Raw genomic sequence first — 144,179 nt, forward strand, 5'->3', positions numbered from 1 at the left:
AGATAATATTTCTGCTTATAAAAGCACCTGCTTACATTCCAATGCCTTCAGAGAGATGTAAGTATGTAAGAAAACAATACAGCTCATACTTAAATAGTTCTTTTTCTCAAGTGAGAAATTCAATTAATTAGTGTTAGATATGTTCAAGAATACAATTAGACATGTTTCTAAATTTTTAACGAATAAGTTTAATTGTTCTTTGATATAGGAAAATGATGCATCACTGAAACTCATCCCTTGAGAACTTTGAAGATTTGTATTTTAGCGTTTCATAATACCAGAGCATCCTGAATATTGAATATGGTTTATACAGCATTTTTCCTTTTATTACTAGAAAGTCTTTATGTTAATTTGAAAAAAAGAATCCAATGCTCAAATGATCTTCCTATCAAATCATTCATAAACAAAAAGAATAAAATTATCTTTTCTTTTTTCAAAGGACAATGAAATTTAGGAAAAAAAATCATACTTTCTGTTTTTGAAAATACAGAATGTCTGAGCAAAAGCTGCTTTATGTTATACTCAAAGCCGTGAAGATGGCATACAAGGTAAACTATTGTCACGATCCCAAACAGAAAAAGGGGTTTGCCACTCTCAGAATGCGTGGAAAATGGCACCTTATTAAGGGAACTCTGGCTTTATATAGAGTAGGGATCGAAACTGCTAGAAGGGAAGGTGGGACTAGGGAGGAGCATGCAAATAATCACCAAAAAAGGAAGGTATGAGTTGGCATTACCCATAAATGGAATCATAACCATGAAAGGAATTGCTGCAATACAGCAAGCAGGAGCCAATCAGGAACAGGGGTTATAAGAGATACAGAACTGAGGGATTTTTCATAAAAACCATTTTGGGGGTACCAGCAAAGGTAAATAACAATAAATCCCGAAGTGCAGGATGGTTGAACATCTCAGTAACTTCAAAAGGGGCTTTCGTTATCAGGGGTGCCATAGATCTCCTGGCAGATCTCCTGTTCTCTCTTCCACTTCTCATAGTTTTCTTCATCTACAACCCTGACAGACAATAATGTTTATTTGCCTTATTTTATATTCAGGAACACAATGATTTCACCATTAAAACCAAAAACTGCATTGCTGATGTTTTATTGTGAAACAGTGTGTTCATAACTGCATGAAGTTCAATGATATAATTTGAACTTCTTTGAATACTTGCTGTCTTGTAATTACTTATTCTTTTTCAGCAAATAAAACAAAAATAATCTCTCTAAGTTCCAGTGCTTTCAAAATTATCAAATCAATGAAACATTATTATTGAGATGCTTGCTCTTGAGATTAAGATTTACGTGTTTCAGCACTAGCTTTAGAAAGGAAACCTACCCTGTAGTTCAGCATCTGTATTTTTATACTCGTTTATAATCATGCAGAAACATCAGCCTGCAAAACAGTTTTCTTTAAGGCTTTAGTCAAACAACCAAAACCCATGCTTTTTTCTGTGTGTTTTTCTCCAGAAAACACACTAACCTAAAAATGAAAGAAAACACGTGCAAGCAATCCATTGATTTTTGGAAACATTATTTTCTAGTGACAGAGAAACAAAAAGTGTGAAAGTAGTCCATTTTTTTTCTTTTGAGGAGATGGGAGGGAATTTCAAAAACATTATTTCTTTTGATAGGATACGTCAGCCATTCTAAAATGGCCGTTTCTACGCATGCATGTGGGTTTTAGATATGTATTATTTTACTAATACTATCATACCTATTGTTAAGAAGGAACTAGACAGTTCAAAAGTGCTAAAGAAATAATTTTGAAGTGTATAAGACTTGAGTTAAACGTAATGAAAGAATAAACTAAAAATATCAAGATAGATCAATATAATTGAAAATACAAATGAGCAAGCAGTGAATCTGTCAGCTTCTCTTTGTATACTATAAAACTGCAGATGAACAGAAAACACATCTAAATTAAGAGAATAGTAGCTGATTTACACCTGTGGCTGCACTTCGCAATTCATGACAGTAAAGTTTACTGCTTCAGATAATAAATTAATTGGGAACTGGGATCAAGAGGAAATTACTGTCCATGGAACATCACATTTAAAAGCATTTTGTGGAGGTTATGCTTTATGGTGTTACATACTACAAGAAATACTGTACTTGATTAGGTAACTCACTTTTTTGTTACAGTCTAGAAATCCCAATTTTCTCAGTAATGGTTACCACAACCATGATGCTTAGCACCACTATTAGAAAAAGAGTGATAATGGCTTCTTTGCTCTCCTTTCTCTACTCTACTGCTCTGACATATAAACTGTGGAAAAGTATTGTGACCCTTGAAGAAACTTCTTAAGGCAGTAATCAAACCAGTAGCTTTTTTGGCTCCTAGAATCACTTAACATTTTGTGTAGGCATCTATGACTCCTGGTTTTCTTTTTTTTTTTCTTTCACTGAAGTTGTTTCATGGCAAGTAAAGTGCCTTCCAAGGTCTCTACTGAAAGATATTCCTGCTTTAGAATACAGCTTTCCCATCTTTCTCAAAAACAAACGACAAAAAGTCTTTGAACTCTTAAGAGACCGATCTATATGCTTAAGTAATGTGAATATTAATGAGGTGAAAAAATTTGAACCAATCATGTTCCAGTCGAAACAGGAACCTAAGTAATATCTCTCATGAGAAATTAGGAGGCCATTGAAAAACAGGCTAATACATATAGCACTCAGAATGAAAAAACGAGTAAGAGAAAAAAAACTATCCGGAAAATCAGAAATCCAAACTACAGTCTCCCAACAGCTGCATCTTGCTGCAGTCTCAGATATCAAAACTATCATCCTTTAAACAACTACCACTCCTCAGTGTCCTTCAGTTTATACTAAAGATGCAGGCATTGAAGGTTGAAACTGGGAAAACAGAATATAAGACCTTTAAATGTCAGACTTTTGGGTTCGGAATACTTTACTCTTCTGGTCTCAGTTACTCTACAATTTTTTATTAGTTTTGGTTAAGCTTCTGCACTCTGGTATAATCCTGTTAGGCAGACCATGGTTATGAGGATACTCATATATCTGTCTGGGATACAGGTTTCTGGTCATTTCTAACACAGGATAAAGTTGATGAGAACCACAATCCCAATCAAAATTTGAAATCACTACTCATTTGTCATTTGAATATAGATTTATTTAGACATTTCTATTGCAAAAAAAAGGCTTTTTGTAAAAAGAAAAAAAAAAGAAATAATAAAATGAAGGGAGGACTCCCTTATGACAGGCTTTTTGAAGAAAGAACATCTTGAAAGCATCTCTGACAGCTCCAGTAATAATCCTAACTCTGCCAGCATAGTAAAGATGAATCCTTGTGTTCTCACCAAGAGTTTCTTTTCAGACATGCTGTCATGAGAATTGGCATTGTTAAACTGCAGGTGTTGTGGTGGCACTTTTTCTCCTCTAACTGTCACAGTTCATCCTTATATAAAAGCAAACTCAATGGTTCTGGACAATTACTAAAACTGAAAAGATACTGATGGCTGCTAATCTATGCTTTCTGTGTGTGGGAGTCTAACCTGAGCTCAAGCTCGGTTATATACACTGGAAAAGCAGTGAATGTTTCTGAAACAAATGCTTTGTGAGTTTGTTTCCTGTTACCCCCTGAGGTCATGTTTGTGATTCATGATTCTGAAAGTTAAGGAAACCCAGGCTTATTTGCATGCCATAAATTAAAACCATCAGTATACAATCCATGACTCCAGTTTCACACAGTGGAAAAAAAAGATGCTGTCATTGTTGCTGTCCTTTGCAGACTAAGGTTGATGCGTAACAGCAGGTGCCTTTGAAAGAAATGTTGTTGGCGCTTGTAAAGGCAGACTGCCCAAAACTGCATCTTTTTTTATTTAGGGAAAGGCCATTGTTTCTTTTGTTGCCACTCTGTCAGGGGAAATCTTTGTAGAAGAGCTCAGGCAGATTAAATGGCACAAAAGGTTTAAGAAACATGACCATGCTTGAGTTCATGGACATTACAGGTCAGTGGTCATATTTAAATATACTCATACTTGAATACTGTCCCCATGATTATCTAAACCTAGCAATCCTGAAACTGTAAGATAATCTTCAGCTTTAATATTGTTTTAGTTGGTGTTTGAGTTTTTGTTTGTTTGTTTGTTTTTTTAATTATTATTTCTTTCATGTTTCAATGCATAGGAGTATTAAAAACTTTTAATATTTTTTATACACAGTCTTAGTAATAGCTAACAGTCATGGTGAAGCAGATGAAAAAGAAGAAAGTAACCTGAAAGAGTTAGCTCTAGGAGTCTCTAGTGCCAAATATTGCAGAGGCTCTTTTTGGTTTTATGTTGAAATTTTGGAAACAAGGTAATGTACATGTCTAGTTACAGTGTCTATGATTGTGTAACACTGATAGTTCTCAAATTCTGGAAACATATTAAAAACCTGTGCCACTTCATATGAAACGGAATTATATCCTCTCATGCACTAGAATTTCAATGTACCATTTTGTGGAGATTTGGGGTTTACTCCTGTGTTGAAGCTGATGTCTCTAAGCAAGATTCAAGGTAATTATTACTTCTACATGCCAAATCTGCAAATAGCAGCATTCAGTCTTCTAAGTGGCATCAATTAGAATAAAGTCTGCATGTATTATTTGAAAACACTAATAGTAGAAAAATACTGGTGTTGGTATTTTTTACTTGTGTCACAGCACTTTGTCCCAATAAAATCCTTCTTCACAACCTTTCCAATATGCTAAAATATCACATTTAATTTAAATTATAATCAAATCAAAACATCAAATTTATACAAGTACAATTAAATATTTCAGTCACATGAAAATATCTTCATAGCTATATAAAATGAGAGATGTTAGATTTTTTTCATTGCTGTTTTTTTATCTAAAATTAACCCATTTAATAGGGTCTTCCGGCAACACTGGAACATAGAAGAATTTTTATGTTTGTAAGTTGTAGCTTGTCATCTAGGTTATCTAAGTTTCTTTGGTGCTAGGTTTTTCAAGTTAAGAGTCTCAGTTTTTATCCTTTTGACTGTGCCTTCTGTCCACCATTCCTTTCTGATCTCTCTACATCTTAAATTGTATTGAAGTGACACTCCCAGTATGAATGACACTTTTGATAAACAAAATGTCCAAAGTCAAATCATGGCAGATGACTGTCTCGTTATATTGAAAGGAGAGTGCAAAACTTAGATCAATTTTTTCTGGATTCTTCTGAATGGATTGGGAGTCAGTTTTAGCACTCAGGATTTGTGAAATGTTTTATTCCTTATGCACTGCTGCTGAGCTACCTCTAACACAAACTGAAACAAAGAATCCTCACGTTTTCCATAATTAGGAGGAAAGTCAAGTGTTCAGGCAGAGGGTGAAATATTTACTGGAAATGAAATTGTCAAAATTTTTTGACATCTCTATTTGAGCAACCCTTAAGTGACTTGGGAGACCACTTCAGGAAGAAGAATACTTTGTTGAAAAAAAAAAGAAAAAAAAAAAGAAAAAAAGAAAAAGTTCTAATCTAAATTAAAACCTTCTTTACCTCCCCCCTACATTTGAATATTGAAAGGAGGGATAATTGCAAGATATATTCAATTTGCTTTTGATTTGTTTGACTAGCTCCAACCTGCACTATTAAGTGCTTTGTGGTTTCATTCAATATTTCAGCTGTCAGCAGATGTTCAAAGGGAACTGAAGTTCCCTGTACATTGTACTTGACATCAGGGAGTATGTTCATAGCTATGTGTAATAATGTCAAACGAGAAAGTGATATTCAGTGATTGCAAGATGCCCATCATTGCATAACATCAGGCTTTGGGAGACACTGCATTTTCTTGCTGATATATTATACTTCTCTAAATAAGATGATAAACTGTGAGAATTAGGTTGCCTAGTATATGCTAGGGCAAAAAAAATAGTGAGCAGGGAGGCATTCAGATATCCTTCTTTCTGTGTTAGAGCTAGCAGGGCACTTAAGATTCTTTTTAACACAAGTCTTTTGTTAGTCAGAATAAAACATTTTCTAAAGCTAACTTTTCTCCTGAAAAGCACGTTCCTAGTTGGAATGCTGTTTTTCCTTGTGTAACAACTACTCACATGTTGTGGTACTTTCCCTAAGCAGAATTGGACAACAGATTGCCATAATTTTAAGCCAAATTCATGGAATAGTTGTACTTCATATCTGAAAGTGTAAAAGGAGCAGTGCAATGAGTCGTTGGAACTGCAAAAGCATAGAGCAATCTGTGAGGTTCCGTAACCCAGCTCAGACCACCCTGACCTCACATTTATACTGTGGTTTTCATTTGTGCTGTTTTGTGTTATATAACACATTATAATCAAACAGAAGATCCGATTTTGTACTTGATGATATTCCTGCAGTCAAGGAATATCATTCTGCTGAAACAAAAGTCAGACGAAATTTTGATCTGATATTTTAAGGATATGGAAGTTGACAGCCCCCTGGAATCCACCCTGATGTGCTTAGCACAGGAGGAGTGCTCCTGCTGCATGCACCACTACCCAGCACCTTGACAGGGCAATGACTGAGGCAAACAAACGTGGAGGGATTGGCTAAACAGTATTGCACATGTAAAACCCAGATAAATGAAAACATACTTCAGGACATATACTTCAGGATGATCTTAGGTTGCAGCAGCAGAGAGCCCAATCAGATTACTGAAATGAGAGACTGAGATGTTTGATCTGTTTCTGAGTTCAGTCTCAGCTTTGGTTACATGTATTGTCTTCAGGTACTCAGCAGGCTGTGGTGTAGCCCCCATCACACAGTGACTTTGCAGGCGAATATTGAAGAAAGTCCTGGCTTGCAGTTAGGATAGAACCCTGTGCTGTAGAGATAGACACATTCTTTTCCCCCAGTAACCTCCTAGACTGGGTCTAGTCTTGACTCTGAGGACCTTCATTGTCTGGTTATTTCAATTTAAAAAAAAAGATGGTGAGAAATACAATTTCATGTGTAGCCAATTAATGAAATCCAAGGTTTTTTGTGAATAGTGCTAAACTGTGACAAACTTGAGTTAAAAAACTTACTCATATAAAACAAAGCTCTGTTTACCACTGCCACTACTTGAAAATTGGAGGTAGTGCCTGTTACATAGTTTTCACTCCCAGATCTGAATTATAAAACAGCTTTTTATAGTATGTGAGGTAGCATGGAAATATGCATATTGGAAATGTATACATTCTCATACCTTCTAATGGTTGATGAAGATAAGGCACCTACAAAGCATATACCAGACCACTAAGAGATAAAATGAAGAAGGAGGAAGGGTGAAGACAAAGTACTCTCATATGCATTGACTACTATAAATATGTTCTCTCAGATTAGTACTGTGTCACCTTGTTATGGCAAGTAAGTGTAGCACAACGTAAAAATTAAGTGTAAAAGTATAGTTTATTTATAAAATAAACATATTTAAATATGGAAAATACTACAGAGACCTATACACAGAAATAAAGAAAGAGACTTGTCTTACTCCTTAAAAAAAAGGATGCTGATCATCCTATGTACTATCCAAAAGACATTCCCTCTGTGGTTTTTAATTTATCTACAACATTAGCTATTTACTTTTTACATATGCATCACAAATGTCAATGTTCTGGCATTGAAGGGATCACTGCTTTAGGCATACATATAATCACTTATACTGAATAGAAGGTGAGTTTTTACTCAGGTTAAAACAAGTTCACCTAATTTTTAGAACACCTTTGTTATTCGTAATTTCATTAAGACTTCATAAAACCCATTCTCATATTAACTCTGTAGTATATTACTAATCTATTGGAAAATGATGAGGTATTTTGAGAGAAATTAATACTTTTTTTTTCCTGCATTGTACTGTACTTTTGTACAGCTGTACTGAGCCTTACACTTCTTTTGAAATGTAGCCTGATCAATCTTTATTCAGCCATGTAAATTGTATTCATACACACAGTTTATTAATTACATATCAGCCAAAACCAGAGGAACTAGCTGTTGATCAGTTTGGACAGATGAGAAATTTAGGATAACTGCTTTGTAAAACAGCCATTGAGAGATGATACTATGAAAATGTTGGTAATTTTTTTTTCTGAAAAAAATTTTTTTTCTAAATATCAGATACAGTGGTGTTCTTAGTCCCACAAAAAGAAAGTAAAACCAAATAATCTGTTCTCAAATGAAAATTCTGCAGTATGCTATTAAAGAACAAAACCTCAAATAAAAGACCATGCTAAATTACCATATTTTATTAGAGAATGTAGCAGTCACATTTCTTCAGAGTCAATTCAATATTTTTGTTCAAGTTTAAACTGATTACTCAGAAAATGAATGAAAAACATTTTGTAAATTGAATTTCAAGACAGCTGGCTGCTTAACAGGAAAGCTAAGTATCAGACTAGTACTGCTTGAGAGGTTCTCCAGAATCTTGAAAGCATCCAAAAGTATGATGATTATAAATTTCTACAAGTTTTATGTAATTATGCATGACATTTAATAGAAATCTTCCAAAGTGGCTACATGAAGCTTATCTGAACTCAAGTGAAATTAACTGTTAAGAGTACACTCAAAATGAAATCCTCCTTGTTTTGCACATTTGATATTACAACAGTAATTTTGTAAAAGACAGTCAAACTGTAACTAAAACAAACTGTGCAATAGAAGCTATTTTTTAATTACCTATTTGGAAGTTTGATTTAGTTGTATTTTCTTAATCCTCATTTTGTGTTGCTGGAATCTTAGTCTTTAATGTAGGTATGTGTTTTGATGACATTCTCTTGATGCTTTCCTTTCCAAGCCTTTGTTAAAATAAAACATGTTGGTCTGATTGGATCATTTTTTTAAAAAAAGAGTTGGTTTATCAGTCTTTGTTTTTGTTGTCTGAATGACAACGGACCAGAACAAGAGTCTACAGAAATAAGTTTTACGTTCAATATGATTAGATAACAGAACCAGAACTCTATTTTTTTCATGCATGTTTTGTTCCTGCCAAAATCCCACTAGGTGTTTTAAAACAGAACTTCCTCTATCATAAAAAGAAGTCATTTAACCTCAGGCAGGGCCTACCATTTAATGACACATAGATACTGCATAAATTTAGATAATGCTGAAAACACAAATAGATGAGAACTTCTCACTGGCATCATTCTCTAATTAGATTGAAGCAGAGATTATGTACAAAAAACACTAGCCTGCATGGAGCACATTTGTGAAGATTCTGCATAATCTTCTGTTCTGTTGCAATGGAACAAGTTAAACTATTGGAAGTATTTCTATCCTCTTTTATCTAATATTTCCATAACAAATTCTAAACCTAATTACAGAATGCAACCTGTTTATTAATGCTATCGATATTTCTTGCATTTGAAAAGAAAAAAAATCAATGAGAAAGTTAAATAATCTGACTTCACTCTTCTATTAGATAGTTTATTACCTTTGTCTCTTTAATATCAGCAGTAAAGCTAAAGTCAGCAGTTAGAAAACAAAGGAGTATTAATACTGGAAGAGGTTTGAAGGTCCACAGATTGGTTTACTGAAGAAAATCAGAGGAGATTTTATTAACTAGTGACTAGGAATGGAATATGGAAAATACTGCTGCTAAATGCTTTGACGTGAGTCATTAATAGAAGGGATTTTTGGTAATTATGTATCTGCACTACAGAGGAGCACAATTAAAACAGTTCTTACATGCATAATCATTTTTTTTTCTTAGACCTACTAATGGTAATGTCATTGACAGCCACCCAGCTAAATTTCCACCTCTGCTTGTGTGCGCACTTATGCCCTACACATATGTCCAACTTGAGGAATTGCAAGAATACACACCAAGCTTCATAGGACTACAGGGTAAGACTGTTTGCAGAACCCTCCTGTTTCTCTTGTTCCTTTTTCACCCTATTCTTCCATAAACTTTGGTGGAACTCTGTTATTCTGGATATTTTGTCCATCTAACATGAGAATATGTTGCAAATTACAGTTGTGATTCCTACATCTTAAGGCTCTTGTGCTGTAATTTGCTGTAGCAGCAACTACACCTAAGAACAGAAGTTTGTTTGGGGCCTGTAAAAGGGAGTTTTCCACATTTTCTTCAGGAAGTCTAGAAGCCACATAGAAAACACTGTTCATTTCCAATTCAGCATTATCTTGTCTTCTCAGTCCATTCTCATTGAAGAAAAGCATATTGGGAATAGGGCTATTTTCTTCTTTCAAAAAATTGTTCTAGACTTTGAGGTGTTGAGCCATAAGGATCTGTGAGTGTCAGTTGTTACATTGACCTCCATCAGCATTATCTGCAAGCCTGAATAAGTTTCTTCCAAATTCCAGCTCAGGACTTTGGAGACAATAAAAAAGTTCTTCTGAAACAGTTCATCCAAGGTTCTTTAACACCTTGTGCAAATTCAAGAACAAAGTCTTGAGAGATTAATCAGTGCAATACATATACTTAACAGCACAATTCACAAGGATATCACTTGAATATTTGTAGCCTTCATTTAAGGTACCACAAATTATTCAAATTTAACAGCTGCTGTTAGTAAATGCTATGCAATCTCACTTAAATTCTTCCTAAAATACATTGACACAAGTCCCAGCTATTTTATTTGAGCCAGGTCTATGTTGTGGTGAAGATTAGCCTTCTAGCTGAACATCCCAGATATCATCCACCTCTCCAGCTGTGGCAAATGTTTTGGTTGGTGGGTGTTTTTCCAGAAGTCAAACATTTTAAGTTAATGTAATGTTATACTTTCACACTGTGAATTCCTTCTATGGGGAAACTATTATTCCTTTGAAATAATACGTGCAAAGGTAAAATCTAAAATGAGTTTCATATTTTGCAGTCACGTTTACTTACTTTGTGTGGAGATTATACAGTCATGTTTACCTTCTTTGTACTTTGTGTAGACTTAAGACTGGAGGAAGACACTGAATAAAGAAAACAATGGTGACATTTTAATGCCAACTGTTATACTGTGTGATGGTGCTAACTCCAGTTGGAAAATGCAGCACTTACCCTATGTCGAGTCAAATATACCACTGAAAGCTTTATAAATGTCAAAATTTAAAATTTAAAACTACAAGGCAGCCTAGTGTCTGTCTGCACACTAATAGTGTGTGTATGACAGTGTGGGAGAGGGGGCAACATATATGCAAAGAGGGGTTTGAAAACAGAAATCTCAAATTCTGTAAGGAAGACCACTTTCCTATTTAAAACATGCTTCCCTCCGTCCTCCTGTGTTACTGAAATGTATTCTATTTTCTGCCCTAAATATATTAATTTTGTTATTTTGAATGAATAAATGAATGAACTGAATTAATATATCCCATCACAGTATGAGATTTTCTAAGTTAATTGACCCAGGATCTTTTAGCCTCCCCTTGCAAGAGAAGCTTTTTACTCTAGTGATCATCAGTGTGGCTCTTCTCTGCTCCCATTCCAGGTTGTGCTTATGTAGTGTTTTACAAACAGTGACTGCATTTAACAACGTCATGGTTTGAGATACCCCAAAATCCAATTCCCTAGCTCCATTCCCCCTCCCACATCTCAACCCAATGTGAGATGGGTTTTTCCAGACAAAACACAACCAGACTCAGAATGGGGGAAAGGGAATATATTACAATGACTGTACAAATAAATATCATAATACATTATACACACGATTATAACTATCTCTACCATGACATATAGTATTTACAATGGACCAGATCTCTTCTCCCCTCCAAATAAAAGTCCAGGAGGGAAAGAAGGACAGATCCCTTCCACATTTAGGGTAGCAGCTCCTCTTCTGTCCTCCATGCAGCAGTAACTGGGTTGTTGTAGCTGGATCTCTGTTCAACATACACAAGGGGGTCTCCAAGCCCCTCGGCTCTCCTTCGGTCCAAGCAAAGGCCTCACCTGTGGACGGCCAGCAGGGACAAGACTCGCGTCACCACAGGTATATCACGAAATGCAGGGGCATCTTCGTGAAAGTCCCTTCCTCAGGGGATTCAAATTCCCCTTTGCAGAGCTCCGTACTCTGTCTCCAGGCAGCGGGGGGGGGGGGGGGGGGGAAACCCTCCTCCACATTCCTTTGCCTGTCCCGGTCCAGCTTCAGGACACCTTGAGCTTCTCAGCTCCTCTCTGCAAGTGCTGTAGCACTCCAAGGCTCTTTCAAGTAAGAGTCCATCATCTTCCTCCTTCCAGGAGGTCTCAAAGGAGTTTTGGGGAGTCTGGTATCAGTTCTTACCCCAAACTCTGTCTGTAGAGCTAGTTCTGCTCTCATCTGTTGCTGTTGGCTCTCTCTTGGCTCTCTGTCTCCTTCCAGGAGTTCTCTCTGTATGCTGCATGCCATTTGCTGTTTGGTTCAGTTCTTATCTGTCCTGGCTCTCTGCCACCGTTTCTCTGGTCAGTGCCGGCTGCTGCTCTGCATCCATGGAGAAAACATCTCCCGGTATACTACAGACATTTAGTCCAGTCTAACACTGTTCCAAGTCTTTGCAGTCCCCCCCAGCCAGGGGCTGGGAGGCCCCAGAGGCCCCGAGGGGCTCAGAACCCCTTCCTCATGGCTCTACAACATGGTTACTTCTTCTAACAACCAAAACTACAACTTGTCTCTTCCGGTGCTTGTGATATGTTTACATTTTTTGCAGGAGCGCCCATTGGGCAGAATTTCAAAACTTCCAGGGGTTTCCACCCCTTGGGGTCTACCACTTTTCTTAGCCTCTGGAAGAAAACAAAATCCAAACCACTACACAACACTTCAGTTAGATCATCTCCACAAAGGGAAAAGAGGAGGAGGAGAGTGGGAATAACTAATTCAGCCTCACAGCTCATATCAGTATCCCCTGACTGAAGACTTCACAGTAGTGGTAAGTAGGCTTGCTAGCAGTGAGCTCAGGTTTAACATTCAGCAGAAATATACCTGACATTCAATACATCTTCCTCGAACATGATGGACCTGTATTATATGCAGCATTCCAGGTGATATATTAGGAGTGCCTGCTCCAATGACATTAATACTTCCATATTTCTTTGTGAAATACCTTGCCTGAAAAATCCTAGGATTGCTTTTGACATTTTCATGGCTACTTCACGGAGATGGTTCATAGTAATCTTATAATTGACTAATACACCTAGATCTTGCTCTTCCTCTGACATTTCCAACTAATGACTTTCCACGTAAAGGAGAAAATTCTTGTTATTAATCCTCAAATGCATGACCTTGCACTTTGCTATGAAATCTCATTCCATTTCCTTGTTTCAGTCCTCAAGGTCTTTTTTTTTTTGGTCAGAGCAAGATTCTGATCTTTTCCTGCACTGACAGTACATTTACATTACATAATCAACAGAATTATCTGGCTGAATTTAGTACCAAGGTCTTCAATGAGAACTTTTAAGTCAGACCTAAGACCAACCCTTCAGAACGTTGGTTTGTAACTGTCTTTGAACCCATATACCACTTTTTAATGTCATCTACTGTTGTCTTTTATTTATTTTGTTCCCTTCCTAAGTTAAATAGATTTTCCTAGTCTCACAAATCCTTATCAAAGAAATGTCCTTGATTTTTTTCAAAGAAAGATGTCAGACAAATGTCACAACCTACATGTGCTCAAACCATGTTTGCTTTTTTTTCCACTTGTCATTTACTGATTCTTTCTTTCAACATTTGTTCTGTAGTTCTGGGTACTCAATAAAGAAGTTCTTAAAATCCAAGATCGTTTCTCTAACCTTTCTAAAACATTCCCACAACATAAAATATCATCCACAGTGTATTTTTTTTCTCTAAAAATAGTCTTAGTCAGTTTTGCACAATTGGGTGTTAAAAAACATGAGGACCCAAACCATCCTGCACATTATTTGCAGTAAAGGCTACTTTTATGCAAAAGTCAGGCTGGCTTACTACTAGTATCATCTTTTAAGGTAAAAACCCAACAACTTTGCTCAGGTAGTTGTGGCATCTTATGAGCACTTGGAGGTGGGCTGAGCAAACTGCTTTGCTCCTGACCCCAGGGTGAGTAACTGAATAGTTCCCTTTACTTAAGATGTTTAGGACAAAAAAAAACATTTTTCAGATCTCACAACATGAAATCATATTAAAATTCAACACGATTTTTGGTTCCTTTAAGAGTCTTGGATGTTCTTGATAGCTCCATTTATAATGCATACAGTTCCTATGTATGCCCAAAGGGAACGTTTTTATGGCAATTAGATTCTTGACCACTCACATCTTTATCTTACAGTCGAAGGAAACTCTGGCCTTAGTCTTATCACATAGAGGTAAATTTAATTGGTCCTTAGATGATACTGCACTAATCACGATGAAGTGGAACTTGTTTGCACTGCAGTTCATCTGGAATCATGATATTTGTGTGAAGTGAACCTGAAAACCTAGGTGAAATGTACAGGTTGTGAACTCTAGCTAGCAAGCTCTGAATCATTAAAATAACATCATTTGAAGGCATATATCACAGTAAGTTATACTATGCAGGGAACTAACCTACAGGGCTGTTTCTTAGAAATGTCTGTATGCTGTATGTCCTTTGGTGGAAAAAAAAACTCTGTATTCTTTAACAAGCTATTTTTGTCATAAACAATAACATCAGTTTACAATAAAATTCTGAAGAAACAGCATTTGTAAAATGTAATTAGACAGTAACAGTTATTAAAAATATTCAGTCCAACGCATATATGACATCAGCCAGTGGGGAGAAAAAAAAAACACACAAAACCCAAAAAAACTATATTTCTTCATAAATCAGCAGCTATACCTCTTTAGAACTTGAATAGGCTCTAGTAGAGACAGAGTTTCTGAGCAGAATAAGAAAGACCTAAATTATCCCTAATTGTGGTTTGGTATGTAAGTGATTTAAACGCCTAAGCCACTCTTATGGTGTAATATGCCTGTTTATGTAGATAATATATTCTTTCTCTAATAACTGCAGTGATATTTCTTAAACACAAGCTTTTTTAACAAGAAATACAATGGAAGAGAGCATATTTCATTACTGTTTTATTTTAAAATGTTAAGAAAAAATAAATAACTATATTCATGGAGCACTTGCTTTATATCAAAGTACATCCTGAACAGGCTTTCTATTGAATATATAATTGAAATATTTTGTTATTTATTTATTACTGTTGGCTATGAGGCTTTTGTTAAACATCTCAGAAATAAAAACGTACGATCCCCCCTCGCTCCCCCTCCCCATCCGCCCCTAGGCATTTACAGGTTTTTTTCAGGAAGCTATTAGGATTATGAAGAATGACTAAGAAAATTAATTAAAAATTCAATATACACAAAGGGTTGTAATTTACAACCCATCAGGTTAAAAGTATTTCTCTTAGTTCATAACATGTTCCACATGTGTTAAAATTCAAGAAAATTAGTCTCAGTCCTATATATTATATTTCATTTTTTCATTAAAAAGTTACTTAAATGCTTTCATTAAGTGGAACATTTATTTAGATATTAAGGGAAATTATTTCTAATATGCAAATGATCTATTTGACACCAAAAGGGGAAAGAGGCAGTAACAATTTTAATTAAAAATTCAATCCTTACAGGATTTGCCCTCACCAACTTAGAAATATTGCACAGATACTTTATTAAATTGCAAAGTATCTGGTTAAAAGCTATTCACAATGTTATGTGACAAATCATCCCTCTCCACACTAGATCCAGTTCCTACAAAAGTCAGCGGCAAAACTCTGACTCTAGAAGGTACACATTTGATGTATGATATCACAATAGTTTCCTCAATAACATAAAATTATGTGTTCTGGGCTTGTTTTAGATCTGTCTAGATGGATGTGCAAAGAAAGAAGAGGAATGTGACATACACAGATACATCTGTTGTCCTCTGTGCCAAACTCTCGCTGTCCCTACCAAGGGAGAGTATATCCATGACACATATGCTTTTTTCCCCTCTCCAGAGCAGGGAGATGGAGGTAGAAGGTGGAACAGCTGAAGCACTTGCATTATTTTCTTTTTATGTTGTAATGTGTTTGTTTTGCCTGTCTTGTCTTATGGAAAGGATAATACTTTCTTACTGGGAAAATCCATCAGCAACATAATGACTTGGAGTTAGCAGAGGAAGTGGATGCAAACTGAAGAAGCTGTGGGGACATTTGGAAGCGTTTGAGTTTGCAGGGTCAGAATACAATTAATGGTTGAGGCAGGAAGGGATCTCTGTTCCCTCTTGTGTTCAAATATGGCAAAGACATTTGGGCTCAGGGTGAGCACCACGTGGCTCAGACTTAAAAAAGCTTCTTCTCTCCCTTCTTCTGTCACTGACCTTGGGGCATGGTCTTATGTAACTACTTTCATATCTGAGTGTTGATTTTTTTCCTTTCTTTTTTTCTTAGCCCTTATCTCCCTCTCTTTTTGAACTGTAAGGTTTAGGAGAAGTAGTGTCTCATGACAGGTGTAGTTACACTGCACAGTGAAACTCACTTATCATCTAGGACCTATATAAGGAGGTGTAGTATCAATAATTAATAATCATGAACAGTGCCTGGTTACTGATTCATTAAAACTAAAATTTATCTTAATTTTAACTAGATCCTGAGATCCCTGTAGACAGGCCATACAAATCTACTTACAATCCTGCCAGCCATTTGACTAGTTCATATTATCATTGGACTTAATCTTTCCAGAACTAAATGACCTCGTGCACATCAGCAAAGGAAATAGATTGACATCAGCAAAAACTAGGGCAGTGTGAGCTGTACCCGAGCTGGTAAAATATCATCTTAGGAATTCTTAATTCCTATAGCAGTTTGTAATGTGGTATAAATCACATAAAATTGTGACAGAACATGGAAGCAATTCTCATTTTTGTACTTTGAAGGGATGAACCTTTCTTTCTATACTCAAGCAGCCTATGTATATAGTGTTAATGCTTCTTTTTGTCTAAACTTCTTAGGAGTAAACCTAAGAGCTAAGAAACAGTGGAACAGAGAAAGAATGTGGATATCTGAATCAGGCCATCTGACTGATCCTCCAGCTCTTGACTTGGGGAAAATTAATTTAATTTTTTTACCAATTCAGATAGTTTGAAACCTCTCCCCTCCCTCTTTTCCCAAGTTCCCAGCTCGCAGGGCTGTTTCTCATCCGGTTCCCCTCCCTCAGCCGTGACTGCCGGGCAGCGTTTTGCCCTCCCTTGCCCAGGCTTTCCTCGGGGCTCTCTCCCACCCGCCCGTGGCTGAGGGGTTCAGCCGTGCCCTGCACTGGGGCCACTGGAGCCGCTGGAACCGGTGGGGTCCGGGCGGGGCAGCCCCGGTTGCCCCACACAGGGACACCCTGGCACAGCTCCCAGTGCTGCCGCCACCAAGGAACCTGCGCTCGATATAAAGTAAGACTCAGAAAAAGGCGCAAATCAATTGTCTGACAGCGTACTTTGTATAAGAACCCAAAATTTCAGAAAATTAATGACAAAACTCATTGAGGTTTTGGAGATATGGGCTTTGTCTTTTTTCCTTTCTTTTACTGGAGGCTGTTATTAAAATACAAGTCCCTTTCCTTTTGACTGCTTTTTATTTGATCTTGCTCTGTGGACGGTTTTAACATTGGAAAGGTCTTTTTATCTCAACCCAAGGAAAGGGCAACATGAAAAAGTATGTGTTTGTTCCTTTGAGCAAAGCCTGTGCTATCGGGAGCTCTGCCTTTTGGGAGATAACCCTGTCTTTGCTTCTTAAACTCCATCTGAAGGGACAATGTAGAAGTCTGTGGTTTTACATGAGCTCACTTTGTGCAGGCAGGGAGTATTCCATCAGAGAGATGCCTGTATGTTTCGTTGGTACTGAGGTAGAGGAGTTGGAGACCCAGTAACTGTCTGGAACAAATGTGTGTATTTTGTTTTAGCTATTAAACTTGTCCTGTCCTGTCAGAAGGGGTCCTGAGGTGGCTGGTATTGTTTTCCTCAAGAGTGTAGCATATAAGCAAAGCATAAAACACACACAGAAAATAAAAGTAAAGAAAAGAAAAAAAAAAAAGAAAGTATAACAAAAGTGCCAAACATAGAGCGTGATTCCCCACTGCACCATATTTTTGGGCAATAATTTACATTGATGCACTTTGGATTTAATTTTCAGGAGCTCAAAGCAACTGGTTCTCTAAGTAAATATCTGTAGATACCCTTTGTCTAAGAATTTTTGAAAACAGAGCCAAAAGAGAGCAAAACAATAAGCCTAAATACTGTACATTTACTTTGTAATACTTTTCTCTAGTTTCAAGTGCTATATGCAATACAAATCAGAGATCATTAAGGCTTTTAATAATTTAGTGCTTTGGTGCTTAATATGTACTAATTGAGACTGAGGAAATGGTTGGCGTTACTTACCATTCTTTTTCTTTATAATTTTGTAAAATTGCACTGTGTAGAAGGCTTCTAAATTTACTAAAAGTCCTGAGTTTCCTAAAATTCAGATAAGAAATAAAAGAACAGTGGTTTAGATAATAATGACCTCCAGCAGTTAATAGAAATATGATAATTTTATATTCCAGTATCCAAATATCATCATCATCATCATCATCATCATCATCATGTCTAGGCTTCGCGAACAAAGATTTGGGAAGGCACTATCCACATTTGCTACAGGCACGCTGGTGGCTTATGAGGCCAATACGTGACAGACATATCCGATTGCAAAAGGCACAGCAGAAAGACTCCTTAGATGGTGTAATCTGCAAGACACGGTTCTTTCTGCGTTGCCTTTTTTCCTCGAGAGTGATCCTGCGTGAGTTCTCAAAGGAAACAGCAGCGTTATGGATGGTGTGTCTCCAGGCCTCCCAATTTGAGGCCAGAGTAGACCAGTTATGGTGATCAATATGGCCAAGGCTGAGATGTTGTTTCAGGGAGTCCTTGTATCTTTTCTTCGGGGTTCCTCTCATGCGGCAGCCAGTGGCAAGTTCACCATAGAGCAGGATCTTGGGGAGGCAGTGGTCCTTCATCCTTGAGACGTGCCCTGCCCATCGCAGCTGCGTTCTCAGTAACATGGCCTCAATACTTGTGACAGCTGCTTGCTCTAGTACAGATGTATTGGTCACATAATCAGACCAGCGGATGTTAAGGATTGTACAGAGGCAGCGTTGATGGAAGCCTTCTAAGAGACACAGGTGGTGGCGGTAGATGACCCATGATTCGGAACCATATAAGAGAGTAGACAACACTATGGCTTTGTAAACACCGATCTTGGTGCTTTTCTTCAAGTGTTTATTACACAATACTCTTGTGGAGTTTTCCAAAAGCACTGTATGCCTTAGCTAACCTGTTGTCTATCTCTCCGTCAATCTTACCATCTGAGGAGATGAGGCTACCAAGGTAATTAAACTGTTGGACTGATTTGAGCTCTGATTGGCCAATGGTGATGTGGGGATGATGGGGGACTTCCTGAGGTGCAGGTTGATGGAGGACCTCTGTCTTCTTTAAGCTGACTTCCAGCCCAAAGAGCTCAGTAGCATCTGCAAAGCAGGATGTTAAACACTGCAGAGCTGCTTCTGTGTGGGCAACAAGGGCGGCGTCATCAGCATAAAGCAGCTCCCGGACAAGATGGTTTAAGGTCTTGGTGTGGGCCTTCAGTCGCCTTAGATTGAATAGGCTTCCATCAGTACGGTATCGAATGTAGATACCGTCCTGATCATCGAGGTCTGCTGTGGCCCTTTGGAGCATCATGCTAAAGAAGACGGTGAATAGGGTAGGAGCGAGAACACAGCCTTGTTTCACACCATTCTTAATTAAAAAGGGCTCAGAAAGTGTGTTGCCATATCTGACTTGGCCGTGCTGATCCTCATGGAGTGAGATGATCATTTTAAGGAACTTGGGGGGACAACCTAAACGTTCCGAAATCTGCCAGAGACCTTTTCTACTCACAGTATCAAAAGCCTTGGTGAGGTCGACAAAGGTTACATAGAGACCTTTGTTCTGTTCCCTACACTTCTCTTGCAGTTGTCTGTGGTGCTCCTGTTGGCTCTGAAACCACACTGACTTTCAGGTAGAATTCCTTCTGCTATAGTGGGTATTAGTCTGTTCAAGAGTATTCTTGCCAGGATTTTGCCAGCAATGGAGAGCAGAGTAATACCACGATAGTTTGAGCAATCTGATTTAATACCTTTCTTCTTATACAAAGTGATGATGACAGCATCACAAAGGTCTGATGGCGTATCCAAATATATATCTTAGTATTTCTACTATTTTCCTATTTATAGTCTAACTGAAACAAACAAACAGGACCAAAACTTCTGTTTACTCCTTTAATATTTCTTTGGATAAATTGGATCTCCTAAAAGAAAAAAAATAAAATTTGTGGCTTTTGTTCCTCACATAAACACCATTGAAATTCTGAACATTTAGAGATCTTTATTCCGCTGCTTATTAGAGGTGGTCAGGAACTTGATAAATGTTTAAGAAGAAAACCAGAAATAGCAAAAAGTAACTGTCAGTGCAGTACAGTCATTTAGCTGTTGTTGTTGTTATTCAGTCTTTTTATAGCTTCAATTTCAGCATTTCAAAATGCATTTTCATTATGAACTAGAATGAAAAGATAGGATTTGGAAAAATCTATTAAAAGTTCAGAGGTACATTTGCTGCAGGCATGAAGAGTTTTCATTTGTGTCAAGCTTAAACCTTATTTATTTATACAGTATTGTATATTAATGTAATAAACTTTTATTAGAATAAAAGTTAAATTGTAAATAATTTAAACTGTGGAATTAACACATGCACTAATCAAATAAAAAAATCATAATTATTAATTTGGAGTCTTTCCTACAAAATATTTAATCAAGATGATGATCAAAAAAATCACATCTATGTGATAAATCTTCGGTGTTCAATTCTTCCTTCAAGAATATCTCAAGCTGCAGAAGCACACATGCAGCACTTGAGGATGAGAATGGCTTGGCCTATGGGAAGTACCTTGCTTCATATTATTGAAGCAACAGTGGAAAATTAATGTCGTTCTCAGCAGTAACCCAGTCAGCAACATGTGCTCTAAATGAAATAGAAGAAAGAAGAGAGTGTATGCCATGCATCACACTGATTGCACTTTTGTGTAAGGACTCACTTTAACCCCTGTGCTGAAACCAACATACATGAAATCTACCACAACTGAAATGGACTTTTCTTTCTTTTATCACTAAACTATAATTACACTATCTGAGCCTGATATTATAATTACAACAGCTCAATTCCCTTAGGAAAACCCATTCATTTTAACTTCCAAATGAAGTTCAATGGAGTTAACTTCAGCAATGATCAAGAAGGGAATGAGAGAAAACTGAAAGGAAATGTTAATGTCACAGGGGCTTGTGGGGGAGGTTAAGGTTTATTCTGCTGTCAAAAAATAGCTAACAATTTTACGTGTTTAGGAGTACCTAACCAGTGAATCTGTTGAGTATTAAGGCTTTTTTTCCAGTGTTGTATGGTTTCAAAAATGTTGTAGCCATTCCAGTCATGGATGGTCGTTACAAGGCACCAAACAATGAGAAAGGTATATCTGCACAGTCCTCTGCATGCTGATACATGTAGTCTGGTGCTTTCCAATGCAGATGAATGTGAGTCAGCTCAAAATCCAAAGTCATAAGCCATTTTTAGAAAGATGCATCTTGGTTAGCCAGGCTGCTTCTCCCCAGATACTTTGTGCTTTCAGAGTCTCTAGACAACTTGCTTACTCTGCCTTTTCTGAGAGTGGGACATTGGGGATGACTGGGGAAAAGGCAGGAGAAATCAGAGCACTCTAAACTTTCTTTGTTCTTTAGTATTTTTCTTAAGACTGTACCTCTTAGGGGAATATGCAAGAAGAGGGAAATATTGTGCACTACTTTTCCTTTGCTTCCCATGTTCTTGGAACAGTCTGAAAGAAATTATTCCTCCCTAATGGCTCCAGCAGAGGCAAGACGTCTGTATCCTGCCCTTAGACAGATTGTGACTCTGAATCTAGCCCATACTGGACAGTTTTGGAGATTTTAACAGACAGATGCAGACTTTGAAAAAAATACTACCTGCAAGGGCCAAAACTCATAAGGTGTAACAGGTTTAAACTACTTAACTTTAAGGAACAGTGATAGTTTTCCACATTTGAGAAAAGACTTAGGAGTTGTAGCTACCTTAGTAGAGCACATGAAATCAGTTTCCCTGAGTGATGTTAAGTGGATGTGAACTGAGAAATGCAATGTTTATTTTCTTCCTAAATGATTGCGACATTAAGCACTAGGGATAGCTTCCTCACCTCCAGTGGCTCCTAGCAGTTATACAGTCTGCATAGAAGTATTACGTTGTGCTGTCTTTTTCAGCTGTAATGGCAAGCCCTTCCACCTACTCAAAGTTATCTATATGCTGAACTCATGCCAGAAAAAAAAAGAACACACAGAAAGGTAGTTGAAAGCCATGTTTGATTCCTCTTCCTCAGGCAGCGCTTCTGTCATGCCAAAAGAGGTACAATAGGATTAATGCTGTTACCACCACTGTAAGTGATCTTCAGCTGAGGCACCACAATGAAAAAAACAACTATTCTGTCAAAAAAGTTAACACCTAAAATGGTATTTCAGTTTTCCTCATTTCTGTTAATAGTCATGAATTTTGAGGCATGTTAATATTGTTTAATGTAATTTAAAATAATAAATCTGTATAATCAAGCATCATATTTCCATGGTATTAGATTGTCTAGTTATGCTTTTATCACTAGCAACAACATTTGACTCCCATAGAGAATGTAAGTGAAAAGTTTGAAAGGCCGTGCCTTTTTTATGTTATTTTTTAGATTATTTTGGAGCCAAACATAGGAACATATCTGTTTCTGGGTGATAAACATATTGACTTTCTTCCCTTCTGGCTATGCCAATTCTTTAATCAGGTGACTCTTTCACATCATGTTTCTTACTTCTTGTTAGTCTAATGGGGACAGAATTATTTTTAATACAATTTTAATACAGTTAATTCTTTTAATAAAATAAAATACAATATTTCTGTAACAGACAAGTTTACGATCATCTGTGTCTCAATATTCATTTCTCCCTCAAGTTTCTTTTCACAAAGAAATATAGTATCTTGTTGACCTTCACTATCATTCAGGTTTTTGTCTTCTGTGCTTTAATTCTGACATTTGTTCTGCTTAGTACCTTTGCTGTTCTTTCTGTTTTCTTTGTTCTCTTTCTGTACCCTCTATATGCTTATGGTTTTAGTGATCTGGAAAAATGCTCATCTGCAACATTCCTAAAGCTTATACTGATGCTACAATTCCTCTTAGTTTCAGATTTTAGGAGTTTAAAAAATTTTAGGAGGGATTTGCGTATACATTTTTAAAACAATTTTTTCAGATCTCTCTTTGCCATGTTCCCATTAAAAGCCATTCTATTCTATTTCTTGGATCACCACTCATTTTGGTTTTTTTTGGGGGGGGGGTTGACCTCGCTACATAGCTGCTTTCAGTTGCTTTCTGTATCTCACATAGCTATTCTCATTAATTCTAAACTTTCCTGCCATTATACTGAATTCTAAAAATAGCATTCTGTAATTTCACTGCCTTGGACAAAAATATTAAATTATTTGAAATTATCATGTATTAAGGGCAAAGGATGATAAGCTTCTGTGCTAGATAGAAAGTTAGTACCATGGTAAAAGAGTGTTTGACAATAGATGATGTGTTTGTTCATTAATAATGATCTTCCTATTTCCTTCTTGTAGAGGTCTGGGAGACTAGGTAAGAACATTTGTGCTCATGTGTGTATATATAGAAGAGGTATACTTAGTATACCCATATATATAAAAAAAAACCCCAAAACCAAAAAACCTGTGAGGCATGGTAAGCAATGTCCCTAGGGTTTTTCCAGTCCTGGGTCCATGGAATATCAGTCTGATTAACTACTGTGCCCTAATGAAGACACAGGCATCCTGCAATCCAAGAGAAGACTGTGCCAACACTTTGTCTTGTCCAGCACAGTACCTCCCTCTCTGTCGTGAAATGCTGCATGGCTTCAGTAAATCATAGACATGGGTATATTTGCCATGTGGAATGCAACCTTTTCTTTGATGTTACCTACGAAATAAAGTGTGCTGACTACTTACATTAGGTAAGGACTATATACAGTTGTGTAAATTAAAACTGGTTGTGATGGAAACTGTGCAGGAGCAAGAAGCTTTCCCTTTGCCTTTGCTGGGGATACAGATTACCCTGCACTAGAATAAAGCAGTGTCTTTCAAATTCAGGAAGATTTATTCCAGTTTAAGTAACGTTATTACACTATCAAAAGTATTTTTATCGCTTATGCAAAATTTTTGATTCCCTAGCATACTCCTTTTATTACCCCAAGGCCTTGCCGCACATTTTCCAACATTATTTTAAAGTGGATTGACTCCTTCTTAAAGAATAGAGCAAAATTCTTGGTGTTATAAAAGCACTGGACATTGAAGTTTTATATTTATCCTTGGGCTTACTAGAGATGGCAGGGAGATTGAGAACATCTCTATCCTACCCATGATTCAAACCTGATCTACAGGGATTGTCTTTTCTTTTTGAGAGAGAGATAATTCAGTCTGCAGAATTGAGCTTGACAGAAAATTTTTTGTCGATTATGTATGAAGCTTTGAGATATACTATTCTATCAACTAGGGAGCATGGATAAAAACTGCAAAATTCAATTGCTTTAAGGATCTTTAATACCTCAATATTGGACTGGATATTTTTCTATTGAAAGTCTAAAACTTCAGTTTGACTCACATCTGTATTACAAATGATTTACTATCATAAAAATAAATAAGTTTATTTTCATGAAAGACCAGAGATCAAGCACTCTACTTACTTCTGGAGTTATAAGTCACTTCTTCCAGCAGGACTCTGATTATTTGGTGGAGTTTTTCAACTTGTTGATTTTAGTTATTGCAGAAGACCTCAACAATCAGTCAAGTTTTTAGTTTTCAGCCCTAGAGACATGTAGAATACAATCATATAATCATAGAATGTTAAGGGTTGGAAGGTACCTTAAAGATCATCTAGTCCCCACACCTACCATGTGCAGGGACACTTCCCGCTAGACCAGGTTGCTCAAGGCCTTGTCCAACTGGCCCTTAACAGTGCCAGGGTTGGGGTATCCACCACCTCCCTGGGCAACCTGTTTCAGTATCTCACCACACTCACAGTAAAGACTTTCTTCCTAATATCTAAGGTAAATTTTCCCTCTTTCAATTTGTATTCATAAATCTTTGTCCTTGATCCAGAGCTTCTGACAAAGAGTTCCTCTCTGGCTTCCCTGTAGGCCCCCTTCAGATACTGGAAAGTTGCTGCAGGCTGAACAGCCCCAACTTTTTCAGCCTGTCTTTGTAGGGGAGATGTTCCAGTCCTCTTATCAACTTTGTGGTCCTCCTCTGGACTTTCTCCAGCAGTTCCATGTCCTTCTTATTTTGATAGCACCAGAACTGTACACAGTACTCCAGGTGGGGTCTCACAAGAGCAGAGTAGAGGGGTAGAATCGCCTTCTTGACCTGCTGGCTATATTCCTTTTGATGCAGTCCAGGATCCCATTTGGCTTTCTGGGCTGTGAGCACACACTGCTGACTTATGTTGGGTTTTTTGTCAACCACCACCCCCAAGTCTTTCTCCACAGCGCTGGTCTCAGTCACTTCTCCACCCAACCTGTAGGTGTGCCTGAGATTGCCCTGATGCAGGTGTAGGACCTTGCACTTCTCTTTGCTGAACTTCATGAGGTTTGCATTGGCCCATCTCTCAAGACTGTCAAGGGCTCTTTGGATGGCAGTCACAGACATAGTGGAAATGGGAGCAAATACCGATTCTTTGATATGATTTTTTTGGAGCCCGTGCATTCCTGTGTTCCTGCTGTAGCAACTGTGCAGGGACTGCATTTTCCTACATTAACTTTTTTTGAAAAGTGGATGGTTCCTAATATTATTTTCCCCCTCAGTAATATTTTAAGATAAAGAGCAAACTGAATATGGATGTCTTTTCTGGGTAAGAAGTTATAGAAGAAATAACTTCTCTCTGTCTATGATCAAAGTACTGGGAAAAGTACAACCAAACAAAGGGCATGAAAATCTCTGTATGTTTTGAGCTTCTAAATCAATCATACACAGATAGTCATAAACAGCAGATTAAAGTAAATGACTAACAAAAAGCAAGCTAAACTCTGACCTTTCATACAAAACTTTCCTAACATGCAAGGACTCAGACTGAGTCAGGAGCTAAACTGGTATAGTCCAAGGATATGCTTTGTAGTCCTGTCTTCTTTAATTACTGCAATGTCAGTTCAATGGTTCTGTGAATAAAGAAAGTTTTTTTTTTTCTTTTTTTCTCAAGCTAACTAGCATATCATCTTCCTTGGCCTGTTTACCCTCAGCAAAGAAAAACATGTTGGAGACTTCAGGCATGAAGTGCATGACATTTTGATGCTTTGATCTGACTGCTGTACACACAAGTGGTTAGGGCAGAAGTAAAACGTCTGGAGTATTCTAGCAAAACAATGTCTGTTGTGCCTGAAAATATGTGTATTTCTGTGTAGATGATCATAGGCATGCATATGTGCATATTATCTTCAAAATCTTTTATTTTTCTTCTATTTTTCACATCTTACATATCTTTTGGATCACTATCTGTGGAGTCACATCCCCTTATTTGATCCATTGCCCCTCTCAGATTATCATTGGCCTGAGTTTTAATATATACATATGGACTTTTAAAGCAACTCAAGACTAGATCATGAATTTTCTCCTTTTTATACAATTTCCGTGGGTCTGTCCACTGATGCATTGTTTAAACAGAATCCGGTATGAAAGCTTCTTGTAGAAAGTTAACAATAAAGAGAGAAAGGATAATAAGCTTTCAGTCTATTGTACACTAAGGGTAAGAAAACAGTGAGTGATATTCACCCCTCCACAGCCACCCCTGGGCCTCTGCCTGCAACTGTGAACTAAGGAAGTTCACAGTTGAAAGTCTTCCTAAAAACTGTAAAAAAGTGTAGCATCTAGACAGGTTAAAGTCATGATATATCAGCAGATTTTCAGCTGCACTGCCCAGCATTTGATAGGTGGCCAGTGTGAAATTCACAGACTTCAAACTGTATTATACATGTTTAAACTAAGATTAGAAAGGAGTCCAAGATAAAATATTAGATTAAATCCTACTGTGCAAATCAGGATAATCTAATTAATAGTTAATGATGATCTAAAGCCTTTAACGTTGTCAGTTTATTTCTCTTTAGATAAAACACAGCTCTCATCTCTAAAGTAAGTAGTAGGCTTTTATAACCTTATGCTTGGTTACTAAAAAGACACTGCAATGCATTAGTATCTATTAATAACATTGTCAGTACCATGAACAATAATCAAATAAGTTATCTAGGTGACTATATTTGTGAAGAATTTAACACACAGCATGCATCTACACCCACACAGGTTATCACAATGTGATACTTTTTATTAGAATATATTTTGAGTTGAATTAAGACTTTTATACTCAAATAACATCAGAGTGGATGCCCTAAGTCTTTATATATGTGTTAAACTTAAATATAAAAGCAAAGTAAAATGAAAACATTATAGCCCTGGAAAAAGTAAGATAGAATTGGAATTGTATGAATAAAGAATAAGAACAGTTCTTTATCTGTTTACAGGCATATTCTAAAATTCAAAGACCAAAATATTGTGTTCCATCTGAAATATAATGATCATGTGCAAAATTGAAGAACAAAATCAATTACCATGCTGATTTGCACAAATTAACAGACTTGCCAGTTTAAGGAACTGGCCATTATTGATGCAACTTTCTAATTGTCTCCTTTAAATTTGACAAAGTCGGACAGCAGTTACCTCAGAAGAGTCTTTTGTACTTGGCTGCTGTTTTCCACTTAGTAAACATTTACCTATTGATTATGTTTACTTTCTCCTGTTCCTAAGATGGTAAGTCTAATACCCTAAAATGGACAGGCATGTGTCTCACAGTCAGCATTATTATTTACAAGATTTTGTGAAAGTATAAACAGTGATGTTGTGTTTCCTTTAGTAACAAATGACTTATGCTGGGACATTTTAATAGTTTTGTATTACCTTCTGACATGAGATCCATTAAGATGTCACAGCTACAACTGAGTTCTTATAATCTCTTTCACCTCAATTTGTGTTTTGGGGAGGGGAAGGATATTGGATCAGGCGCGCTCCCAGGGTATGGGATGAATTTGTTATGATTGGCACATACAAGGAAGACATTTCATTCACTGCTTGATCTTCAGCCTATTGAGGTCACTAGAAGAACTTCTATTGACTCAAGTGGTGCTGGATCAACCTCTCAGACAGTTGATAAATGTTATCTAGATCTTGTCAACAGTAAGAAAAGGAAAGTCAGTGTGAGCTACAAAAAACTGCACTACTTTTCTCTGAAAAGAAAATGTCTCCTTCCAACTTGTTTAAAGCAGGGAAACTTTCAGCAACCAACAATAATTAGAAAATAATGACAAAGAAATCCTTTTTCTTAACTCCTTTTTTGTCCTAGTTTCTCCTCTTGCGGTTTCTTATTGAATATTTTTTGCTGCCTCTTTTCTTTGTCACATGCCAGGCTCTTCAGCTAACTTTCAGGCTCCTAAACATGCCATTCAGTATTTTTTCACCCTTTCCCAAAAGAGTTTACTCACCTCCCACCTCGCCACCTCTTCACAGATTTTTTTGGGGTTTTTTTTTGCTTTGACCTCTGTCCCATCTTCTTCTTCTGATAGTTTTGTGTTAAATTGTCTGTCCTTTCTTTGTCAGTGGTCGCATCAGGTCTCAGGAGTGAAATATCTTTGGAACACTGAATTTTTCAAATAATTTTGTAAGTAACTTAAAAGCCCTGTAATTTCCACTCCCTGCTACATCATTTCCCCAAACTATTACCAGACAGTAACAGCCAGCACCCTCTTTTAGAAATTTGATGTAAAGGAGCTTTCAAGAAACTGAAAGTATTAAGAACAAATTCCTTCTTGTCTCTACCAAAATAAATAGGCTTTTGGTTCTGTGATTATGTATCAGATTTAGCACTATAAATATTAGCTATGAAAGTGAATTAGCTTGTCTACTCCTGTCACACTTTAGTTTACAGTAAAACATTCTTATGTCTTCTGTTTAATCTAATCTAATTTCCCATGAAAACTTGAGTTGTATCCTTAACCTGAGGGAATTTCTTCCAGTCTGCAAGAGTTGTTTTGTCTTTCAGTATCTACTGAAAACTTTTAATGAATGTTAGAGACCCGTAACTTGAAGTTACTATGCATAACAAGTGAATCCGCAGTATTAATCTGTGGTGTCCTAGGAATTAATTTGGTATACACAGATAACTGTCCCCAAGTTAACTTGGAGGATGATCAAGAGACAACCCAGTGCCATTAGTTTTGGGTTCTTGAAGCCATGGACCATTTGCTTACAAAGAAAAACATCAAGACTTAAAAGCATACAATTACAAGATCAGCATGCAAATCCTGTTAAATCTCACAGCATGTAAAGGTTACCAAGGTGCATATTACAATTTTCTATGAACATGCACACACACAAACACAGAGACAGAGATGTACGTTTGTTTTAAAGGACTTTCTTGTGCCCTAGCAAAAAGGGGAGAAGAGGTAAATCTCCTTCTGTATCACAACCTGTAATGTTCTGCACTGCTTGTCATCACAAAATGGCAACTGGACTGCATGCAGAGATGGTTTACATAACTTTGGATGCTCCATTAACAAACAGAAGAGTGTAACAGTACGAGTGTGATTGCTCAAATATTGTGCTGTTGTGATGCTGGAACACTTCATAGTCATTGATTTTTCTGTCTTCAGCAAGTATTAATATCTGAAAAGGGTTACCTAGCTACACAAAAATTAAGCTGATGTTCAGTACCAGCTGTGTACCTTGGCCCATGCAAGAACATTGGTTCCCACAGGATTAATACTGGGAAGCTGTCAGAGTATATTGCTGTTCCCTTCCAGTCTTGACAGGCAGGCTTTCCTTTCCTCTTTCAAAACCAAGGTACAGGGATACAGAGGTAGAGGGATGGGGAATTGCATGTGTGGGTTCCCACTTCAGATACAAATTTACATATAATTCTTGGGGATTCAAACCAGATGACACAAGGTATGTTGAGTATGGTGGGAAATTGGATGGGTCTCAATTACACAGCTAGCCTTCCTACTTCACTGGTAGTCATTGTCTGTGACGTTCTAATAACAGAAAATAGTTTAATGTTAAGACACATTCGCAATTGGAGAAGACTTAAGTTTTCTGTTACATTATCATTTTAAGTTAAAGTGCAGAGAAATTCCTACAGAAGAAATGCCAGGCTTGTCAAGTTATGAGTTTGTCATGAGAATAGGAACATGGAGCTACCTGTAGATGCAGCAGCAAGAACTTTTTTCTTTTCTGAGATTTGAATCTTTATTTGAGATTTTAAGATATCTTTACATGGGTTTAGTGTTTATGAAATAGAAGAAAGGGCAATGTTCAAAAGTTTCTTGCACAGTTCTGCATGCATATCTCCATCCTGATCTTCAAAAGATGCTCTTGTTCATTTATTAAAGGGAGTCAGCCAACAGCATCAATATTTTGTGACTGCTGCAACTAATAGTAAATCGAAACCATCAAAATGATTTTCACTAGCAGAAACTGAATATAGATATCCAAAATGTAACAGCTAATGTGTTTGTCTTCTGTTTAACATCTTTCAGAGTGTGTGTGAACTCTTGTACTTATGCATCTTTCTTTTTATATATCAGCATTCATAAACTTCTTTGGAAAGCAGATAAGAAGCAAGATCATGATAAGCCCTGCTTTGAGTATTGGTGATAGAAATTGGTCATGCTGCCAATATGAAGGTATTTAGAGCATGTGCACCAGTGTAGTGCTTATGTTTTCTTCCTCCAAGAAACAGTTGCATGTAGCCTTATACTATTGGGAATATGAAAAAAGCAACCTTAATTTTATGCAGCTAATATTTCAGAAAATATCAAAGCAACTGATATGGTATTGAATGAACTACAGAGTACAGTCTGAGTTACTTTTGTCTTTCTATACACATGAGAAATTACCAAAACTATCCCACTACTTTAAGATAAGTCTCCTAAAATAATTCAACAGTACATGTAACCATCTCATGAAACTCATTTAACACTGTTGTCCCTGGACAGGAAATGAATTTCAATAAGGTAGATAGAATGAATTAATTTTTAACTGTTACCATGATACAGGTCTAGCTGCACAGCTGTTGTCCTTTTGTTCTCTGTAAGAGCATCTACTGAGGCACCAATTTTCAGGCTTTTGCCAGTCCTAAACCAGAAATTATCTCAAACACGGTGCATACATATCTACTGTTCTTATTCATATTCAGAGTCCTGTGAGTATCAATGAGTATAGTGATTAGTAAACTTTTTCTAACCAGACAGTATTTAAGTGAAGAAAGCATAAAGACAAAAGTGATTTCAAAGAAAGAGACAGCACACAAGACTCTTTAAATTGATGAATCTTTTACAGTGACCTGAAGTGGACCATAATTTTCAAAAAACATTTTAAAACCTTTGTAATAAAGTCCCCATGCTTCTGTCTGTTACTCATCTACTTGAGAAAAAAGGAAATGACCCTAAATTTCAACAGTACTTTTGTTTCCCTTGTTCTGGGACAGCAAGTGGGACAACAGGTGGGTGTATGAATGGATGGGTGGACAGATGGATGGATGGATGGATGAATTGCCAGATACAACCTAGAATTCTGAACACTAAGAAACCAGCTTTGTCTGAGTAAGTCAATTTGCTTGAAGACTGGCTTACCTCATCATCACTCAGGCATTAGCTTCTGTTTTCTTCTATACTTCTCAAATTAACCCCCCAATAATTTAACCAGCATCTGGTTTTCATAAATGTTTTAAGTGTACACTTAATTCCATGACAGCTATATTCTTGATGATAGGTTATATTCCTCAATATATTTTAACTAGGTCCTAAAGGAGTGTTGGGGTTTTTTCAATATAGGTTATAACAATTGAAATTTTAATAGTATGCTGTACATTGTTTCTCTAAAAATCTTATCACTCTTTGAGAATATCTTCATGGTATGTTCTATATAATATGGATAAAGTTGATGCCAGTGCACTCACTTCAAAGTGCCATTGATTTTTTTTTTTTTTAAGATTCCCTGACCTTCAAAGGACTTGGGCATGTGCTTAGCTTTCTCCTTTACGACCATGGACTTTCAAGTATGTGGAACTACAACACAGCTACATTTAAGCATGGGAATTTCTGTCTTCGTAGCTGGGCCTGGTTTTTAATCTCATCCAAGGTAGAAACTTTGGTCTATTATTCTATAATATTATGAAAAAACTGATCAGAAGCACGCAAAAAATGATCTAATACTTAGTTAAGTCAATTTCCATGTGTCTCTTGATTTTTGTGACATTTGGAAATTAGGTTATAAAAGCTATTTACTTGTCATCAAAGATTTCTTTCTTCATGACCTGTCTTATTCTGTTCTATAACTTGGAAAGGAATGCATAACACTGAATTATTTTAGACTGTGATGTTCAAAAGATCAGGATGAAGGTTTGAATACAAGACTGAGCTGGAAGAGAAGCTGGGCTGAGAAATACAGTGTATTACATGAAAATATCAACACTGCAAAAGCAGAGCAGAGGATCATAGAATCACAGAACCATTTAGATTGGAAAAAACCTTTAAGATCATCAATTCCAACCATTAACGCAACTCTGTCAAGTCCATCAGTAAGCCATGTCCCCAAGAGCCACATCTACATGTATTTTAATTACCTCCAGGGATGGCAACTCCACCACTTACCTGGGCAGCCTGTTCCAGTGCTTCACAATCATTTCAGTGAAGGAATGCTTCCTAACATAAAATCTAAACTTCCCACAGTTCAACTTGAGGCCTTTTCCTCTCTTTCTATCGCTTATTACCTGGGAGAAGAGACTGATCCTCACATCGCTACAGCCTCCTTTCAGGTAGTTGTAGAGAGCAATAAGGTCTCTCCTCAGCCTTCTTTTCTCCAGGCTAAACAAGCCCAGCTCCCTCAGCCTCTCCTCATCAGACTTGTGCTCCAGATGTTTCACCAGCTTCATTGCCCTTCTCTGAACAGGCTCCAGCACCTCAATGCTTTTCTTGCAGCGAGGGGCTCAAAATTGAATACAGAATTTGAGGTGCAACCTCAACAGTGCTGAGTACAGGAGGACTGTAGAACTTCCCTAATCCTGCTGGCCCCACTATTTCTGGTACAAACCAGGATACCACTGGCTTTTATAACCACCTGGGCATGATGCCAACTCATAATCAGCTGGTTGTCAACCAGCACCCCCAGGTCCTTTTCCTCCGTTCAGCTTTCCAGCCACTCTTCCCCCAACCTGTAGCGCTGCATGGAATTGTTGTGACCCAAGTGCAGGACTCAATATTTCACCTTATTGAATTTCATACAATTGCCCTCAGCCCATCAATTCAGCCTGCTCAGACCCCTGTGTAGCCTCCCCACTCTCCAGCAGATCAACACTTTCACCCAACTTGGTGTTGTCTGTGAACCGACACGGTGCACTCGATCCTCTCATCCAGATCATTAATAAAAATATTAAACAGAACTGGCTCCAGTAATGAGTCCTGGGGAACCCCACTTATGACCAGCCATCAGCTGGATTTAACTCCATTTACCACCACTCCCTGGCACAGACATCATTTTTTTAATCCATTGAAGAGGAGATGAATCCACCATGTGTGGAGCTGAATATAAAGGAAAATATATTTTGTGGATTTGAATTTTCTGAAAAACATCCACAGAAATCAGGAAGCAGTTGCATAATCCATCAGTCAGTCTGTGTTATCTACCACCACTGTGCCCATCAGAGATTGTGACTTTTATTGTAATTTTAACAGAGACTCTGGATTTTCAACTTTAATCTCATAGTGTAATCCCTTGAAGTCTTCCACTGTTAAGCATTGGTATCAATTATCAATCTTGTTGATAGCTACTAAAACCATAGTACCTTAAAGATTATGACATAGTAGATGCTTCTTTCTAAAACATGCTCTGAATTCTTTTGTTGAGAAGACACAGAGAGAGACGTGTGTGTGGTATGTGTATATATGCACAGAGAAGTTAAAAGGACTGTCTTTAACTGCTCCTTATGTAGGAGAGACAGAAAAGCAGAAGGGGAGACATTAACAGAGCAGTAGTATGAGGAAAAAATCTCAGCCCTACTAAGTATTCAGCACTTTGAGGAAAGAGTTTGCACCAGAATTCAGTGGACAATTAGATACAAGTTAATGGAAGGAGCTACTGATTCACATTTGTGGTAATTAAATAACATGAATCTGACAGACTGGCTATTGTGGACAGGAAAAGTTTCTTCTGTGATTCTATGATTTACTCTTTTAGCATATTTGCAGACTGGGGACTGACAGATTTGCTCATTCTTATCCCCACAGAATTTCTATTTAACATTTTAATAATTAGGCTGTGGGTAGAAGGTGAGTGAATGTCATCATTACCGAAAATAGGCAGACACAAGGGACGGGACAAAAGGCAAAGTTTCAGCTGTAATACAAGAAGCTTGGACTGAACTTTTCCAAAATTTGTAGCTACTTGGGATGATGCTAATCTTGATTTTTGTAATTAAAACAAAGCAAAAACACACGAGCTTATAAACGTGTTTTTAACAGTTTAGCTGCTATGCAAGTACACATAGCCATGAACTGCCTAAGCTTGTGGAAAAGATTAAAATCAAAAGTCATACCAAAAGCAGAGAGGAGCAAGATGAGATTTAGTCCATCTGACTTTGCTCTTCCTCTTATTAGTTCTAGCCAAACTCACATCCATTCCTGAGTAATAGATGGTTGTAGAGCCTGGCTTTGTCCAGTCATCCAGTCTGGCAGTGCAGGATCTTTTAATTGTGATCATAAGAAAATTAATTCTTCCTGACTAACCTTTAGGCTATGTGCTCTGCTGAACACAGTAAAACAAAGGGCAGTACTTTTTTGTGAATATGGGTGGCTCTATGCTTTGACAATTGCTACTGATAGCTTTATCATTCTATGGGATATTTTAAGACCCTAAATTTCTGTTTGCTGATAAAAACCTTCATATATAATATATACTTTTTTTTTGTAATTGTGAAATATTTCAGAAGGAGGTTCTGAGCACTTGTTGTGCTTAGATTTTTTCTTCAGATTTCTCACAAAGTGTAATGCTGAGGCCTGAAGAACTGACCCTGAGCCAAACTTGACCTATAGGTAGACCCTCCAACCTAATATTGTATTTAGTCTAGTATTGCATTTAGCCATATATGTGCTTATTAACCAAGATGCTGCATAATCCTTAGTAATGCTTTAAGAATACACATTCATGTTTGTTAGCAGAGCATATTATTAATAATTAGTAAGGTTTGTATGTGTTATAAATATGACTTTTCAGCCAAGGCCGTGAAAACAGTAGGCCTCACATGGTTGCAGCTGGTTCATATTTGAGATATCAATGTAGCCATAATTCTGTATTTAGAGACTAGTCAAGGCCATGGGGTGTTTGATAATAGTCAGTCCAAACTGACTCCCTTGGTCTCCCTCTGGGCATTGGCCAGGCCTCAGGGAAAAACCAAGGAGAAGAATAAAGACAGATTGTTTTTCCACACCAGTTGAGTGATGTAAGCTGGTTGATTTAACACTATATAAACTGGACCCTCTCTCAGCAAAGATGGAGGCTTCCCCTATGGGTGGACACACCGCGTAGGATTTCCCAGTTACCGGGAAGAGGTTCTACAGTCCTTCAGTGTGATAGGGGCCTTCCCAGCTGAAGTGCTATATGAATGATGATAATTACTTAGGGTAGCTGATGATGTATCTCTTTCTTAATCACTATAAGACTTTCTTTGTAGTAATAATTAGATGCATTACTAAGTGTATCCTTTCATAAGCCACTGCTTCTTTTGTAATTCTTTACTGGTTTGCACTATCATAAACTTATACACTTATTCTTTAAAGTTGGTGACTGTGTTCCTTAAACCCATCCTCATTGCCTGAGGTGGGGTGGGGACAAAACAGATTGGCAAAACACAAGTGTCTGATCAAAATGTCAAAATTTTTCTGGAATTTTCACATCATGTAACTCCTCCAAACATTTTTAGGTGCTAGGAGTATTTGCAAAAATTCTATTTCAGAGAATAGGACTAGCATCAGTTCTGTAGTCAGTGACTACAGAACCCAAATACATTCACTTTAAAACCACTACCAATTTATTTGTGCAATAGAAATGTACAACAGCTATAGAATTTTTAAGCTAACTTGTAGATCTTAAAGGTTTAATAAAATTTGTCTATAGATTTCAACAGATTTGAAGTATTTATCCTGTCAACATTTTCTGTAGTAACATTTTCTGCAAGGGAAGCATTTTGCAGACCCTAAATTTTAAAATATTAAAGTTCAAAGTTATCCTATCTATTTAAAGTATTACCATGTATTTTTGTGGGGTTTTTTAGGGGGTTGAGTGGGTGATGGTTTTATTTTATTGCTTCCTGGACTGGATTCAATCAGTTTTAAATGTGATTTACATGGGAGTTTTTTGTTTTGTTTTGTTTTGTTTTCCTACTTAGTGCTACTTTTGGGATTGATACTGACTGCTTAGATGACTCTGAAGCTAGTTAGAAAATACCTAAATATTAAATAGATGCATGAGTGCATCTTGGGAAGGTGGTATTATGGATGGAGAGCTGTCATCATATCCTTTACAATTACTTTATCATGTGCTCCTGTGGTGTACACCTGTGGCTTGTTGGCAAGGCATTTAATTCAAAGGACTATTGAACACCATGCATTTTCATACAGAATCAGTGCAGAGTTATTTAACACAGGTGTTTCTGTAAAATTATGATACAGTGGAACATTCACAGTGTTCGGTAGCCTTCAAAATTACACCCACCACCTGTGTGGTGAAGCAGTTTAGAAATAATACCTCACTGATGTCAATAATAACCTCTGTTGTGTTACACTTAGGCATCTGCATGTATTTATGCTGAACCATGGTTCAAGCATATGACAATGAAATTTCTCAGGTATTTAAATGTTACCAATATTTCCAAATATTCATTCTCTTAAAGGCACAGTACCTAGATGAGTCTTTCTTTTTTAAACAGGATGTTACCAATCCTCCTGGCTGTGGACTTTGAGAAGTCAAACAAATTTTACCACATTCTAGAAATATTGCATTGTGAAACATTGGGATGACTTTAATTCTCTATAAGAATAAACATTTTGACATGTATATTATTTTAGATTATAAAGGTACCAGCAGTGCTGAGACTGAAGGTGCTCATGTCACTTTTTTTTAATGTTTTGAGGGATTTTTGTTTTGTTTTTTTTTACATAAAGGTGAGACTCTTTCCATTTCTATGAAATGTTTATATTTGAAATGCCAACAGGGGTTCTAACCAGACTGCCAGCTTCACAAAGGGCAGTCCCTTCACAAGTGCTTCCCCTGAGTTCCACCCAGCACTGCAGAGTGACCAGCTGAGCTGGCAGACAGAATCCGTGAGAAACAGGATCCTGATGTATCATTGTTAGAGTTGGTAGCTCACATCTCACCTGCAGGGCAGTTAGCCACAGGGAACTATGTAATTTTGTAGGCCCTTTGTGGGATGATGGATAGAGTTAAAGCTAGAGGTGATTCAGAATTTTAACGTAAAAAGCAGCTGTAACTCCCAGGATGGACTGAAGTCAACATGCTCCCCAGTACAATGATAAACATCTGCTCAGAGAAACAGAATGGACTGTGGAATGAAGCGAAGATTACGTGCCTCCCTCCATTCTAATCCCAGCAGAATGGGAGAATATTGTTGTCCTGAGACCATACAGTACCTGTCTGACAAGAGAGAATCTAGATGTTCTTCTACTGAAGCCAACAACCATGTTGAACCCCCTCCTCAGGTGCCAAACCATGACCACCACCACCCCCCATTAAATGCACCAATCATAAATAAAAGATATTTATGACTAGACCCACTCAAACTTCATCCAAACATAAAGAAAATAGAATAAAAGTAAATTGGGAATAGGGGGAAAGTGGGAGAAGACCTCCACTGGAACTGCTAGGATCAGTTGATAGGCTGAGTCCATCTTTTCCCCTCCCAGAGGGATGCCTTGGGTGAGAAATATACTCTCTGCATGTTTAATGTTGCTTTTAGAACTAGAGCTTTTGCTTGTGCTTACCCTGTAGCATATTAGTAGATTGCTTCGTATTAGAGCTTGTACTTGCTTAATATATGTATCAATAGAATGCTTTAAAACATATTTTTGCAGTGGACACTATCACCAACAACCTTTGAACCTTATTAATCTGTCATAAATTGTATTAATAAAAAGTGTTATTCTGTAACCTGTTCAGTGAGTCCTTGCAATCATTGGCAGCAGATAACACCAGGTGTAGGACCCGCTGAGAGGTCTTGGCTCTGTTGAGCTCCCCCTAACGAGGGAGGTCGAGGTACCCTGCAATCTTGTAAATCAGTTGATGAAGGGTCTCACTGGGAGACTGTTGGGCACCAGGGTCTCGACTCTCCTGGGGATGCCAACAGACAAAATCTAAACTCCCACCTTTCGCATGACACCACTGCTTTGTAGAAGGTGTTCCTGGGAAGCTATACCTTGCTTCTGAGTAATGTGATAGATTCCAGTACCCAGGTGTTTGGAAACACATTTAACTTGAGTTTTTCCTTGTCTCAATTATGTAGCTTTTGCTAGGTGTTAACAATGGAAGGGACAGCCTGAATTATGAGTTCCGGTACATACCACTCAATTACTGGCAATTGTTTTTTGTCACTCTTCACAGTATCTGAATGGATTTTGGAGGGAGCAGTAAAACTGACAGCTGATAAACCACATATATTACCACAGTGGTGGTAAGTCATTCAAAGGGAAGTTTGCATGTATATCCTTTTTAGGAAAGGTTGGGAAGGGATTGTTGTGGGTGTTTTTTTGGGTTTTGTTTTGTTTTGTTTTTTTACTTTTTCTTTTTTACACTTTTTTTTAACCTTAGCCTCATTTTTAGAAATAGCTAAAGTATTCCCAAAACTTTCACCAAAGGTTGAAAGGTTGGAGGTTTGACAAATTTTATCTTGCTAAGCAACACACCATGAGAAATGTCAGGCAATTATAAGAGGTGGTGCTAGCTGATTTGTTCCAGTTTTACTTCTGTTTCATAATTGTGTAACTATTGATTTCTCTGTAGCTAACCCAGTAGCCAAATTAAATTAGCTGCAATTAAAATGAAAGCAAATTTAAAAAAAAAAAAAAAGATGAAAAAAGGAAATCAAAGGACTGTGAAGAGCTAAAATTCAAAAGAGATGCAGAGAATCTGGTGCAATGTGAGAGCTGATATTTCAAGGACTATCATAGCAAGGATGGCAGAAGGCCAACATGGATCAGCAAGTAACTTCTGATTGAGCCTAACCAGATAAACGAAGAACTCAAAAGCTGGAAGCAGGGATACAGTAGCTGGTAGGAATACAGAAGCATTGCCTAAGCATGCAGAGATGGAGCTAGGAAAGCCAAAGCTCAGCTAGCTGGAATTGGAACTTGTGAGGGATGTGAAGGACAGCCAGGAAGGCTTCTATATGCACACTGGCATAAAAGGAAGATGAAAGAAATGTGGGACAGCTTCTTGGTGGGGCTGGAAAGATAGTGACAAATGTTATGGAGAAAGTCAAGGTACCCAATACTATTTTACCTCATTTTTTTCACTGGTTAGATTTATTCACATGCCTTCTAGGTCCTCAGGCCTGTTAGCAAAGTCTGTGGGAGAACATATTACCAACAATAGAGGTGAGATCAGGTGAAGATGTACTTAAGCCATACAGACAAACACAAGGTCAAGGGGACACAAGGGTACTGGGGGACTTAGCTGCTGTTGTTGTGAGGCTGCTGATAATTTGAAAAAGAGAAATGATACTCCATCTTGAAGATGAGGAAGAAGGAAGATCCACAAAACTACAGACCTGTCAGCCTCACCTCATGTCCTACGAAGTCTTCACTAACAAACTGGATGCTTATGCAGAGTACACTTCCCATACATTTCTGGACAACAGGGTCCTGAAGAAAGGCTGGAATATGGGTGTGCTGTTCAAGGGACAACACAATCCAGAGAAAAGGGATGAAAAGAACTGACTGAAGTTCAGCTTTGGTAAATATAAATTTCTGCACCTGGGATGGACTAAGCTCATGCAAGACTGCAGTCTTAGTGTCATCTGGCTAGAATGCAACTTCACAGAATGCAGGACCCGGGTTTCTAGGCAAAAAACCAGATGAACTGGAGGAGTCAGCAGTGCACCATTGCGTCAATGAAGGCCACCCTCATATTTGACTAGATTAGAAATAGGGCAACCAACAGTTCAAGCAGTAAATTTTGTGTCCCACTCAACTCTTATGTGATCAAAGTACTGTATTCAGCTTGGGGCTCTTTGATAGAAAACATTGACCTAGCACTGGAACAATAGAGAAAGATAGACCCAGGCTGTTCTCAAAGGTGCACAGTGGAAGAAGGAGATGCAATAGACACAAGCAGGATAATTCTAACTAGATACAAGGGAAACATTTTCATCATAAAAGTGGTGGTCATTCAGGTAGAGCAGATGCCTGGAGAATCTGTGGGATTTCTTCTCTTGGAGATATTTTAAACTCAGCTGGACACTATAATGAGTAACCTGATCATAGTGTGGTGGGGTAAGTTGGGTTAAATGATCTTTGGAAGTCCCTCCCAACCTATGTTTTCCTGTGATCATATAGAAATGCTTAAGACAAACTTTATATTCTAAGGAAAACAGTCATGGTGGTAATTGTGCTGTAGGGTATAGGTTTACTTGAATTCTGTCGTAAAATTTATCTATATTTTACAGTTAACAGATTATATATCATAATTCTCTTGAGTGGAGTGCATCTCTTTAACTCCTAGATACCTAGATAGCATGAAACCTTTATGACATTAAGGTCTGCTAAACTCTTCCAGAATGCTGACCATCTAGAAGGTAGTGTCTGTATAGAATATGTTTGTTCAAATACCCTGCGGAGACAATATGACTATCTAGTCTTAAATGATGTTTTACAAAAAAAAATTACAAGCAGCAGGCATAACAAGAAAGTAGGGTGATAAAAAAATTTAAAACACAGAACCATAGATGAAAGTGTTAAACTAAAAACGAAAAAAAACCCACCAGCAACATTGCAATAAAACACAAACAGAAACAAAACCAAAAACAAACAAACAAAATAACTCAGTAAAAAACTAAACCAATGCCAAACACCTTCCTAGGCATTTTGCAGCAGAAAGAGAAAAAGCCAAGGAGTATATTTTTCATGGAAATGAAAATTATTGCAGAATATTTATTCACATATTTGAACAGAGTCCTCTAAGATCAGAATTAATCTTGATGTAGTTCAGCTGAAGGCTCTAAAGTTGCATCAAGGAACAATAGGTACATTCTTCCAGCACCCCATCCAGTTGTTATTTTATTAATTTGTTCAGTCTGTTAAAAAAAGAAACAATCCTGACTCCTGAGCCTCCTCTAGTGTCCTAAAAATGAAAGCTAGTCATGTATACTCAAATCAAAGCAAAGTAAAGCAAAGTACAGAGTCACTGATGAATCTTGCCAAGGAGGTATTCTTAAGCCTACACCTTTTACTTCCTTCTTCTTAATTTTCATGGTGCAAAATGAAAATTTCCAATTGCTTTCACATACCCATGTGTTTTCTTGTGGTTTTGACTGGTAAAAGGTGTAATAGCTCAGCCTTGCTTTTTCACAAATACTAGCAACAGTGTTTGAAAATACAAGAAGCAAACAAGCAGATGTCCCACTCCAGTTTTCTGTCTCCTAACAATTAGCTACTTACATTTATCTTGTTCATGTCCATGCATCAAAATTGAAGGAGCCAATTATTAAGACAGTCAATAGCTATACCCAAGCCCATTTGGAAAGCTGATACTGCAACATTTTAATGACACTCTATGTTTTTAGGCAATTATTTTAATGAATATTCTGTCTGATTTTGCTAAATACCATGCTCCAATATTTCCTTCATTTTTCATTACATACCTCATCAGTGTTTTGAATATTTCTTTTCCAGTAAGTTGTGTGTGCATTGCCAGCAGTATTGAATCAATACATCATTTTATGACCATACACTTTTTACTACCAACTGTAAATCTACTTTTTTTTTTTTTTTTTAAATGTATGACTTCAGTTGAAAAGCACTCAAATTTTCTTAGGTCAGCATTAAGTTATATATATATATACGTAATTCATAAGGAATCGACACGAAAATTATGTTCTTTGCATGCTCACTTTTAGTCCTCGTAACAAAAGACAGAAAATATGAGAGACTTTGTTTCTTGGAAAATAAGGAGGGTTCGCAGACTGCCATTCATTCTATGTAGTTTTGATTAATTCATTTGAATGAAGACTTATTTAAAAGCCACCAAATTGATAAAAATACTTTTTTTTACATTCTTTGATTTCAGTTTTATACACCACAACAGATGTCGGTTTGGACTCTTATATGACTTATTTAAATATAACATTTTATTCATCTAGGAATTATAATTCTGCATTAATTTGAATTTAGAAGAAATTAACCCCCTCCCCAAATCCCAAATCCAACTAAGAAATAACATAATTATAGAGGTATTCTCCCTTGCTGTACGGTGGGGAAATCAATACAAATACTGCTGAAGTATTTTCAGCCAAACTAAAGCAGGAGTAACACCATGTAACACGTGTAATCAAACAATCATAGTCGCATATTTCTTATGTCAAAGCTACAACTTTCCAAAGCAAGAATTTTAAGAGGTTTAGGTAATTTTCCTTCACCCTGTATGCTGATAATAATGAAACTAAATGTTTACTTTTAAGCTACTTCCATATAAAAACTGATTCCTTAAAGTCAGAGTTCGTAAGAAATAACAACTGTATCTTGTTTTTTTCCCCCCAGGGAAAAGAAAGGAGGAAGAACAATATTCAGCTGCAGCTTTGATATTGAAAGTCATGTGAACTGAAAATATTTCATGGTTAATGAAATGTGTAGTCAAGGTCAGAGTAATGCTGTCTTTAGAGTTTTAACTATGATGAATTTACTCTTCTTTGTCATCTCCTCCCAAAATTCAGAAAGAGTCTTACATTACCTTGAAGTAGCAATGGCGTTACCCTTAAAATGAGAAACTCAAATGTTGTCTGTTCTGTCTGAATTTTAGGCCAGGTGGCCAAAAAGATAATGTGACAACTTTAGGAAAGTCATGTTTTCTGAGCTGATTCATTGACTTCCTTAAAAGCTGACAATGAACAATACTGAAAAAAAGAAAGTAGAGACAATATTTTTATGCTACACAGTGTCATATCAGAAAGAAGGTTCGGGTTCACAACCCTAAATCCTGATATGTCTGGGGAAGGGTGAGGTTTTAAAGTTTAGGAAAGATTCTCAGACCCATGACAGAGTCATGATAACTTGCACCTCCCTCAGAGAGAAGTCGGGGTGACTAAGAAATGTCAAGCAGCTTCATAGTCATAGTCTGTCTCCTTTATAAATTCTAAATCAGATGCTCTCTTTGAATATCTAATGCTTTCCAAAATCTGCTGGAATTTTTAAGTATACTTTATAAATTTTTAAGCACTTTGTAAAACTTTCCATGACAACTGGAAAATAAAGAATTAGCCTTTGCTTATGATATTAAGGTAGCAATTTTCCATCAGAACAAATTCATCAGAATTTATATGAGGCAAAGAAATAAGTCTTCTCTGATACCTCTCAGCAAATTCAGATACAAAATTGATATTTATATAAGTATGGCTATTGATTAAAATCATGTTTTCATATTTTGTGTCTCTTTTATCTCAAAAATGGCTTGCAAAAAGATCATCAGATTTTCTCTCCAGGATAAAGTTTATTATTTGTTGCATTGTGTACTATCGTGCTGTTCATTTCAATGAGTAATTTTTGGCTGAGTTTTGATGTTTTATTGCAGAATTAAATCTTTAATAGTGGAATAAGGAAAAGAAATAATGAGTAGCAAACTGTGTATTTCCAACGTGGAATTTATGAAAGTTTGGAGACCTAATAGTAACATTCAACTTGAGAACACTAGGTGATTAAAGGTGGATCAAAACCAATGCATTAGTCAAGGTATGCAAATCAAGAGAAATGGATCTGAGTAAATTGTTCTGCCATTTCTGTTGTTTACCAGTTATAAAATAAACAGAATATGTGGTAAGTACATCTCTTATTGTACCTGAGAACTGAAAATGAAAAAAATGCCACAACTCTTATCAGAGTCGATATGAAAAAGACTGGTTGATCTATTACATCTTGGTAGATAATGATAAATTCAGTGACCACTGTGAGCTTTTTTCTGCAAACTTGTCATCACCCACATTGCTCCTACTTTGTAACAGTGGAAAGCCAGTCCATTTGTTTCCACAGTTTTTTCCCCAGCCTATTGCAATGAACACAAATCATTAAAGTCAAGTTTTTCTGAGAACTTTCAATGTCTTCACTTTATTCCATTTTCCCCTCTCTCTCCCTTGCTTTTCTTTTGCTATTTCATGGGAAATTACGTATTTATTGAGGTTGTATTCCTAGAATTTCTGTGTTTAGGAGGGCAAAAATGGTAGCAATATACACTGGAGTAATGCAGCCCATACTTATTGTTAGGGAGGTAAAAGAGAGGAAGGGCATGAGCATGAAATATTCTGATATGTTTGTGGCAACTACAATCTACTCTGCAGTGTGGTCATCTACCCCACTAAAAGAACTCATGGAAATGTAGTCAGACAGATACTGGATTGGAAGGAAGGGGTAAGGAATAAGCTACCCCAGGCAAAATATTTTTACTTAAATAACACAAAATTTAAAATAGAATAGACTATTTCAGTTGAAAAGGACCTACACCGGTATCTAGTCTTTTACATATGCAGCAAATGTAACCTCTCCACTCAAAAGGAGATCAAGTCATCTTAAAGCGAGCATGTAAGTAAAAAAGGCACATTTTCCTTTGTTTAGCTCTCAACAGAAAATTAATTTGGTTTCTGGCTGGACAATCAGTAGTAGACACCCACCACACCTCCTTTGTTTTCCATCCCCATAGTCCTCACCCAGAGGATCGCAACCCCATCATCACTAACTGTAAAGGCTGTATAATCAAACCTCTCCCTTAACTGTGGTGTGATACCTCCACCTCACCTGCCCTGCCTATCCCTCCTGAACAGCCCATAGCCCTCCATCTCAGCATTCCAACTGTGGGACTCATTCCACCAAGTCTCACTAATGCCAATGATATTATAGCTCTGGAAGCTCACCAATGCTTACAATTCATCCTGTATGTTTCTCATGGTGCATGTGTTGGTGTACAAGTATTTCAGATGTGCTCCTGAGCCCTCTGTGCTCCCAGAAGCAAGTGTGAATGTTCCCAGTGGCATTGACACCCCCGGGCAATGCAATGGCAGCCCTTGGCCTACCTACTGCAATCCTCAGTATCCAGCTTAAAGCCCACTCGATCAGCCCTGACAGCTTACGCCCAAAGATCCATTTTACTCACTAGGACAGGTGGATCCTGTCAAACTCCAGGCGTAACTTATCCTTTGAAGTCTCTTCACTGGTTTAAAAATCCAACGTTTTGGTGGAGATAAATATAATATCAGCCACCATAGTAATGGATGATGATGACTTCAGCTTCCTCATACAAAGGTAATACTTCAGTAGATAGGACTACTATAACTGGAAAAGATAGGCAATGATGCTTTTCATTTCAGATGATGTGCTGGACTGAGACAGTGCTAACAGCCTTTTGCATTTGACAAAGTAAGGAAATTACACTACATTATCTAAGTAAAACTACATTTTCTGTAGTTATGAAATCCTGTCACCTGCAGAGATACATGCTATTTGCAATGTCTTAAAGTGCTGTCCAAACTTTGGGCTTTTCATGGTGGAGAAGACAGATTATTAAATAATTAGATTTTGCAAATATTCTTGTATGTGAACTGAAAGAAAGGAACCATCCTCACATTGCCCATTTACAGGAAAGGTCAGCTGAAGTTTGCGTCTGGTGTTTGAGTAGTGCTTGGCATTCTTTTCTTACCCTCTCTCTGCTTCATAAATCATCACACACAGAAAGGTCAGGAACAGAGAGGAGGTAAGATACTAGCTAAATAAGGAGTAAAAAGTTCCTTTCCTTCTGGAAATCATCAGAGCTGAAAGGGAATTTCTAGAATCCTTTTGGGATAGGAAAGAAGACCTGAGTAGTTGAAATGTTTGGATTACACACTGTACAATTCAGCTGCTTGGATTCAGCTCATACCCTTGAATAAATAAAGGAATTAACTTTGTGTAAATCTGTCCAAAGCCAGAGAATAGTTACAGCTAGAGCTTTTTCTTTTAATCTGTGCTTATTTCTACTTACAGTGTGTGGTTTTTCCATTCCCACGCTCTTTTCCTTTGTCCAACCTAACTTTTACTTGTGTTCTTGAATATGGGAAAGAACAGAGGAGAACTAAAAAGAGGACATTTTTTGCCATTTTCTTCACCTGTCACAATTTTAAATCTTATAGTTTTAGACTTGCATTTTCTTCAAAAAGATTGAGACAAAATTAACTTCTAAATTTTATATCACATAGCAACAGGTTGCCTTCAGAAAAAAAAATGGTAAAGAAAAAAAGATTTTCTTTGTTTGTCTCCCTACTTGTTTTGGTTGGATATTTCAGATTACTGAAAATTTTACTAAATAATGTTTTGGATAGTTTGAAGCAGAAGCTGATACCAAACTCAGGATGATTTCACTGAAGCTATGAACCAGAAATATTTTGCTCGTACAAACTTGTTGGCTTCCTATATATTTTTGTAGCGTTGTGTGGAATCTGGCTGATTTCCTGACTTTTTACAGATGTTTGTACAGTTCTGTGAATAATACCAAAGTGGTCAAACAAGAGCAACTTTAAAGAAATTATTATGTCTAATTCATGCCTATTTGAAAAAAAAAAAAAAAAGGATTAGCTCTGTTACATGCACAGCCTTTTCACAGTGACTTTTATGGGCAATCTAGCTCATATCCAGCAAATAGCTGTGTAACCTTGTCTAGATCTTCATAAGCTTAAGTACAGGGACTTGCAATTCTTGATCATTCCATTCATGGTTTTATACCTTTTTGTCATGAAATATCCTTAGCCCTGCTCAAGGAATTTATGTGGTAAAGGAAGAAAACATTTTTGACATGGCTAGACTGTGTCTGATGGTGAGGTTGGGAGTAATGAAAGACATCTCTCTGTTCATATCACTACGACAAATGCCCTACCTTATTGTTTTGGAAAAAATCTGAAACACTTGTGAGAGGTGTGGACTTGGTGAGAGGCCCAGGATGATTTTATTTGCAAATATGGCAGAAAATTGTTTTTTCTTCCATACAACTTACAATAATTATAAAATAGTATGAATGTTTATTAACATCGCCCCTTTTTTTTTGACTTTAACAAAATACTTATTGTTGCTTCAGAATATAAATAGCCTGTAAGAGTCCAAGTTTGGAATCTGTTACATTGAGTGTTGAACAAATATGAAATGTGAAGGGAACACTGAAAATACAGAAAATAAATTTTCTAATATAAAATTTTAAGACCTTCTTTCCAGAATGAGACCGGCAGGGTTGTTCACACAGAACTTGTCCAGTTGTGTATGTTCTTACAGACACCATGCAGGCAAATTAAGTACTTGGAATGTATACATGCCCAGATTGGTAAAATATGTTGAGACATGTTCTAGATAAGTTTAAAATTAGTACTGGTGAACGCAGATTTTTTTCAGAAGATTTAATTGACTTTGCAAGTTATGTTCCCTGACCTTCTCCCTAGAAGGACTTCCTTAAAGAACAGCAGAGGCTTGTGAAGAAACAAGGTTTAATTAGAACATAACCTGGAATACTTAAATTCTTACATTGAGAGAACTTATAAAGAGTAGCTGAGGCAGGGCAAAAAATCTGAAAAGGAAAACTTACAAACCACTCTTTTCCTTCCTGCTTTCTTCTTCAAAGTCAGGTTCTGACTTTCAGACTTAACAAGCATTTCCAGATTACAACAAACTTTCTCAGTGCTCTCTACTCCCCCAAAAAAGCTTTTTCATCCCCTCCAAGATGCAACTGTGATCCCCTTGCCAAGGTCCTTGTCTGTAAGAACCAGGCTCCTAGGTCCTGGATGATATTATTTCTTCTTAATACTCCTCGAAGTCGGAACATCCTCTCCCAGAGGGGCATTTGCCTTCCCTGTCATTGTCAGCAGCAACTCTTCTTCCCTCCTATCAATACTCTGTTGGGAACAAATGGAGAATAAAGAAATAAATCCACTAACACCTTCCATTGTAGACACAAACATATTAAGAAAAGTATTTTCTTACTTCCTTCTGGAACATAAACTCAGGAGAGTGATTTAATATGCGCAGTTTAACTTTTCTTAGGCAAGCAACCCTTTCTTAAAGGCATGTGAAACCCCAACTCAAATGAACTTTCCCTTGTGAGCAGTCTTCTTTAACAGGCTGACAAAAAGTTAACACACTTAGCGAATATCATGACGAAATTACGTCTGACACTGCTATTTATACTACGTGTTAAGTGAGGAAGAATTCTGGTTCTGTAACAACATTCAGCCAGAGGAGCAAATCTACTAATACTTTCTTTCAAGCATCTTCTTCTTCCTCTCAAGCAAAAAAGTTGCAGAGGCACTGAAGTAGTCACAATGCTGGTCTGGGGATTTTCTGTTTGTTGGTTGGTTTATTTGTTTCACTGACAAGAAATTATTTATCTGCTAAATTATACTGCAGAATATAAAGCAGTACAAAAATTTTAGAGAAGCACAGATGCCAGTGCTGTGGGGTAAGTATAGTGATTATCAGATACTCAGCTAAATGATTGAGGGTATATTAAACAGCCATTCAGCTAAAAAAAAATAAATCCAAATTATAGTCTTTATATTTTGACTGGAGAAATTAGAAGCAGCTAAGGATAAAAGTTGGAAAGAAGACTTGTGTAGTTCCTATGTTCAACACTGTTTTTAGATTTTCCTCTCTTAAAGCTGTAAAATATGAAAAAATGGTAAACCTAATCCCTTCAATCAGTAAAGTGTGTGTGACTGAATTTCTTGGGGGGGGGGAAGGAGGATGCAACAATTAGGCAACTCATTTTAACCTCTTAAGCTAAGATCATTTATGCAAAGCCATTGCCTGAAATGAATTTTCAAGGCTGACTATTTGAAGATTAGCAGTAGTTTAAAAATGACAGAGCCTTTGCTGCACAGAGCACATGAATGATGATACAAATAAAGGCAGGAAAAAGAGCATTCAAAGACATTTTAAACCAAAACAGAGGAAATAACAGCTTGAAAGGGCGGAAGTGCATTTTAATGGGTATTACTTAACATGTTTACACTTTTTTTTTTTTTTTTTACAGTTCAGTGTCTTACTCTTCTTGTGCTGTTGATGACAGACCATAAAGCCATCTCAGAAGTATGGCACAGCTCACAGTAGCCTGATTTGAAACCCTAAGCTTCATAAGGGCTAATACTGAAACAATAAATTGATCACACCCCTCTGGTTTCTTTGTACACTCACATACCTTGCTACAAATAAAGATATAGGATGGGAGAAAATGTTCTCTTTTCCATTTCATTACCTCATTTGTTCCAGGTGGTACAGGTAAACTATTACACAATTGACAATCTCCTACACTTTTGCATGGTAAAAAGGACACTTATATCAATGCACACATACTTGTACAGACCAGATTTCATCTCTGTGACTTTGTCATGGCAGGGCTCCTCCAAGATCAACTTTGTCAAATGAAAAAATAATTAGGAAATAACAGTGGCATTGTTTATATAGATCAGTGGTATTTTCTTATACATTTTAGAGGGGAATTCAACCAAGTTCCCCTTCAGAACAATATGAAAATTGTTGGGTTTATAGTAGGCTCCCTTCAAACACAGTAGAATTACAGTTAAATAAATTTTGAATGCTAAATTTCGGTTTTTTAATTATTTTATTTACTTACTTTAAAATATCTTCTTGAAATAGAAGAAAATATTATTGTTTGGGTTAGGTTTGTTTTTTGCATTTTAAAATAGAGAAGATAAATTAATGACTGTTCTATTCATGTTGTTTCTCTTTGATCTTCTACTTTAACTTCTTGTAGCAAAAAAAAAAAAAAAAGAAAGAAAAACACTAGGGTGTTCCCACGGGGTACAAAAGCTTGAAAAGAAGCAACAACACCTTGGTAATAAAAAAATTTCAAAGGACCATATTTCAAGTTGTGGGAGTGCAAGGAATATCGTTTCTTATATAAAATGCACATCACCTCTTGTGAACGGCAGCTGAGGAGACTGTGTATGCCCTTCATAGGAATTATCTAGCAGATACAAACGAAGGCAGTTTTGATAACTAACCTAATAAATTCCAAAGAGTAAGGGTGGGCAGTTCAAGCTGACATTTTAAGATTTCTTGACAAAGGGTAACGGGTAAAAGAAGGAGGAATGTCAGTTTTGCTACAGAAAGAAACTTAATTTCCTTAGTTTGGATGAATTCCAAGCAAAGCTAAAGCATTTTTACAATCCTTCTATTTCTTACACAAAGCAAACAGTTTTCTTCTGTTTACTTAGTCACATTGAGATGAGAAAAAATCCAGAGGCTTACAAGACAACAGCTGTCTGCTTTTCAAATACTGGTTCAACTCTTTGATGAAAGGTAATGTTCTTTTCTTTCTGTGCATTGCAGGTTAAAATGAATCAGACTGTTAGCAAGACATAATTTTTCTAGGAATCGTGTCTTCGGTTTGAATTAAAAGGTACATAAAAATACATAGTTAATTTAATTTATTTTTACCATTTCCCAAATACTTTGTTATTTAGTCTAAATCAGGGCATTAGTCCAGAGAGTCAATATGATTCTTCAAAATTATAAGTAATTAAGAGTCAGTTTATGTCAGGTTAAGGTCTCTTTTAATTTCCCATCTTCATATATTTTAAAGGCCTGATGCTCTGAATCATTACTTTCATCACTTGTCATATACACCCAAGTGTGTAGTCCTGACACAGATGATCTTAATTCATGCCAGAATTTCCAGTTACTTCATTAAGATTACTTGACCAATTAAGAGCTGCTTACATGAACAGGGCTTGTAAGACCAGCTTGTGCCACTGTCATTCACCTCCCTGTTTCTTCCTTCTACACTCTTTGTCTTCCTTATCCACAAGAAATTCTGTCTCAGCCAGCATAGAAATGTTCTTTGCAGCACTGTTTACTCATCTCTACAGCGTAGGTGTAAGGAAGAGCTATGAGGGTGATAGAACACTAGCACAGCCTACCTGGAAAAGTTGTGGATGCCTCACCTGTGGAAGTGTTCAAGGCCAGGTTGTATGGGGCTTTGAGCAAGCTGGTCTAGTGAGAGGTGTCCCTGCACTCAGAGGAGGGGTTGGAACTATATGATCTTTAAGGTCCCCTCCAAGCAAAACCATTCTGATTCTGTGATTCTGATTTGTGCAGCTCAAGATCTGTGCAACAGTAATCTTAAATGAGACTATCCTGTCATTTTGCATAGAATATAGTACTTAATCCCTGCAAAAATTAGGTGAAGAGAGACCAATCAACCTGTCCAAACTAGACCAGGTCTGTGATCTTACAGAAAATCTTATGTATTGCCATTCAAATGATAGCTTGAAGTATGGAAGTAACTATGCAGCTCCAACTAATCTTATTGCCAAAGAGACCCAACATACAGACCTACTCTTTACTATTTCTCTGGGGTTTTCTGGAAAAACAATGTCAATAGGGCAGTGCATATCCCATACTTACCCTCTGCTGCAATGAAAGACTATCCTCAGCTGAATTGCTGTGGACACTTTGTATTTCAAAGGTTGGTGTTAGTAGATATTTTTGTTGTAATAAGAGTAGGGGTGACAGGTGGGGTAAAGTTTGCAATAGCAGAGTTTGGAAGTACTATCATTCTGTATTGACTTGTATTACAGATGCACCTTTCATCCGTAAGAAATGCCAGTATCAAGTATATATACTTACATATACACTAACCTACACAGATATTGGCATATATATTGATGGTATAAATTCAAGGAAGGTGCTCGTACTACACAAAATCCCATAAATGAGAAGTTAGGCAAAAATACTGCATTTAGTTCTTTGTACAATTCATCAACAACTGATTTTTTGTTAGAGAATGGTGAATCTGAGCCAGTCATTTGTACACTTAGGAAGGCTATATGAATTTGAGCTGGTGCTAGGAATTGTAATTTTGGAGAATATGGACACTGAAGTTCAGCAACCACGATTTTTTTTCACATTAAATGAAGAGAAAAAGTAAATCACAGTACAGATTCAGCAGTCTCCTCAGGAAGTCTGTTGATGACATCTTCAGAACACAAATACTCCTTTTTTGTAGACCAGCAGGTGTGAAGGACATGTTGTGGAGCTCACTTATACAACAGTATTTATACCTAAAACTGCTGGGTAGACTGGATTGATGTGAAGAAAAAGACTTTCTGTGCTCTTCTAATATCATTATCTTTTCTGATTAGGTTATCATGCAAATGTTATCAAAGACTCACAGCTTATCTTTAGTATTGACATTCCCAACACTGACATTCTCAGGTCAATATACTAAAATTATAATACACTTCCTGTGAGTTAAGAATAAAATTAGCATACTTTTTATACATAAACTCTCAAAAACAACAAAAAAAAAGATATAAAACCTAACCCTTCAAAAAAGCACTACGTGAAAGCAAGTCCTTGGATAACAGGTATCTATACACACCTGCAAACAATTGGAGATACCAAGTCTCTTGCAATGGAGGGAGAAGTCTTTGGATATGTATGAGACTATTGGAAGGCAGGAAGAATGCAAGGGGAAAACAGGCATTATTTGATGAGGGGAAGCTTTTAGGTATATTGCTTCTGAAGAAGTTCTTTTTCAATATATGAGATGACTGACTGTGTACACAAGGAAAGTAGTGGCTACTGTTTATCTTGTGTTAGGGCATCTAGTCTGTCCCTTTTGGCACTGCACTGGGTCCAACAACCAGGGAAGCAAATTGCACACCTGGGGTACAGTCAGTATAGGTTTGCTGCCCCACTGCTGGCCACACCGATAAGGTGCAGGGCTCTTCAATGATTCATCAAGGTCTTGAGTGCACCAGTGGGATCTGCAATGTTTTCCTTCATCTCTCCTCTCAAGGCTTTGGCTGCCAGTGCTCAAGGCCAACTCTGATTTAATGCAACTGTGGAATCTTGGATCAGATTGCTGAGAAAGATCTGGATGACAAATTTGAAAGAAGCAAGGTTCTTGCCTCCCATTGTTTGGAGCAGCATTGAGGGTTTCTTGCCCGAGCTGTATTGTCAATATATCTGTGCCTGATCATGTACCCTGTTCATTTTGATCCTGACCCACAGTCTTGACTTTCCAGCTTGATCTCAGATCTGGCTTGTCACCATGGACATATCTGGTGATCTGGACAGTTGGTTGGTTATCATCCCTAGTTCCGCTTTGCTATTCTTGTTGAGGTTCTGTGGGACTGCCTTTGCCAGTGAGGGCATAGCATTGTCAGCTTTGTCTCAACTCCCAGTTCTCCTTCCTATCTGCAACAGAACTATCCTTGCCTGTCTTTAACATGACTCTAAGACAGCCCAAGCAAATGGGGCTTTTCAATATTCTCTTTTTTTTTTTCCTTTTTCTTAACAAACAACCTGTCCTTTTTACTCTTTCTTTGCTTAACTGGTTTTGCAGATTTTTCACCCTTATATGCTGATTTTGGTCTTAGACATTGACCCCGGTAAACCTGAGCTTCCCTGTCTTGACATCTTCCACTCAGAAGCAGTCATAGAGTCATAGAATGTTTGGGGATTTTAAAGATCATCTAGTTACAACCCTGCTGCAATGGGCAGGGGTACCTTCAGCTAGATCGGTTTGCTTAAAGCCCCTTTCAACTTGGCCTTTAACATTTCCAGAGATGGGATATCCACAACTTCTCTGGGTAACCTGTGTCAGTACCTCGCCACCCTCACAGTAAGGAATTTCTTCCTAATATTTAATCTAAACCTGGTATTCTTTTTCACCATTCATAATGTATTGTAATTTCTCACATTCATTCTTATTTGTTTAGCTTCAAGTTGCGGTACACAAACTTCTTTCCCATTTTTTTGGGTTTGCAGTGCCCAACAGTTTCTCACATTTCTATCTCACTCATCGGATTTGGGGCTGGAACTGGCTCCCTGCCTGTATACTTCAATAACTTGCTTAAGAAACGGTTTTAACATAGCCTTTCACCATGTACTTAGAGTCAAGTTTGTGAGATATAAGATGGGTTGAAAATTCGCTGTATCCCTGTGCTCAAACTGTGGTGATCAACCATGGAAAATTTAACAGACATCTGACTATTGTTGGTCTCTTCAGTAGATACTGAGGGCACTTCTGTTTAATGGCTTTTTTTAGTTAATGGCTGGATGATGGAATACATTACACTCCACACATTTCCAACCAATACCAAACTGTCTAATCATCAGAAGGCAGAGCTGGAATGAGGATGTAAGTGAGGTGGAAAAATAACCTGATAGGAACCTCAGGAATTTCAAATGGAATTACCAGGATCTCCACTTGGGAAGGAACAACCCTGTGTACCAGCAAAGACTATGGACCAAGTAGCTGGAAAAGAAGCTTTGTAGAAAATGACCTGGGGTTCCATAAACCTGCGTTGTCTAGGAGCCATCAATACACGGTTGTAGCAAAGCAGACCAACAGCGTTCTGATCTGCATCAGGAAGAGCGTTTCCAGCAGGTTGAGGTAGCTGATCCTTCCCCTCTGCTCAGCTCTGGTGAGACACTTATGGAGTGTTACGTCCATTTCTTGGCTACCCAGTAGAAAAGAGATGTGGACATAACTAGATGATGACCACAAAGACAGTCAGGAGACAGGCTGAAGCACATGACACATGAGGAGAATCTGAGGTAGAAAAAACTGTGGAGGATCTTATTGCTGTCTTCTACTACATAGGGGAGAGTGTAGATGAAATCAAGATGGAATCTTCTCAGAGGTACACAATAGAAGGATGAGCGGCAACAGGCACAGGCTGAAACATGGTAAATTTTGAATAAGTGCAAGAAAAATATTTTAGACTGTGATAGCGGTTAGACACTGCAAGAGGTGCCCAGAGAGGTGGTGGTATTGCTATATTTGGAGATAATAAAACTTCACTGAACATGGCTTTGAGCAACTCCTCTGACTGGATTTAATCTGAGTAGTGGGGATTGGATCAGAAAATCTCTAGTGGTCTCTTCCAACCTGTGTGTTTGCATATGTTTGTATGTCTAACTAAAGGCTACAGATAGATGTTTGGTTTTGAGTAACTGGTATCTCATCCAAGTGAGCCAGAATCTTATGTTTCTTTGATACATTTTTTTATGTTGAGTTAATTTGAAACATAAAAGCCTTCATTCTGATTACACTAGCAGTATGAAGTTGTAGCAAAATATTGATTATAATAATATGTTCATGGATGTAAACATCTGGTATATTCCATTGTAACATAGAGTATTATATTTTAATCATTAAGTACTAAAACTTGAGCCTGCAAATATTTATGCACTTGTGTAATTTGTAGTCTTCCAGCTTACCACTTTAATAATAACCTTACAAAAATGTGCTTTTTTTTTTTCAGTCTGAAGTTAGTAGTTTCTTAATTGCCGGGTATTTTCAGCAGGACAGTACTTAAGCAGAATTATGGCAGTGCATACATTGGCTTATGTGTAGTTCAATACCATTGCTTAACAGATGTCTGATTTAATTATAGGCACCTCATACACATTTTCATTGGTGTCATGAACCTACCTCTATGTATCAGGATTTCTAAGCAACATGGCAGCCAACTAATACAGTAGAATCACACAAAAGACCTGTTTTTTCCTACACTCTCCTTTCCTTTCCCCTTACAGCTCTGAAAAGCGGTAACACAATAACATACCTTTCCCTGTCAGCTACTAATATGTCCATCCTTGCTAAGTAATAACTCAGAATACTTCAGTATTCTGAGTTATACTTCAGTAGCTATTCTACAACTTCTGACCAGGTAATATTTGATATTCTGAGCACTTCAGGAAAATAACAGAGGGATGTGTTTCTGTAGGCATCGAGTTTAATCAAGAGAGAACTACTAAGAGAGTTTTCACTACCGGAGAAAAAGAAACTACTCATTACTCAGGAAAAAAAACACACTGATACTGCAACGATGGTGAAGGCTGAGAGGTGGAAAGCAAATAATTTAAAGTCCATTTTATTCAGTTCTCCTGTATAAGCAGATTGAGAGCCTGACCATCATGTAAATCACAGTGTTTTAATGAAAATGTAGAAAAGAAAAAATAAACCAGAATAAATATCAGCAAATATTTATCTAATAAGAGAACTAGAATTTGTTATAACTATAATATTTGGGAGCAAGAATTGTGAAGCTCAGAATTCAGGTGGCATGAGAATATGGCTGGTTCTTTTCCCTCCTATCCTGTATGCTCTTATTTAATTCTTCTTGTACCCATAGAATCATAGAATATCCTGAGTTGGAAGGGACCCACAGGGATCATCAAGTAGTCTACAAAGAAGAGGGATGTTAATTGACTGCAGCATGAGATAATAAAAGGCTAAAATGCAGTATGGTGCCTTGTGTGAGGATTTCAAAGGGACTGCCACTATCTAAAATGAGTGTGTGAGACTATGGTTCACAAGTATTGGAAAATAAAATGCTAATGCTGCAGTCTACAGCTCTACAGTGTCAACCTGATTTTTGGGGGTGTTGGATTCTCTGAAGACATTGCTACTTCAACTAATTTCAGGCACAGTGAGTGGAAACTACACATAGCTGAAAAAACAAATGACACAAAAGCATGTAATTTAAAAATAAAAGGACAGACAGTCAAGTAAAGGTGTTTACTGTGTGATATCTGCTACAAACTCTCTATGTGAGTCATGCAATTTAACACAGATTCCCTGTTAAAAGAAACAAAGAAACAAAGAAACAAACAACTCCCCCCCAAAAAAACCAAACCAACCAAACAAAAAACCACACACGCAAATACTTTCCTCTGCTGTGTCTGTTCCACTATTTGTCCACATGAATGTGAGCTCTGCCAATCCAAGACTATTTTATGTGTTCATTCAAAGTGCTATAAATGAGCTCTTTATTTTATTTTAAAAGACCTTTACACATCAGTCAAGGAAGACCACAACTCATTATTTGCTTTACCAGCACTTATAACACAGCAGTGATGATAAGTGTTGTATACTTCATAATTCTAAGGGAAGTTGCACCAAAATGAAGCATTTATTAGAAGTCAGACAAGGATATACATTTAGCCAGAAGTATCAGGAAAGGTAAAAGTTTGCTTATACCTTATCCCTTAATTACAAATGGATGTACAGATTTAGTCCTCTTTTACTTTAGTGCTTCAAGGTTGTAGAAATGTGTTTACATGTTCACTTAGACCACTGGCTTAAAATAAAACAACATAAAAAATGGTGTCTTGCATGCGATACCAATCAACCAGGAATTTGCTTAATTGAATTTGTAGGTCAGACCCTTCTTCCACTCAAGTCAATTCCCAATTGATCACACTAAAGTGGGGAAGGGAGCAGAGGGAAACTTTCACATTCAGAGTTATGTGGAGACGTTTTCACTCAGATTAAACTGGGACTCAAAAGTGGCTATTTATATGCATGAGACCAACACAAAGTGCATATTCTGCCTCAGGATTAAAGCATTTAGTTTTTCAAGAGGGAACAGTTCATTGATCAATGCTTTATGCCCACATTTCTCATTTTGATAGAGCTTTGCCCATGAACTCTCATTAGATGTCCTGATTCCAACTTAAAACTTCAATTTGATTTCAACTCCAGCAGTAAGATGTCTTGAAGGAAACAGATTGTTCCACATATTCACCTAAATACAGGTCAAAGCTAGGTATATATCAACAGCATTTCATCATCAATAATATGTGCCACCAAGATGAATTGATGCTGAGGGCTGCAATTTCTAATCACTTGGTATGTTTGCAACTAATTGTATGTACAGCTAAGTGTATCTTAGTTTATTTGCTAAGGCAATTTTGCTAAACCAAGTAATTTTACTGCTAAACACGGACATTGGAAAAGTTGTACCCATTAACATGACTGGTTTCACATGTCTAATATATGGCCTCATAGTTAACCAGTCTGCAAATTTAATGTCATGGTACAACTGCTTTACACTGAATATTTGATATAAACCAGACTAAAAGTTTGACTTCCGAAGATTCCCTCCCAACATATTTCATTTTCCTTATCATCTTTTACCATAGCAATACAAAATGGCATTTCCAGTAATTTTTTTCATCAAAAGCAAATAAAAGAACAAAAGGAAACATAGAACTCATTGGTTGCAAAGTTCCAAAACAGCTAAAAGGTTTTTCATCAGACGACACTTGATTTAATGACAATTCTTACATAGATCTGAATGAACTCCTTTCATTATATGCCCTTTTAACAAATTCCTGCCAAATCTGATATGAATAAGTTGTAGAGTTGTGGTTCAGAAACTAATTCACACTCATTATTTTCATGAGTTACAGTACATGCCATTTCACCCTTCGGAAGATGTGTATTTAGATTACTTTCAGAGTACATTCTAGTCTAAATTCCAAATCTCTCACTAATAAACACTAAAATATACTTAATGTACCCAATATGTATCTTTCTGCAGTTAGAGGCTCCCTGCCATATTCTAAAAGTACTGGAGCTGTTCCCAGAGTAATACTTTCAATTCTGCAGTGAATCACTACCATGTTCTGCAGCTAATCCATGAGGTGCTTTCGACTTTGGTACCTGAGAGCCACAACATTTCACAGACACCAGCTCTGAAATCACTCTGACTTAAGGTATTAATCTTGATTTGTTTTATTATAAAGCACAATGTTAGAAGTAAGCTACCTTTGAAGAGTTTTACAGAAGGTTAAATAGTGTAAATAGATCTGTATTTTTAGGACAACAGCACTACATCATCAGAAACAATTCTGACAAATAAAAAGCTATTAGTCTACCAAAACTGTAATGAGATCATGATTAATAAACCCCTCTGAAAGGTCTGCATCAAAGTCAAGGCTTTTCTGTGATAAATGTAAACATTCAGACCTTACTTTGCCAAAAGCTGTGTGTTCCAGTTATCCAGCTCTACTGATTGATTTGTTCATTAGACTAATACATAATTTATCACCTTGAAAAGGACAATTCATTATACAGATAGCATGAACAAGTAACTTTATGCAGCCAAATCTTTAGAAGAATTAGCAGTGCTAACAGTGCCATGAAGCCTGTTTTTGATGTAGAATTCAGACCAGCATAAAAACAATTAAATTGCTATAAAAATAGATCATTTCAGATAACTTCTAAGCAATGTGAATTCACAATGGACATCTATCAGAAATCTCATGTTACCAAATCTCCTTAGGTCCTTTTAACTACACTCTACTAGATATTATGATAAGCTTACAAGCAACTTTCTTAAAAATAGGCATAGAAATACAGTACAGTTTGTAATATACCCCATTTTCTAAATTAGGGAAGAAGTCTGTAAGATTTGCAGTGCTGGTTATTTTATTCTATGATTTGCTCTCCAAAGTGCCTATGGGATTTTGCCTAGCAACAAGTGATAGAAAAAAATCATATAGAAATCAGGCAGAGTGAGTCATTTCTCCAAGTAGGAAATATCATTGCAGGAACTAAACTGTAACTCATTCCAGAGAATTGCTTATGCATTGAAAGTTAAAATACGTGGAGATAAGGACAGTTGTATCATGGCAACACATCAGGACATAAAGTAGACACCATTATTCATCACACTTTCTCCTAATAGGAACACAAAGGATTATCATTATATCAATTTTATGGCTTTTTTTATTTTATTTTAAACCTTTAAATGGATGTAATACTCTCTTTTTTGAAGAAGAAAAAACACATACAAATGAATATCTTTGTAATTAAATGTGTTACATATGTTTATGAAAAAGGATTGTTCAACTTCATTCATAAAATTGATGGTAACACAATCTAAAGTCATTTAGCCAAGTTTTCTCCCTCAACAATGCACAAGGAGAGATGTTTTGTATTCCCTTTTCTTTTTCTACATTATTTGATTTTATTTTCCCAGGTAATAAAAGTGCACTAAATCTTATGCACTCTACTGCAAGAGAGGGAACTGGGAGCATTTAGGGAATGATCTACTGTGTTTCATCCACTGTGTCAGTCTATGTTTATTTGGGAATTGGTATCTACAACAGCAAGCATATCACCAGTCTTGGAATACCATCCTGCTCCTTGAAGTCTAGTTCAAAATAACAAACCAGACACATTTTCTGTCATCACTTAGACACTACTTCATGAGTCTAACAGGTATTTCCTTGAAGCAATTTCTCCATACAGCATTATGTTGCATTCCACACTGTGACACCTGTGACTGTGATAATCAAAGATTATATCAGGTTCTTTGAGCCCCCTGATTTGTTTATTTTTTTGCTTCCTTTTTTCCCCCCAGAATCATGGATCTGGCCTGGGGAAGCAGGGCATGATGAATACTGCTTTTTCTACTTTGTCTGTCATTATCCTAGAATTTGATCTGCAGTTTCAAGTGCAGTGTACTCTTTTCCTTTGCTATAGTAGAAGCTGATGAACTAGTTGTTGCATACTCAAAGCTGTGGCAGGATGACTCAAAAGTAGGATATCTCATACAGAGTCGATACTGCCATTTATATGACTTTTACCTTCATTCAGGAAGACTCATAAACGAAATGCCTCAAAAGAAGATGCTGCAGCAGCATGATTTGCACAGTAGCCAGAAACACACGGTCAGGAGAAAGCTAGAGAAGCCAGGTGATAGCAGAGAAGCTGAAAGTCTTCCGATCCAATGGAAACTTCAACTTCACAGAAGTGAATCCCTGTCTTTTGGTACAGAGTTAGGTAACTTATGTCTGGTGGAATTATTCTAGAAACTTTATAACACAGAGAACCAATTTTTTCCAAAACCAAGGCTAAGACACTTCCTCCTCTTGTGTATCCTTATGGAAAATGTGGCCTCCAGGAATAATGCATCCCATTTGCTTGTGAGGGCCTTCATTGACTTTATGAATGTCAATAGGTAGATATCATGCACTAGGCAGGATCTTATAAGAAAAAGACAAATATATTTAGTGGCAATATTGAAAAAAAAACCCAAACAAACAACTATTGTATGACATTAGGTTGAATTTCCTCTGATGTGCTTTAATTAACTAAACAGAAGAATTAACATTTTTCCCATTATAACAAAACACTTCATGAAGCTGTTTGCTAGGTGGATGTACTACATCAACAAATGTCTTTCATAATGTTTTATTTCCATATACTACTTCTTAGTTATATAAGAAGTATATATCCCTTATATCCAAGGGATGTGACTACAGAATGAGCAGAACGAATTAAACTCCAAAGGTTTCCTCCAAATAATCTACAGAGCAAGCAATAACCAACAAGAAATAGGATATGAGTTGATAAGAAGAAAGCAAGCTTATTGATTTTTTTCCTCTACCCCAATTAGGTTAGGTAGATTCTATTCTTCTGCTCACTTAAATAGATATGAATGTGAAGTCTCTGAGGTATTCCTGAGAAGTTTTTAGTAAAAATGTTTCCATATCATTGCGCTAAGAGGGTTTGGAGGTAGCTGTCAGCTGTGGGTATATAAATTAAATGGAAGATTATTGACGTATTTGAAAACAACAACAACAACAAAAAAAAAACCAAACACATTTTTTCCTCAAACTTTAGTTTTCCAAAATAGTTCAGTGATGTAAAAACAACACTCCATTTCATATTGTATAGCCCCATATCTATGAAAGCATGACTGTAACTCTACAAAGTAAAAGTTATTTGGCTTTAGAGTGATCCACATATTATGTTCACAGTATCTTATCAGCACAACAAGTGTCTGAAAATTTGTCTGTCTCTCCATGAGAGACTGGGTTTTTTTGATGAATTTGTGAACTTGTCCCTGAACCCAAGTGGCCAGCTATCCATGACAAAATTTTTATGGCCACATCTGGAAACAGGAAAACCTGATCAATGAGGCCCTGATCCTAGAGGGAATGGTGGAGGAGCATGAAGTACTTTTTACTGTTTGGAAAGTTTCTACAGAATGGAATTTTAATTTCCTTCTGTGATAAGGAAGCTCAATCAAAGCTAGATTTCTTGGTGAAAACAGCACAAACTGATGCCCCAAGAAGTACCTCGATATCAAATTACTTCATAGTGAGAAAAGATGAGTCACTGTTTCTGCGTGCAATATGATAGGCACTTCAGATGCCTCTGAACAGCAGAAAGAGGCAAAATGCTCCTCTTAGCCATGAAAATGTGTGTGTGAAGGCAGCTCTGAGACCTCGCTTGGGCTGACTTGGCTGTAAATGAGAGAAGATGGCGAGGTGGGGAAGGCAGATCAGTGAGAGCCCATCATGGTCTAAAAGATAGAGGTTACCGGGTCAGCAGTGATTGCTTTGTGCAATGAGGTAGACAGTGGAGGTGGCAGGGTGTTCTCCTGAGTCCCTCAGAGTCATGGTATTAGGAATATAACTAAATTAGGGAGGAAGAAAAAGGTCTGAACACTGTCCTTGGTTGGGACTGAAAGGAAAATACCACAGTGAAAGGCAATAAGGGCCCTTGAAAAATGAAAGGGCAACATTTTAGAAGTGTGATCATGGGAACTTTGCCACTAGAATGTAAGAGAAACTTCACTAGATCAAATTAACCCCTTGAATTCCACAGGGAAGAGGGCAGGCTGGGGGGGAACAGCTAATAATCTGCTGAATTGCTCTGGGAAAGCACTGCAACTGGTAGTTTCACATAAATTTCATGAAGCATAAAGGGAAAAAGGAGGATAAGAAGAATAAGTTTAGGGAACACCTACCTTGACCACTAACCTACCAGTTTCCTCAATTTCACATTACTGCATCGCCTCCTCTGAGGTGCCCCTCCACTCTTCTGTGGTCAGGCTCTAGGGGTGGCCGAAACACCATCGTAACATACACTGGCATTTGCTCTTCTGTGCGATGAGTACTGAACCAAAAGAATGTCTCTTCAGTTCCACTCTGTAATATCTTTTAATAACCTAATAATAACAACAATGTGACAGCAATAGATGTAGTGTTTACTACTTTCATGGACAGAACAGTTAACTACGGTAATCTGATGGTCGGTTTGTACAGTTTGCAACAGCCAGCTGTCATGTCATCATTTCACTGGTGCCAGCTGTGCAACTCTCATATCTTAGAATACTTACATACTTGCATACTTAACATCCACTTACACAGGCAAATGCATGCTCCATTTTTTTATTTACCAGGAATTTTTAACATCAAGGATAAAGGGAATTATTTTCCTTTGGTTTGGGTCAGACTTTGGGTCTTGAAAAAGGCTGTATGTTAATTCTGGATGCTTGCTAAATTAATTCTGAAAGCAAGAATATAGTATTATTGCAGCAAGTTTGCTGGTGAAATGTGATAAGGGAAATGCTGCTCTTCCAGCTATCTGTCAAGGACTCTGGACAGTAAGAACATGCCCAATGTGCTGTTGCAGAGGCTTAGCAAAAAAAAAATAAAATTTTGCTTTTACTCAGTGGTTTACACAGCTTGTGGGAATGAAAGCACAAAGGTTGTATTCCTTGGTGTTCTTCCATTTCTCAAACATGCTCATAACTCCTTCACTGTACTCTTCTGAGGAGGCATTAATAGTAGACACCCAGAGAGTGTCTATCATAACCAGAAAAAAATACATTTAATTTAAAATGTTTAGTTTTGTAAGGGTTTTTATTTGCTATATTGCAATCATGTCTACTATAAATGAATTACACTGTAATTATGTTTAGATTTATCAACCACTTTCATTGAATGGGAGATCATGAAGGTCACTGCATTGCAACCTTTGGGTATTGCAAAAGTTTTAAACATCTGTCGCTGCATTATTAGAACTGTCACAGAGAACTAGAGAGCTTTGAGAATCTATTATTATTCATGCAGGTTACAACTGATGAGATGAGACATGAGTGGGTTAAAGAGATGATTCTTTTTTTTTCTGAAAGAATACAGCACTATAAACATTTTGTACCTTTGCTGTCAATAAAAGTTTGAAATAAAACAAGTTTAGAACATAAGATTTTTGATACCTAACTATAAATTGTACACCATGCGTTATCTGCTGGGCCTTTTTAGGCTGGTTCAATAAATATGAAAACTGCACCAAGCATGTAGATTATAATCTTTCTTTTCTTGATTGCACAGATTTTCATACCCTCAAATGACTCCTCTCCTATAGGGGTAATGGAAGATTTTACATGTGTGTATACCTTTTTTTTTTCTTCTATGTGTGGTTTCTTCTTCATATTATATATGGTTTTTCTTTTTCTGTTACATGTATTTTTTCATGAACTTCATGGACTTCATAGTGTTAAATTACTGTTGACTTGAAAACTGTTTCCAGCTTCAGGATTTTTGGCTCTGTTTCAGGGAAGTTCTTAAATATGTACTTAATTTTATACCAGATTGTAGAAACTAAGCCTGCTAATATAGTTCAGAAGACCTGTAGATAGTCTCTGGAGTTGGGGTTTTTAAGGACAGCTAGAGAGAACAAAACTAAAAAGTGTTTATGGCAAATGTGAAGATCATAGGTTTCTATAAGTAAGAGAAATAAATGGATGAAAAATTATTGAATATTAATACCATTTAATTAACACAGTTTTCATCTAGCTTACTCATGTTCTTCCATTATGCATATGTTAGGGTCAATTGTAATTCTGAAACAAATTGCACTTACTTACTCTAGTTCTAGGAAAACCTCAACTTACCTTTGGCCACAGGTTCCAGCCTTTATTTCAGGATCCAATTTTCCCTGAGAGGATGTGTGCAATTTGGAGGTAATGGACATTGTATAACATTCTGCATAGAACAGAGTTTGCCTCAGAATTTCTGTGCTGTGCCAGAGCAAAAAGGGGAGATAATGCACATGTGGAAATACAGATCAGAGAAAACAAAAGAAATGGAGAAGAGATTAAAATGGTTGAAAGAATCATATCATAGAATTATAGAATGATTTGGGTTGAAAGGGACCTTAAAGATCATCTAGTTCCAACCCACCTGCCATGGACAGGGACAGGGACAACTCCCATTAGACCAGGTTTCCCAAAGCCCCATCCAACCTGGCCTTATATATCCTTCTACTTCTCTATCTTTAGAGGTTTATGAAATCTTTTGTAAACAAAACCCTTTTCATTGACACTTCTAGTTAGTTTGAACACTTACTATGAAACTAAATGGTTTAGATACACACCACTGAAGGAGAGGAAGAGAGTTCAGTATAAACCGCTGAATTTTTATGTCCTATCTTCACACTTTGAAATATTTCTATATATTTATTATAATCAACATGAAATATGTCTGTAGGGTTTTTTTGGGGGGGGGTAAGCAGAGGTTAGGAAAAAGAAAGCAAACAAACCCCCTTGTCTAGCTCAAGCCATTTTTTCCTATTCATTCAAGAACACAACACAGAAGTGCCCAACCTTTTCTACAGTGAGAAAAAAAAAAACCAACAAAACAAAACCAAAAAAACCAACCCAGGTTAGGTTATCTATGAGTTACAGATATTACAGAGCTACCTACCAGACCATAGTCTGGATATACAGATATTGTGTGTAGCTGGCACAGACTTGTGACAGATAAAGGACCACAAGATCAAGGGCCAGGAATTTTTTGCCAAATCCAGAAGAGAAATACAGAGAACGAGGATACTTGAAAAATATTTCATTGTGTTATATCCACAACAAATTATTTGCCTTTGGGTCTTATTCCACAGCTCAGTAAAATCACTGGCACAGGGCTTGAAGTTAGCACTGGTCTCTTCATGTAGTTTTCAGATTATACTGTATCAAGAGATGGAAGGCAGTTCACTGAATGCAGTACAAGACTGAGAGGCTGGGAAAGGATCTTTTTTTTTATTTATGTAAGATTTAAAAAGTCTATTTTCTTTTAGAAATACCTCTGATGAGATTTCAAAAACCAGCACTCACAGGCTCACTGATTTCTTACAGATCAAATGGGATCATGAAAAGAATAAACATATTCAGAAACGAACAGCCTACTCCCTGCACAGCTGTCCAAGGTGACTGGGGAGTGCAGGGGCAGACAGGACAGGACAGATGGGTGCAGCATCCTGATGAAGAAAAGAAACTCATCATTAGGCATAGGGTATGCGCTGACTTCTTGATTCACAAAGCAGAGCGAAATTACTGGGTAGCACATCTCTCTCGAGTGCTGTTAGCAAACAAAGTCTGTTATGTTGCGGTATTAAGCCCATGTGAGGTGGTGTGTGGGTGCTCCTGGGGTTTTAAACTGCAAATTACAGGGTCATACTAAACTGGTGTGTCTCTACACAGGTAGTTTCACTTAATTTAACTGTCAATCTAAATCATTTTAACATCATCCCTGTTCATTCTTGGCAGCCTGCCTTTAAGATCCAGTCTTGCAACGAGTCCCTGGTTGAAGCTAATGGGGTTGTATGTGGTTCTAGGATACCAATTGCATAAAATTCATTAAAGGGCTGGGACTTATTTGGGTAAGACCAGCATTGATACTTATGCTTACTGGGAGTTCTTTACACAATAATTATTCCTCTTCATTTCAGTGGGACTATCTATGGGTTAAAGTATAGCTCAGCAAGAATTTGGTTGCAGCCAGGTGCAGATGAAGAGGTTTTTTTACCTTGCTGATGTTCATCATACCATCGAAATCAAGGTGACTATTAATATCTGTGGATTATTTGAATGATGAAGGGTTTGCAGGAGTGGGATGCTCCTTTGCCACGTGAACATGAGACATTTGTTTTCGGAATCCCAGAATTTCAACCATAGGAAAAAAAAAAACAGCTCATAGAGAAAATTAAAAAAAAAAAACAAACTATCATGTACTATGGTAATATTCCTAGAAGAACTGAGAGTAGCTCATTTATGATCTTTATTTCTGGGTTAGAGAAAACAGTTTTTTCTCTGCAGATGAACCAGGCTACAAGTCAGATCCTATCCTAGTCATATACACTTGCGTTTTGGAGAGGAAAGTGCCCCTGTCAGAAATATGCACACTTTATGACATAAATGGTATACAATTCTTCATAAAATTTGGATCTGGGCTTTTCTATCCAGACACAAAGCAATATAGTTGAGCTGATTAATGCCAATACCCAACCTACCCATTTTAAGAGGCTGACATATTATGCACAGCAGCACAGTGAAATAAATGGAATTACTTCTGTAAGTGCTCTCCCACATAAAGGTTGCAAAACTCAATCTTGCTGCGATTTCTTTCCTAGCCCTGCTTTGCAATATCAGCTGGTGAGTCATGTCTATCCCTAAGATGTACTAACATACTCCAGTGTGGAAAAACAGTGGACTTCTCTTTCTGGAGCAAAAGAGTGCTCTGCTTCAAATAATTTTGTTGTCACTCAGATTTCAGCTCAGCTGCTTTTGAGTGAGTTAGATCATAATGAGTGATAGAAATTTAAAAAGAAAAAAAAAGCATAAGATGAATACAAATAACTATGAGAACATGCACTCACAGCACATTTGTAGTACAGACCATTAGACATGGATTCATTAGGTGTCTCTCCTTTAAATTTTGCATTTCAGCTCCTCTTAGACTTAAAATGCAGGGATAACAGAATTTTCTTAACTGAGATATATACTGTTCTCATTCATATTGGAAAAAAAAATCAGAGAAATCACATCGACTTCAGTGGAATTATTCTAGATTTGCCCTAAATAAGCTAATTCTTTTCATGCTCTACAAAGCAACCTGGATATAAGTGGGCCATCTTCATGACAGATGATCTAATCCTGGTATCTGTGGAGGGTGTATAGGGAAAGTTGATCCAGGGGATGAATAGCTCCAGAACTACAGATCTTCTGCCTTTGAGAAAGAGGAAGTAAATCCATGTACTTTAATCTCATTGAACTTTATTCTTTGATTTTCCATCAGTGCATAAAGGTAATGAAAAGCATCAGAGTATCTGTTCTGCATATTACTGAAAAAGTTTGTATCTCACAAATACTTTTACTTATCATTGCACAAAGCCTGCTTAATAACATGTATGGCTATAGGAATTCAAATCTTCAGGTTTCTATGAGCTTTTATGTATATTAAACAAATCTTTCTGTCAAAGGATGTGTTTTCATAACACAGTAAAAGATTTATGGTATCTGACCCTCAGTAAGGAGTCACTTAATATTTTAGAAAACTTACCTCTTCATCATGCAATGAAAATTAATCACAACATCAATGTTCAAATGCTATCCTGGAGTTTATTGATAACACAAAGGTGAAGAAAAAACAAAGGGGTGATCTTTGATTCCTGAACACATTTCATCTTACACAAGAAAATAAGATGAGATTTCACAAACACTTTCAGTAAGTAAAACACACATAGAGGAAAAATGATTAAACTGAAGTTGTATCAAACCTTAAGTAGGAGTATCAACATAGAAATTCATCAGGGGAATCAATTGTATTGTATGAAGAAACAGAAGGATGAAACATCAAATTGGATCGCCTACTCCTTTTTCTGTGAGAGCAGAGGAAAATAGCAATGCATTAACTTCTGGGATTCAAGGTATCTCAGTTCTTTGCCTTATCTTTGCTGCAGACTTTCAGAAAAATCAAGGGATTTTGTCATTGAACTTCAGTTTTGCATCTGTAAAATGAGAATAATTACCCATTTCTTGTCTAATTGGGCTACACAGATATAAAAGGAAACATGGTATAATTCTCATTTCACTCAGAACCTTTTAGTATTCCTGTAATAAACATGAAAAAATATTGTCATGCTCCTATTTTATCTGTGGAGAGGAAAAGAATTTCCAAACAGCTGAGCTGGCGTTGTTTGTGCTGTTCTGATTGCCTATCTTTGCTAGACAGTGCAGTTACTATTGGCTCTGTACAAACCTTCTGGTGCCTCTTTTGCCCATTTGGACACATGATCACCTCTTCTGTGTTTGATGTTAGTATTTTAACTCGATTCTATGTTAAGCCTGTTTATTCATCTTATATATTCAATGACAAAAAGCCAAAAAGTTAAGCAGATGGATGGTTTTCTGGTGTATTTTCTGACTTTTCAGGGTGCTGATCTCTGAAAGCCAGGAAATACACAATTTCTGCCTTTCCTGGAGCAGTCCATAGCCAATGGGAATTATCTGCAAATGCTCCGGAGGTAAACACCTTGTTAGATACAGCTGTATTGAACTGATCCGGGGATTAGTCGCAACAGATTGACAGAGCTGTGCTTATGATAGGAAAAAAAAAAGGAATCTGGGAGGACTGCAGGAGGGAAGGTGAAGGGAAAAGTGAAAGAAAGGAGCATGTACACTCCGAAATACCTGATACCCCTTATTTCCTGCTCTGTTGAGTCAGTTGTGACAGTAAAGAGGTAAGAAAGTTTTCTTGTGTGGGGAACTGTCTGACTTTTTTACCCATAATTCACAGGATGACAAACACCTTAAGTCTGCATTTCCTCTTTTCAGAGATATTTAGGTTACTTTCTGGAAATTCCAGACTCTGATTTATACAGAAAGTGAGGAGTATTCTGTATAACTTTCCATGTAAAATATGAAATATACGTCCTCCAAACCTTATCACATATCCAGGGATTTGAAAGGGCACTCGGATCCCACTAACGGAACAGTTACCTTGTCCTTGCCATATACTGGATCACAAACTTGAAATAGAATTTATAGTCTTTCTTAGATGTATTCCATCATATGGGTCCTGGTACTCACAAGGTAGCATGCATAACTCCATACACACGTAGGAGGAAGGGCAAATACAAGGTAATACCTACTTTTCTACTATAATCTAATAACTATTAGTCCAGTCTAGGTCCTCCCAATGCTTTGTCTTTTCTATACTGCTGACTTCCTTCTCAACCTGCTTATGCACAAGTAATTTATTTTCTTTACAAAATTTGTTGGTCTTTTTCATTTCTGAATTTTACCCATATTTAGTCAGATGATGCTTTCTTTTCTTCCTGTAACTGCTGTAGGAAGTGGCACAATCCACTTCTTTTCTCCTCAGTGAACACGGGTGAGCCACGACTTCCATGTGTCACTGACAAGACATAGGCATAGTTTCCCTTAAACTACCCAGGTGATATGAAACACGGTATAGAAGTCCCTTCAATTTGAACATGAACAATGCAATTAATTTGATATGTAAGATTGAAATCTTGTGGTGCATCAAGAATGGTCAACAGTAGCACTCTTGTCAGTATTCACTAAATACAGTTTTCAACTGCAGAACAGAGTCTTCCATATATATTTCATCTCAGAGTAAAAAAGAAATCTGCTTAAATTAGAATATATATGAGCTGTAACTGTCTAGGGAATGTGGGACTTACGTATTGTTTCAGGTTATAAGGTTGCTGACTACTACTGTGTTAATTGTTGCATATAGAAATTGATTTTTAATATTTACTTTGTTGGAAATGTTTTGGGTTTTTTATTTGTTCAGTAAGTGTGGATTAACTCTCTTGTCTGTGCAACTGAAAGATTTCTCATACTGTAAGTTAGCTTAAGTAAGTGCTGCATATTTTGTGTCTATTTTCCCCTTTCTGATTTTCTCCTCTAATGAGACCTAGTGAGAGATCACAAGAAAGAACAGGAGGAGTAGGAGTATAAAAGAGAGAGAATGCTGATCCCAAGCAATATAATTACAAATGTCTTCTTGTAGGAGGAACCTGTCTTCCCTTTGATTTCACGGGTGGTTGGGATTTTCCATTTGAGGTGATGGGAACAAATGCGCTGGCTTGTCCAAAAATGTCTATTCCTCTTGACAAGGGCTTTGTCCTAAAATGTGCTAAAAGGACTTGAAAAAACATCCTGAGATTCTATTTTTGGCTTCTGTTTTAAGCCATTAAAGATCATCTATCTTGCACCTTTGATGCAGTGTGGCTATTATTTATACATGAAAGAAAATTGTACAGGGCTTGCATGGAGAGGAGGGATCTTTAACTTTCTCTCCTCTTGTGCTTTAGGTCAGCACTCTCAGCCTTTTCTCTAAAGTTCTTTGCTCATGTTGTGAAATCTGACGTCCTGACCCAGAGCCCACTGAAGTAGAGAAATCCATGCTATCAGTACTTTGTACCTAAGGATGTGTGTCAGTTTAGGATCATCCTGTCTTTTCTCCAAATTCTTAGTACTGTGCTCTACAGAGAAGAAATGTGCCAACCCTTTCTCTGATGGGGCAACAGTGTATTTTTAAAAAACTTTCCCTCTCTTTCCTGTATCTAATTAATTGCTTTTACTTAGAACGTGGGTGGCTTAAATTGATATTTGAGGCCAAGTTTATCAGAACTCCCTGAGATGTTTAAATAACAGACAGATCATTTCTAGGGGGAAGCTGCTTGGTAAAAATTAAATATGAGAACACAGCCAAAATAGTTCTTTCCTTCTTCCTCTTTTAGACTTGCTTTCTATAACTTTAAAAATTGCAACCATATTAGACAAAATAGAACCAATAGTCCTTCTGGAAATGACTAGAGACTCTAATTAGAGTTGACACTAGATGGTTTCTTGTATGCAAAAATTCTCAGCACTAAGGTTCAAGCACTTAAATATTGGTATTTACCATCTCCCCTTGCTTGTAAATGAAAGGAGGCTGGAAGCTGACTGCAGAGTGCAAAGTATGTCCTATTTTGTTACAGCCATCTCCTGGCTAGTGTCACATAGAGATGTTTTCATTGAATATACAAATACCACTATACAGAAATTCCCATTTAGTGATTGACTCTCTAGCTTGTGTTTCCGTTATTTCCAAAGGGTCCCTTTGGCTTACCTTCCATTATGATTTTCATTGCTGACTGTAAGAACAGCATTCAGCACTGAGAAGCTGCTGGCTCTGCAGCTGAACATCTTTACAGAAAAATACTGATAGTCATCCTATATTGAGTTACACAGAGCAAGATTCAGTTCATCAAGTACTTGTAGATTCCTCTTTCATCCATACAAACAACAACACTTTCTTTAGACATCACTGTTAATGCCATGTTGCAGTCACTGCTATCACTTCTTGTTTCATATAAAAATCAAAAGATTTGTTAGAACACTACAGGTAAGGATTCCAGTTTCTTCCAAGTCCCCAGCCTCTTTCTAGACATCAAAATGTTTTCAGGTAGTATAATATCAAACCAACAAGTCCTTAAAATAAATTTAAGACCAAAATCAAATACAAAACCAAACAAAACCAAAAATATATTTAAAAAAAAAAAAAAAAGAAAGGAAAACCAAACACAGAAACAAAAAACTAAACCCCCAAAACTACAACCATTTCTTTAGATAGGTATTATCTGTTCTTATCTGGTCAAAACCAGGTAAGAACTAATTATAAAGAAACCTGAGAGAATCAGAAAGTCAGAGAGGAAATGAAGAGAAAGTTAAATACTTGTCCAAAATCGTATAGTGGATTAGTAGCAGAACTGGCAACAACATATAGTTTTACACCTCCAACCAGTCTGACATCTAGACCAGCATAGCCAAATATATATCAAGAGTTAGAGTTTAAAAAATATGTAATATAAGTTAGGGAATCATGTCTTTCCTGACTAAAAATACCAGCAGTAGGTCCAGTGTTCTGCTACTCTCCTTCTTTTTAATTCTGTAATAACACGACTAAAGTTGTCTATTTGGTAATGGTGGAAGTACAGTTGGTGGCTTTAGTTCTTTTTTTATCAGAACAGCTGTTCAAAAAATCATAGTAAGTGTGAAGCTGAATCAGGAAAACAGTGTCACACACTTCTGCCATATCCACTTCAAAGAGTTATTAATTTCTAATTGCTTACATTGGTTAATTGGATGTGCGGTCTCTTGACAATTTAATCTACATTTTTTTCAATAATACCACAGAACCATGATTCTCAATATTGTCACATTACTGTATTTCAATTGCAACCAGAAAGGACTAGGACTATTTCTTTCAGTTTGATCTTCAATTGGGCTTTAACCTGAATATATCACAACACTGTCAGATGTGGCAACAGATTCCACTGTGCAAATAGCATAAGGAACAGTATTTAAGCAAAGTACATATTTCCTAAGAACTGCACTCTTCACAGAAGGTGATGGATATACAGGTGATGGATATAGTATTGTCCTCTGGTGAGTCAACTAATTTTTTAGTCCTTTTTTTCCAGAGTTTCTTGTTATGATATAAGCAATTTCATCTTTCTGCTATCCATGGCTTTATTCATATTTCTCTAAAGTGACAATTATTTCTATCTTGTATGTTTAACTTAATTCAGAGTGATCAAACAGGTTTTATTTGCTCTTTAAAAAGAAAAAAAAAAAAAAACACAACAAAAAAGGTGCTTCTGCTTGCGCTACTTCAAACTGTCTAAAATGGTGCCCTGGATTTTTGCCATTATTCCCCTTGCCATGTCTTCTTGCTGTTGTTTTATCTCAATAGTTCTGAATGAAGGCAAAGGGGTCTCAATTATTTTGTAGACAACTAGTATACCTGTATCTTCCATGTGTGTGTTAGGCACTAGCTATAGGTCCTATCTATCCCCAGCTCAGCCCATAACCAATATTCACATGATTAGCCTTAAGACTTTTCGACCAGTCTGAGCTGAATGAGGTTGCCAGGGTACAGAATGAAATTACACAGCTTTCTTCAGCTTTGCACAGAAGGAATAGGGCACACAGCATTTAGCATGTATAAATCAGCAAGAATGATGCACCTGAAATGTGGTTTGAAAAGGGCAGCAGGCTCTTAAAAAGCTTTGGAAGCTAACTTTTAGCTTTGGAGACAGGCTTAGAAGTTGAAATTCAGATTGTGGATGACTAGGATGACTATTGTGCCCATTATCTTCCTTTTTTTTTTCCATCCTTATGTATAAAAGGCACAATAACTCACCAACATGGCCAATGTTGAGAATATTCTCCAGAGCTGAAGAAATGTGCACATTCTTTACTATTAAGAGATTTTGTTTTTTCTTGAAGAGCCATTTCTTGGTATTACATGTCCACAGATTTTACTTGAATTGGCATAGACCTTGAAAAATGATCCTGTTTAAAAAGTCGTACAATAAACCTGTAGTACTACTTAAATTGCAACTACAGCACTACATAGCACTGCTTTTTTCCTCTTGTGAAAGCAGCTGGTTTCCAAAAAGCAAATAGGAAACATTTTTATGCAATATCACAGCAGTCACTTAATGAAAATATAATCACAAACAATATTACAAGGTGATTATTTAATGAGTTGGATATGAGAAAGCACGTACTGTTTTGCAATATAAAAACCTTAGAGGCGTTGGCAGCCGGAAGCCAGTTGGATTGTTAAATCCATGTAAAATGTATAAAGGAAAATGAAAATTAGTATTATGCATTTATTTTTAAAGGAATTTATTTTCATTTTAAAAAACCCAAATTGTATGAAGTTCTTTGAGATCTACTTATTGATCTCAAACTGTACTAGACTTTTTCATTTAATTTAAAAAATACAAGTACAGACCCTAAAAGCTGGTCAAATGTGGTGACTTTTAGGGAAGAACTTTTTTTTTTTTTTAATGTTTTGGCCACACAATTAAGATAATTTTTCTGCCAATTTCTTATTTCAGCTACAATCTGTTCAGTTTTAATTTATCTACCTATCTAACCTACTGCTAGCAAGAGCATCTTTAAATTTCTTGAAAGGTGATAAGATCTCTTAAGCCCTGATGGACTCTGAAGTCTGAAGTACATTTCTTTTACATTGGAAATCAACTAATATGTAAGAATGGCCTGTGAAGCTTGAATATTTTTCCCTGAATATAGAATTATAATTAAAAAAGGAAGATAGTGCAACTAAAGAGAATTGGTTAATTTATTAACATGAAAAAATGCATCCCTGGACTGATTTGCATCTTGAAGACAATCAAGTTATTGCATTAATTTTAGCTATTCTTAATTCTATTATTTCCTTACTGCTTTTCCCAGAATGCTATAGATAAAGAATTTTTAAATCAATAAAGCCATGTGCAAGGTAGGCATATGTGCTACACACAAAAATTTTCTAGCCATCATCTAGTTGTAATTGTTTATGTCCTTATATAAACACCACTCACTGACTGGTTGTACTGGTGCACAGTAAATGAATGCAGAAACAGAACATTGCATTGTTACCCAAAGCTACAGGACAAGAGTTTTGAAAACCGAACGTGGTTACTAACTTTTCTTGTCAAATCCTGGCCTCATCTTGCGTTAAGCAAAGTGCTTCTGGATGAGTTCAACTTTTAAACAGTAGCCTGAGCCCCTCCCTTATGGAAAAGTAATTAAATAGGACTTTCAGGTCCACAGAAATCTGTGATATTTAGTCATGCACAGAGGGTTAAGCATTTACTTGAATGGTCCTACTTGAAACCCATTTCAAAAAATGGGTTGTTGAAAGGCTGCACAAAAAACCTGTAGGTAGTCTGTTAGCTTGACTCCTTAGTGAAAGCATCCAATCATTTAATCCAAGAAGATTCATTTTACTTTCCTCTTAGAATGCAAGATTCATTAATGACACAGAAACTTTTGTTTAATTAGCTGAATGATGGTCATCCATATCTATCGCCAGTGGCAGACACCTGGAGTAGTTAAGTCTCGGAAAATAAATTCACTCTCAACACCAAAGTATCAATCAGCTCAGGAAGGCTTGTTGAGGTTACATCACATGGGTGGGAAATAAAACATCCCAGAGTTGGTCTATTTGATGGCCAGATTTACAGAGTAGAATTCATAGCTTTAATGATGGGCAGTAATCTCATGTGACAATGTTATTTCTGGTTTTCTGCAGCATCTGCTTACTTATTTCACAGTAAAGGAAACAAGACCTTGCGTGCTGATACCTTTACACTGTCTGTTGCCCAAAGAGAGTCACTTTTCAGAAGAATGAACACTGTCTTTGGATAAATACTCGCTATAGTAGTACACACACAAGCAGGGAATGGAGATTTAGGCACAAAAATGTTACTAAGAACAGCAGGGAAATTGCATGGAGAAACTTTGCAAAATGTACTTATTTGAAAAATTTTCTTCTTATATGCCAATTTCTTATTTATTTATACCCGCGTGATGCCCAGTGCAGAATGCCAGACAGACCATCGGCTTGTGCGCTGCAAACTCAGCTTCAATCTTAAATTCAAACCCAAAATGGGCAACATCACAAGGAGAAAACTCCAAGTTAACAATCTCCAATCAGCCACAGTAAGAGAGAGATTCCAGGCAAACCTTCAAACTAGGCTTGAAGACCGTTCCACAGTTTCTGCAGATTCCTCTCCTGAAACTACCTGGCAGCATATTAAAAACAGCATTCTGCAATCCTCCGAAGAATCCTTAGGGTTCTCCCTCAAGAAGAACAAGGACTGGTTTGACGAAAACAATCAAGAAATCCAGGACTTGTTGAGGAAGAAGAGAACCGCCCACCAAGCACACCTTGCACTGCCATCCTGTCACGCAAGAAAAACAGCCTTTCGTCTCGCATGCAGCAAGCTCCAACAGAAACTCCGTGACATCCAGAACAAGTGGTGGATCGATCTAGCTGTAAAAACTCAATTATGCGCAGATATGGGTGATCACAAAGGTTTCTATGAAGCCTTGAAGACAGCATACGGGCCTACATACCAGGTACAAAGCCCTCTACTCAGTGCTGATGGCCAAACGCTTCTAAACAGATAAAACCTCCATTCTGAATCGATGGTCTGAACACTTTCAAACTCTTTTCAGTACCAACCGTGTGGTCCAAGACTCAGCAATTCAGTCCATCACACAACAACCAGTAAAGTATGAATTGGATACAGCCCCCACTTTAGAAGAAACCCTCAAGGCCATACAGCAGGTAAAAATCGGCAAGGCAGCTGGGGTTGATGGAATTCCACCTGAAGTCTGGAAACATGGGGGCCTTGCACTCCACACCAAATTTCACGAGTTTGTGGTGCGCTGCTGGGAGCTCGGTGAACTACCATCAGACCTTCGTGATGCTGTCATCATCACTTTGTATAAGAAGAAAGGTATTAAATCTGACTGCTCAAACTACCGTGGTATTACTCTGCTCTCCATTGCTGGCAAAATCCTGGCAAGAATACTCTTGAACAGACTAATACCCACTATAGCTGAAGGGATCCTACCTGAAAGTCAGTGTGGTTTCAGAGCCAACAGGAGCACCACAGACATGGTATTTGTTCTCAGACAACTGCAAGAGAAATGTAGGGAACAGAACAAAGGTCTTTATGTAACCTTTGTTGACCTCACCAAGGCTTTTGATACTGTGAGCAGAAAAGGTCTATGGCAGATTTTGGAACGTTTAGGTTGTCCCCCCAAGTTCCTTAAAATGATCATCTCACTTCATGAGGATCAGCACGGCCAAGTCAGGTATGGCAACACACTTTCTGAGCCCTTTTTAATTAAGAATGGTGTGAAACAAGGCTGCGTTCTCGCTCCTACCTTATTCACAATCTTTTTTAGCATGATGCTCCAAAGGGCCACAGCAGACCTCGACGATCAGGACGGTATCTACATTCGATATCGTACTGATGGAAGCCTGTTCAATCTAAGGCGTCTGAAGGCCCACACCAAGACCCTAAACCATCTTGTCCGGGAGCTGCTTTATGCTGATGATGCCGCCCTTGTTGCCCACACAGAAGCAGCTCTGCAACGTTTAACATCCTGCTTTGCAGATGCTGCTGAGCTCTTTGGGCTGGAAGTCAGCCTAAAGAAGACAGAAGTTCTCCATCAACCTGCACCTCAGGAAGTCTTCCATCATCCCCATATCACCATTGGCGAATCAGAGCTCAAATCAGTCCAGCAGTTTAATTACCTAGGTAGCCTCATCTCCTCGGATGGCAAGATTGACAGGGAGATAGACAACAGGTTGGCAAAGGCATATAGTGCTTTCGGAAAACTCCACAAAAGAGTATGGCGTAATAAACACTTGAAGAAAAGCACCAAGATCAGTGTTTACAAAGCCATAGTGCTGTCTACTCTCTTGTATGGTTCCGAATCATGGGTCATCTACCGCCACCACCTGCGTCTCCTAGAACGCTTCCATCAGCGCTGCCTCCGTACAATCTTAAACATCCACTGGTCAGATTATGTGACCAATACATCTGTTCTTGAGCAAGCAGCAGTCACAAGTGTAGAGGCCATGCTGATGAGAACACAGCTGCGATGGGCAGGGCACGTCTCAAGGATGAAGGACCACCGCCTCCCTAAGATCTTGCTCTATGGTGAACTTGCCACTGGCTGCCGCAAGAGAGGAACCCCGAAGAAAAGATACAAGGACTCCCTGAAACAACATCTCAGCCTTGGCCATATTGATCACCATAATTGGTCCACTCTGGCCTCAAATCGGGAGGCTTGGAGACACAGCATCTATAACGCAGCGGAAGCCTTTGAGAACACACGCAGGATCTCTCTCGAGGAGAAAAGGCAACGCAGGAAGAACCGTGTCTTGCTGAATACTTCATCTAAGGAGTCTTTCTGTTGTGCCTTTTGCAACCGGATATGTCTGTCACGTATTGGCCTCATAAGTCACCAACGTGCCTGTAACAAATGTGGATAAAGCCTTCCCAAATCTTCGTTCGCGAAGCCCAGCCATGATGATGATCCTGAAGCAATTTTGTTTATTCCAAAGACTTTCAAGAGCTGCAGAGTCCTCAGTCTAGTATTTGGCAGACCTGATATAAAATATTGTTACTTAAAAATTTTGCTGAGATATCAAAGCTTGTAAGATTTAAAGATGATCAGAATGACTTAGTTTTAATAACTTTTCCATTTAAAGCAAATCTGTTGATTCTTTTCACAAGTCTCCACAATAACTTGATTGTGAGCAGAAACTTATCAATGTGCAAATTAAATTACATTTCTTGATATGTATATGATGATACAACTACTTTCACAAATACTTCAGTGACCATGAATTTAACATAATCTATAAAGTTATCTTAATCTCCAACTGCAAACTAAGTTTACCTGAGAAAAGACATGTGAGTAAATTACTTTGTAAAATTAGTGACTCTGATTCTTGTGAAGTGAAGCAAAAAAGAAACAGATATCTTCAGAGAATAATTATACCTAAGAGTGTATCTTAAGTAAGTCTACTCATTTGAACAAATTAAAATGATTGAAACATGAAATCTATTTTTCTTCTGGCGTACTTACTAGGCTAAAGAAACTACAATAAATTCCTAACCAGGTTCTGGTTCTTAATGCCCCCTACTAAGCTCCACTGTGATTGCTATAAGCCATTTTTTATTGGAAATTGAAAAAATAATGCCAAATATTTGTTAGCATGACAAAAAAATAAGATTAGATTTTTTTTGTTTTTACCATGCAGTATTTAACAGTCCACCTAAATAGTTAAGTGGTCTGGCTATCAAACATATTGTATCAAACAGTGTGAATACTCTTATTAAAATCAAGTTTTCCAGTTTGTCAGCTGAAAAGAACACTTTTACCCAACAAGGATTCATAAGAACACAAGAATAAGGTATACTTTTACTACTTCAAAATAGGAGGAAGAAATAAAATGACATATACTTCTTACCATCTCCCCAGGAAATTAATCTGATATCAACACTGTTTTCAACACAAATCCAAAACACAGCCCCATACCAGCCACTGTTAAGAAAATTAACTCTACCCCAGTAAAAACCAGCACAGCAATATTCTTCAAAGTCTGATCCAAAGCCTAGAAGGCTCTATTATCTTCACTGGGCTTTGGTCAGGCTTGTTTTTTGAACGTAAAAAGTTATTCCAAGTAAGAGAGAAAAAGCCACAGCTTTTTTGCCACTGAATTCCAAATCTGTCTGCACTTATTTTTTTGAATGGCTTCCTGAGAACACAGTATTCATTCTGTCATCATGTATTAAATATGGATTGTCAACATTTTCCTTGCAATTTTATATATTATCACAATCTTTATTTGTGGTAGGTAATCTTTTTGGCATATAATTTATCATTTAGAAAACCTAAAATGTTCATCTTTTTGTGATCATAATTACTTAAGCCATCTTGCCAAAAATAAAGAAAATTCAATATATGTGTATGTAGTTTCAATTGATGGATTCCCCAGTGATGATAGATTTATTCAGTTACTAATGGGTTTCCACTAGACAACTTAGTAATATAATTAGTTTTTTCTCATAATCAAATAACTGATTAATCATTACATCTTTTTTCCCAGGATAATAACTTGTTATAGATTTATTTTTTATGTATTCTTCAAAATAATTGCTTTTTCTATACTATTTCACCAAGAAGTTCCATAAAGATGATGATATTTCTATGTATCATTTACTAACTTTTTTGAAAACAGAGTTTGTGACAGGTATTCAAAGCAGGCAAATAATTTGCTGACTTTAAACTTATTCCATATGCATTACAATAATATTGAATAGATAATAATTCAATTCACAGACAGTGGGAGTATTTGACTCCTGTAGAGGTTCTAAACGAATGGTATAACTACTTCCACTTGTGTCATAAGAAACAAGGTGGTGTATGTAAGCCTTTTATCATTTTTTTTCAACTTTATCAGAGCAATTAACCATATGCTTTAACCCTTTACTTCAGTGGTTTGTTTTTAAAGAATAGAGATGTCAATATTTTAGTGCCTTAAAATGAATGGGACTGAGTTTGTTGTATCCTTTATCTAAGTGTAAGAGGTAGAATGTGTGTAGTATACATGTACATACACACTTATGTATTAATTCCATGTAACATTTATGTACCATTTTCATCTCTGTTCTGAAAGCAATCAAGTCAAGCCATAATTCAGTTCATTTAGACATATTCAGTGGTTGAATTGACCTGGGGTACTGTGATGTGTCATAATGATACCTAACCTGAATGCTTTGTCATTTCCTCTAGTAAAGGATACAAGTGAGTGGAATATACCCTGGAAATTCTGATTTTCTTTTAATGAGTATGCAAACATGTTTCTTTTTTTTGGTGGCTACTTGTCTTAATGTGAGAAAGTAAAAGTTTCTTGTACGTAATTATTTACAACTATACTTGATCTCTAATTACACATTTGTGTATGTACAAATGATACATAAAATGAAAAGATGGATGGAGAGGTAAAGAAATAGGATAATTTAAATGATATTTCACTATGTCGGCTCTATGCACCTTCCTTGGAGTAAGAAAAAGGTTTTAAAACAATTTGCTCTTTTGTGATTGCAACAAGCAGTAGACTGTGCTAGGATTTGATCTTAATGCTTTATATCCATGTCTTAAAGCAGTATAATCCTTACCTCTGTATAATTCCTGCCTTCTTTTCTGACTCTTGCTTTCTCTATTTGTCAGTCTGTGGCCTCCTAAAATGAAATAAATGGAATCCTAAAATGAAGTAAATGACACAAATAAGGGTTCTTTTGATGACACTTTGTCTGTGATATTTGGGGGATATGAGAAAAGATCCCTTAACCCAGGAGTTTGTTTCAGAGAGTGTAGAATCAAATTCCAATTTCTAGAGAAGTTGAAATGACTAGCTAATAATAGAAATTAATTATAAATTAGAAAGACTCCCAAGGCTGATTTCAGACATACTGAATGAATAAAAGAAAAAGGGCAAAGGGGAAAATGAAACAAGAGTTTGAAAATGATAACCTGCATCTCTCTCTGTAACTTAAAATTCTAGATTGAGGGTTTGCGCTTTCTAGGTATCTGATAAAATCTTGCTCTAGCAAAGCACTTATGATTTCCCTTGAATTAAAATATGATTTTGAAAGGAATTACTTAAGAGTAAAATGTCTTCCATTTTCTTGAATTAGTGTGTAATCACACACCCAAACTCTGAGTTCTATTTAATTTAGTAATTGTGCTGAACATATTAAAAATATCTAGGCTGACAGAAAAGATTTCCTTAACTTTATGGTTTTTTGTTGTCTTACCAAAACAAAGTTATTTTTGAAGGACCACAAGTATACAACACATTATTGATGCCTTACTGTATAATGGATTATAAAATTTCATTTTTATTCCTCACAGAATCCAATCGGTTCTGTGAGGAATTGAACATCAGTTCAATTTCATTAAACAGGTGTTTCTTATAAAACAGTGGCAATGAAAAAAATGTTTTCATGTTTAAAAATAGCAATATTTTCAAATTTTATCTGACAAACATAGATTGTGATGCCATGTATTGTAGCATATTTACATTAAACACCATAGGAGAGGAAACTTGAATTTAGAATTTCTATTTGGTCTTCATTAGAGAAAACAAGATATTCTTTCTAGAGAAGACTCCACTCAAAGACCTTTTAAGATGAAAAAGTCTTAGAATCAATATTAAAAAAAACCACAACAAACAAACCAAACCACAAAATCCAAACCAAACTATAGACAGGTACATATTAATGTTTTTGTTAAAACATTAATATATTAAAACATTAATAATTCAGCAAATTTTCATCATATTACTGATGCGCCTGATCATTATTTTGAGCCATATTTTTTTTTGCAACAGGGTAATGGAATTGAAACAAGTAAATACAATTGTTACTATAAATATTAATAATTATTTATAGTAATATTGAAACTAAGCAAAAAGAGTTTTTCTTGATTAATTTTCATAAATTATTTTAAAAATCATGACACAAGATTACTACAGAATTCTAAATATGTGTAATCTAGACTTAATACACTGTATTTATTAATGATAATGTCACCCTAGAAAGAAAGACTTAAAAATTGAAATGTTTTAATGAAAAACATTGATTAAAACTTTCTTGTTAGAAAAATCAGATGAAATGTATTGAGTATAATAAAAAATTATGAGCTTAAAAATATGTTTTCCTGGCCTTTCTTTTTTCTTTATTGGGATATTTCACTTCACCACACTTAGTTTAAATAAGGTTAATTACACTGTTTGACTTAGTAAAAGGCTTTGCAGTCTACCAAGAATTTTTTGTGCTCTGAGATTGTCTGTGTAGGTGCAACATTTCACTTGAGCTGTAATCCAGGCTCTTCTATCTGCTCCCATTCTCTTGATGAAATTTCTTGAGAGAGTCCAGTATCGTGGTGTGTGCAGGAATTATTATATTGCACCGTTGTAGTTCAAAATTAATTTTATGAAATATTTTATTCCATGGTGTTTTCTAGTCTAGAGTTTGTTTCTGTTTTGGACATACACGAAATATCATTTATAAAACCATGTAAAATTCCAGTCGCTCATATTTGAGAAAAAGAGTGAATGCAGAGGATAAGAAGTATAGAGAAGGATTATTGCACACACAGGGAAATAACCAATAAGATAAAAGATGAATCTTCCAGATGAAATTAGGAGAATGGATTTCTTTATTTAAACCTAACAAAATAAATTCTGAAAGAAAAATTACTGCTATTTTGAAATGCATCAGGTGTATGATCACCAAAGAATAAGAACAACTATTTGAGTAAAATACTGAATTAACAGAAGAGAAATGTGTTTTCATATTGAACCTGTGGAAAAGTATTAGTGAGGAAATTGTAGTATGGAAAGTAATGTAGCTGGTGGTTAAGAAGGTACTAGGTTAGTTATGAAAGAGATAATATGATAACCCTCAATATCAGAGGAAAGATTCAAAGACCTAGGAGGCTCTTCCACTTGCGTACTGCTGGAACTTTAAACTATAAGACTTTACTGCTAAATGGAAGCTCTACTTTTCAAGAAATTCTAGTGGAAACTGTTTCAAGATAGGGAGATTTTGAATTGTTTACTCTTTAACTGCAGAAAGAATTTTTCAAACAGCTGTCTTTGTATGGAGAAAAACCTGAAATTTCAAAGCTTCAGAATCTTCTTTCAAATCCCTAATGTAAAATTTCAGTGAATAACTATGTAAACAATCAGTATTATTTCAGTAGTAATATTGAATATTTTGCAAAAAGTTGCAAAAGGACCACAGATGAATGAAGTAGTAAATGAGTAACTTAATGCTTAAGAAAAAATAGTATACCTGATTGTGTTTTGGCACATAAAAATAGGTTAATTTCATCAGGCAAGTTATTGCTTGTGAATTATTCACTATGTTCTACTGGCTGTAATTCTTTTTGCATTTAATTACAAGGGGCTACAGATTACTTAGAGGTCTTGTAATGCATGTGCATGACTGCCAAGACCGCTAATGGAAATTGCATACCATTGCTGAGAGAAAAGTATACACTTCAGTAATTACATGTGGTACTCTAAATGCAGATGCAAAAGTAATTATCATAAACTGGTCCTCTGCATATTGGAATGCTATATTGGCTCAATACATTAGCTTTCACTTCCGAAGATCATCAGGACTCAATATGTAGTTAGCTCTCTCACGAAATAAAATTAAAAGTCTCCAAGTAGCTTCTTTTTGTTCTTGGACTCTAAGAGTATAGTTCCATAGGGAGCACTACAGACATTGTTATACTAGAGAAGAGAGTTTTATTTTCCAGTACTTAAGTATTCCGGTAGAATTTTAAAGGAAAATCATATAACACTTGGGTTCAGCTACTCTTGTCACATTTTAATGACCACTAGAATTTATATGGCAGAGTAAGAAAACTTAAATTTTCAAGAGGTTCGTTCACTAACCTCACTAAATTTAAGTAATAGCGAAATCTTGAAACTGTGACCTTGTGAAGAGATGAGCAAACAAAAACTATAAAAAGGGGAAAAAATATATGTCAGAGATAGGATTGGATATCCAGCATGGCTATGAGCTTCAGAACTGGATGACTCCTTCTTGTAAAATAGTTTTATTTTATGGCCTTTGATAGTGGCAACGCTCCAAACATGGCTGAAAAATAGAACTTCAACATTTCTCTAAAATATATTATGAAAGTGAACATGTTCGAAGGTATTTGGTCCTTCTGTCTCGTTACACATGGTTAGTGCATGTCCTTGTTATACATTGGCTGGCACCTTTAGACCATTACTGCTGCATACAGCTAGCCTGCCTTTTTTCCATTCATTTGGGTCTTTCTATACTGTCTTGAATTTTATATTAACCCTTGGCTTGCGTCAACTCTTTACATCCTTAAAAAACTTCAAAGAGATATTTCGAACCTATGAAATAATAGTTAGTACTAATGTCTGACATCATTCTTTTAAATTAATGAGGTATGCAGTACAGAGTATGTCTTATGAGTGTGAATATTTCCAGTCTCTGGATTTTGCCTGGATCTGTATAAGTTGCCACAGTTTATGGACTTTCTTTTCTGTGCATTCTCTTGCAGTTTTTCCGCAAGAGTCTCCTAAGTATTGACTATCTGCCAGTTTCTTCTCCTGCTGATCTGCATCTTACATATAGCTACCTCTAATTTTCCTTCCCAGCTTTCTGTCCTGATTATTTTTAGAACTTGATGTATCCTGATGATACTGAAAAGTGGCAGAAACAAACTCCTTAACACAAATTTGTAGATGTTAAAAAGGGCATTCTTTATTCAGCACACTGGACACTTGGATAGCTCCTTGAATCAAACATGCTAAACGACAGACAGACAGGGCTTTTTATTACACATGCTGTTTACATATTCATTAGATATTCTTGCCTACTTAATACATATTCCTTATTTTGGTTTACATAGTCACAACTCTACCAGAAGTCCTTATTTGGTCCTTCCTGGTAGTCATCATCTTCTTCACTTCGGCTCTTGAGCAGGCCCAGTGTCATTGTGTTTCACTGCAAAAACTGTGACATTTGCTTCCTATCTTTTCTGGGTACACAGAGCTCAGCTTACATCCTGTTTGTTTGAGTTACATCCCTTATCTAATTCTTTAGGACTTCTCTAAGATTATATTGTTCCTTATTTGGGCATACTGGAATGCTGTGAACAAGGTTCTATTTCTCCTGTCACTGATAATTCTAAGTTTAAGAAGCCAAGTTCTGTGTTTCATCAGTCTCCTTCATCATCATGGATTCTTGAATCATCATCTGGTCTCTGATGTCAAAATACTACAGTTATATTTCTGACTTCTGAATTTCAAGTCAGTGACAAAAAAAAAAAGGTTAAAGGTTTCTATTTTTGTAGCCTCATCTAAAACTCCTACAAGTTCTACTCTTCATGAGGTTACAGTGTTCCTCAAACTCTTTTACTACTTTTACATAGGTCATCTTCTCATCCTTACTTATTTGCATGTTATTAAAAAGTGATATCTTGACACATTGCAATAATTGTGAAAATAACATATTTGTCATTCTTTCCTTGTTAAATTGAATTAGTTTCTCTATATATATCTCACACTTTGTCTTAATTTTCTTCTGAATGCAACCACTGCCCGAGGACCAAGGTCATGAAGGTATATTTGTTGCTCCATCTCTTAATTCTTCTCTCATTCCCAAATGTTCTTACTCTTTGTCTTTATTTCACTGCAAGATTTTTCCCTCTCAAGTTCCATTTCTAGTACTGAGTGGTCTTTTATAGTGCTTCACATTCTAATTTTTATATTTAAACTTTTTTAAGAGCTCTAAATATTTGATATCTGGGGGGGAAAATGCTTAAGCTTCCTTATGTCTCTGATATGATATAACCAACTCAGACTGATTCACCATGCTTTTAGCTTTGCTGTTAACAAAGGGTGAAAAGGGGTATTCTGTATGCTGCAGGTTGCTAAGAAGCTACTTATATGTCTGAAGTTAGACAGAAGTTCTATTAAACTGAAATCAGTTGCAACATACTTCATCTGACCAAAACACATAGGACTTCTTATAGCAAGGTCTTCATAGAATTCCAGAGCCACATGTGTTCATTAAAAAAAGAATTAATGAGAGGGTCCAGAGAGAGGAATCTTGGCTCTGAACAAACTACCACACAGGAAAATGCAAGGCAGCAGTTATCCTTGTGCATTAGCTGTCAAGCCACAGAGGGGTTGGTGTGTACATGTGTTTTTGTATAAAGCATCACTTACCAGCATCAGGAACTGTTTAAGTATCCTATTTATGTCAAATATTAAAATAAAGGTGTTTCTGTAATGGTTATCATGATTATTTACCATCTGTTCACAAACAATTTCATTACCACGAAGATTCAACCAAATAAGTTAACTGGTTACAAGTGATGAAATACTGTAATTAGTTGTGTCTGAAATACAAAATTAGAGACAACATTTTGTTTACCTAATAGCTGTTTAACTGGTTGCAAGTGATTCTTTTGCATGGGGCCTGTAACTAAGAGAAATTTCATCAAGCTGATTCACAGATTGTGTAGGTTGAGGGAATGGATGTGTACAGCATGTATTTCAGTTCAGGCATTTTCATGCAGGTAGTGCAAAACCATAGACCACATAGATATGTGTTTGTTATATAAATGCACTAGATATTTTCCACTCCTAGCAATATGAACTTTGATTAACCATATAAAATAAGTTCAGTTATGAAATATATTTACAGAAGTGAGAGCATGATATAAACAGTTTATGAAAAGAAGGTCTTGCTGAAAATTGACAGGCTGTGAATGTAAAAAGGAAATATACATTTGTTTATATAGCAAATTAACAATGAAAATTCACTGTTGTTAACTCTATTAATGAAATATTTTATATGATTATGGATAGAATCTGCTTTTACAAAGGAAAACAGTAACAGCAAGCATTAGTTCATGGTTTTAACCACATGAACAGACTGCCATCTACACAGTTTATAACTAATAATTTTGGGCCGAAGAGTTTCCTCACATTTACAATTCATCATCTTTCTTGGTTTTCAATAATATAGAATTAAACCTTAATGAAATTATTTTTAAAAGGATAAAAAGTTTTGTCAGTGAAGAAGACACAAAATGAAAACAACATCTCTTCAGAACCATACATGTGGAAAACAATAAATGTATTAGCAATGCAGATATATAAGGAAAAGGGTCTTAACAATAGGGACAGGGTAGACAGAATTAAAGTGACAACAAACATATACTTTTATGTAAGCATTTTCTGAAGCAACAGATATACATTGCTGCTGGAACACCGGACTGAAATTTATAAGCCCTTATGGAAAATCTTTGCATACCTGAAGTTGAACAGAGAACAAAACAAGCTCAGATCATTAAAATGGGAGAATTTGAAGAGGAGGACTCATAGTCTCATCTTTTACACATCTATATATTAGATATACTTTGCAAAAATATTAAATCTTTGGTTCTTAATATATATATAAATATATATAAAGAAGAAAGTATCATTCATTCTTGAGCACAACTGCTAAAATTAAGTTTTCTTTCATTAAAGCTAGATGCTTTGGTGACTATCTAGTTCTGCCTTTTCTCCTTTCAAGAAATATCAGATGGAGGAGAAGCTAATTGCGCTATACTGATTTCCACTGAAAGTTCAGTGATGCCCACATAAATATTAAAGCTCTTGGTGTTGCCTTAGGACTTTTGTTTCAGTCTTTAGGACAACTGTCCATATTTTGAGACTACTTCAAATCAATGTTGTTAACATGAAATGTGAAATGATTTACAAAGGAGAATACTAATATTTTTTATATTCTATCAAATCTTTCACTGAGCTTCCTCCTCCCCCCCAGCCCTCCCTTAGCCTTTGGCCATAAATTACAATGTCACTTGCAGTTATAACAGAGCACTTTGACATAACTGGCATCAAATTTCCTTATGACATAGCTGACATCAAATTTCCTTAATGCTTGAACAGCCTGGAAAGTGTACAAAGGCTGGTACATTTGGAAAAGGAAGCATGTATATGTCTTCTGAGGAATATTATCCTATTCCCAGGACACTTGTTACAGAGTGCTAATGTTAGAATGTCAAAAAAGGGGCTTTTAAACATCAGAATTACACAAAAATATAATTTAAATTATTTCTAAGGATAGATAGAGATAGATAGATAGATAGCAGAGATAGATTATCCCTTAATCTCCCACTGATGTTTCTTTTCCCCTTTCTTTTCCTTAGGCTTATTAACTCCCTCAAAACTATAATTGGTTTAGATTTCAGATAAATTAAGCCAATTTACTGTACATAGCTTTAGTAGAATAATTTTTTTAAAAAACACAGCAAGGTATTTATTTATTTAAATTTTTCCACTGTATAGCTTAATTTGGCTAAATCACCTGAGAGTTCAGTCAATATATTCCAGATAGGAACACTGTTTCTATTAACAGACATTATTATTAAATGGTAGTATAAAGATAGTAATGTGAAATTATGCACTTGAGGCATTCCATGTGCAGCAACATTTTAAATATTGTTTGAAAAACAATACATAGATTATGTCAATGTGATAAAATATTCTTTTTAAGATTAAATAAATAATTTTGATTAAATAAATTTTTATATGCATTCATGTATCTTCTCATGTGTACAGGTTAATAAATATAGAATATGCCTAAGTATGTGTGAAAACAACAGTAAATGAGTTTTCAGATCTGTCAAACACCTTTTTCTTGTTATTGCTTCAGGTTTCTTTTCCTATGTTACCCTTTGTATCTTGAGATAAGCTGACTGAGTATGCCTGTTTTTCTAGGGGTGTTGGGGGAGCAGAATATATATCAGAATAGATACTAATTTTTCTGAACTTTTTCTTGAAGTGGGAATTATTACCAATAAATTATTTTATACAATCAGATTTTGTTTCCTAATAACAGTGTCTTTTCTTTTGTCAGAGTATTACAAGAAATGAACCTAACCTTTAACAAATATTTAATTTGAATGAATTAAATAAAAAAATAAGCCACTTTAGTTTTTCCCTTGAAACATAGATCAACTGCTAGTATATTTTTTTAAATTTTCTTTTCCAAATAATCTTTTCCTCAGCTCACAGTTATGTGATTTTGATTGATTTTCTTCTTCTAGAGTGTTTGTATGTAGGTGTTTATTTTCATCTTACTTGATGGCATCCTTCTCACCTACTTTTAGACAACTTCTACCTGTCATGACAAAAATTGTATTTTTTTTTATTATTTTTTATTTTTTTTTCTGAAGTTCACTAATTACTTACTACCAATGGTATTTGTACTATCATACTAGTATTTCTACTATATCCTTATATATATTATATTAGCATATTATATATAAATTAGAGATTTTATATATATTAGTATATTTTTACTGTACACTAGACGAGATGTCATGGCTGGGCTTCGTGAACGAAGGTTTGGGAAAGGCTCTACCCACATTTGCTACAAGCACATTGGTGGCTAGAAAGGCCAATATGAGACAGACACGTCCGGTTGCAAAAGGCACAGCAGAAAGATTCCTTAGGTGGTATATTCTGCAAGACACGATTCTTTCTGCATTGTCTTTTCTCCTTGAGAGTGATCCTGCATGTGTTCTCAAAGGAAGCAGCAGTGTTATAGATGGTGTGTCTCCAGGCCTCCTGATTGGAGGCCAGAGTAGACCAGTTATGTTGATCAATATGGCCAAGGCTGAGACGTTGTTTCAGAGAGTCCTTGTATCTTTTCTTCGGGGCTCCTCTCTTGCGGCAGCCAGTGGCAAGTTCACCATAAAACAAGATCTTAGGGAGGCAGTGGTCCTTCATCCTTGAGATGTGCCCTGCCCAATGCAGCTGTGTTCTCAGCAAAATGGCCTCAATACTTGTTACTGCTGCTTGTTCTAGAACAGATGTATTGGTCACATAATCTGACCAGTGGATGTTTAGGATTGTACGGAGACAGTGTTGATGGAAGAGTTCTAGGAGTCGCAGGTGGTGGTGGTAAATGACTCCATGATTCAGATCCATATAAAAGAGTAGACAGCACAATGGTTCTGTAAACACTGATCTTTATACTTTTCTTCAGGTGTTTATTTTGCCAAACTCTTTTATGAAGTTTTCCAAAAGATCTGTATGCCTTTGCTAACCTGTTGCCTATCTCTCCGTCAATCTCACCATCCGAGGAGTTGAGGCTACCAAGGTAATTAAACTGCTGGACTGATTTGAGCTCTGATTCACCATGGTGATATGGGGATGATGGAAGACTTCCTGAGGTGCAGGTTGATAGAGAACTTCTGTCTTCTTTAAGATGACTTCCAGCCCAAAGAGCTCAGCAGTGTCTGCAAAGCAGAATGTTAAACACTGCAGAGCTGCTTCTGTGTGGGTAACAAGGGCAGCGTCATCAGCATAAAGCAGTTCCCAGACAAGATGGTTTAAGGTCTTAGTGTGGGTCTTCAGTCACCTTAGGTTGAAAAGGCTTCCATCAGTACGATATCGAATGTAGATACCGTCCTGATCATTGAGGTCTGCTGTGGCCCTTTGGAGCATCATGCTGAAAAAGATTGTGAACAGGGTTGTTGCAAGAAGGCAGTCTTATTTCATACCACTGGTTATTAGAAAAGGCTCAGAACGTGCATTGCCATATCTGATTTGGCTGCGCTGAAGTGAGATGATCATTTTAAGGAACTTGGGGGAATATCTTAAACGTTCCAAAATCTGCCAGAGACCTTTTCTGCTCACAATATCAAAAGCCTTGGTGAGGTCAACAAAGGTTACATAGAGACCTTTATTTTGTTCCCTGCACTTCTCTTGCAGTTGTCTGAGAACAAATACCATGTCTGTGATACTCCTGTTGGTTCTGAAACCACACTGGCTTTCAGGTAGAATTCCTTCTGCTATAGTGGGTATTAGTCTGTTCAAAAGTATTCTTGGTAGGATTTTGCCAGCAACGGAGAGCAGAGTAATACCTTGATAATTTGAACAGTCTGATTTATCTCCCTTCTTCTTATACCAGGTGATGATGACTGCATCACAGAGGTCTGATGGTAGCTCGCCTAGTTCCCAACAGTGCACCACAAACTTGTGAAATTTAGCATGGAATGCTTGCCCCCCATGTTTCCAGACTTCAGGTGGAATTCCATCAAGTCCAGCTGCCTTGCCAGTTTTCACCTGCTGTATGGCCTTAAGAGTTTCTCCCATAGCAGGGGCAACATCCAATTCATTCTTCATTGGTTGTTGCGTGATGTACTGAATCGCTGAGTCTTGAACTACACGGTTGGTACTGAAAAGAGTCTGAAAGTGTTCAGATCATCGATTCAGAATGGAGGTTTTATCTGTCAGAAGCGTTTGACCATCTGTGCTGAGTAGAGGGCTTTGGACCTGGTACATAGGCCCGTATGCTGTTTTCAAGGCCTCACAGAATCTCTGTAATCACCTGTATCTGTGCATAATTGATTTTTTTCTGCTAGATTGATCCACCACTTGTTCTGGATGTCACGAAGTTTCTGTTGGAGCTTGCTGCATGCAAGACAAAAGGCTGTTTTTCTTACATGACATGTAAGAATAGATGAGAAGTAAACTTCAAAAAAATGCAGAGTTATTCTCTTACTTGTGAACATATATGCCCCGTGAACTAGTCTAGCTAAAAGATCATCTCTATAATCTGAATTGGAATGAACTTCTGCTTTCCTAATGTTCCTCTACAATATAAATGCTGAGTGATGAAGCTTACACTCCAATTATGTTTTACAATGTTGACCATGAAAACTTCATTGTAATTGTAATGTCAGATAATTTCCAAGAACATGGTGCTGCCTCAGAACAATGTGACCAGCTGCAGAAAGGCAGAACTGCCAAAACCCGTCACTTTTCATTTGTTCACTACTTCCAACAGAGTTGTTCCTCATTATATGTCTGTTTAGTCTTTTATGAAATTTGGCATCTTGCAGTGTGATAGCTCCATACAGTATCTGCACATGTCAGCAGGCCCAGCACAGGATTGTGCCTTTTCACATTCTTATCAAATTGGTGTGAGGACATCAAATGTGTTTTTCTGGAGAGGTTAAAAAAACACTACGTAAGAATGGGAGGTTATTCCCCACAACTGAAGGTTAAGACAACTTCATTTCAGCTAGTTCATGTGGCAACTTATAGGTGGCTACAGATCAAATTGTTTGGCTGTGCACTGACTGGGAAAGGACCTGCTCCTGTGCTCCAGGCCTAATGCTCTCTATTGTCGTAAGTAAATTCCCACAGAAATCAGTAACAAACAGTGTTAAAAAGGAGCATCAGAAATAATTTTAGCCATTTGCTAAATAAACGTATATCTGAACTGTTGGAAATTTTTTCTTAAACTCAAAAATGAAACATATAGCTCACTCTTCTTTTGCCAATCTTTTACTTTTGAATTTTTCTTTGCTGCTTGCAGGAGTAAAACCCCAAAGCAGGTTAGTCTGAATTTCTTCAGTTTCATTAAAAAAGTTTTGTGCAGAACTAGCTAAAATCTTTGGTTTAAAACTATAATGATTAATGTCCTGAGCCACAGAGAGAGGAGATCTGAGCCAGAAACAGAAGAGAATAGAAACCTCAGAAACAAATGGGACACACAAAATTGAATACAATTCCTGACCCCAAACCTGCTGAAAGAGTCTTTTCACAATTTGATATTTCATATTCTTTCTCCATTTCTTAAAACTTTAGAAACTGATAGTACTTCATTTTCCTGTCAATGGTAAACTCTTCCTTCATCTCATACAATCTCATATACTTACGAGTGAAGGAGGATTGGACTATCTGGGGTTTTTTTCTCTTTATTGTTTTTCTCACACTCTGCCTTACAGTTATAACAGATTGCCAACTATCATAGAATCCTTTAGTGTGCTAAATTAGAGTTAGGAGTGGAGCATCTTATTCTTGAATTAAAATTCTAATTTTAGAATGAATCCTGTCATCATATCTTGTCATATGTTAATAGGGGTGTGGGGAAAAAAAATGGACTTAGAATTTTGTTGTCTGTACTGAAAAAGAAGTGCAAAAAAGCTCATATTGGCTGATATATTGCTTGTTTAACAATCAATATGTTTACTGACTGATAAAATGATCTCAAGAAACAAGAAAAACTGCAGGATATCAGATATGTTGGATCTAATACGAGCCAAGCAAAACTCTCTGGTCTGAACATCTCGGTCATTAGTCAGATGTTCCATTAGACTGGATGCCAAAGAAAAAGATATAGCGGCTATAGGTTACTTTCAGTTTTGAGAAAGAAATTAGTTGTGTCACATCTGAAATGAAATCAAAAGAAAGAATTACTGAAAGAACTAATGACCACCATTTGCTCAAGGTATAAGTCATGCACAGATCTGCAATGAGTTCATAGGTACCTACTGAAGGTGACTGTGAAAAGATTGTACTTGTCTGTAGGTACTATCAGCTGTTTGGATACTGTGGGTATTTGCTATACAGGTGCGGGAAATACAACAGGAAGGACTGATGAATATTTTTATTCAATAGACATTATATTCATAAAAATCAGTTCAAATAAAATTAAAATGTATTGTTTTATTTCAGTGATGTTTGAAAAAACCCATAATTTTTTCTCAGACAAATGACATTTTTAAATGCTGAAACAGGAAAATTGGCCACTTGTCATAAAGGCCAAGGAAACAAAGAACAGTATTTCAGGAAGAGGAGGAATCTTTCCATAAGCTGGAAAGATTCCAAAGCCATCCTCCAAGATGTATCAGAGTCAGTGAGGGTTTTCTCTTCTTCTTGAGATTTCACAAACTCACCACACTCATTTTAACCTTTCCACTCCTCCTGCCCGAATTGCCAGGTTATTAGCTGAGCTGAGCAGAGGTTGGTCTCAGTTCTGCCAATGCACCTCTATTCAATTAAGAGTATTCGAAAGCTAAACAGCTTATTTAAAAGAGACTGGCTTCTGCAGTTGCATGAAGATAGTACTTTTCTGGAAGGTTAGAGGTTTAGTTTCCTATGACTGCTCCAAATCAAGCTGAAAGTGTATCTGATCAGTCTTCTCCTACCTTTGAGAAGAGTGCCCACCCACCAGGCAACACAGGAAGCAAACAGTAAAGGAATAAACATCACACAGGAAAGGATTTAGCAGAAGATGTCTCTGTGAAAATATCCTATTGATATTAATAGGATTAAAGAAATACTAATCCTCCTATCTGGCATGAGGGATGACCCATGGATGATGTTTCAAAGCAAGAAGGGATTGTAGGAGAATGCTGGCCAGAAGGAAGAATGAGGTTGCAATCTACTAAAGCATTACTGTGGAGGAAAATGCCCAGGATGAACAGAAAAGGTTACAGGAGACAGAAATCTTTGTGTCCATAGCCAGAAAGGTGTACTGCAGCAATTTCTATTTTGCTGTTTTATTTTTACTTACATTTGCTAAGTAGATGTAAGTAAGTTTTGACAGGCTAGGTGAAGGGAGATCAGACTGGCCATAGTAATAAAGTTACACACATTGCATGTGAACTGCATAAAGAAAAAGAGACTGAAGAAGGAGAATGGAAATAAACTCTGCATAATCTTTGATAATGGAAACTTTTTTTTTTAAATATGTTGTTAATAAAAATTGTAAATGTTCTTAGCAATGTATTCACAATGCTTTCTGTGACCCCAAGACTGTAAAAATAAAAAGGCTGTAGACAGCAGGATAGAATAAATCTAATCTTTAAGCTACTTTTGTGATCAATTACAATACAACCTGCTCAGTTAGCTTTTCAGTTACCAAGAGGGCTGTTTTCCCTAGCTTGTCATGTTGCTTGAATGATTTATTTCCAATACACTGTATTGATTTCCAATTAATTTTCCATTTGAATTAATTGGAAACACGAAATAATGACAAGAGTATTTGGTTCCTTAGGTGTTTTGCTACCTTACTTGTGCATGACTAGATTGTATTTATATATTAAGAAAGGGAAATATCAGAAAGAGGAAGATGATTCTGGATAAAATTAAGTAGAGAGATACAGAAATGAAGGAAGAGGGTTGAGGTCTTATGGATGGGAAGACAGAAAGAAAAGGAAATATATTAGTGTTGTGATGTGGTGATTGTATATATAAGGCAAGGTCTACCAGGGTTGTGTGTACATGGCTCTGAAACAGCATTCTTCGGAGCATGAGCCCAGCTGGCTTGTGCCTCCTGTTTGAAAATTTTTCTGTACAACTGCCTTGCCGCTTTCTGGGGGACTGCCTGCACACTGCACACAGACAGGCAGCCCTGACTGTGCCACAGCATGTAAGTCCACCTGGCACCCACAGATACTGAACCTTGAATGCTCTAGAGAGGAAACCAGCCATAACTGAGCACCTGTCTGCAACCTCGCACTGTGCACAGTGAATAAAGCCATCTTCAGCAGGTCCTGGGAGCACCAGAGAGTTTCTTTCTGCAACCTGGTTTGTGGTGATATTGCAAACCTGCAACATCCTCAGACTGCTGCTTACAGTTCACACCTGGTATGCAAAAGGTAGTTTCTTACCTAGAGTTATTCTTGAAGAGAGTACATATGGGTAACATTTCTGCTTTTTTCTTGTCTTTCTAACATCTACAGTAATAAACCTTGATGCTGCAGTGTCTCAGCAATAGCTTGCTAAGAGGATTGAACTTGCCACCTACAGTTTATTCCCTCTTCAGGTAGAAGAGTTCCTTCTAAGTAGACCATGATAGTAGTGTTCCTTCTTCTGCTCTACGTTTTTTTCTTGCAATCAAACTAAACACTGATAAGTGGTTGTTGCAGAGCTGAGATATGCAGGAAAATTCCAGTTAGTTATTTTTTTTGTGCAGAAAAGTACAACAAATACACTTCTATTGACTAAATCAATATTATTTTTAAAGAGTATTTTGTAGAACATTCTGAAGTAGATAAATTGGTTGCACATTTATTATTCACACAAATTTATTCATGAAGTGAGGGATGTTGGACTTAACATTTCTGCAATGTAGAAAATAGGCAAAGATTATTATGTATTGCAACCCAGTAAGATGAATGTAGTTATTAATGGTATTTCTTTTTTCTCTGTTTTTCTTTCTTTTACTCCTCCCAATACCTGTCTACTGCACCCAGGACCACAACCTAACTGGATTTTACTTGAGTGTATTTTTAGTCTATTTGTGATCTATTCTTATATAAATGTCTACACTGTTTATGTAAACACCAATTCTGTTCTCAAAAGCTGCAGAATGTGCTCTCATTTGAGAAAGGATTACATGTCAGGATATGTTACATAGGTGCTCTCCACAAGGAAGTTTTCTGAAACTCCTCATCTCTAATTCTACTGTTTCCTTATATTGATAATGACATATAGACCTCATTTTTCAAAATTAATTTGAAAATCAGAATTCAAAAATTATGAAATTTGTCACTTTGTCTCCGTTTGTTGAATTCTCTCACTGAAACATTATGTCCTGTGGAAACAACAACATGTAATTAGAAATTGCTATGTGGAGTATAGAAAATGTCAAAATTGCGTGGATCACTTTGCTGTTGTCATTTCCTGCAATCTGAGCACTTCATAACTTTAGAATGTTTAAAGTAGGTTTTTAATACATTTTTTCCTTGATGAAAATGAGCCTTTTACTAAGATCCAGGGGGAAAACTTGGCCCATATAACATAGGTCACCAGATCCTGTATAAGAAACTACCTTTTGTGTCCATTGCCTGAGAGGCACGATGCCTCTGCTTCTTATTGTAAATTGACCTTTGTAGTACTTTAATTTTCCTGGCATACATGCCTCCAAAACAAACACAACTTCATAAAGAATACGCTGTGTAACCCTAGCATGAAAATAAAGAGCTCTTAGTGTTACCTCTATCACTATACGAGCTGGGAAAGACAACATCTGCTTCTAAGCTCTCATTAATTGCATTTGCACTTGCACTCTGTATTTTTGTGTTCAGAAAAAATGATAGGTGGCCTGTAATTGCAACCTGCTCAGAACAAGCAAGTCAAATGGTAAGTTCAAAGTCCTCATTTTTCTTTTGTGGAGGATACCCTCAGGGTAAACAACAGAGAAGATTTCTGTCACTCTCAGTTTTCTTTGCTACCTGCCAGCCCAACAACTGCTGCAAGAATGCAGAGACCAGTGAATACTTCATAGGAAATAATCAACAAACGGAACTATTTCACAGCTCATTCACCACTCACTACTTACTAGAAGAATACAATGATGACAGTGATTTTAAAAGCCCTGATATTCAGTGTATTTCATATTTATTCTTTTATATAAGTACAGGTCTCCTCTCCTCATGAGCCAGCAAACAGGACATGAGTACAAAACATACAAAATGCAAATAGCCATGTCTCGAGTGGTGTCTATTAACATCACTCAGGTAGGGTTGAACAACTGATATCTCTTTCTGATGTTCTGGTCTTGGTTCAACACAATCTTCAAGTGCTGGTTTTGGGGAGGCATGGTAGGAGGAATTTGATGAAGTTCCAGTTTTATGCTCCGCCATTTCCCCCCCCCCTCATTTTGGTTGGTTTGTTTGGGGGTTTTTGAGGCATTACTATTTCCTCTGCTAGTCTCACATACCACCAGATATCTGTAGCAGGAGGCTCTGTGGAGGTGGAAAGGGACTTCTGTAACTACAGGTTTAACAGCAATACCAGTTCCTTAATGGAAGCCTGTTGTAAATACTGAGAAGTGGAGTGTACTGAGTGACAGAAAAAGGTACCACATGAAAAAAGATGCTACTTCATTTACAGACAAATGGCTCTTTTTCTTTGACAACTTTTGGTATAGCATTGTTCTTTCAGGCATCTGTTTTGTAATGATCATATGCAAGATATTGTTTATTAACTGTCTCTTCTGCACAGTTTTTAATATTTAATATAATGAGCTTCTGCCCAGGGATATTGATCTATGGTTGACTATCCACTTTATTACTAAATACTTTCTTACAATCAAATATAGGTAAAGAAAAAACACTGTAAAAATAGCAAAAAAACAAGCCTCAAATATTACAGGCAGACAAATGATGAAGACAGACTCACATATTAAATTCCAGAGTGTCACACTGTTTCAAATATAAAAGTGACCTCCTCAGAATTTAGGACAAAAGATTAAATCTATTATTTCTCTTTCTCTAGACAGTTAGGTATGCTAATATCTGGAATAGGAGACAAAGCAGAAGAGCAGTGTCTGTGTGCAAGGCCATGCAGTGGTCAAGATGTAACACAAAGGCTCCTTTTAACATGTAGTTCAAAGACAGTTTATGCCAGAGGAAGTGAAGCACAATTTTTTTTTTTTAAGCTTCCTAGACTTACTAGACATTCCATTGGGTTGAATCTGAATATGAGAATTCTTTCTTTCTCTATTTTTTTCCAGAGGAGATTTTCAGAGATATTACAGTCTCGGGTTCACCATCACATTTCTTCACAGTGTTTGTGGCTGAATTCTACACTGATTGAAGGAAAGACCTCTCGACTCAAAAGCTAGAGCTTCTAAAAGTTAGATTTGTGAATTATGTTTTCCTGACACCATGTTGAAATCAAGTTTGTAATGTGTAAAAGTATTAAAAAGTCATTGCATTATTTCAGAGGAAAAAAATTATGGCACTACTGTATACCTGCTCAGAAATAAATACTTGTACTTTACACTTGGAGATTTTTTTGTGCCCACCTGATATCATTGTATGGGTTTTTAAGTACACAGGCTAGAGAGATGTTTTAAAATTTCACAATAAAATATTACTGTCATTAAATTCCATATACTATGTCTTAACCCTACATTTAAATAGATTTAAAAATTACTCATAATTATAAACCTTCAAAATAGAATGCTGACAGCTGACATAGAGAAATAATGCTTTAAGTAAAACAAATGCTGTACTAAGTACATGTATATTAAGTGTGGAAGGAGAAAGCTCTATCAGAGCTTGGCCTTATAATATCAATGAACTTCCTGTAGAAAAACACCTGACACCACAAAATTAATCCTTGCTTAGTATTCCATAAGAAGTGGAAAGTAGTCTAAAGTCAGTCTAAATTAGCACTGAAATTGTCTACTCAGCCCTAACTTTTATATATGACAGTATCCTCATAATTAATGTGTTTATGTTTTCTCACCCGCCTTTCATTTTCTTCCTAAACTCCTGTATGAGCCCTTAGACTTTAATTAAGAAAAGAGGTCAAAGTTAGAATACAAAGTTAAGCTACAGATAAAACTTGAAATTACAGACTTCAATATTGAGTTAAATAGTAAGGCTGGCAGTACTGGACTTCAAGAAATTAAATTATTTTATTTTTTCTGTTTAGTTCTTATTAAATATTTTTCTAAATGGCTTTGGCACATCAGAAATCAGTGAAAGAAATTGGTTAGGAATCTTGTATTTGGGACAAATGTCAGTGAGAGGTAAAGTACTAACAGTTGCAAAAACTTCCTATCATATTTATCTCTCAGTAACAACACCAAAATTCTTGCATAAAGATGTGTGTGTGCTTGTATATGTTAAAATGAAGGTATGCATTAGCTTTCATGGGTTTGGATCAAGCCTTACACAGGATTACAGTGAACTTCAAGTTTAATGAAGTCACGGTAAATAAAATTAGAAGATTGCTCAAGGAAAAGTATTGTAAGAGATTTTGGCTACAATTTTCAACATCACTGGAAAATTAACATATAAATTAATAACAAAGCTACCGCCAGAAGCACTTATGAGGGCAGCTTGTTGGATTAGGCAGTAACACATAATTAGACATAGCTATTACCAAGGATATCTAGATTCAGCAGCACCTGAGAGAAATGGGAACTTGTTTGCCCTCCTCATCTAGTATTCTTTATAATCAAAGATAACTTCTACATGTAAGGCACGGTTGCATTTAACTTAGAGCTGCAGGCTTTGCTAAGAACTGATATGTATGCTGAAGGGAGAAATGAGGGCTTTACAGTTAAAAACATTTATTCAGAACCAAATCCTGAAACTTAAAATCAGTGATGCTTGTAAACCACTGAGCAAAAAAAAAGATCTAAAGTCAGATTCTGCATATAGCAAACATTAGGGGAACTCAGATTCTGAGTTTTGGGTAAGACCCATCTACAAATGACTATGAAAGTATATATTTCTTCCATGAGTCATTTATGCTGTCTTGGCTTGGAAAAGGTAGCACACACTACCACTGTCAGCATTATAAATACATATTGGAAGACAACCATCCTCTTCTTAGTATAGCAAATGTGATGCATCCTCACTATTCAAGGGTCCTGAGATTTAATTTTCTGCATATACATGTCTGTGGAGACTGGTCATATATAGCACCAGAGAGGTCAAAGGTCTGAAGCAAAGAAGAGATGTAGCTGGAGATGAGGAAGAAAACAAATCTGTTCATAAGAGCCATTAGTTAGTTCTGTCTGTCGTCCAAAGATTAACTGCTTATTAACAGTGAAATGGCTTTCACAGAAAGATGAAGTAGAAGACTCGCTTAGTAGCTCAGGTAATCACCAAAGATTTTGTGCTGCTGGTAGAGTGAGATTTCAGTTCTCAGGTTACTTTCTTTAAAGTGGAGACTTAAACTGAATTTTCTGGTAAAAGTTAACCAGGATTAATCAGGCCAGGATTTTCTGAACTTGAATAAAACAAAATCTCATTATGTAAGCAAGCTACCAATCTCCTGGTAAGAGATGACAATAGGCTATAACCTCTTGAGTTATTGCAGTTTACCACTGCCACTTAGTTCACATCTTGATTCACTGGCAATACGCACGTGGATAAAAAGTGAAAAGCATCTATTAAAAATGAAAAATCATTTACATTGAATCAAATATATATGCTAATGCAGCAGTCAAAATTGCAAAACAGACTCGGTCTTGTGTTCCATTTAGTGCTTGCAATTAACTGCAATGATGCTTACTGCAGAAGAAACATATCCAATGTAAAATTAGATTCCTTTTTTTTTTTCCCCTAGGAGACTACTCTAGATTTACAGGGATGTGGTAGAGATAAAAAGTAAAATAAAATAATAATAGTAATAAAAAAGCTGTTGATTTGCTTAAAAATGCTCTCTTCATGACTTGGAGATCACTTAATTTCTCCTCCTTTTTACAGTTGTATTTTTGAAGACAAGATTGTGGGGTCTTCATGTAACATTGACATATTACTTGGACTACAGTTTTCAATGTAATCTTACAATTTAATTTGATGGTTTTTCCCTTACACAACAGGTTAGTAGACTGCATAAGTTTTGGGATTGTTTTTTCAGTCTTCTCCCCTTCATCTTCCTCCCTCTGCAAATAGACACTTAACGTTCTAAGTACAAATATTAAAGTTTGTTCAAGAATAATTCATAGGATTTGGGATGTGAATGTCACATTTATCAGTATTATAGTGTATGAGGAACATAATAAATCCTTGTCAGCAGTAGATTTTCTGTAAGTGTTAACACTTAGTGCTTAAGTACTTCAGGACATTTGAAGGCTTCAGCTATGCTCTTAAAAGTCAGTTGTCTACCTGAAGCTTTATCTATACTGATAAGAACTACTGTTGTCTCGAAATTAGGCAGGAATTTTTGGAGGTTTAAGAGACACCGGAGTCACCGAAGTGTTTAAATGTCGTTGAGGGAAAGGGAGATGAAGAATTCAGTCGTGATGAAAGTATCAGGAATTACTCAGTAGGGCAAGCACATGAAGATTTGAAATTTGTACTGACTCTTCACATGAGAAAAGAAGCAATGTTTCATCTTTCCTATTACCATTACATGAGATTGACCTAATAACTAACATGAAGTAGTTTTGTTGAAATAGACACCTCCCCTTTTTCTTTCATTCATCCACTGTCAAGATAGCTTTTGACTTGTTGAAATCTTCTACTGAATAAATTACTAATGGGGGGAAGGAGGGGAAGCAATGACTACCGTAAACTTTATTGATTTAATGAGCATGTCAATCTAAGTCAACACTACTCTGAACAGATTCAGCTGTCCAAATGCCATAAATACATCTTCAATGGGTTATCAGTTCACAATCCTTGAGTATTCATATAGCATATTCCAGTGAATACATAGCCTACCTGACACAGGCCAGATAGCTCTGCAGGCTAAGAATTGGATAGCCTCACACTCAAACTATGCCCTTAAAACCTTTGTAGATACAAATTCCTGAAACCTTTGGCTCCAGAAACTCGAACCTGAAGCCCAGTAAAGCTACAAAGGATGATACAATCTCAGTCACAGTGGAGCAAGCTTCCTCCTGAGAACAAACGTATATAGAGTAACTGCATCTTTTGGATGCAAAAATGATCCATTTGCAGCTATAGATCTAAACCCAAACTTAAGTAGAGAGTAGAAAATACCTAGATACATATTTGTGAAACTGCAGGTCTGAAATAATATATCTACTGGAAGTTTGCTGATAGAAATAGGTGCCATGATTCTTAGTCTAATGATCTGGCTATAATATCTCACATAATGTACTGAATCTTAAGCAGCTGGAAGTACTGATAACTTGTAAGGAGCACTTGTGCAAATCATGGCAAAGCAGAGTTCTTGAACTTGTTTGAGATCTCTTTGCATTAATTAATAGGTGTGTTGTCTATTAATAATTTTTATTATGGTTATTGATCTGAATGAGGACAATGCAGATGTGGAAGAACTGCATGAACAAATTATATATGTCACAGACGTGGAAAAAATAAAGCAGTGATCACTTGGGAAAAAGGGCAAAGGAGAGGTCAGCACAGTAATTCTCAGTATGGAAGAAATAGTACAAAGATGGAAGAAATATCTCTCCTGCCTTGCCACCAGGAATTGTGAAGAGCCTTGGAGCACTGAAATATATCAATAATTGGAAATTGTCCTCAGTGGAGATTTTTAAGAATAGACAAGAATTACTGTAAATTGTTTAGGACATGTAGGGACAAACAGGTGAAATACTCATTTCACAAATCTCCATCTTCTATATATTCTATATAAATCTTGGCTTATTGGTTAAAATTTTTCCTCCATGAAACTTTTCTAGCACACAAAATCTATGTAAAGTAATTGCTGGGAGGTACTTTGTATGCTAGGAGTGACTCTACAAAGAAGATTTTTTTCTCTGACTTGCTGTGTTCTGGTCCTGACCTCTACTTCTTTTTGGACTTCAGAATAGATAGGGAGAATGAGTGCTCAAAGAAGTAATTTCTGTCAGGAGGATCATCTTCTTTTTTTCCTATTAATTGCATCAGAGTTTTACTTATTTTTAAGCATCAAAGGCCTAAACAGACTAGAGAAACATGGGTACAAAAATCATCTAATTTAAAGTGTAACTTTTTGGTCAAGTTTTTTTACTCCATTAGCATGCACCTGCCAGGCACTACCTGCAGCAGAACTGGAATCATATTATTAGTGTATACAGCTCCAAGTTCCATCTGAAAGATGGGGGTGCAGGGCTTTGGTCATTTTTGATTTATTTGCTCTTGCTATTGGGACAGCATAAAAAGACCTGAGAATGTAGTAAAACAGCAAGACTTTTGAAACTCTACTTTAAAAAAGTAAACCTTATCTATTCCCTCACCATGTTGCAACAGATTTAAGGAAGTAATGCATGTAGGATAAAGATGATGGAACCATAAAACAATCTGCTGATGAAAAAAATGTAACCTCTGTGAAAAATATTGTGATGGTGTTTCATCATTTTTTGAGAGAAATTGTTTTGGTGGTGTTTTTCATATGGATAAATGGGGAGGTTAAAGATTTAACTTAATCCTTTCAGATGACAATTCACTTTTCATTTCCTATTAAAAAATCACTGTATTCTCTTTTCCTGTGTGGTTTTGTAGAAGGTTTTAATATTCACAGCTATTATTGTTCTTGAGACTTATGTTAGATCACAGGATTTTCTTAAGATACATTTTATTGAAAAACACTTTTTTCATATTATAAATAAAAAAACAGTGGAAAGAACTAGAAGAAAGATTTTTCCTGACTTTATTTATGATTTTATTTATAAAATTTATTTTGTTGTTACATGTTCACCATTGGAATTGCTCAAAAAAAAATGGGAAGTTTTGGAAGGAGACAAGCCAATAAATTCTGCCATGTTTCTTGAGGTTTAGCTCAGGAGTAAAGGCTGATATAATTCTGAAGTGCTGAGCAGTTTGGCAGTGAGGAGGAAGTATTAACAATGAAGCAATGTGAGGAAGCAGCAGCAAGTGCTGGGAGGAAATAGAGAAAGGGAGGACAATAGTGTTTTGCTTAGGCTGGGAATCTGCGCTAATGTTTTCTGTGCCATTTTTCAAAGCCAAGATTAGGTACAGATAAGTATTCCTAAAAAGTTGGGAGGTTAGGGTTTTTGGTTTTTTGCTTTTTGCAGGGAGGGTTGGGGAGGGTAGTGCCTTTGTTGCGGTTTTGCTTTTTGTTTCTCTTATTGTTGTTGTTTTGCCAATATTTATATGCCTATACACAAATGGACACAAACAAACTTACAATGTACAAAAAGTGTCATTCCTCTTAGTCAATAAATGCATGAGAGGAGGGGCATAATCTATGTTCACTTCTAACCATGAGCTACAAGACAGATTTCTAGTGTTTTAGGATGAAAACCTATCATCCAAACACACTATAAAATTCTCTTGACAATAAAGTTTGGATATGATAGTAGGTGGACAGCATGAGTAATATCTGGCAGATTTTCAGCGTAGCTGTATAAATTCTTGTTATTGTTTTCTGTTACTGATCTACAAAATCACCCTTCAGGGGACTTAAGATCCATCTCAGTATTTTGTCTTTTTCACAATATTAACATAAATACCATCATTCTCAGGGTTCAAAACAGTCTCACCTGCAGTGGATAAAAGTTAAGAAATTTATCACAAATGGCATGCTAAAAATTAATTACAGTGAAAAAAACCCCACAAACATTCAAGATAAAATTTATACTTAAAATTATACTTAAATTTATATTTAATTGTAAGTGCACATAGTTACCATATTGCAAACTGGTAATAAACCATTAGAATGGACTTTGATGGAGAAAGGAGATTTCCTTGAAATAAAGGTTATTACTATTATAGGGAGTATAGATTCTTAACTAAAGTATATTGCCTTCATTAAAATCCATGGAGCTATGATGATTTTCTTCAGCTGAGTATCTAATCTCTCCTATTTCCATTGAGAGATTGAAATCAAGACCCTCATGGAATAAAAGTTTAGACATCTAGGAAGAAGCATTGCTGTTGTCCAAGCCAGCGAAAATTGCATTATGCTTCTCTATGGATGTGTATTTTCTGCTTACATTTGCTGAATAAACCCCTATTATCTAGCTGACTCAAGGGTCCTTTGAAAAATTCAGGCAATTACAGTTCATTGTAAGCAAAATATCTTTCTATTTGAGTTTTGAAATGAGACAGGAACAATATTTTCAATTTTCAACAAGTTGACCTTTAGATAATCAAGGCTGAAACAATTGAGATTAGCATGTATCACCTACTTGTGTTTGGCCTGATTGTTTGTTTGGTTTTGTGTTTTTAAAAAGCATTGAACTGCCTTATTTCTCTCATCGTCTGGATTGCTGGTCAATAAGGCAGCAGTCATGGTTTCCCAGTTCTGTGTTCTTAAAACAAGACAACAGAGTATTTTATGCTTCTCGCTACATTTCCTTCATTGACAATCTGCTTTAAACATTCAAAAAAATCACAGACCAATCTGGTATGATTTGGAGATAAAACGGACTGAATGATAAAATTTGATGATTTAATTTTTCTGCTGGCATTTTTTATAACAATGATGTAGCATCTCTCTGTGTTGTTTCATATTATTCTCTGGTAGTATTTTTCCAAGGTAACTACTCTCCTCAACAGTTACTGGTAAAAGAGTTAGAACTTAATAACCACTATAACTGCAATTTTTTTAATGCAATTTTCTGCTAAATTAAAATGTTACGTGGCTTTTAATTTTGCTTAATTTGATCAATTTTCACCTAAAACCCTAAGTGTTTTCAGTGAATTGTAGTTTCAATTCTCTCTCCTCCTACTAGGAAGTTACAATATAAGAATATATTTTGATGAAATCCAGTCATTTTTTTAGGTTTAGTGGGTGAGGCTTCCTTGTATGTAAAAAAAATAATTTTAATTAGTTCTGAGAAATGCAAAATATACCACATTTATATGCAAATATATATGTATGCATACACCTTTATGTACACACAGAGAACGACTTTACCTAGTCACAAGCTTTCTTGTTCCCATGTCTGAGCCTACACCTTCCAAACTCATGAGGAACCTATCTCATCTACATGGACCTTGCCCTCACCCTTCCTGCCTTCCCCCATAGCTGTGCCAGTGGGGGCACAGGGTAATTATTTTCAGAGCAGATATGAGGAACTGAGGCAGGTTGGTCAGCAGCCAAATGCTTGTCAGAGGTGCCTAAGTCGCAGGCAACAACCATGACTTTCTGGGTCGCACCATCTGCTCTCCGATGTCACCTTCTGCTGTAAATTCCCCAAGAAAGCACCCAAAAGCCGTCCTGACCTTGCCAAGGGCAATATACTGCTGATATGCAGGAATCGCTTTTTATTGAATTGTCCACAGCCACTACGAGGTCCTGCCTCCAGAATTACCTCCTTTCCTCTCACCTCAAGCCTCTCACAGGAAATATTTTAAAATAACTCTTTTCATAAAATGTACTGAGGTTGATCTTGAGTTGGTCTTCTGAAGTGATGCTTTGCAGAGTAACTTCAGATGACAATTGGTAGAATTAAATGCTGCGAAACACACCAAAATGCAGAAGATAGATGTCAAGTAGGATTGGAGTAGTCACTTCTGCTCTTCTACCTTAAAAATCTGTATTGCTGTTTAATCAGTTTAATTTTCCTTGTTTTTTCTCACAGGATATAAAGCCTTTTGGCACATTTTTGAGGGATTTTAAAGGTCCAAAACAGGGTTCTGTGTCTAGATGTCATTAGCAGTTACTGAAGAGCAGTAGTTATAAGTCTTTGATTAGAATAGTGACATTTGGGAACAGGACAGAATTGGGATGGGAAATAGGCAGGGTCTCAAATAGTCAAGGACTTGTCAGCTGTAACAGATTTAAAGAGACCTCCCTCACCACCTTTAATCAAGGGAAACTACATGGTTACTTCTGAAAACACAACGTAGTAATTAATGAGAACAATGCTTCTTAAAATTCATATTTCTTATACCTCTCTTTATACTTAACATTCTTATACTTACCTCTTTCTTATACCTACCATTTCACTTACTACACACTTACTGGAGCCAGCACATGTAAAACTGTGTCTTTTATTTCGATTAATAAACCTATCATAAGGACATAAAAGATTGTTGGTCAGTAAAAGGCCACATGCCTCGGTAAAATTGTGTCCCTTAGATTTATTTTAAGCTCACCTCTCTGCTTTGCAACTATATCATTTAACCCCTTTGTCTATAAAAATGTCTTTGCTGGCTCTTAAACACATTTATTCTGTTTGCCATCTTATTTCATATGTTGCCAAGTAACAAAGACCGCTGAAACGAAGTAGGTCACCTCAAAGTCTTCCTTTTTCCAAAGAGGATAAATTTAACCTTTTTTTTTTTCTTTCCCTCACAAGAACAAATACTGTGAAAGTCCAAACCCTTCTTTGACTGCTTTCTCTTACATATTCTCTGGAGCAGTGATATTTTTGGGATGGAAATGGAATCAGATTTGCTAAAAGATATTAACCAACTTCTCCTTTGGATTGAATATCTGTCTGCCTGCCTGCCTGCCTGCCTGCCTGCCTGCCTGCCTGCCAGTTTTTCCTTTTTTTTTTTTCCCTAGCTATCTGCTTATTCCTTATGATGTTTTGATTTGTGATCTTTTTCAGAAGGTTTTTCTTTTTCTCTGATGGCTTTAGGAATTTTTTTTTTCAAAAAAAGTATAAAATATGATCGTGAAGCATATGATGATAACCAATATGGTCTCCTTTTATGGTCATTGCTAATTTCAGAGAAAAAATGTAGAATTCTGGGGTTTAAATTCAATTATTGACATTGAGAAAAAAAGGTATAAGACTCCCAGCCTATTGATCTTGCTTTAGCGTTAGCTTGAGAAAAAAAGCTTTGGACAATTCTGTAAAGTTTGGTTAAATCAGGGAGAAGAGAATATTTTGACAGTAAACAATTCTTGTTATTTTTCCCTGGTAAAGGTTCCTGGGATCATTAGTGTCACTCCCTTCCATGACTGTGGTTGTTTGTGGGACCCCTTTTGACTTGAGGAAAGAAGCCATCTAAGGATTGTACACAGCAAGTTGAATTAGGTGTTCTGGAGGTAATTGTTGTTCCATAGGAAAGCATTCAAGAATACATGAGGAGGAAATGACACTCAGAAGGGAGATGTAAGACTTATTCTGGTGATGTTGGTCTAACCACAGCTGCTCACTTATCTAGGGGTGCTGATGAGTAGGTACTGGGCGGTAGGTGGAAAATCTCCAGCATGTCTACAGCACTCCTGTCCTGCCTCATGTGCTCAGCTTGACTGCACCATGTGTGTTGGAGCCCATGCCACAGTAATGAAGAGGTGCTGTATCCTGCAACCCCCCACTGATGTTGAGAGATCTCAAGGGACCACCCTACTCATCATAGCTGGGTAGCATTGCTATGAGGTCAGCTTGTGACACCCATGTTTTGTCTTCTCACCTACTCTGGATGGCACAATCATTCCACCTTTAAGAAAAAGAAAAAAAATTAAGAAGTAATTCTTCACTTGGCACTACTGAGCCCCATCTCCAAAAGCCTTTAGCAACACAAGACAGCTTACTTCACCAAAATGAGCATTCCAAATTACCTGACCTCCTTATCTACTTAATGCTCTTCAACATTTTTTCAGTCATACTAATGGGACTGGGCAGTTGTTGCATATGGAACTGTTAAGCTCAGGCTTTTAAAGATATTTTTTCTAATACTGGTTGAACTCAGAGTTATTTAAAACTAGAAAAGGAGGGGAAATGCAGTGGCTGTTAGAAAAGATCCTCTTTACTACCTCTCTCTATTTGTCATATCTGTGGATGTTTTTTTATGCTCTAGTACAATTAAATCTATCATTAGTCATTTAAATGAGGCTTAGTGGCCTTGACTAATTTCTTTGACAAACTCCTCTCTACAACTACCTGAAAGGAGGCTGTAGCAACATGGCTTTCAATCCAAGTAATAAGTGACAGGACAAGAGGAAATAGCTTCAGGTTGCACCAGGGAAGATTTAGATTAGATATTACAAAAAATTTCTTTATCCAAAGAGTTGTCAAGCATTGGAATAAGTTTCCAAGAGAACTGCTTGTCACCAACCATGGAGGCATTTAAAAGGTGTGTGGATGTGGCACTTAGGAATATGGTTTAGTGGTGAGCTTGGCAGTGTTTACGGTTAGACTAGATGATCTTTTCCAACCCAAACGAGTCCTTGATTCTATGAATAAAAAAAGGACATCAAACATGATGGTTATTAAATTGAAATGTGTTTTTACTGCTATGTTGGTAAGATAACAGTTTTTAAATTAATTTGAAGACTTCACAGTTATTGTAGGGAAAAAAGGAAAAAGAAAATGACTCTATTTTTTATAGTTTTTATGAGTAAGGAAACAGGAGAATGCTGTATTGGTGATGAGTGCTAATGGGAAAGACAAAACAAAAGTTCTAATACAAGGTCCAATAAATTGAAGGATAGGTAATTTTCTTTAATTAGTAAATTGAATAAATATGATTTTCTTTTTGCTTCTTCCCTTTATTGTCCCTCAAACTGATCAGAAAACACAGAATACTATCAGCTAAATAAGGGAAAGAGTTAATCGCCTCTCCTTTGTGTCCTGTGTTTTGTGTTGTTCTTTCTATTGTTCCTAGTCTCTGCTGGCCAAAGACTAAGTGAGGTGGTGACTAGCATGTAAAACAAAATAACTGGACGACTCAGGGCCTTAGCTGAAATGATACTTACCTCACTGTTTTTAACTGACTAGATTTCATCTAGACAGTATCTCTTTAAATATATTTAGTGGCTTGGATATTTGAAACCTAAGGTCTCAGTTGCTGAAGACTTTGTGATACAACACTATAACATGTTTTTTTTGTTATGCTAAAGCCTCTCAATAAGCGTGGGAGATGATGATATCCTTTTTCTATAGAATACAGAAATGATATGTACAGAGGTTAAGTAACTGATCTGATAGACTTACAGGTAATACTGGCAGTAGAAATCACACATTCAAGCAGCACTGCCTAATTGGGGTTTGAGGGTCTATATAAATGTCAGTTAGAAAAAGGTTTTACTTGAGGCTTGTCTCCTAATCCCAAGTGAATCTAGAAAGCTTCAGCACTTTATATGGATCAAACCCACAGTCGTACTAATCTACCAGCTTTAAAAATTTAATTTGTAAGCAAAATCAGCTTTATTACTCTCAACAGGCTCAAGCAGCTCAAATCAGACTGAGCATGAGTTTTACCATAAAGTCCCAAGCAACACAAGTTTAAGGCTTGTAATGTTAAATAATTTATGTTTAAATTAAATCTTCAGAATTCTTATGTTATCTCACTCTTTTCTGTAAGTATTCTGTCTGTAGTATAGCAACAAATCTACCATATTTTATGCTGATATGTTCCATTCACTTTTATGAGACAGAATCAGAGCTATTGAATTATAATCTTCATATTATTAGAAAAAATCTGTTTGAAAATTTGGGAGATCCAACAAGGTTGTTGCATGAGGTTCTGGTCTGTACAATGGTCTGAAGCTTAAAGGAACCACAATATACACCATTTTGACAAATAAAACTAGTACTGTTCCCTGAAATTTATTGATTTGCTTTGACAACTGACATACGTTATAAGTAGATTAAGTACCTCTTTCAATGGCAAGGATAAATATTTAAAAATCATACTAAATTTGTGCAAATTTATTTGTTGGAGGTTTTTTTTGCTAATAGGCTGAAATGGATGTCCTCAATTTGTGGCTCATTTTCCTCTTGTTGTGCATGAGAAGTGATAAAAGTGCAAGGTATTGCCTCTGATACTCCAGCACAACTCAGAGAACAGATTTAAATCATGTGAGCAGTGCCCATTCCTCATAGGAGAGTTTTCAACAATATCCTGTCACGGACTTTTCAACAGTTATTTAAAAGAGATATATTCTGCTATTTCTGTATAAATTTTCTTATCGTCTCAGCTTTCATAGTGATAATAAATTGAATCATATATCTGTGAAGTAACTTAACAATTGCTTTAATTCTCCTTTTTTGACCAATTGACGTATTATTTTCATGGATGACTTCGTATTTGTTACGAGCGTACTCTGTATTTAGTAAATGTTCTGTCAACTGACAAGTAAGCACATGAACAGACAGCACCAATATCATATTCCTGTCTACAGAAGAGTCTTCTGCAGTTCACTCTTGGATAATTTTGACTGCTATCACAAAGATGAAGGCTGAGTGACAGAGATGAATTATCTTGACAAAAGATACTGCTGCTTTGCAGAGGACTAAAAGGAGGAAAAACAAGAAAATCAAGAGAAAAGATTTCATTTGGGTCTTGTTGTACATACAGTGCATCTGAAATGATATTTTCCTTTGAAGACTGCTTCTACACCGCCACAAGCACAGAACTGACAATGAGGTAGAATTTATCCTCAAGAGAAATGTCAGGGTCAGCATTTCAAAATAAAATTTAGTGTAAGTATTGAGTGCAAGCAACAGTAACTGTGCTAGTCATTCATCAGTCTTACCATTCATCACAGAACACACCATCTTCCAAAATTTATATATTCTATGCTTAGCATCTAGTCACTACATTTTATATTCAATCTCCTTGCCCTTTCCACTTGCCTATGTTTTTCAATCCCAGGAAGTCTTGGATATTTTGTCTGTGTAGTTGAAGTAAGACTGCACAATAAGGCACAATAGAATCCCCATGGCCTTATTTCCTTAGTGTATAGATGATCACACAGAAGTCAATAGGTTCATTTTATAAAGTAAGATCCAATCTATGGGAAAAAAAGATTATGTCTCTATATAAATTACTCCTACAATGACCATGAATTCCATGGTCTTAAATCCCAGGAAGACTCCATATACTTTAATCTATACTCTGCAATCCTACTTACCTTATATAAAACGTCTGAAATAAACCTTCCTTTTGATAGTCAGGGCAATGTCCTACAGAGTATATTAAGAAAGAAAGGGGAAAAAAAATATCTTTCCTAGCCTGTGGAGTCCTTTTTTTAATTGTCTGAACAAAGGGAGAAAAGTACTTCTGGTATTAAAAAGAATGTTTAAGTTAAATTACATTAGAATTGAAAACTTTAAAGCAATTTGTAGCTCATGAAAAAACCTAAATAATTTAGTGAATTAATTTTGAGCTCAGGACAGCAAAGTAACAATATGAAATTTAAAAAGTAATATTCATTTGAGCTTCTTCTTAAAAAACATTTCTCTCAAAGAGTAAAAGGTAATCTCAGGTCCACTTAACACCTAAAAAACAAGTAGTTTTAATTATTCATATGATGCAGAAGAATCAATTAAGCAACAAAGTAATTGTAATATGACTAAGGTCAAATAAGTAAGACAGTGGCAGAATAAGGAATATAACTCTTTTTCCTCTGTAGCTACTATACATAAATGAGATGGAAATTAAAAAGTAATTAGGAGAAATATATTACATTTGTATTCCTAATAGATTACAGGATTTTGGCTTTCTTTTCTATGCTCTGGCAGGGCACAGGGGACTGATATACATTTGCTGGTAGGTTCAGGAGGTAGCTCAGCTGCGACGCATTGATCTGTGTACCACAGGTTGCAATTGTTTTGTAATTATGCATTTTATTCTGAAAGCATGGCTCATCATACTTTGGCATATTGAGACACACATCTGAGATTAGCTAGAAGAAACTATGCTCTACATTAGACAATATGCAATAATTTTATGTGTGGAAAAACATCACACAGCTTTAAAACTAGCTTATTGTTTGCCTTGACTCATTCTTGACCAACATTTTATAACCTAAAAAAATAAAAATTTGCACTTAATATTCCTTTTTTTTTTCTTTTTTTTACAGTTGTGGGGTGAAAGCAGGCGTCTAAGTTTAAGCTTTCTCATTTAATGGATCAAATTTTCATAAAATGTCCATTACACTCTTGTATTTTAAAAAAATTCAACACTAGCTGGGATTACCTTGTGTACTCATAACAATAGTATTTCTATATATAGTTTAGTGCACATAAGTATAATTTAGCAGAATATCAGAGTCATATGCTTGATTATAGATGACTTATGACTTAGAGAAGCTTATGACAACTCCTACTGGGTATTATTTGCCACACATACTTTAGCTTTCAGGCAAATAATCTCCCCAGGAATGGCAACAAACACTAAGCATTATCATGTTTCCTGTTCTTTCCTTGTTTAAAATACTGTCATGAGAGATTCCAAGCTATGTTATGACTATCCACAGTGTGCATATTGTCCCCTCCCGTTCTTTAACTCTTTTGGAAAAGTCAGTTACCATCAATTAAGAGTATTGAAAGGAACAAGGCAAAACGAAAATCATGAAAATATCTACTTTCTATACTTTTTGCCTTCGAGGTAGAATAACCTAGAAAACAGTTTTAAAAAAATATAAAAATATTGTATGACAATTTTTTTTCACTCTCTTTTTTTTTCTTTTTTTTTTTCCCAGTCAAATGAAGAAAAGGACGGTAAAATTGTAAAACTGAACTCTAAAAATATAAAATATAAATATTTTTTCATTTGTAATTGAAAAGAATTGTCTTGCATTCTAAAAGTATTGTTGAAAATGAAACATTCATTTCAAAAAGTCCAAATAGAAATGTATAAAGTTTCATAAACATCTTTTCCACATGGAAAACTTTAGTGTATGTTGGGAATTATCATTTAAGCCTCTAGTTTGGATGTGCCTGGCTATCTGGATGTGCTAGATATTCCATTAAAGGATTCTTTTCCTTTAGTGGGAGCTGATGCTTTTTGTATATATGGAACATCAGGTGTGTCTTCACGCTTGCAGGAGAGTAAACTTCTCTCACCCCTTTACAACTATTTTGTGAACACAGCCTTGCAGTTCTAAATGCAATGCAGTTATGAACGGGTACTAAATAATACAATTTATCCATGTGTGCCTCAGAGGGAAAATGTGTGAGAAAGAAATGAGTCTACTTACAGTAAACTGCAAGTTCAAAGAGAATTTACAAAAGACAAAAAAACCCCTACAAACTTACTATAATTGAACTGGTAAAAAAGTTCATATTGTCATTATATGAAAGGTCCATCTTTGGAAAAAAATGTGATATCCTCAATGAAAAAACAGGATTATCATCCAATATGACATCACTGTGACATCACTTCAGCCTAGAAAGAGTAGATCATCAACAATTATAGGATGCTGCAATTTTTAGAGGTTTTTAATTAAAATGTATCAATCTTATTATTTAAGGGATTCTAGTGTCAAAGAACTTAGGAGGTGAAAAACTGTAATAGACTTATAAAATGTGCTGTTAGAAGGGGAGATAAGCCTGAACAGATAACATGTTTAATACTGAAATATTAACACCTTATTGAATGGGATTATTGTATTATTTGAAAAGTGAGGGATTGGTTTAGGGATTACAACGTTAATGATCATATTTTAGAACTCTTTCTTTTGCTAGCATCTGATAGAAGAAAATTATCTGTTGCTTTCTATATAATGAAAGACTATGAAATGCCTCAAAATGTGGAAAATTTCTGCTCAGAGAAAATAAACTAAACTAAGCACAAAGGCTGAACTGTGTTCAGTACAGAAACTAATTTTTTTGCCTATTTCTTGATTATAATGCTTCATAACAGAGAAGTGCTGATAATAGATCTCTTTGTGTACTGCTTTAAAATATAAAGGGTCAAATTTTTATAAAGTAAATTTTCATCTCACAGGCACAGCACAGTGTACAAAATGGTTTGGGTCAATTTATATTGTATTTACATGTGGAATTAGTAGGCAGATGGCCATTACTCTCTGTAATCTAATGTTTTGTTCCATTTGAGAGGAATATGTAGGTAAAGTCAGAAAAGAACCTAAAAAGGCAGGGAAAAACCCACTAACATTAAGAAAAATAACATTGGCTAAAGATACCAATGCATTTGTGAATGTGTAATATTTTTCTAATGGATTTTCTTGTACAAAGTGCCTTTTTATCATTTTAATCAAAATCTCTTTGTATTTGGAATTGGATGGCTGTAGAGAAAATTTAACATTAAAGTTTATGATTAGCAAAAGAGCCCTTAGTACAATTTCAAAAAGTTAATGGTGTTAGCAGGGGTAAAAAAAGTTTCATGAAATAAGGATATAGATTCATGCTGTGATAACTCTTAGGGGGCTATTTCTCATTCAACAGATTTTGGCTGCTCCAAAGGAAACTGGTATGGATCAAAAAGCTACTTAAGTCAGTCAGAATGTTTCTAGTCACTCAATGGGAATTAAGCAAGGCTGTGGGAATCCAAACAAGTAGATTATGTATGTTTTGATGTTTGCTGAAACTCCTACTGAAATCTCCAGAATCTCTACCACTGAAGTTAGACAGAACATCAGTCATGTTTAATGCAAGATTCGCACTTTAGTGTGTGAAAGCCTGACAAATTTTTTTCTTTTTTTTTTTTTTTGATACTGGGCATCGGAATGAATATCAGTTTTTTCAGAAATAAAGTATATGAAAATCCTCCTAATACCCAAGATTTGTACTCCACTACTATAAACGCGGTGATATTTCAGTAGCAGAGCTGTGACTCTGATTTGATTAATTTATTTATTTCCTTAAAAAATGTATTAAACTACCACCAGTGATGTGCCCAAATGTTACAGTTATGATTCGGCTCAATTATATCATTCTAGGTGAGTGCTGTTGTGAGTCTTGTGCCATCGGGCCCTTTTTGCCATGTGGTCCACACACCGTGACCACTACTGTCATGATGCTCTCAGGTGTCAGCACAGAAGATGTGAGGACACAGGGTCACAGAGAAGCTGTCCACAGATCAGTTTAAGCCACCCATAAAATGGTGGCAGCAGTAAAAGGTAGGAAATGTGATTGATACAAAGGATTATCTGAGACCTTTGCGGAGAGGGTAATTTCAATCATATGAATTCAACGAAGTGCAAGACATCTAAGACCAGGTATAACTCCTGCAGGAGTACAGACATAAGGTGTCACTGTGGAAAAGAGTTTATTCCGGTTCCTTTAACATTACTATCTCTATAAATAAAAATGACTGCCCTTATGAGAGAGAATGGTTACATGGTGATGGGTGTGCTCATAGGGTACGGCTAGTAGATATTGTGAAGAACAGCCTAAGCACTGCCTGTTCCATATTTCATCCCCAGCATTACTAAGCTATGAACTGCTTTCCAGAGACCAGGTCAGGGATCAGATGAGGAATAACACTGTCAAGACAACTCATTGTAAAATGTGGAACCCTCAGTACACCCCCAGTGTTGTTCATACAGAATCCTTCACAGCAATGCATAAAACAACTCCATATTATGTCAAACAAATATCTATAACTTCTGTGTGATCTTAATGTTTTTCTTGTGTATCTTCAGGTTAATTCTTTGCTGTGCTCTGTATTTGTGTGAACAACTATTTTTGCTACAGCTGTATAATTGCTCAGTTCTTTCTTTTGCCACTTCCATTAAGGATAACAAAAAGTCTTTCTACAGATACATCAATAGCAAAAAGAGGGGTAAGGAAAACCTCCATTCTTTATTGGACGTGGGTGGGAACATAGTTATCAAAGGTGAGGAAAAGGCTGAGATATTTAATACCTTCTTTACCTCAGTTTTCAACAGTAAGACAGGTTGTCCTCAGCACAGCTGGCTTCTGGAGCTTGTAGACAGAGACAGGAAGCTGAATAGCCCCTCTGTAATCCAGGAGGAAACAGCGACCTGCTGAGCCACTTAGATCCTCACAAGTCTAAGGGACCAGATGGGATCCACCCAAGGGTGATGAGGGAGCTGGCGGAAGAGCTCACCAAGCTGCTCTCCATCATCTACCAACAGTCCTGGCTCACTGGGGAGGTCCCAGATGATTGGAAGTTGGTAAATGTCACGCCCATCCACAAAAAGGGCTGCAAGGAGGACCCGGGAAACTACAGACCCGTCAGCCTGACCTCAGTGCCTGGCAAGGTTATGGAGCAGATCATTCTAAGCGCAATGACACAGCAGCTACAGGATGGACAAGGGATCAGACCCAGCTAGCACGGGTTTAGGAAGGGCAGGTCCTGTCTGACCAAGCTGATCTCCTTCTATGATCAGGTGACCCGCCTGGTGGATGAGGGGAAGGCTGTGGATGTGGTCTACCTGGACTTCAGCAAAGCCTTTGACACCGTCTCCCAGAGCATACTCTTGAAAAAGCTGGCAGCCCGTGGCTTGCACTCTCTCCAGCTACCTGAAAGGAGGTTGTAGCCAGGTGAGGGTTGGTCTCTTCTCCCAGGCAACTATCAGTAAGACAAGAGGGCATAGTCTTAAACTCTGCCAGGGGAGGTTTAGGTTGGATATTAGGAAGAAATTCTTTACAGAGAGGGTAATCAGGCATTGGAATGGGCTACCCAGGGGAGTAGTGGATTCTCTGTCCCTGGAGGTTTTTAAGATGAGACTGGATGTGGCACTCAAAGCCATGGTCTAGTAATCATGGCGGTGTTGGATCAAAGGTTGGATTTGATGATCTCAGAGGTCCTTTCCAACTTGGCTGATTCTATGATTCTATGATTCCATGATTATCCAGCACTGTGAATTTAATTACTCCTCGTCTTGAAGTAATTTCTGATTTATCCTGTTAGCTTTGCTCTGGGGTGGTCCCTCATGAGCTTAGAAGGGCATGGATTGAACTATCTCAATAGCGTCACTCTAATGTAAAGTCATATCAAACAATTCAGTAGTACAGGCTGTGCTTCACTATAGAACACAGTTGTATATTTAAAGGATAGTATTAATTCAAGACGTTTTTGTTGCTGTGTGAGGAATTTGTATTTTCTCTCTATCTGAATGATTTCAGAGAATTTTTTATTACTATTTTAGTTTAACAGGAAACAAAGCATGCAAATCAAGTTGCTACTCAGTATTCATTCCAGGAAAAAATGAGGCAGCGAACTGAATTGGAAAGGAGCAAGCATGTATTATGTGCGTGTTGGATACTAGAGGTTCATTCCCTCAAGACTACGAATTCTCTTGCTTTTCAGTGAGTCAACATAGCAATTGTGCACTGCCCTCAGGGTCTGCAATGCTCTGCTCATTGGGGGAGAAATAATCTTTTTCATTCATGTTATTCTTAGCAGCCTTCTTTGTTATCCTCTCAAAGAGAGTAATCTCTGAGCTAAACTTTTGGGGATAGGACTGTGCAGCCAGGATGAGTACTGTTCTGCCAAACACAATTTCTTATGCAACACTTTTTCTAAAAATAATAGGATATCTGTAAAGAATGTGAAACAGCCTATCTTTGCTATAATATTATTACTCCAGAATCTGTGTCTTCATCAGAGCCAATGACTTGTAAAACTGTAAAAAATCTCACAGTGAAATCATCAAAGTTGCTATTCCTCACCCCGGTGAGTTGGGTACTGAAGGTGTTGTAAATGGACTCCCAGTCTGATGTGGTTTTGCCTGGGATTTCAAATTCTCCCCCAGATTGTCATCTTCCAGTCCTGTTGCTTGCGGTTGCCTAAGCAGCCTGAAAGTCTTTGTTTCATGAAGCATGAAACTCCATTTTTAAGTGTTAAAGTCCAAAGGGAAAAAGTGATAGATAACTTTAAATGCTGTGTGTAGTCTAGTGGAAAAAAACACCTATGCAGCATTTTTTTAATGAAATAATTTTTGATTAGACCGGGACTATGCAGTGCATGCCATGCACTTTTCTATGAAGCTAGCAAAACAGTTCTGAAAGTTAATATCCTCAGCTGGGCATAAATGAAGGTTTGATGGTGAGTTTGTTGTTGTTGGTAGGTTTGGAGCTAGAATACTTAATTTGAACCTTTAAATTATAATTTTGTTTTCTTTTTCAGCTTTTCCTCTTTTAACTGTTTGAAATCCTATATAGCTAAAAGGAATCTGTTTCTCTAGGGGACATTACAGAGTGAGAGCGGGAAAACAAAAAATGAGAGATGTAAGCATTTGTCTTATAACCATGAGTTTCCAAGTTTTATGGTTATCTCAGAAAGTGTTTTCCTTTACAGTCTTAAGCATCTCCAGCTTCAGCCATTTTTATGGTTGTATCCCTAAAGGCATCTACCTACATAATTTCTGTCTTTTACTGACCACTGCAAATATGTGGGGATCCTGCAAATGAAGTCTAATGGTTTTTTCCTACGTTTAAAAACTTGTCCCTCACTATTTCGATTTAGGGGAAGAGGAAAATTTTTTTGGTCACAGAGATTATGTAGCCCATGCTTTCAAATGTGGGTTTTAACAGGATCCACAGAAACCTGCAGGGCTGGATTAATCATTGTTGCTCTGTTTATTCAAGGGCCAGGCATGGTTTTCAACAGATAAAGGAAATAAGCTAGAGGTTTTTAGGACTGAACCTGTCATGATTCAGTAGTTTTCATCTTTATAATTTTCTATAGCAGAGGTCTTAATTTAGGGATTACCTAAGAAAAATCTCAGACCTTAGTTGCACCATGTACCTGGCCTACAGCTGGCCGATGTGTTCAGAAAGCTGTAAAAAAAAAATAAAAAGAGAAATAGCTAGTTAGCAGGTGGTTTCACTTTAAGAAGGAAAAAAAAGTTAAACTGGCTATTGCTGAACTTCAGTTAATTAGAAAATGTTAAAATTCATACAATTTGGCTCTTGAAATACATTGGAAATAGTTACCAGTATGGTATAAATATTTATAATTGCATTTTCTGAAAGTTGTTGGATTAGGAACAGCAAATTTTATAAATTCTGAGTAAAAATATATTTGAATAAGTATCTGGAACATGTGGATTCAAGAAAGTGAATAGAAATTTCATTATGCTGTTAAAAAGTAAGATTCACATCAAAAAAACTGTTCTCTATATGATTGACTGTAAAATATATTCTCAATTTCATCCATGTCTTCTTTAGTATCTTTTAATTTGCAAATGTAAATTTTAAGATGCACAGAATACTTGGGAATTGTCTTGTTCTTTAAAATCCTCCCTTAAAAGGTGTTTAGTTTTCAAACATCCGTTACAGATACGTGTTTTATTTACCAAAATAAAGCTTAACATATAGAAGACAGAAAGAACTAGAAATACATATTCTTAAGTATATTCTATATATTTGGACAGAAACAAACTGTGCTGAAAACAAAGAATAAACCCATACTTTTATAAAGTGATTGCTGATATGAATAAACAAACCCCCCCAGGCTTATGCATACACTGCAATTTTATGTTCAGGAATACATATTCGAGACAAAATCATGGGTTGTATGGACAGTTATAGATCCATTTGTTTAGTTCATTTCCACTGGTTTGGTTTACCTGGATGGGAAGATAAAAGTTATGTAGTTTGTAGGATATTCTGAGGGGATACAGGACCGGCTAGAACTGAGACACTGGTCTCACTTTCCTTCATATAGGTTCAGCTCATACCATATTTTAACATACATGCTTATATTATTTTTACATATATTTAAACCAAAACATTAACAACATAAAAGCTAAACCCCTTATTTTTTAGGACTTCAAACGCTTTTTCACTGTATAAATGAAAAAACCCAAATCAAACCAAAACAAAAAGGACCTCTGAGATCCGTAAACACACCACCATGGCTACTAGACCATGGCTCTGAGTGCCACATCCAGTCTCATTTTAAAAACCTCCAGGGACAGAGAATCCACTTCTCCCCTGGGTAGCCCATTCTAATGCCTGATTACCCTTTCTGTAAAGAATTTCTTCCTAATATCCAACCTAAACCTTCCCTGGTAGAGCTTAAGACCATGCCCTCTTGTCTTACTGATAGTTACCTGGGAGAAGAGACCAATCCTCACCTGGCTACAACCTCCTTTCACGTAGTTGTAGAGAGTGATGAGGTCTCCCCTGAGCCTCCTCTTCTCCAGACTAAACAACCCCAGCTCCCTCAGCCTCTCCTCATAGGATTTGTGCTCCAGTCCCTTCACCAGCCTTGTTGCTCTTCTCTGGACCTCTCCAGCACCTCAATACCCTTCCTGAACTGAGGGGCCCAGAACTGGACACAGTACTCCAGGTGTGGCCTCACCAGCGCTGAGTCCAGGGAAAGAATCACTTCCCTGGACCTGCTGGCCACACTGTTCCTGATCCAGGCCAGGATGCCATCGGCCTTCTTGGTCACCTGGGCACACTGCTGCCTCATGTTCAGTTTGCTGTCAGTCCAAACTCCCAGGTCCATCTCTGTCTGGCTGCTCTCCAGCCCCTCTGTCCCCAGCCTGTACTGCTGCATGGGGTTGTTGTGCCCAAAGCGCAGGACCCGGTACTTGGTTTGTTGAACTTCATTGTGCTGGAATCAGCCCAACTCTCCAGTCTATCCAGGTCCCTCTGCAGAGTCCTCCTGCCTTCCAGCTGATTGACACTTCCCCTCAACTTAGTGTCATCTGCAAATTTGCTAATGGTGGACTCAATTCCTTCATCTAAATCATCGATAAAGATATTAAAGAGGACTGGGTCCAACACTATCCCTGGGGGACACCAATTAGACACAGCACCATTCACCACTACTCTCTGGGACAGACCCTTTTGAGAAAAGAAATAAAAGTAATGCAGCCTATCCTGAAAGCTGCTACTGATGTCCACAATTCTCAATGGTCACAGCTTGACAATATACTAGTCCTGCATTTTCAATTTTCTTTGCCACTTAACATTTTATTTTGAAAATAAAACTGTCTGCCAAAAAATTAGATTTCAAACTAAATTATATATTAGTGAAAAAGACTCTTCCAATATGAAGCTCTTCCATCCATGAAAACTCATTTTCAATTAAATAAGTCATTAAAAATGTAAAAATTCTAAAAAAGAGCATTCTAGACACACCCAGAATATGTATGCCTATGCACACAGTAACATGTGATATTTTAAGGTGAATACATGCACACATCATTTAAGTATTGCAAGATATATATGTTTAGAATATAGTATTGTTTCCCTTTGTTTAAAAGAGAATGGTAAATTCTGAAAACAAAATAAAAAAATTAATATTGTGTTTTATGACACCCAAAGGGGAAAAATGAAACCTAAACCTAACACTAAAAATTAACTTGCAGATGATTTTTAACTTGTTCTGTGCTGGACTCAGTGTAAAATATTACATCTTTGTTACGTAATATATTTTTATATATTTATATATATTTATACATATATATGGAATACATGCAGTGTAAGAAATTATAACAGATAAAAAAAAATTTCTAATACAATTTCATTATCTTAAAATCAATTTTTTTCCAATATAGGAGAAAATTAAAACTGTGTAGCAATATGAAGGTAAAAATGGTAGAAACATCTGGAATTTCTAATACATTTCAGTGCCCTTTATGTTTAACAGCTCATACCAAAGAGCAGTAAAGGAAGTTTTTTGTACAAGCAACACCTGCTCTCTACTGCTCAGATGAGTCCAAGTACAGTCTATTTTTACAGAAGTGGAATCAACAATTAACTGTCTCTATAAAGCCATCAAATACCAGATACCAGAGCTGGCTACTTATGTCTCTTTCTAGAAGCCTTTTTCTGTTTGACTCAGATTTTCACTTTGAGGTAGCATCATATGTGAGCAGAATGCATCCTTTTTGCATGTTAGCTTCCAAATAAGTGTGCTGAAATCCAGGCCCATCCTTGTTGAGTTTTGCCTCACAATTCAAGGGAATTAAAATTCCACTACAACTTTGGTCTTGCTTCTTTCAGAAAATGCCAAAACTATGAATATTACAGGTTTCTTTTATGTCTTCAGATCTAATAGATACAATTCACACCTCAACTGGTGCCAAGTAAAGCCACGGTTTGTTCAAACTCATTGATTTTTGTGAATTTCCATACCTAATAGGTTTTATATATTCAATATGGGAAGAAAAAGAAAAAATACACATCTAAATCTTCTGCTGTAGAGTTAGTTTTAATGGAAATGCATTTTTATCACTGTAAAAGTAACAAATACTTTGCTGAAGCAATTTCTGTGAAAAAATGAAAATTAGAAACAATTATGAGGTTCTTTTTTTCAGTCAATACTTATCAATTGGCATTAACAGAAATTGTGTGCACACTAAGAATAGTGATTGAATCCCTAAGCAAAGTAATGGCGCCAGAGCTTAACTAATAAAAGGAGTTTTAAATGAAAACTTGAAGAATACTAGTCCTACATGGAATGGTTATGAAAAACATGTTAAGAAAAATGTCTGTAAATTTTTACACTCATTAGTAAGACAATAAAACAATAAAAACAAATTGAAAAATTGTTTTTCTATTCAAATGGAGCAGTATCCAAGTAACAATAGACTTTTCCTGAAGACAAACAGTAAACTATAAATCTAAGTATCAGCAAAAATTTGCTCAGTATCAAAAGAAAGTCAGTGTCAAACAACACAAAACTGCTCCTTCTATGACTCTTCTTCAGCAGCATTTTTTTCTTTTGTGTTACAGTTGCTTTGGTGATCTAATTCTGTAGTTTCGTGGGAAACCTCACATCCTGACAGTCTTGTTTTACCCTTCACTTTTCAAAAATAAGAAGAAAATGAGGAAAGAAATATAATATAAACCCTTTGCTTTGCTGCTGACACAGGTCATTAATTTTTTGATTTTCCACCTGTATCCTTTGTACTTTATTATTAACATGAAGCATGTTCACATATAATGGCATTTTCAAAGCCAGGTCTGGACCACATAGAATTTTTGTTCTTAGACCTGTTTATTGTAAAACTTCTGGGAAAATGAAACCGATGATTTACAGTATCATGGAGTAAAAATTCTGAATTATTTTGGTGGCACTGCTGTGTAAAACCTAGTGACATCTGTGCACTTAATAGTCATTTCTATAAGTCATAGGGGAAGCATTTATTGCTTCTCAGTGGGGACATAAAAGTCCTGCCCAATGTGAGGTAGTGAACATATAATAGGGAGGGAACAGCCCTGGGAGTTTCTTTGGGGCAAGGCAGGAGAATGCAACTTGTCTTTTCACAAAATTACTGCTGCATCTTGGAAGCGACACAATTAACGATTTTATAAGTTGAGTTTTTTATCACCCACTGCTCACTGAATAACATTACAGTTGCTTTTGCTCAGACCTAAAAATCCCGTAAACTCAAAGCATTCACTTTCTAGAATTCAGGAAGGGATTAACATCTGTGAAGAGCCAGTTCCAGTGGAAACATGACACAGCCAAGCAGTACCTTGGTCTGTAGTCATTACAACTTCTTTTGTGGTGGTTAGTATGTGTGTAGCACTTTTAATATTAAAAAGATTGAAATCACACAGACAATAATTAATCTTCCCTGAACTACTGTGAGCTAAGCAAATATTGTTAATCCTGTCCTATTAATGGGAAAATTGCACAGCTAAGTATTCCTGATCATATTGAAGTTGGAGAGACAGAATTTCACTTGCGGAATTTAAAATATTTGTTTATGTGTGATGTTTGCACCACTTTAACTGTATAAACTACCAGATCAAAAGTGGTTATAGGTGAACTGGTATAAAAACATTTCTACTGGAATAGCTTATTCACATTTGATTACTGTGGTAGAAGAACTGTTAAATACAGGAGAATCCAATCCACTATCTCTACTGATTACACTGTTTTGGTTAGGAAAAAAATGTGCTCAATTATAATAGTTTTTTAACTGCGGAGACCTATGTAGACATGGCGTTTAATGAAAAACAAAACAAAACACAGCAATCAAAAAGTTAACCAGCTTTCTCACTTTCCTGTCTTTACTTATTTTGCTTGCAATTTAAGACCATTCTGTTGTAATCCCAAGTGTGCTGTGTCTCACTGTGTCTGCACTTTTATATATTTTGGAATAAGCAGGTAAGAACACAAGCATTTGAGTCAGTTTCATGCACTACTTTGACTGTCATTGTTATATTTGAACAAGCATTCTGCGCTGGTAGGTGGAAAATACACTTGGGGATTTTGTTTCTCTAGTCTCAAGTAACCAGGGAATAGTGGCCATGAGCTACTTCCAAGTTGCAAGTAACACTTCCAATTTCCAATACTGTGTTTTGGGGAATTATAAGAACTTATATGTTTATATAAGTATTGCACCTGACCTAGAAGAAAGACCTGGAAGTATTGTAATATATGCTTTGGTTCAGCCTGCAAGGACTAGGCAGCCCTGACAATATAGTTTAGAACAACTATCCTGCTTGCTCCTCTTATTGCCAGTTTACAAAGGAGAGGAGTAACTTGTTTTATAGAATACAACTGCCTTGCTTTTTTAATAGCTTTGATATCTGTTAAGTATTTCTTAAGGTGGGAGACTTTTATACTGCAGCTAGTTTGCAGGTCATAGGGATGCTCTGACATGATAATGGACTCCTCTAGACCTGTCCAGACCACATCCAGCTTCTTAATAGCTTGTGCCTTTAGGCTGCCTTTTGATGGGAACCAAGCAGGGGAGGTAAGAGACAGACACTTGGGATACTTCCAGGCCTTGCCCTGGAATGGAATCAGACAGGATATGCACTGAGGTTCCACAGTTTGAGTATAAATCTAGTGGCCCAGGATTCAGCAAAATATCTAAATCCTGCACCTCAGAAGTCACAGTTCCATATGACTCCACAGTTGGCATGTAGTTTCAAAAGCCTGAAGGTAAATTCTTTCTAAATGAGACCATTTACCCGTTGAAAACTACACCTATTGAGCTCTACCATTTGCCATCTTGCCATGTGTCAGTGCCATTGCCATTTTATTATTAGAAAAGAATAAAAATTTAAAATTTAGTTTCAATCCTAAAAATAATATTAAAATGTTCCTAGGAATATATTTTTAACTCTGAATCGACAGCTAACTGAAGAATTGTGTCCGGTTTCCTCAACCTCATTTGAAAATTTAATTTTGCTTGGATTTGGATCTTGCCAGAGTTCTTTTTCCACTGTGGTAATAATAGAGGATATTGCAAATGAGAAATACTTTTTTCTTACTCTTAAGCATTTCCATTAATCATTCTGTTCTCTAGTTGCATGAATATTTAGTGGTCTGAAGCATTTTTCAAGAGACTGATGTGTCTGAAAACCATTATAAACTTTAACTTTCCAATTGTAATGATGTTCAAGACGAAGATTACTCATGACAAGAAGATGAAGAATATTCAAGACAAGTACTCCTTGAAGAACAGCCACCTTTGATAGAACAAATTTCTCTGCCCTTTTCTAGTATTTGAATTACATGTTGCTTTCACTCTTTGTCATACTTGGATGTCAACCCATTGGCTGCCTCCCAGTTTCTGTTAGCAGCTTTTTGTATGTCGATAAGTCAGTTTCTCGGCAAAATTTCATGGATGATTGAATCCTCATTAGAGAGGAGGAAAAAAAGATGTATGTTTCAAGTAATCCAGGTCTCCCTTTGTAAAGTAAAGCAGCTCATATTCTGTTTATGAGGACAGTAGGCTTCAGAGAGATGAATAGAGTATGAAGAACTGCCACAGCAAGATTGTGGCAAGACAAGATTGGTTTAACTTTATGGTGGGGGACTAACAGAAAGAAGGCCTTTAGCCTCAATTTTCTAATAAAATGGATCACGAGTTACTAGCATCTGCATGGAGCTAATGGAGAGATATAAAACAAGTCCATTAGTCAATAACAGCAGCAGTTGGCTTTTCTGCTTTCAAATCCAGATGAGAGGTAAATTAACCCTTTTAATTATTTTGCATTTGTACTCCAAACAGCATTAAAAAGGAGAATATATCCTTCATGTATTTTCCATGAAATACGAAAGAAATAATTTACTTTGGAAATTTATTTGTCTCTTCCTGACTTATGAAACAGTCCAGTCCCAAAGACTTTTTTCCAGAGTAAAAAACTACCCAACTGTCAAGTTTGAGCCCTAGGACTTACCCTGTTCCCAGAAAGCTTGTTCAGATCTATACGCTTCATAGAATTGTAACCTCAATGCAAGATCATTACAGATGTTTTTCTTTATTTCTTTTCCTCCTCCAAGTGGATTATTTCCAATTGTATGTATATGTGTACTGAGGTAGCCAAGTTTCCTTGATCTAGACAGTTGTTAAATATATGATACCCTCCTTCCAACTAAGTAACAGTAGTTTGAAGAAACAAATATACTCATTTTAAGATTCATAGCAAATAGGACAGCACATTCAAGGAACTACTTAGTTTTGTGATAGCTCTTTCATCCTCCTCTGAGTTTTCCCTGGACTAATAAAATAACGTTAAATTGCAAGGCACGTATAAAAATCTAGAGTTCAAAATCATATGTGCTATTTATATAGTAGACTAGCATTGTAAAATTATTTTGATTTTCTTTCTTAAATCAGGAAAACCACATCAGTATTAAAGTCATTTTAGAAAGGGAACCCCAATTTTTCATAGGCACCGATATTCTTCCTATTGGTGAGGAAGTCAATGAGATTTTTGGCACTCCATACTTTTGAAATTCAAAGGTATTTTAATTCTAAGGGTTGAAGGGTGCAATGCTTTGATTCTGAGAATTTATATAGCAATAAAATATCTTACTCATTTGCAGAACTGTTCTACTTTTCCTAGAATCATAGAACGGTATAGGTTGGAAGCAACCTTAAATATCATCTAGCTCCAACCATGCTTTTGGGGTCAGAAGCACCTTCCACTATACAAGGTTGCTCAAAGCCCCATCTAACCTGGCCTTAAGTTTGTTTTCTATTATCCAATGTCAAAACGTTTATTCCCAAACCCAGTTGAAAATCTTTCCATCCTTCACCTGAGTGGAACTCAGAAACAGAATAAGATACTTGTTGGTTGTTTTGAGTTTGTTTTTTGGGTTTTTTTGGGTGTTTTGGTAGTTTGGGGGGGGGTGTTGGGGGAGGGTGTTGACTTCCCGAGAAATGCAGAACCATTAACAAAATTAGAAAGAAAAAATTCCTAGTAATCGGAATACCTCTGTAGAATAGATATGTCACAGTGGTAGCACTGTAGATCAGAAAGGAAGATATTTTTTGAGGAAAAGACAATGTAAAGTATAACATGCAAGCAGTAATCCTACTGAACATATTTGTCAATTATTCAGAAACAAGTCTGTCTAATTGATATTCTACTAATTGAGGGGGGGAAAAATCTTTTAAATATTTAGCACTGAGTTCACATTATTCTTACACCTGTAACTCCATTGTGTAATTACTGTAAATTATTATATATATATATATAATTCTACTTACATAAATTTTAAAATATAGATCATACATTAAATTAAAATTTCTTTCTTCAAATTAGTATCGATATCTGAAATGAAAAAAAAAACCTCTCCTACATATCAGATATATAGGTTAAACCTAGAGATTGTCAGTGTGAAGTGGTGAAATGTTTATAACATCTTAGCTACTTTTTATCCCTGGAAAGTTTCTAAACCAAGTTCCTTGTAACACCAGAATATGACTGTGTGCAAAAGAGGTATTAGACAGACAGTGAGAGGGAGATCAAGGGAGATCATTATTGACTGAATTTTGTTTATTTTGCTTTAATAAATCTATTTAGGAATTAAAGAAGCTTCATCTCCTTTTAGGTTCTTGGTTGGCAAGAGAGAGCAAGCAGAGTCAGCAGATGTGAAACATCACATATGATACAGGGAGGGGCACATCTCTCTCTAAACAGAGGATGAAGAGCAGTGGATGCTCCTCTACTTCCATCTTGAAGGAAGAGTGCAAGGTCTATCTTGTTATCTATGTTCTCCTTAGATCTAGCACATGCAATATTTTATGTGACACAAGTTTTTCTGAGATTTCTTTGGAGTAGCAATGATTCATAGTCTTTGTTCTTCTGCCTCCTTGATAAACTGTGGTAGAGAGCAGTATGTGGTATCATTCTTGAAAGAAAGCATAAAAATCCTTATCTGATTAAAATCTGCTTTGTTTTACTCTGTAGTTTCACAATGACATCTGACCAAAGTGTGCCAGTATGATGGATATTGAGTATAAATCACATTATTTTGTGTTAATGTGTCCCTTGGAACAATACCTTGCCACAAGTTCTCTTGTAAAATAGGAATTGGACCCCCAGGAATAAACAGAGGACTTGGCTTCCATTTACATCACTCATTTGAGATCTGAATTGATACAGTAACACCAGATCTGGTACCAAAAAAAAGGCCAGCATGAAACAATGATTGAATTAATTCTATTTTTGTGCTGGGAGGAGGTGGGGAAGGAGGCAATAGTAATTGTTTTTGCGTTTGGTTTGGTTTCTTTTTAATATACTGAGATTATTTGTCCATTGAATTCACCTTTGCAGTACGTTATTAACTGCGTACAAGTACAGTGGGATATGAACCATATATATACAGTGAATGGATGATTCCTTGAGGGAAAAAGGTTGAAACATTGAGTAACAATATATAGAATCAAATAGGTATTTTCTCAGTTGTTCTGCTCTGAAAATTGCTCAGATATTATAGCTGTTTGCATGTTGTGCTGGTATTTCTGCATAGCATAAACCATATTACTGTTAGGAGGATTCAGGATGGCTCTTTTATTCTCCACTCAATTACCATAGTACACCATTTAAAACTAACTTTCTTCTTACTACAAGGATATGTTGCCATGCATTCTCTCTCTGTACATACAGGAAACAACACAGAAGTGCACACAAAGTGAAAGACAATCATTCATAAAATTTCATCTAAAGAATGGGACAAAACATTCAGAAACCTGAACCAAAATAATGTATATTACTTTGAACAGGCTATTTTCATAGGAGCACAGCAGTAGAAATAATAATTTGCAGTTATTGCAATATAATTTTCCACCCTCCAGCTGAAGACAAGATTAAGGCAAGGGCCTGACCACAGAGTTGCACCTTTTCTTTGAGATTGCAAGACTACATCACAATCCCAGGCTATATTTCAAGATAAGTTTCTAGCCCTCATGTGGAGCAAAGCTTAACAAGATGAACTTGTAATGTCTGTTCAGACACTGTATAATGAACTCCTGAATATGTAGAAAACCCCAAAATATCAGAATAACCATAGATTTCATAAAAGACATATGGCAGCATAAATTTTTAGTCCGATGGCCACTATAAATAGCAAATGGAGGCACATATTTAAATGTTATTGGATAATAAAACAGACAAACAAACAAAAAACAAATCCCAGAATACTTTTCTGTGCTGTTAACAGTATGAGGTCTATTTTCCTGTTAAATAAGGTAGTTCTTAGCATATTAGTACTTTGAAATTCAGTTCCCTTCCTTTTAAATTAAATTGTGAACAGTAAGCCTGACATTCACACTCATGTAAAGTCTTCACTGTATTTGCAGGGGCTTTTGTGTGTGTGTGTGTTCTTGGGGTCTGTTTTTCCCAGGGTAGTAATCAGTTCAGGCTGCTGTGGTCTTTGCCACTGACTTCATCTCCAAGATAAAACCCAGAGCTCTAGCACTTGACCAGGTTGCATTGCTGTGGTGCTTCTCCACTCCTGGGAGAGAGCAGAGTTGTCCTGATGCTTGAGAGAACAATCACCTCTCTAGGGAACTTATTTTTTTACTTTATGCATGGAAGACTGAGGTGAGGACAGAAAGACTATGAAGAAAAAAAGCTCTGTCTTTCCTTTCTGCAGCATCCAAGGGATTGCACTGATAAACAAATTGTGAGGAAGTAGAGACAAATTATAAAAAGGTGGTAACACAGCAACAGCTCATTCTAAACTTAGACACAAAATCAGATAAACATTATCAGAGGGATAGGGACATGATTGTACAGCAGTTAAGGAGGAAAGAATATAGGTAAGCCAAAAATAGTCCTGGAATAGAACAGTGATTCAGTCTCAATTAACATAAGTGCTATCAGAAACTTCCTCATGGCTTGACCTTTGCATCAGGAGGCGGGGAGAATCCAGAGGTACCCTTTCACTGTAATTCTGAACAGGTTCCCCTAAGAGTTTTAGCACAGTTAGAAATTATGAGGTACCACTACTCTGGAAAGTTTATAAGCATTCTTTTTCTGTTATATTGTAAAAGATGATAAAAACAACAACAACAATGAAATTAAAATAAATTAATATTTTCAGCCACCCTAGAATATTTGCAACCTAAAATACATTTTAACTTCTCATGAGAATAGATTTTTCTATTTTTTTTTTTTTTGTAAAATATAGTTCATGTTTCATTCAGATATTAAATGAAACACAAAAGGCACTCGAGGAGAGTATGAGTGAAGGAGATTAATACGGAAAGATTTTTTTACTCATTTTGGATACTTTCCTTTGTATATTCTCCATGAACTTTAAGAAATATGTCCCAATTATACCCAACATACTTCCGAATCCTTCTTCTGTAGTGTCCAGAGTGTTTTTAGATGTTGCACTAGGAAAACTCTAAGCTCCAAGTCATAATAATACTGTGATTTTAAAAAACTTATGACTCCAGATGCAATTCTTGCCCCCTAACTTTAGTCATTCAAGGATAAGTTTAGTTTTCAAACCTTCTTTTTATCCGGAGATAAGCATCTTGAGACTTAACTAGTGTCAATAACTCAGGCAAGAAACATAAGTTTTAAGCGTCTAAATCTCAAAATGAGATTGGATCTTTTTCTATGAAGACATATAAGATAAAAACCTCTGTATATTTTTATGGAGAGTAGTCTTTGATTTCAGAGGTTATTCCAGTAATTACACAAATGATAGAATTACACAGATGAATGATCCAATGTTGTAAGGAAGAATTAGATAACAGAAATCAAAAAAATCTGAAAAGGCCATGCTGAAGTTTGTTGTTCTGTTGGGATTTTTTTTCCACAATGCTGTTTTACTCTGTTGGAAGGGGACTGTAAAGAAGGAGCTGTAATTTCTTGTTTTAAAGAGAGACAGGACTAATAAAATCCAGGTATTTCTACTACTTTTAAGACAGTGAAAACTTTTAATGTAAATTCCTTGTGATCAAGGAAAAAAAAAGTTGAAAAAAAGAACACTAAACCAAACCAAAACACAGATTTGCATTAAGTAATTTCCACAAAGCAGATTTTCAAGGAAAATCACAGGTAGTTACCAGGTTCAGTGACATTTCTGACAATCAAGACTACCCTGTACTAGACTATACCTATAAAAAAAAGTCATGTTCTGTTACGAATTACAAAACTCATTATAAATTGAGAACTATATTATCCAATTATGCTTAAGTTTTGTGTGGTGCCAATAATGTTGAAGATATGATTGTACTACAGGTAAAATATTCCAAAACTTTGCAAACATTGAACTTCAATACAGAGCTTTTACTAATTCCTTGAAATCAATGCTGGTCCAGCTTCTATAAAGAAAAGTCTAATCCCAATACAAGGTAAAAAATATCACAGTCAAAATCTACATAATTTACCTCTATGGCACAAATTAATTTATCATCTATATTCGTTTTTAAGAATTAGAAAGATAAGGACCCTTTGCACATAGCATTTACGTTTTTATTATTGGAATTATTAACTAAATTTTGTCTGTTCAGACTGCTGGGAGTTGAAAATATAGCTAATACACTAGGTGTTTTTTCAGAGTAAAACACATTAAATAATCCAGTGAATTGGTGGAAAGAAACAGCTTTGGTTTTGTTTTATATAACTTCATTCCTTTTAGAAAGAAATCTATTTTACTTTAAAGTTGCCTGCGATCATGTTTAGTGTTGAGCTCTGATGAAAAATCAATCATTTTAAAATGGTATGGTTGAGACTGTAGGAATGGGTGAAAGTGCCTATCCGTTTTGCAGCTGAGTCTGCCTTATCTGAGTTAGAAACATAATTTTCTGTTTCAACATAGTTACACTCAGAGGAAAAAAAAAAACTCTAATGCTTTGATAAAGTCTGAGAACTTATCAATGCTATTGGGCATCTTCTCGGGTGCCCAGTTCCTCTCATGTGGCCTGAGTAATGCAGTAGTATTCCTTCCCATTCCTTGCATTTAGGTGTTTTACAAATCTAAAATATTAAGCTATTTTTCTCCTCTGCAGCCAATCATAAGGCAGTAAAAGGCAATGCAGTTAGGTGTAAATCTAGGCCAAGGAATTTAATTTTTAATTCCATTAGCTTTGCCATCTCTTTCATTTCAGTAATTAAAGATACTGGCAGATGAAGATGCTGCTCTCGAGCTCATGCTGTTAAACACTGAGCCATTGGCTAAGAAACTTACTGCCATTCATGACCAAATTCATGATTAAATTAATGGTAAGACCCTTCTACTCCCCAGCTAGATATTTAGGTTCTACATAGTAGGATCTATGATAACTGCATCCTTTCACTGGTTCATCCCAAAGAGAGGAAAGAGGTGGGTTTCCTGCATATCTGACCAAAATGCTGAAGGATGTCCCACTCCAGAGCCGGGCATGACTAAAAAGTAATTCCTGTCTGGTGCAAAGTCTAGGTAAGAGATTTGTCTGTGTCCAGTTACAATACATAGATACTCTTGATATGACTCAGAGTCTTGGGCTGCTCAAGGACCATTTATTTTTATTCTTTTTTCTTACTGACACTGCCACAGATGTGAAAGCTGAATTAACACAAGGAAAGCACTGCTAAACCAGTTTGTGAGTTATGGTTAATCTGACTAAGGGGCTTGTCTCAGGTGGGCTGTAGCTAAACACATGGAGTTGACTGGCATGTAGATCTAAGAGTCATTTATCTAAGTATATTGCCTGTACTTTTACATTGGAATCACGCTAGGCTCTTTTTCTATAGTCATTAAAAAGAAATAAATGCTTCCTGGAAATAATTAATGTCATGCTATTGTAGACATCTAGGTACAGGTAAATCATATTATTTCTCTTCATTGGCATAAAAATGGCTTTATTTCATCAAGAATAATAGCACATCTCACTTGCACTATTTTTCAGATTATTGCTAGCATTCTAAAATAGGGAGTTTAAGATCAGTGTGTTATTCCATACCCACACTGCATAAATTACTTGACCTCTGCTACTCCAGTTATGGACCCTGAGAGAGAGACTCATGAGGAGAGATACCTGTTTGGTAGACAGTGAAAGAGAACTGGTGTTTCCCAGGGGATGAGGTGCCAGGCAGTGGGTCATGAGGGTGCTGCAGCCTGCTGCTATTCCCAAGGAATATGCTCTCCTATTAAATTTTCTTTGTGGATGAAGCCACACTCAGCGACACCTACCAGTGACTGTCTTTGGGCCTCAGGTGTAACTGGCTGGTAGATCATGCCTGAAACCACCAATGTGCTGGTCTTGGAAGAAAGGAATAGCAATTCCTTGCAATAGGAATCAGTCTTGCCTAGTGTGGGAATTGGCAGACGCAGGGTCTCAAACAAAGAGGGTTTCCTTCCTGTTAGGATGGCAAGTAATGGTGCATAGGACTTCTGATTAATTTCTAGACCTAAGCAAAGCTGATAGAGTACTTGAAATAAACGAGATATTCGATTTTCCTACTGCTAGTTTCTTTAAAATAGGCAAAGAGCAAAATCAATGCTGCCAATCATATCCTTACACAATGTGAGGCACCAGGAGGCAGAATTTCCTGAAAAGAAGATGCAGGCTGTTTCATTAAGCACAAAAAGGCTTCAGATTGAATTTGCTCAGACTTTATTTAGAAAAGAATCCTGCCAGTAGATATAGTTTTACACAGTTCTCTCTTCCTAACAGGACTCCATGAGTGGCATACTAAGGAAGAGGAAACCTGTCTCATTGAGCTAGGAGTTTGACAAAAACAACCTCCCAGGTACTTCATTGCTGCAATAGCTGTAAATTAGCATTTTGTTTAAGCTCATTCTCTTCTGCAGGACACGGTAGAGTATTCCACTACTACATAAAGTGCACACAGATAGTCACTTATGCCCATAAGCAGTCACTTGCTTATATGAATTGTCTCTGAGAACTCCCCAGTAAGCCAAGATCAACTTCCAGTTCTGTTCTGCAATCCAGACATAGGAGTGTCCATTATGCATTTAATTTTTGGTCTCCAGATAATTGCTCACGGATGTAAGGAATCTGAAGCCTTGCTTCAGAAATCTGTACTAAAGTATGTTATTCTATTGGAAAAAATTTTGCTAAGTAGTAAATTAAATCCTTGAGAAAACGATAAACATTTTATGGACTTTTCCTAGAACAATGGTCCAGTCAAAGGAGCAATTTTGGGAGGCATTCCATGAAGGCGAAGAATATTGTCATGAACCAGGGACATACTGAGCCAAAACAAAATGGAAAGGCCATCCAAGCTTCAAAGAATTTACAGAATATAACAAGATGTAATGATGTGAGACAGTCAATTGGAAGAGCACAAGATAGTCATCTTGGTACAGCAGAAGTAAAAACTTTTAATGTTATAGAATCATAGAATAGTTTGGGTTGGAAGGGATCTTTAAAGGTCACCTAGTCCAAAACCCCCTGCACTGAGGAGGGATATCATCAACTAGATCAAGGTGCTCAGAGCCCTGTCTGATCTGATCTTGAATGTTTCCAGGGATGCAGCATCTACTACTTCTCTGGGCAACCTGTTCCAGTGTTCCACTACCCTCACCTCTTCCACTTCATTGTAAAAATATCTTCCTTATTTCTAGTCTGAAGCTGATCTCTTCTATTTTAAAACCATTATCCATTGTCATATTCCAACAGGCCCTACTAAAAAGTCTGTTCCCATCTGTCCTATAAGCCCATTCATTGAAGATGTCTTTAAAAAGAAGGATTTTTAAATTGTATTTAAAGGATAATAAAGCCAGATGTTTATAGACCATTCCAATAATAAGAAGTTAAAGAAAATTATTCTGTAGAAGGAGAAGCCAAAGTTTTCCTTTTAAATAAATCAATAGAGAAGTACTTGGAGAGTTCTGGGGATAAAAATCAATAGTATGTTTGATATAATGGAAAAGACACAATCAGTAGAGAAATGGGCAAAAGGGAAGCTGGGATGAAATTTAAGTGTCATTCCGAAGGACAGAAGTTGAAAATTATTCTGTTCTTATACCTGTGAAAGGTGTTGCAAGGAGATGGCAAGTTGCCATTTTATCAAAAGCTAAAGTTGAAAACAGTATAACAGAACCTTGATTTGTGGATGGTGAGATATGTTGAAATCTGATGATGCCAAAGTAAGTATTGAAGTGTGAAGTGAGGGGAGGGATGGCAAATAAGCTGGGAGAAAGAAGGCAAGTTGAAGTGATAGTTATTTATGTTAGAGAGACAAGCTGAGAATTTAAGATATACTTTAGGAATATGGAATTAAAGCAGTACATTGCCCAGAGAATATTCAGTTAAATCTGTAGCTATGATCGAAGTGAACCTATGAAAGTATAGAAAAGGAAGAGTTGTGACTGAACTCTAGGAAACATAGGAATTTGAAGAAGAAAACTTTTAAAAGACACACTAAGTAATGAGTGAGTGAAAAGCTAGGAGAAGATATGGGAAAGGGTACAGGCTTGGAAGTCAGTGTAACACAGAGAATATATCATGGAGAAGAATATGGTTAGCTGTCAAAGGTGGAGAGAATGAGCAGGGTAATAGACTACAGTTCTTGAGATCTGGTTAGAAAATGACCATTTGAAAATCTGGTACAACGGTTTAAGCTGATAGCAAGATATGAAAGCTGAGAGAGATGAGTGTAGCTGTAAAGGAGGTGTGAAACCCACAGGATCAGGAGGATACATGCAGGAAAAGTGATTTGATGTCCCTGCTCCTGTACCCATCTTCCAAAGCAGCAATTGGTAGAATCTGGATGGCCCGGGGGCATGAGGAGCACCACAGGACTCGCTCTGCAGCTGCTTTAAGCATCTTTTTCTTTCATACCTTTGACAAACACGTTCACAGCTGAGAGCACAGAAGAGATGATACCCACTGCTGGCTGCCAGGCAGTGAGAAGTGCAAATTGTCAAACTCTTGAACCTTATGGAGGGTGGTCTAGACTTTGACAGAGATCTCCTCTCCAAATCCCTCTAAAAAAAGGTGCAGAGGTAGTGCATTCTGAGAGAAAAGTCAAAGGGAAGAGCAGAAAGACAAGGATTTGGATGAGGAGATTACAGCCAATTCAAGAGTAGATAATAGGTATCTGCTCATCGTGATGTATTTCCAGTGCACTGCTTGGAGCTCCTGGGGTTTCAGCTCTGTCATTCGCGGAGCACTTTGCCATCTGCACAGCAAATGGTGTGAAAAGGTGTTTAATTCAAAGTGGCAATCATATAGAACAATGAATAAATGATGGACTCAGCAAGAGGGAATAGCTGGTTAAAATCATATATTTTTTATACTACCAGAAAGTTTTAAGACAGTTGATTAATGTTAAAACCTTCCTGAAATTTTACTTGTTGCTGACCTCTATAAATCATTTGTAATCTCCCTCAAAAAAGTTTCATCATCTGATAATACCAGTGTTGAGAGGTTTCCTTTTATTTTTATCCCTTTATACCTCCCAAAATAAGAAAGTAAATGGAATTGTAACTCTTTTCATCTACATGTAATGCTGTATACAGTTGTTTTATTTATTTTTGCCATTTAGAGTTGAAAGTTAAAGAAAAGAAGTATTAAATTCTACCCGCAGGATATAAAAAATGAATACAATGTGTATTTGTCTATACAGCACATTTAGTCATTGGGATATCATAGACATCACTGAATGTATCTTGCTGTTTTGCCACAGATTCCTGAATGGTATCATTCAGGATGAAACCTGACATTAAAAAAAACCCAAACATATTTGCTCTTTAAGAATTAAAATCCAAAATTATTCTACAGCCCCTTGAATAAAATTAAGCTACATAACGTTACCTATTTATAGCTTGATGTTTAGCATGCTTTATCTACTGCAATGAAAATTTTAATGATGCATTAATATGTTTATTTTTCTTCATATTTTTCCCATTATTTTTCATTATACTTCCTCTGTAGTATATCTTCACCTTTTTGGCATGATTCCACCACTTTAAACCAATCATTCTTAGGGCTAAGTAATTTCTTGTTAGCAAGTACATTATTTACACACCTACCTTGACTTTTTTAATATCCTGAGTCTGCACTGATAAACTGCATTGTGTTAATTAGAATTCCACTGAGCCTGTTGTTAAATATCTTTTTCGAGATTTAACATTGAAATATTTTTTTAGACATAATATTTTTTTGGATAAGAATCCACAAACCCACTCCAGTGACAGAAAGCTACACATCTTATCATCTGTAAACAATAGGTCATCGTTTAAACCCAGTCAGCAACTAAGTCCCACACGGCTGCTCACTCACTCCTCACCTGACGGCATGGGGGAGAGAATTGGAGGGGTAAAAGTGAGAGAACTCATGGGTTGATATAAAGACGGTTTAACAGGGAAAGCAGAGCTACACACACAAGCAAAACAAAACAAGGAATTCATTCACCACTTCCCATGGGCAGGCAGGTGTTGAGCCACCTCCAGGAAAGCCAGGCTCTATCATTCTCATTAGTCTACTTGAGTAGACATTTGTCTACTTGAGTACTTGTTCACTTTGTACATCCTCTCCTTCTTTCTTCTTCCCCAGCTTTATATGCTGAGCATGATGCCCTATGGTCTGGAATATCACTTTTGGGTCAGCTGACCCAGCTGTGTCCCCTCCTAATTCCTCACGTACCTTGCCTCCTCGCTGGTGGTGCAGTGTAAGGAGCAGAAAAAGCCTTGGCTCTGTGCAAGCACTGCTCAGTAATAACTAAACATATCTGTATTATCAACACTGTTTCCAGCACAAATCCAAGACATAGTCCCATGTTAGCTACTAAGAAGGAAATTAACACAGCCAAAACCAGTACAAGGCCTTTATTAGATACCTAAACATATATTTAGGAGTTGGAATTCAGCCTCCTACTCTTTAACATTTTGGATTCCTGGTAATCAGCACCATTGAACATCTTCTTACAAGAGTCAAATACCTGATGTTGTGTTAGATGTGACTATGCAGGACATACTACATATTGAATACAATTCAGCAAGCTTCACTTATTTTTTCGATTTATAGAAAAAGATGCGATAGGATAATTTTTGACGAGTAAGAAATGTGCATAGTCTTTAGTATAATTTTTCTCTATTTTCATGTGGAGCTATAGGTTGGTCATGAAAGTAATATTATCAGGCCAAGAAGAGTATCACAGTGCAAAATTTTCCTTGGTAGTAGTACTGTCGAGTTCCTGAGGACTTCTCTCTTCATATTCATGGTTGCCATGGTCTTAACAGAAAGCTAATACCTTTGGTTCTTACATTGCATGCCAACTTGTGACTCCACTAATCTACCTCAAAATGTATGGGAATTGAATCACTGTTCAAAACAGCACCCTTTAAACATTTCTATTCTATGTTACAGGCAGTGGAATATGTTGTTCCAAGTAACTTGGGTTCCTTGAATCTAGAGCGCAACGACTTTTGAAGGAAGTGGACCCTGCCTGAGACAAAGCTAAGCTTACCAATTACATATCTCCTTGTATTATTTTTATGGGTAAACAAGAAACACTCATTACCCTGATTTTGGTCCCTGATAAAAATTTTTAAATCAGAGACTAGGTCACCTGATGATCTCTATAATTAAAAAAGTGCTTGAAGTACACTTCAGACTCATACAAAACAACTTATATTTTGCCCAATGTATTTACTTGATCTTACAGGGGCATTTGAATGTATGAGACCATTTTCTGTTTCTTGTTGAGATTGCCTTGTAAATCATATTCTTTGCTTCGAGAGGTTTTATGGGCCATTTGTGGGTGGAAGTGAGGAATCAATAAATAGTGTAGCTACGTATCTGACGTATGCTAGGGTAAATTGAAAGTCTTAGACTGATGTAAAGAGATAAAAAGTACATGAATACACTGTTGGTAGGTCTTGCAAATAGACTTGATCATTAAAGCTAGTAGTATTGGCAACCAAGAAAATTACAATTAATTTAGCCATGTATTCCTATTTCTGCTAACAATCAGTCCAAATGAAAAGATGAACTGAACTGTGGAAAAATTCCAGACCACAGCCTCAGCCCAGCCATCTAGGTTCACAAATCCAAATTAGAAGTGTAACTCGAGCTGATCTGAGCTCTACTTCTTTGATTTGTTCATCCTGAAATCTGACTCTGAGTGTGAAATATTTCAACAATATGCACTTGTACTTTCACTCATTTTTGTATTTGGCTTCATCTTAAGAATGACTACAGATAATAACTGATGATTTTAGGGTTTTTTTACCCACTTGAACTTAAATGGGTCTAACTTTGGAGAGGAAGTTGAAGGTTTCAAATCTTCTACAAATCACATACTCTTAAGAGAGATGCTAAGGACAGAGAATTCCTCAATATTCTTGAAAGCATAAGTTTTTCTTGGATATGACTTGGCTGGACTTCTAAGAATATGTGAAAATATTTTCTGTGTTCAGACATTTATTCCCCATCAAATGGTGTTCCACATCATTCCTCCAATACAAAACACACGCAAAGCAGTGTGTCTTGAGGCTTACTGTGAATCGCCCAGTGCAGCAACAGCTGTTTAGGTTGACCATTTTGTCCATTCAGTTAGAGTTGTTTGTACACTGAAAGAATCCTTCCAGTTCTTTTATGGATCTTTTGGGTTGGTTTTATTTTCTTTTGAGGGTCGTGGTTGTTTGGCTTTTAGCTATTTTAAGCACCAACTGGATAGATTTTAGATGATTTTTTTTTTACTTATTGTTGCTTACATTATCTAACAGGCACTTGATCAGCTTTCTAAAGGAGAATAACACCTGCTCTGTGCCTTCAGGATCTCAGAAATCATAATGGATTTCTACTAGGCTCTTGAAAATAAGTAGTGGATGAAGGTGCTCAGAGCTTAAGTAGGAATAGATGTATGCTCTGAGCTATTTTTACAGATCTCTGACATCACTTATGCTACGTAAATACCTCAGCCTGGTCATGAAAATAGAACAATAGATCTGTACTTCTGCATGATCAGAGCCTAACCCATACTGCAGCTCAATATATCTTTTTCAAGCAGTTCACAAGTATTTGCCTCACCTTTATCTTTGACTCCTTCTATGGTACTGTCTAAGCCATATGCCATATTCTATTGCTGTTGTTCACTGACTGGATTACAGTCTTTTTAAACAAGAGGAACAACATCAAGATTTGTAGTTAATTATATTAACTCTTCCCCACCACAACCCTATAAATAGCAGATATTGGCAGGATAGCTTATGGAAATGTTTGCCAAAAAACAACTTACAAGAGTCAAATTAACACTTACTCTTATCCAGGGAAAAAAAAATCTTGTTTTTAATAATAAAAGAAATTTGTTTTACTATGAAAGAGAAGGTCTAAAAAAAATAATCTGAATGTATAAGTTCCATTTTTCTGCATGTCACAGTTGAAAATACAGGGATAGAGAAGATAATCTTCTGATTAATAATTTTTGTCAGTTCCATCTTCAATATCTAATATAAGCATCTTAAAAGTATGCATTTTCCCAATACCTGGACTAAAGAACATTTTTGATAAGCTACTACAGAGTTACCTAATTTGATACATCTACTTGTTTTTTTTATTAAGGTGTTGAGTAACCTCAAGGTTACCTTTAAAGAGGTCTTTCACCCTCTTTAAAATATTGGCTATTTTTTGCACTGTATGGACTTGAGTGCATGTCTTTAAAGACTGAGACAACCTTGTACAAGTAAAATAAACATAAACTCACTCTTCAACTTAGTAAGTAGTAATATGTACCACATCTATTTAGAATTACCTTTTCCCTGACAAGTATTATTCTAGACTTTTACTTTCTTTTTTGTTGGGTTTTTTTTTTAGTGAAGAGTTGTTCTCTAACCTTCACTCTTGATTCCGTTAGTATAACCCATTAGTCTGTCATACAGTCCAGGAAACTAAAAATGTAATAACAGGTTTCTGTATTGTTACTATCTTTTTTGTCCCTATCATACTAGAAAATTTTCTTTCAGTTTTTGACATTTTTATATTTATGGCTGACATGTTCACTATCATGCTTAATCTTACTGTTATACTCTGTTCCGCAAAAATGTTGCCATTTTACACACATCTTTTCTTCTAATAATACGATAGTTAGGTCAAACCACATGGGTTATGTCCACAGGCTCTCTCATTCTTTTAACCCAAACTTGCCTAAATGTTCTGTATTAAGCTGAAATTAAATTTAAGGGGTAATACATTCACATTTTGCAGTGTTGATGTTTACGTCTAGTAAAATAGGCAGTGAAGCTGCACTACACTTTCAGACTGTACTAAAAGAACTAACCCTTCTGTTCAAAAGATGAAAAGTGGTTAAGTATAACTGCAGGGAATAAATAAAAGTTTTTCATTCAAGTGATGAAAATACATTTGTGCAAAAGGAAGCAAGAGTCCCTTTGCTCTACTCTTGCCCCAAGAAAACACATCGTGCAGGTGTATATTTAGAACCAAGAATGGTTGTCATATGGTGGGTCCCTCAGGCTGCCTGACAGCCAGCAAACTGTTAAAGATGGGGTAACAGCTGCTTCCAGTAAAACTACGATGAAGATGGAAGTGGATTAAACCCAAATTTGCTGCCTAGATCTCAAAGGAATGAGTCTGGAAAAAAGGCATCCTGTGCCTGAGGAAATGGCTTAATACCATGAAATGAGATAACTCCAATAATGTAACAAATTACAGGATAGTTGAGAGACACTTGAGGTTGGAACTGCACAAACTTCTCACACTTCATTCAGTAGGCCGTTCTGAGAAGTGTTAGCTGCCTGGAGATATGGGTACATCAACAGAAATACCAACATACTACAGCTAGAACATTGCAATAAGCACAGGAAATCACACAACATGAATATCAGTCTGCTATGTAAACTAGTTACATTTTATTTTTTGCTAAAAATGTATATAAATATGTAAAGACAGAGAGGTCCTTGAAAGACATGAAGATTTTCATGGTTGTTTTGAGTGAAATCTTGTTCTTCTTTATACGGATGTCAAGAAAATACAACAGAGACTGTATTTCAGTGCTCTCGCTGAAGTAACCTAGCTAAGGATCCCACTAGCCACATTCACCAATTATGCTTGTAAGTATTTTGTTTTTACTGTTGATACTACAAGAAATGCAAAGATATGATTCCACCCTCTTTTGTTTTTTCCCTAACTTAAACGTGAATTGTAGACTTATTGGTTTAGGAACTATAGTTATTGTTTTTATTACACACTGTTTAGGAAACACATCTGGAAACATTAATATACGTGGTCTAATATACGGCAGGAAGACAAATCATGTGGCTGGAGAGACAAATTAGGAAATTCATGGCATTCAGCTGTCTAAAAGCTTAACCATACCTATGGATATTTTTTTCTGTTCTTCTTTATTGATTTTAAATTAGGCTCCTTCTACTCAGACTGGCTAGACAGAGTTGCTGACAGGAAGATGGTAAATAGATGGAAATGGACCAAGAAAGCAAGGACAAATGCCTAAACTTGATCCAAAAGTTTTAC

The 144,179-nt window shown here is 36.5% G+C and overlaps 1 long non-coding RNA gene across 1 annotated transcript; it reads left to right on the forward strand.

The window, feature by feature from the left end:
• The first annotated feature begins 12,693 nt into the window (after positions 1 to 12,693).
• Positions 12,694 to 49,540, forward strand: LOC116791025. The gene is made up of 4 exons (XR_004358596.1): positions 12,694 to 12,804; positions 38,749 to 38,815; positions 43,927 to 44,084; positions 49,387 to 49,540. It is a non-coding gene; the product is annotated as an uncharacterized LOC116791025 (long non-coding RNA).
• The last annotated feature ends 94,639 nt before the right edge of the window (positions 49,541 to 144,179 follow it).

The sequence above is a fragment of the Chiroxiphia lanceolata genome, chromosome 1 (genome assembly GCF_009829145.1).
Source record: "Chiroxiphia lanceolata isolate bChiLan1 chromosome 1, bChiLan1.pri, whole genome shotgun sequence".
Taxonomy (NCBI): domain Eukaryota; kingdom Metazoa; phylum Chordata; class Aves; order Passeriformes; family Pipridae; genus Chiroxiphia; species Chiroxiphia lanceolata.